Below are 121,896 nucleotides of genomic sequence, written 5' to 3' on the forward strand. Positions count from 1 at the left end.
ATTGATATACACAATGCAGTTCCACATTTGAAAGGGAATAATTCTCCACTGAAGCACTCTTTCTCTGGTCTTAAACCATGACGCAAGCTCTCTCTCTCTCTCTCTCTCTCTCTCTCTCTCTCTCTCTCTCTCTCTCTCTCTCTCTCTCTCTCTCTCTCTCTCTCTGCAGATGAAGGAGTGTGGGATTCCTTTATCAGACTCCTCCCTCCTGGCAGCAGGTCTGTTTCAGTGCCTTTAGAGCGCCTGAGATCGGGGATCAGCTATGAGTTCAGAGTCATCGCTGTTAATCGCTATGGTTACGGACAGCCAAGCACACCCTCTGCAGCTCTTGCTGGTATACACATGCACAGACACACACACACACACACACACACTCTCCCTCTCTCTGAGAGAACTGATTTGTTTTTGGCTGAATCTCAAATTAGTCGGAAATGCCCAGAAAAGTTACTTTGATCGTTGATTTTTCTCTTCAGTCTGCTGCCATCTAGAGGCAGAATCTTACTGCGCAATCAAAAGAAATGTCTCTGTTATGTTTAATACTTTTATTAAATCATGACGAGTTAGCTTATTCTGGGGGAATAAATGACATAAAGGAATTTTAAACTTTGATATGACACTAGAAAAAATCAAACCATATTGATACCAAAAGCAGGTCTTAGACATCCAATATTGGTTCATTTCTTGTTTCCAGTTACCAAAAATTGCAAGCGAAGTCATGCAAACTGTCTAAATTGCTCAAATACATTGGTGAAAAAATGTTGCCCATCTATTTGTAAGCTACTCTTCTCTTTATTTACAAAGAAATAAATAAATGCAACTTTTAGATTTTTATAAGACACCAAAAACACAAAAAATCAGTCTTCAAATATTTGCTGACCCATGAATTTGAAACGACAACCACTGCTCTCACTCCATTACGGATTAAAAACATGATTGAATGTGTTCCTACTCTTCTCTCCCTCCTGACTTTCTGCAGCTCTGTCAGAGCGTCCGTTCTATGAGGAGTGGTGGTTCCTGCTGGTCATGGCTCTGGTTGGACTCATCCTCATTCTGGTCCTGGTCTTCATGTTGCTGCTGCATGGACACAGCACCAAGTACAAGGCTTGTGGCACGGGTGTGTGTTATTATTATCTATCTAATTAAGAAAAGGAATGCTTTTTCTTCTTAGTGTCATCATCATAAAAGACCCGCCCACACAGCCGCCACAGATTTATAGCACTGTATGCCTTGTGGTTCTGAAAAGTTGAGACACACTTGACTAAACTTATAATAGCTGTAGAGTGAAATTGCCTACAGCAGTCTTGGTCCTTTGGGATTTTTACCTGTAAGGCTTCATGAGAGAGGAAAACAAGGTTAGCCTTCAAGGCAAATAGCACCCTGAAGAATCTCCAGAAAAGTTATCTCCCGAAAGCCCTGAATCGCTTTAGATAAATGCTTAAAAATGGGCTTTTCAATTTAACTATTCCATCTGTACAATTCTTGTAAACACCAAATATCAGGAAGGCCTTGAGGGAATTCCTGTCAATTTGACAAGCATATCCATTTGGACTTTAGAAGAAAAGTCCAAAAAAGAGTATGACCTTAATGAGCTTCACAGGGTAAGTCATTAGAGTCAGCTGTCAGAAACTCCAGGCGTCAGTGTCTTAATAATAATAATAATAATAATTTACACTTTATTAATCCCACGAGGGGAAATTCGGTTTTTTACACTCTGTCTAACACACACATAGGCCGAGATACACACTCATACACAAACAGGGTTCTAGTGACATGCATTAATGGAGAGGTCTCAGAGTGAGGGGACTGCCCACAGCGGGCGCTCCAGAGCAGTTTTGGGGTTCGGTGCCTTGCTCAGGGGCACCTCGGCAGTGCTCAGGAAATGGACTGGCACCTCTCCAGCTACCAGACCAGTTTCCGGACTTGGTCCGTGCTGGGACTTGAACCGGCGACCCTCCGGTTCCCAACCCAAGTCCCTACAGACTGAGCTACTGCCGCCCCAAAAAGAACTCAACAATATTAGTGATAAACGCCTTCCTCCTCAGGACATGAAAATACTTTTGTGGGGGGACGTTTATCCCAGCCTCTCTTCTAAAGCGTTCCTCCTGGTTTTATCAGTGTCTCCTCCTCTCAGGCTTCGAGTGATGTCCTGATGTCCTCAGTTGTAACTGCAGCAGTGCACTGACCGCCATTTTTGTGTGTGTGTGTGTGTGTGTGTGTGTGTGTGTGTGTGTGTGTGTGTGTGTGTGTGTGTGTGCACATGACAACATCTGTAATTCAAGGTTAGCACTTACACGTGCAGGTTACATCAGGACAGCTGTTAATCAGAGCTGCCAGGGAAACCTTGGCACAACCTCTGGGCAGTGAGCCGATGAAACACCATGAGGAGGCGCTGCAGCAGGCAGGGTGATTGAACGAACACAAATAAGAGGAGAGAATGATCAGGATGCAGGGAACAACAGAAAATAAGATGTTTTAACGTTTTGTCTCGATTTATGGTTGTTGGCGAATAAATTAAAAGATGCCACAGTATGCTTTCTGCTTTCATTTGCCTTTCATTGTCACAAAAACATGCTCTCGATTTTGATTTTGCTCTGAAAGCATTATTTTGTTTTCCTCCAGCAAAGCACCTGTCTACAGCAGAGGAGTCAGTGACGCTGGACAATGGAGGGTTCACGGCTCTGGAGCTCAACAGCAGAACTCTCAACACCAAGAACTCCTTCCTGAAAAAGAATGGCACCAGGTGTGTACACTCTCATCCACTCACAAAGACACACACCCATCTTTGTTGAGCACACTTGTATTTATTTAGATGTTACATTGTTAATGTGTGTGTGTGTGTGTGTGTGTGTTCAGGTCTCCTCCCAGGCCGAGTCCAGGAGTTCTTCACTACTCTGACGAAGACATTTGTAACAACTATAACGGAGCTGCGCTGACGGAGAGCACCACACTCACTGAGAAACCAACTGAGGTCTCTGAGTCTGAGGTAGCTCTCTCTCTCTCTCTCTCTCTCTCTCTCTCTCTCTCTCTCTCTCTCTCTGTCTGTCTCTCTTCATTTATTGGCCTGCTGTCAATGGGTCATATGGTAGTTTATGTATTGGAGAAATGTCATATAACTGTTAAAAAAAAAAAAGATTAACTTAAACACACTACAAACATGACATATGCCTTTGAAGGCTGATCATGTAACATTAATGTCCACATCTTAGACATGTTTCACCTCCAAAATAACAATTCCATTTTAGCAACAGCTAAATAATAATCAGCTACATTTTACTTGGTGTAACTGTTTGACCACAAACTTTTGATTATTTTGAAATGTATCAAAGAGAAAAATAAAGTCAGTTCAATCTTGCATTCACACTCATTTGTGGAAGTTATTTAAACAGTCCAGTCATACATATTGTGAATGTTAAGTCAATATTAAGTAGAACTGGAGTTTTTTATGATGTGATGTAAGCCAGAAAAGGGAAATGTCGAGAATGTGAAAATGTTGGGTGAAATATTAACAAAAAAATGTGTTTGCATCCCCAGTTAACAGACAGCGACTATGAAGACGAGCAGCCCAAACACTCGTTTGTCAACCACTACATGAGTGACCCCACCTACTACAACTCGTGGAAGCGGCAGCCCAAAGGCCTTAAAGCTGTTAGCAATCCTTTTCCTTACGAGGAGTGTGCCACTGCAGACACAGAGCCCTACTACCAGACAGTGGTCACCCAGCACAGCACAGGTGGTGCGTACACACCCACAGGGCAGCCTGCGCACACACATGTCAACCCTAACACCAACCCGCCGGGATCCCGTACGCCTGTGACAGGATTCTCTTCCTTTGTTTGACTGTGGAGACATAATCTGCACAAATGTAAACACACATGTACACGAAATGAAGGATGGAGGGCCGGTGTGTGTCTGAACTAGAGGAGAGGAAACTTGTAGTGGGGGGGGGGGACAAGGTGGGGGAGACGTGGGACGGACTGGTCACAAAACAGCCCTGAAGGCCCCAAAGACTAAACCTACACTTCTCACTTGCCTTCTCCCCTTGTTCACTAAGATCCTCACTGTGTCGTAGAGCGAGTGTGAGTCGCTCTCCTACTCTTTTACGACTCTGTGTCACTGTGCTCACACACAATTACTCTTACACTCACCAGAAATCATGCCTGTTCCAGAGACTTGCCATGGAGAGCTTAAAGCTTGGACTACTTCAGTCTTTTTGTGTCAATGTCGAAGAGAGAATCCAACCTCGAGCAGGTGGAACCTGAAACTACTGCACAATGCTTCATCCTTTCTGTATTTACACTGAAGTGCACAAACTCACAGACACGCCCTCGGGCCTATCAGAAGAGATGAACTTTAAGGATGAGGAGGATTATTAAAAGACACAAAGGAGAGCAACTTTCGTCGACAGACTGGTTCTTGTGCACACACAGAGATGTCAGCTTTAAAAAAAAAAACACCACACAGGAAAAAAAATAAAAAGATAACAATCAATAATCAGTTTATTTGAACTTGATCCTGGATGGAGCACGAGTGAGACAGGAGGGTTCTCACAGTTTAAGGCACTCTCAGTGAGAGTGGTTTCTGAAAGCAATGTGATATTTAAGGTAGAAATATATGAAAAACAATTTTTTTTACTGTCTACTGCCTGTTGTCAGCGTCACTTAATCCACGGCCTCCCAAGCCATAAAACTTGCACTGAGCCCAATCCCACACATTTCATTTTAATCCTGTCCAAATTTCATTTTTTACAAGTTTGAATGTGTGTTTGAGTCTGACATGTGTTCATCTCTCTATTGTTCACTGCAAAGAAAAGTGTGCCATTGTATGTCGGTTTGTATTTTTAAGATGGATTTTGTACAGGGAAACCCTTTCTACGTGTGTGCTGTTGTGGTTAGTTTGACCATGTTTTTTGTAATTCAAAGGAAATATTAGGAAAACTGCATTGGAGGAAGTCGTCAGCTACACTGTCTAATAAGAGTGGAAAAGATGAAGAGAAGATTGTTAAACATTAATAATCATCAGCAGCAGCAGTGAAGTGATTGTGAAGCAGCATAACAGTATATTTTAAGATCATTTCTTGTTTGAACTGAGTGAGTGAACGTTTAACCATAGAGCCCTTTAGTCTGCATCCAAGCCGACACGTGTACTTTGTACCTCTCTTCAAGTGCACACAGAAGTCATTGTACATTTTTTTCTCATGTATAATTTAAAAATTCTCCTTCCTCACTCTGTCAAACTTTGTTTGGAGTTTCATACAGTGAGTGAATAAATGGTCATTGTTTAACAGGGTGTCTTTGTTTTTATGTAACTTTTATTTAAATAGGTTTCTGACCTATTGAGATCAAGATCGCAGTATTTCAGTATTTAAGAGCCTCTTTGAGACTTAGGTTGATTTTCCTTGAATAAAATCCTGCATTTAGGAAAATGGCCTTTAGTTGAATTATTGAATATTGTGTAAGAGATAACTCAAAGTGCAAACTCCTAAAAAACTGCCACGTTATATTAAATAAAGGGTGTGTTTACCTAAAGTACAAAAGGGATTTTATGTGTAATATACCTTTTTTTTTTAGCTTTTATTGTTTGTTTGTTTTCCTGATATTTCTGCCTCTGCTATAATAAAATAGAGGTAAACTGAAAATAGTTGATTGAAATAGTTGGTGCAGTTAAACAGCTTTTAGATGTCAATCATTGCTTTAATTGATTATGCGGCAGCAAAACAAAAGCAGAATTTGTACACAAATAAATGCATGGTTTCAAATAGATTCTGGATTTAAAAAAAGTCAACTGCAAAGTTTAAAAATAGCTTAAATCATACAAAATAATGAATGAAAATATAAAATACTTTAAAAAAATACTAAAATGTTACATGGGGATCTTACTCGTTATAAACATGGAGAATAAGAGGAGTATGGGATAAAAAAAATCAGAACAATTTTTTATATTAAAGCCCTACCACTAGTGTTTGTGCTGTATGTGGACTGGGACAAAATGTATTCATATTCAATTGTTAACAGGACTTCTTAGCCCAATCATCATGTTGCTAATCAATTGATCTTGAAGGTAATTAGACTGAATGTGAGAGTTTGATATATTTTCTTTTAACAGCTCGTTCTGTCCATGCAATCTGATTGCAAAATAGGCATTACAACATCACCAGGACTTTTAACAATAAGTATTACTCCTCTCAAGCAAGGAATTCTGAATACGTTTTTCAATAAAATTAACATTTATAGCTGACAGTGTGTTTATTGATTGATCAATCTCATACCTCCGAATCACACAACAGACTTCAATTTCATGGGTTTCATGACAAAGAAATTTCTTTTAACTTACAAGTAAAGGTTTATACTACAAATAGCTCTGCTCTGTGGTAACCATGGGCATGAACAGAGTAGCAAGAGTGCAGTAGATAACAATGTTATCGTTGCTTGGCAACAGTCTAGTTCCAGCTCGTGGAAGTAGTTGAGTTGGTGGAGTTACAAAAATAATCTGTTGTAGGTTTTTTAATTTGTTCCATTATTTACTGTTGTATAAAAGTAATATCACACTCAAGGTTGATATGTAGGCTACTGACGATATTCAGAGCAACATCACTCTGTGTCGTGTGATATTGCTCGGCCTATGATTATCAACCATAGACTGTAAAAATAAATTATCAATTATCAATTATCAACGTACTGCTAATTTCAACAGGGGTTTGGTTGAATGGCCGCTGTAATTTGTTTCCCAACCAGCATGGGGCGCTGTAGGTCGTTATTAAAAATAAACATACACAGGGAATTATAATGTGCAGAAGAAGAACAGTCAGCATGGCGGATATGTTTTCCACTTCATGCTTTGCCTTTCAATGTTTTGGAGTCATATCTTAACGTTTAAAACACAAGAATCGAAACGACATGAAGGTTAAAACATCGCGCAGCTGTATCTGCACATCATATCGTCTCTTTTTGCTCCACACGGCTCTTAAATGAGGCTGCCGTTACAGAGCTGGCTAACGTTAGCTTCTACCTGGACTCGTCGTGACTTGTGACCCACTTTGGTTTGGTGAGTTTTGTCTTATTACAAGTCATCTTGATAATACTGTGACTTAGCTGTGCCATGAAATATTAACTTAGAAAATGTGGGTTCATCGTCGCTGAGATAAGACGGCTTGTGACCGTCAGCACAACTATGTGGTCGTAATTGTGTCATTTTCAGTTTACTGTGATTCTTTTTTTGTGTATACAATCTTAAATCATTGTATTGTATGCAATATTATTGGACGTGGCGAAACAAAAGCCTCCAAACAACAGTTCAAACCTGGCTTTGAAACGTGAATTCCTGACCCTCCTCAGTGGCCCCCAAACCCCTGACAGGGGCCCCCAACCCTCCTGACAGGAGCCCCCCAACCCTCCTGACAGGGCCCCACCCCCCTGACAGGAGCCCCCCAACCCTCCTGACAGGGCCCCACCCCCCTGACAGGAGCCCCCCAACCCTCCTGACAGGGCCCCACCCCCCTGACAGGGGCCCCAATCTCAATACTGTGGCGGTAACACTCAGAGGTTATATTGAAAAGCTGCAATACTTAAATACAAAAGTCCTGTTTTCTTCTTTATGTGAGGGTAGGTTTCGACATGGCTTTTATTAACCTTTAGTTTAGGAAAGGTGTTTTAATGCTGTCCCTCTCCTTCTTACCTCAAGAGTTAAATGAAAACGTCTTTTGACAGGGCACTGTTCTGTTTGTTTCGGATGGTTTAAGTTTTTGTCAATGTTGTGTCTTCCTCTCAACATGATCACACCTCACGGTTTAATATACCAGGTTGTTAGTTTCTGCAAAAGTGGTAAACGGTTCCACACAATTGTCTTGTTTTAGTGAGTTTTTGTTTGGAAAGTATCTCTAATTGCAGTCGTTTCCTAAAATTTAATTTAATGAATATTTAATGTGGTACAACAGAAAGTGATTACTAAAAAAATTGAGCCTGAAATGTGTGTATCTGTTTGTTTGTTTTTTTAAAGACAAACTACAATGACAGCACAACACATTACATACAATACAGATACACAACACAACACAAAAACACTTTGCCAGAGAGATTACAAATTATGTTACAGAAATATGGTGTAATACTAGATACAAAGAGAAACATTGTTGCTGTTTTGTACAAGGTTTTCTTCCTCTTTCATTCCCTTTTCCGTGTATATTCAAACTGATTTGAAAATTGGTAAACAGTTCCACACAATTGTCTGGTTTTAGTGAGTTTTTGTTTTGAAAGTATCTCTAATTGCAGTTGTTTCATACTATTTAGAAACTGTAGTTTTTAAAGAATTGCATTACTTTTAGTTAGGTGTGCCTTTTTAAACTGTAAATTAAATGTTTATTGTGGTGCAACAGCAAGTGATTACCAAAAAAATTGAGCCTAAAATGTATTTTTGTTTTTCTCCCAGTTTTCCTAGATTGACTGAGAGTGAGATGAAACATTGGAAGCCTGAACACAAACCAACATGGGTGACATCTTAAGTCAGTGACTCTGAGCCCAGCTAAAGGAGAAAAACATTCAGCCTTAGTGTCAAAAAACACACCAAAAACTCACGATGGGGGAAGTGATCGTTGACGTCAATGATGAAGTGGCAAAACAAGACGTCTCCTTGGAGCCTCTGCCAGAACCACTACTAATAATCCTGTCCCCACCTCCACCTTTCTTAGCTGTGCAGGGAAACCCCTCTATGTCTTGGCACAAGTGGCTTAAAGCTTTTGAACACTATGTTGAAGCGCTCAACGAACACGAGCTCAGTGACTCCAGTAAATGCTTGCTCTTGCAGAACTGCCTCGGTCCGGAGGGTCAGCGTATATTTACAACACTGATCCAAAGTGAAACTGTGTATGCAGAGGCCGTTTCAGCGCTGACTGCTCACTTCAGCTCTGATCAGACCTCTCAGATGTATCGTCTCAAATTTCACCAGAGGGCTCAGGCCCCCGAAGAGACCGTTGATCAGTTTGTGTCTGCGTTAGAAGAGCTGCTGAGGCCGTGCAACGTTGAAGACTCACAAGAACAATGTATCCTGGATCAGCTGATCAAGAAAACACACTGCCCTCTGCTCAAAGAGAGGCTGCTGTTGGAGAGGGCGACGCTGACCTTGCATAGAGCACTAGTCATTGGTAAAGAGGTCGAGTCTGACAAAAGTGAACTGTTCGGTATTCACGAGGTCAGCGTGGACATCGAAGACGATTTCGATCCCCCGGTTCAAAAAAAGGCCAAAAGAGGACGACCTCGGAAAGGGGAGAGAAGGGCAAAAATTAAAACTGAATCACTCTTGACTAAAATCAAACCAAGGCCATCGAGATGCAAAGACGACTATTATTACATGGATGATACGCTGTATCATAGTGGCACTGAGGACGAACATTTTAATAATGGTGATAAGAGGAATTTGGCTTGTGATATATCCAGTAATACAACAGTCAGTGTTGGTGTCGGAGATGCGTTTGACCCTCCTGTTCAAAAAAAGGCCAAAAGGGGTCGACCTCGAAAAGAAGAGAGGCGGGCAAATAGTAAAACTGAACCATGTACGTCTAAAATCTCACCAAGACCATCAAGATACAAAGACAGTTATTATTACATGAACGATACGCTGTATTACAGCGACAATGTGCAAGACCGTTCGAAGAAGACTGATGAGACTAATCGGACTTGTGATAAACACAGTAATACCACGGAAGAGGATGATTCAGCCGTGTCAGTGTCGCAGAGGATGGAAGAGGACGTTTCTGAAAAAGCAAGCGATGACGTTGATGAAGATGACGACGACGATGATGAAGAAGACGAAGACTTTGTCACGTCTGTGACTAAACTGAAAGGTCCCTACTGTCCCATTTGTGACAACAGACGCTTCAGAGACGCACACAAGCTCGCCCGACACATGCGGACGCACACCAAGGAGAAACCATTCAACTGCCCCGTCTGTGCGACCACTTTCAGCCAGTCGTATCACATGACGCGACACATGAGGAACCAGCACAGTGCAGGCCCTCACATCTGCTCCACATGTGGGAAAAGTTTAGAGACCTACTCGGAGCTGCAGAGTCACAAAAGAACACACGGACCAAGAGTTCAGTCGTGTCCCGTTTGTCATGAAGAGTTTACAAAGGAAGGAGCGTATTTTACTCATTTGTTATCACACAGCAAAGATCAGTCAAACCAGATAGAGGGACAGAAGTCCCAGGAAAGTGATGAGATGAATGATGGTGAAATAACCCAATCATCGGCGGGAGAATATCATGACAGTGATGCTGGCAATGATGATGTTCCTGAGATTACCGATGACATTTGTCACAGTGACTCTCAGGAAAAAGAGCCTGAAGTTATGTTTAAGACTGAAAATGAGGACACACATGAAGCTGAATCTGAAGACAGAGATGCAGACAAAGAAAAAGTCACGACTAAGACAAAATCCAAGGAGCACGTCTGTCCCCTGTGTCCCAACAGACGATTCCGGGGCTCAAACAAACTTGCCAGACACATGAGAACTCACACCAAGGAGAAACCGTTCAGCTGCCCAGTCTGCTCTTTGACCTTCAGCCAGTCCTACCACATGACCAGACATCTAAGGAACAAGCACGACCTCGGCCAGTACATCTGTCCTAAATGTGGGAAGAGTTTAAGTAGCTGGCTTGAACTGAAAGCACACAAGAGAACTCACGCTGTCGAAGGCCTAACGTGTCTCGCTTGTGATAAACAATTCAAGGACAAGTCTGCGCTTGTGAGTCATCTCAAAATACACAAGAAAATTAATAACCCTCGAAGCCTTGTCTGTGCCGACTGCGGGAAAGTATTTGGTAGAATGTATCATTTGAAAAGACACATAATGAGCCATCGCAAAGCGTCGAATAGCGAGTGTTACACGTGTCCCGATTGTCAGAAGACTTTTGCTTTCCCAGAAGACCTCAACAAACACTTGGAGGTTCACGTAAAAGAAAACAGTGGGACTTGTCCAAAATGTGACAAAAAGTTCAGTAGTCCTGAAGAGCTTGAGGCGCACATGGGGGTTCATGAAAAGACGTACACATGCAACACTTGTGGTAAGAAGTTCAAGGTGGAGTATGCGCTGAAAAAGCATGAGCAGGCCCACCAGAACGAGCAGTACTACTGCTCACTGTGCCGTAAACGCTTCATCAAACTGTCTCACTATAAAAGGCATATCATGGTCCACGACAGACGAGAGTCCAGATGTCCACACTGTGACAGCGTCTTTCTACAGCTTACAGCTTTTAAGTATCACCTGCGGACTCATACGGAAGAAAGACCTTACCAGTGCACCTGTTGTATTGAGACCTTTGAGGAGAAGGAAGATCTAGAGCAACACTGCCTCAAACACAGGAAATTCAAGAAGCAGCGGCCATACTCGTGCACTCGGTGTGACAGTGCCTTCACTTCTCTGATTGAGCTGACAGACCACATGATCTCACACGAGGGCGAGCAGCCGCTGAACTGCCCCATCTGCGGCAAGACCTTCCTGAACAAGAACAAGTTGGATAAGCACCTGAGCATCCACACAGGAGAGAGACCCCACCTCTGCTCCATCTGCGGCAACGGCTTCCCCTCGGCTGCCAGCCTCAAGCTGCACGCCCACATCCACACCGGGGAGAAACCCTTCCAGTGCTCACAGTGCAACAAGACCTTCAGGTCATCCAGCGGGCTGCGGCTGCACAGCAGGCAGCACTTGGAGGTGCGTCCTAGTTACGAGTGTCCAGAGTGTGGCAGGACTTACGGCCGCATGACGGAGCTGAAAATGCACCAGCGCTATCACACGGGGGACAAACCGTACGCCTGCACGTGCTGCAGCAAACGCTTCATTAGCAAAGACAAACTGAATGTTCACATGAGGATACACACAGGGGAGAGGCCGTATTCCTGCCCCCACTGTGGACAGACCTTCACTCAGACTGGGGACAGAAACAGACACATCAGTAAATTCCACTAGTAAGATTCTGTAGTAACAGAAGCTTTTGTTGCTTCTGAATGATTGTACCGCTGGTTTTTGCATGTTTGTAGGGCTTTCCAAACTGACCAGCACCGCCTGGTTTATTATCTCTTCTTGATTAGTTAATACTTTAAGGTGTTGACTTTAACTGAGCACACATAAAGACTAATTGAGTTGAGCGTCAGACTCGTTTTTTGTATTGACTGTTAAAACAAAGATACACAAGAATGAGCAGAAATCAAATGTATCTTGACATACAGTATATATAATTGAGTAATGACATTTAAAAAGAAAAGACTGAAGTCGAACTCCCTCTAACTTACTCGTTCTTAGCTCTTTGTTTACACAGTCTTGATGACGCTTCCTTTAGGTTGTTTATGTCACTCAGAGGTTCAAACCTGTTTCATGTTTGTTTGTTTTTTAAGCAACCCAGCAAGTTCAAATGCAAATGTACTGGACCCTCTAATAGTTTGAGATTATACCGTTAAAGCCTAAGGTCTCACGCCAGGGTCTTCTTTTCAACAAGAAAACAACAGCAGCAGGCAGCCGCCTGGAGAAAAAAAGTGCAGCCCCCAGCGTCTTTTTTCAAGCGCTCCACCTTTGTGCAGTGTAAAATAATTTACATTTCAGAAAGCCAATGTTAATGTCACCTGCATTTTTTCTAAATATGATATTCCTCTAGTTTTCTCTACTACGGGTCTTGTCTTGTAGCCACATCTCTCTGCTCTGTGTTTGATTTGGAAATAAACAATCAGAATTCAAAAGGTACAGTAAAAAAAAATAACAGCAGTGTTCGTCATACAGCTGACATGTCGACAGATTTTTTTGATAGAGACAAGACAGATGTGTCATTCTTTTCCTCTCGGAGCACATGCAAGCATTCCCAAAGGGCACAGCCAGCTTTTTTTCTGCCTGGAAAATGCTCGGTGTGCACAGACCCTAATATGTGCTGATTGTGACAGTGTTGGACAGAAAGTATCATTTGTTTGTTTTTCACAAGTTTTGCAAGAAAAAAAAAAAATAAGATGAAAGTTAAATCCATAAAACGCAGCCTACCATAAACCATAAAAATTCCATAAAATTTAATTATGATATTTTTTGGTTTAAAACAATATATGATAAAATGAGTAGGCCAATGATGCACAACAAACAATTGTGCATTTAGGGATGGTCTGATATGAAAGGCTGCTCGATGCAGGAAACGATCAAACTTCCTTTACTTCCCTGGCTTTATGGTAAACAGCTCATGAATGTGGAGCTTTTGGGAGCATATTTCTCCTCTATGGATATTAAGAACATGTGAGAAAATCACTGATTTTATCTGTGAGTGTGAGTTTTCAATGTCATTCAATCATTTTGTCACTGCTGTGCTGTTTTTTTGTAAGCGTCAGAGCAGGACTCTTAAATGTCATTGCATCAACATAATGTATTTTCTCCCTCACTCCTGTGCCTGACTCACCCTCGATACAAATATTGCACACTAAAACTTGCCACACTAACAGATTGAGATCTGAACTAAATTCTTGCCTTGTAGATTGGTTGACCTCAATTGAGTCTGCTGGTAAACATGTACATGTACATGATCTCTTTAAAGACACTTTGAGGTATTCATATGTGAGTTATCCTCACTATCACAGTATGTGACATATTGTACTTTTAATTTTTTAAGACTGTTTAAGCTTTACTGTAACTGAGCGTTTTGTACTTGTACATAAAAAATGCCATACAAATAAAACTATTACTCGTGTAACGAGTTTTAATGAACAAAGTTTGTCAATAATAAACGTATAGCTACTCAGAAAAGGTGAAATGCTCGTCTATAAGGTTAAAACTAAATCAAACAAACTGAAAGCTATTAGTACATGTAAATCTTAATTATTGGCTGCTTCATGTGTCATTCCATATTTTATTAAGGTCTGATTACATGCAGTCCACATGAGGGTGCTGCTGGCTCTAAAAGTGTGTCATATTTTGTCAAGAGGACATTTCTAGCGTTTGAAGTTTGTCATGTACCTCAGAGGTAAATAGTGCAAGTAAATGTAATGATAGCTACAGACAAGTTACCCAGCAGATTAAAATTTAACAGTAAAACATAATTATAGTTTGATGCAGTGTTACAGAGAAACAATTCTGATCTTTGCTGTGTGATAATGTTTCTCATATGTCAAAGATTTAAAGCGACCGAATGAAACATTAAATGTTGCTTAAAATGTAAGCATTGGGACAACTAATCATTTAAACTATATTACTTAAATGTTGAACAGATAATGAGAAGGAAAGACAGTCTTTAACATATTTCTAAATATCTTTAGCTCAAAGAATCAGATTCTACTTGTGATCATTTTTATGAAAATAAGACCATTTGTCTGACATTTTTCCACTTCTATGAAATTTGAAATTAAAAATTTTACGCCATGGCATTTCATGGATATATTTTACTCTTTTTTTTTTATTTATTTTTTTTAAACAATTACTTAATTCAAAAATGTTTAATTCAAAACATGAATCAAGACTAGGGGAGATTATAGTCGAATTAAAACTTTTCCACAAAAAAAACAACAAACTGGAGCAAGGACAAAATAAACAACGGTCAGGAATCAAAACAAGAATTTTGATAAGTCAAACACAAATCTTTCTAGCAATCTGGCTATATATATATATATTTAGAAATAGGTAAAAGTATCTGAAATCAATTATTAACCAGAATTTATTTAGAACAGAAAGCTCAGTCAACTCTGGGAACTTAGTATGCAGTGTGGTAATCATTGAAAAACAGTGATTTCAGGACATTACATTACATTTCCTCATCACACAAGTTACACTCATCTATCAGTAATTTTAGTAACACAGCCTTAACATTTGCATACATTAGGTGTTTTTTTAAATATCTGAATTAATGGTAAGGGAACCGCTTTACACACCTTACTAAATTCACAAAGGATGTAAATTCTATTAGGTCACCATTAGAACATAATAAATCAGTAACAAACGTATTTTTCTCAACCCAGTCATTCTTAATTAAGGATTCACTATTGATTGTGATCACTTTATTGTTCCACAGAGTTGAACAATGAGGAGAAAAGTTATGAATGAATATCATTTTCCAGAGGCGGAGAATCTGACAAATAATACATTTTACTCAGGCGTGGAGCTGATTCAAAGGACATGTGAACATCCAGTCCGCTGGGTGGCAGTGTAACTAACTTATAACATTAAACAAACAGAGAAGAAATAAGGTCGGGGTAGGTAGAAGAAGCTATTGTTAAAGTTAAACATGAATTAATCTGTTTGTTTATCGGGTGAAAGTCGCATCCAGTTGTTGTTTTGAAGCGGCTCGGGTAATGTAATGAGACTTAAAGCTCTTAGTTGGGTTTTTTTAACAAGCTGACAAAAGACCAAAACATAATAATGGTGCTAAAGCTATACATTAGCCCACTGGTAGCCTGTAAACTGGACTTTTGAAAATGTAATGGAAAGATAATGATTTGTCAGTGTAACCTTGACAACTCCAACCACCACTACTAACCACCTGGGCTTGTTCATTCGCATCACATGGCTTTTTAAATGACACAAAGCTAGAGCTAAGAGCCTTGTTGTTATGGCTGGGATGGGCTTTACCCGTGCTAGTGGGCAGGATATTTTTAGCATTGAATCGACTGAACCTAGCAGCTCTAATACAGGCAGCGCCTTCAGTGGGGAAGAAGTAAGGCGGTTTTACGAAAATATAATAAAAGATGATGCTGATCAAGATGCGTCCAAGAGTACGAGAAGCAAACCAGTGAATGTCAGGGAGCAGCAGAGGAAGGGAAGGTCCGGGAGGAGACAGGGGAGAAGGGCTCGGGCTGCAGAGATGCTGCGGCAGCATCAAACTGATTCTGTGATCCAACAAGGGAATGATGATGAAAGAACAGAGACAAACAGAAGGTCGGAAAGGTCCATGGAGCTCCTCGGACTCAGGTTCCTGCGCTGTGCCCATGAGGGGGACATCTCAAGCCTCAGAGATCTGCTCTCAAAGGGGGTAGACATCAACTTCCAGGTACAGCACTTACTGCCCAGGTTGTATTGAAGATGGGAGGAAATAATGACTATGTAATTAATGTTATCAATCTTTATTTGTATAGCGTCAATTCATAACAAGCGTTATCTCAAGACACTTTACAAAAAGTTAATTGTCTTCCCTTTAGGATACTTACTTCTGGACTGCAGTGATGTGTGCAAGCTGGTCAGGACAAAGAGCTGCAGTGAAGCTGCTGCTTGAACACGGAGCTGCTTGGGTCGGAGTGGTTGACACAGAGGGCAGGGATGCCAAAGATTTGGCCCTTGAAGGTACAGCCATGCAAGTCTTACTAGCAACACACTCAATTCTGTGTGCAGTGACTTTGTTCTCATTCATATTGATTCCCCCCCAGCTGGCCACAGTGAGGTGTTGGACGAGCTGGAGAGCTATGGTAGAAGCACTCAGAGCGAAACGCAGCCTGACAGCAGGTTAGATCACTATTTGTAGCATAAAGCTAAATCCACTGTGAATAAAATGTCAATTAATTTATCCATGACCTTTAGGGGGAAAGCTCCATGTTTTTCTCTTTTTGTGGATCAGTTGCTTGCTATAATTTTCCATTATGAAAAGTTTTATTTCACAAAATATCTGTACAAATTTGATATTTGGTGTCACATGTTCATCACAATTTTTCAAAAGATTTGAAAACTAGAAACAGTCTCTTTAGCTAGTCACTAATAATGTCTCTTCCTCTGTTTGTTTCCAGTGCCCCCCCTCCTCAGTGGTGCAGCGTGTGTTGTAGCGAGTACAGCAACAGCCTGTCATCACATCTTTCATCCACTCTCCATCAGTTCAGTCTGCGACATCCTTCACCCACCCCGTACTACTGCCTCCCCCCCTCCAGCAACAGCTACAAGATGATGGTTCGAAGCGGTTGGAAACCAGGAACAGGGCTGGGACCAGAAGGAGAGGGGCCCAAACAACCAGTGCCGACAGTGCTGAAAAGAGATCAGACAGGCCTTGGGTATGGAGAGGCGAAAAGAGCAAAAGTCACTCACTTTCAAGCCAGGGATCACGACGCAGTGAAACAACCTTCCAAGAGGAAGGAGGAGAAAAGAGGGAAAGGACAATGGAAGGAACAAAGCAGGAGGAAGGAGCAAAATGAAAAGAACTGGGAGCGGGACTTTCGTGCCTCTTTTTATCTTTAATTCCTCTGTACAGTGATTTATATACTCCTATGAACAATTTAATATGAAGAAGTTTTGTACTTTTAGTTTTTTCGTAATTACAACTGTAAAGCTTTTTGTAAAGCAGCTGGGAGGGGCATCCCACAGAGTGTTATAATAAATGCATCTCCTCTACCTCAAAGCTGGCACTGTCCATTTATGGAATGGAATGATGTTTTGATACTACAGGTGATGATCAATGATCAATTGAGTTAATTTTTATCGTGAGTGTGTTGACTGAACGGCTTGATACGGTGTGTTTCTTTACACTCTAAGATGGAATGACAAGGTTTTGTTTTCATTTCTAGAAGACTCTTGAGCTTTATCTGATGAACCGTCACTGTGAAAACAGGCTGTGATTCATGTTCAGGGGAAAGAGACATTTATACAGTTTAAGACTTTTTTTTTTTTTTTTTTTGCTATAATCTGAATATGAATGAGACGATTTTTAAACCTAACAGAAAAAAACAACTGCTTGATTGAAAGGTTGTATCTTGTTTTCTCCGGAGTGATCGCAGTAATGTCAAAGTTTGAATGTGGCTTAACATTATGCAACTAGACAAACCAACAGTAACCTTTCCCTTTGTAACAGCTCCAGATACCTTCTTACCCAGTTTAGCACACCTTCATACATGTGACTGATGAGTCATGTGTGAAGTTTGCACCACCACAGTGTTCTGATTTATCAGCATGTAACTCACGCTTTGACCTACTATATTTAGGCAGGTAATACACTTATAAGTTTATGTTACATTTTATTGTTGGGGTATGTGTTGAGTCCACTCACAACAAGTTAGAGACCTTCAAACACCAATTGCATGTGGTTCGGACTTTCTACAGTACAGGCTGCAGAGCACTACCATCACAGCTTATATGGATGGTATGTTAATTGCACTGCACCAAGTGTCTTAGGTTTTGTCTGTCATTGGAGGTAATATTCGCCTTTTTATTTTTATCTTTATAAATCCCAGTGTTAAAAAGCTAGTTTGAAAACTAGCAACAAAGACTGGCTAGATAGATAGATAGATAGATAGATAGATAGATAGATACTTTATTGATCCCGAGGGAAATTCAAGCTACAACAAGTTCAAGGGAACTTATTGACAAGGAACTAATGAGTGTTTTGCTTATTTTTGGAGGTGAACTCATCTTTTATTTCAGGAAAATTGTGAGTTAGATTTTTGAGTCTAGACAGATGAATACCCTTTAATCAAAATGTAAAAGAGCAGGCATCACAAAGAATAATTAGACCAAAAGCACCATGAGTCTTCTGAGGTGAGTAGAAACATTTGTCATGTGCTCCATTAAGGGCAGTGAACTGTCATTTTATTAACATATTTACCAAAAGAATGTTAACAGTTGTTTCCCCGAGACATCTGCCACTGGTCACAGTGGCATACTTTTTTTAAACATCACTGAATGTGCTGTATTTAGATCATTAAATTAGACTATATATACATTCAGGACTTTTTGTTACAAAAACAAAACAAGAAACAAGTTATAACAAGTTATTTTATTGCTGAGAGCTCTAAGCATCTGCACTTTTGTTACTTCGTGTATGTCACAGATTCAGCAGGCCATCTACTTTATTAGGTGTACATTTATCTTTATATTTCATTTGATCATGTCGGCAGTGAAATGAGAGTCTGTTGGCAGTTGCCTCAAAGATTCAGAGGTTCCAGCGTGATAAGCCAAGACAAACACCATAATTCCCCGTGCTGTTATACTGTACATTAGCAATAACTGACCTGTCCAATCAGATTACTGGGTTTGAAGTTACAGGTTATCAAAATGTATAGATGAAAAATGTTGGTAGTAAACTAAAGAAGCATTTTAAGTTACTTATGTTACACATTTAAACGATGGCTCAACAACAAGAGTTGTTTCACTCTGACCAATCTGGTCTAGCTGCACTGGTTTGCTCGTGTCACCACCTTCAGTTTGATTGGATTTAATGGTCCAATGAGGCCTGCAGGGTCCATCTTCAAAGGGATCTAGGAAAAACATCAAATTCACTGAATCATAAGCTCTCTCTTAGAATAATTCTAGTTTTTATTGTGTAAAAGAAATCATGTTGACCATGTTAACCTAAGAATGCTTAAATAATGAAATTACCTCTGTCTCATCACAGACTGAGAAGCTGTATTTTTGCAAAACTTCCACCAAGGCCAGTTTCACAATCAGCAGAGCAAATCGCATCCCAATACAGTTCCTCGGCCCAGCCCCAAACGGCAAGTAAGTGTATGGCTTAATGTTCTGCTTGTTCTCCTTACTAAATCTTCGTGAAAAAAAATCAAAACATAAAAAATGAGTACTATAAGGAGCACTGGGTTTTAATTGGTTTCATCTGACTGTAAAAATGTTCAAAGCTTGAACAACTCATCATCTGCAAAATGACATTTTTGAAAGGACCTTACTTACCACAATTTGTTTAATATTTTGTAGCTCACTGTTTTAAGGAATTAAAAGTTGCTTCAGAGAATTATTAATAGCTAGTCTTTAAGAACAGTTAACAGTATAGGCCACAAATAAACTCTGTACCTGTCAGGTCTGAACTCTTCAGGCTCTGGCCAAAGCTCGGGGTCGTGGTGCAGAGCGTACACTGGAACCATCACAAGCATGTCTTTTGGGATTGTGATCTCATTGATCTTTACTGTTTCTTTAGCTACTCGTTCTAGACGTGCAATAGGAGGGTAGATCCTTTTGACAAAACAGGAGGAGATTTAAATACTGGTGGTTTTGACTTGAACAAAGATTCCATCCAGACCTACCTATCTTTGCAATAACAACAAAAGGTTTCTTTGAAATAAACTGATGAAATTGTTCTACTATCATCATACACACTAAGCAAACATGGTTTACAGGGAGAACAGAACATTATCATTTCAACAATTAGATGACTACAAAACAATTAAACAAAATTGAGAAAAATATCTAGGGATGGTCCAGCTAACTTGCAGAACAAAATGCTCTTTACCTCAAACACTCATTGACCACGCTGTCCAAGTACTCCATCTGCATCAGGGCTTCATACTGGACTGGACCCTGTAAAGGGGTTACATATAACAGTTTGATTAAACACAATGCAGAACCTAGATTCTTTAATAAATAATATTAAAAGAGAACAATTCAAAACCATATCAGGGAAGGTGTCATCTATCTCCTCCTGTAGGCGTTTCATGATGTTAGGGTTTTGGGCCAAAGTGTAGGCAAGGAAATTGAGAGTTGTAGCGCTCGTCTCGTAACCAGCAAACACAAACACGGTCACTTGGGATATGATCTCATGATCAGTCAGACCTGTAAGGGTGGACAGGATGCACCAGCAGGGAGTAAGATAAAAGGAGGCAGACTTTTTGGGGGGAATTCACAAGCATGCATTAGTGAATGTATTTGTGTGTGATGTTGCTTTACTTTTATTCTCCCCTTCTTTCTTGGATTTATTGTCAGTCTGGGTGTCAATCATACTTTGAAGCATATCCCCTGAATTCTGAAAACAGGTCAGTTAGTCAACATGTATTCAATTTTTATGATGGACTTAAAATTCCATGAAGAACATTTTTTTGTCTGGTTGAACGTTTGCAAAAAATGTAGCTGGCCAGGAGTGTACTGATCAAATTACTTAATCTTCATCTTTATCAGCAAAGGGAGCCTGCTCATTTGTCATGACAATAAAGACGTTCTATCCTCTTGCTCAGTACATTTTGAGCACATTAATGTTGCTGTTAACATGTCAACAGAAGCCACATAAAAAAAGTCCTTCAATATCTCGAGGAAACCAAAGCAATTCCATCTAATTCATGGAAATGTTCCTTTATTATGATATCATCAAACCCTATCTATCATGATATGTGTTTCCTATATAACTATAAAATGATGTCAAATTCTATCCATCTATGCCATCCCAGGGTGTGTTTTGTGTAAACCTTTTTTGAGTTTCCATTGCGTTGCTGCCTGATCTCCTTCAAATACATTTTAAAGAAATTAGTCGAGCTCTTGGAGAACAATGAGAAACCCATTCGCTCCAAGAGCGGAAGAAGAAATGGAAAACACCCTGAAAAAAAAACAAAGTAATTTACATCTCTAAATGAAGACAGACAACTTAAAATAATTATTCAAAATAAGACAAAAGGTGTCATGGATAGTACCTTGGAAAAGAAAGAGAGGTATGGGGAATCTGAACAGCTTCTTGGCATGCTTGATGAGTGGACTTGAGGGATTGTGAATTGTGTCCAAATCCACACTGAATAAACAGCTCGCCATCAGATCCAAACTGTATGATCCAAAGAAGCTGGAATACATACAACGTATGACTTCGCTATGTTTTCTCCACAATTTCTTCACATTTTGGCAAATAGTTATTTTTTAAATAGTAGTTTCTTTCTTGCTGGAAAAACTATAACCAGTTCCATGTGTTTGCATTGAGTATGAATCTGTTAGCCTGTCTTAGCCCAAATAGTGGAAACATAGCTACAAACATAACTGATTTTTCGTGTGGCTATCTTAGCTAATGTTCGTTGTAAAAAAATAGATTGGCATAAAAACAATAAAAACAAGGTCTTATTAATGAAACATTTGGAATCTCTAAAACATGGTATACTCACTCTTGTATAGCAATAATTTCTTCATTCTGTGCCTTGGACTGCATCATGGCTGTCAGTTTGCTTGAGTGATGTTTCATGATGCCAAAGAGCTTAGAAAAAATAAGAAAAATTAACAAAAGAAAAATACAATTAAATCTTAAGTCTGAAGAAGTTGGGAAAATATTAAGCTGATACCTCCTTTTGTCGCCCAGAGGTGAAATTGGGAGAGAGGATGTTGCGTAGTCGCCTCCATGCATCATCCTCAACAATAGACACTGCGTCATAGAGTTCCCCATTAAGACGGAAGTTCTAAAGAGGCATCAGAATGCAGCGCATGTGTATAAGTACACTTGTTATAACAAGTATCTCCTGATGGAGATTTGGCAACTCTAGCATGTCACACTTTCAAAAACAGTCAAAGTAAATCACATTTTGTTCCCAGCTAAAACATGCAGGATTCTGTTCCACTGAAACAGTTATGAGCTTGAATATATGCTTTGTAAAAAAAAAAAAAAAAGCTCTTATTTTTAACGTCATAGATAACCTTTGATGCTTTACCTTGGGGAAACTCTTTGTGATGTATTTTTAGCACTACTCTCTCCCTGGCCCCCGAGCTTGTCTTGCTCACTGTGTTTCCAGTGAAATCATAAAAATATGTTAAGTGTACAGTACATTTGATTGTATGTCAACTAATCTTAGTACATACTATCTTTCTTATATATTCCTAAGGAATTCGTTTTGATTCTTTTTGTCTGGATTTGTTGTTCCATATATGATCATACAAAAGTTTAAAAAGCCATACCCCCTTTTTCACAAGGTGTAAACCAATTTCCTGTCTAAAGTGGACTTTCAACAGATGAACAAAGATATTAAGTCATGTGAAAGTTTCCTATTGTAACAAAGTCTTTTTGTTTAATTTTGCATGTTAATTATGTCCTCACCCGTCTGTTGGTAAAGTAGGTGAAGCACTCCTTCACCAGGATGGTTTTCAACATGTCAGGGTCCATCACAGCCAGCATGGGCTTCTTTAGCTCATATACACTGGACATGAACACAAACACACAGAAATGACAGCTTAAAGGGTCAACACGACACAATTGTACAACACTTGCTTGTTGTTAGATGCAGTTCTTATATTTTCACTTTAGTAGACTAGACTCACCCCCATATTCTCCCAAACATCTTTGCACTCAAGTTGTCATCTAAGTAGTAAACCTTGAAACATAAAAACATTAAAAAATTATTTATACTCTCTTTTTTTTTAACCCTTCTTTGTCTGTGACTTCAAATAAACAACATAACGAAATGAGTGATATAGATATTTATATATGCATACATTGTTGAGCCTGCCAATTGTGCCAAAATACATAATTGGCTTGTTGACTGGGATCCCCAACTGCTCAAATATTCCATAACTAGAGTAGCCATACCTGTGAAGAAAGAAAACACGTTGGGTTTTTTTAAGTCACCAAAATCCTCTGAACGTTAACTGTATAGCAAAACGGGGTAAATCATGTGCTGTTAGTGTCTTCCTGATTGTCACCATTTCAACTGAACAAAGTACACATACTTAGAGTGAATGAATCTGTTTTCCTTACTTGACAAACAAGCAGATAAATGTAATCAGCAGGATCCATGTTTCTACAGATAAAAGGGGAAGGCAGCCCATGTTTCTCCTCTGTTCGATCAAGTTGTGACCACATTAGTTCAGGACTACACTGAACTGTAAACAAGTCCAGGGGGCGTGGCTTATTCTCACTTTGTTACTTGTTACATAACTACTGAGGTCTCTCACGTCCTCGTGAGTAGCTCGGAAGGATAATGCATCACACACACACACACTTCTGAGAATATGTCTGGACATGAGATTGAACAAGAAATTAAGTAAGGATAAACGTTATTGATAGCCCAGCGGAAGAAATGTAGTTGTTACAGCGGCTAAAAAAACAGTTAAAAAAACAGCAACGAGTAGGTTTACATTAATTAAATAAAGGAAGAAAAATACAATAGAATTACATAATTCTAGGCATTAACTCTATGTAGGCTACACTTTCACTTGTGGAAAGACAGATCAGTTAAAAGACGTTCTGTGTGTTGCATTAATGATGTTGATGATTATTTTACAAAAAAATAAAAAATACAAAAGAAATGTTTCAGCAAAAAACTAATTGAGAACCACCCCCACGATAAAAAAAAGTAAATTTTAGGTTTCTATTATGCCAACATACACCAGAAAATATCGTGTTAGCCAATTATATATTTTTAAGCTTTCAAGCATTCAAATATAACATACAAAAATATGACCATTTGAAAAAAACAAAAAAACAATTTGTCTTTGATAACACCTAATGCATATTTCATGACCTATGAATGTGCTCATAACACAGTAATATAAAAAATTAGATCACAAAATGACAGAGTCACTGAGGCCTAAGCTAATAAAACAAGATACTAATAAATGCTTCTTGGTCATTTTCTGTCAATAATTTACTTAACATCACCTGCTGCCATTGGTTAACCTCCCACACACTTCCCTTAGTCACGCAACAGGTCTGTGCAGTAGGACATAAAAGCCTTTAGTTGTTTTGTGGGGCATCAGTTGAACCTTTGCTGCCACTGACAGAAGAGGGAAAAGTTGCAGAGATGGGCTACCTGCTGTACTTCTCAGCTGAAACATGGACTCTCCTGGTCGCCTTTATCACACTATTATTTGTGTAAGTCTTTAAAGAGTGTCTGGTCCACTTGTGCTGTGTGTGTTCTCGTTTCCATGTATTGGTATTATAAAAAATCTTCTACAACTGTTTTCTTTACACAGGTATGCTATTTGGCCATATAACACTTTTAAGAAAATGGGCATCCCTGGTCCCAAACCAATCCCTTTTTTTGGCACTATGCTGGCATATAAACAGGTTGGTAAATGATAAATTACACTATAGAGAATACAAAAGTGTAGTGGCTCAGTGAGGTCAATATTGTACAAAGACCTCCTTAAGAATGTTTGCTTTAAAAGTATGTCAGGTGTGGCTCAGTGTACAGTGTTTTCTTATACACAGTTGAGTTTTGTTTTTTCTGAAAAGTTAAGATAAATAAATTAAACAGATCAAGTGCTTCCAGCCTTTGGATGTCTTTACTATAAAAAAAATGATTTATGATAGGTGGTGTATATTCAAAAATTTCCACTATTTTTACAGCTTTGTTTTTAGCACTCTCCATGTTAAACAGAAGAATGTGGTGGTGATAATTGAACAATTAGGTTTTACTCTTTATTCGTGAAAGTTCATTTTACTATCTAAACAAAGTTTAGTTAATTTTTTTCTTTGATCCCTCAGCATTTCAAAATGTTATTTGGTTTCATTTTAATAGTGTTGTTTCAGCTTTACTGTGATAAAACAGTGATGATGATATTATGATAATTAAATTCACGTCAACAAGTGTTATGTGCAGACTCCAGATTATCCTTTATGCTCTAGTTATTGTTTCACATATTTGAAAAATATTTTCTCATCCTACAAATATCTGGCCATGATAATAATTGTGTATATTATTATTCTTGTACCAAGGGCTTCACAAACTTCGATGAAAAATGCTTTAAGAAGTATGGGAAAACATGGGGGTAAGTCTGCATGCTGGATCCAATGTGTGTGTGTGTGTGTGTGTGTGTGTGTGTTTATACATATTATGTATTTCGTTTTCCCTAGAGCTACTTGTACATACAGACACATCTCTTTTTTTATTGTTTCTTTTCACATCATATATCGTTCTCAGGATTTTTGATGGTCGTCAGGCTGTACTATGCTTGACAGATCCTGCCATGATTAAAGCTGTTCTGGTAAAGGAGTGTTACTCTCTCTTCACCAACCGCAGAGTATGTATACTAAACATAAATCTCCTTCACTCTCATATTACAGTGGCTGCTTACTGACTCAACTTTCTTTCTAACTTTGTGACAGAACTTCTATCTGAATGGAGAACTGTATGATGCCGTGTCTATCGCTGAGGATGAGCAGTGGAGGAGGATCCGTAGCGTCCTCTCCCCTTCCTTTACTTCAGGGAGACTGAAAGAGGTAACTTCACGTGATTCCCCCGCACAGCATTGGCTGGTGACCTAACACAATTATTAATATTTTTAATCTAAAAGAGTTGTAGTCGACTGAAAAAAAACAGTTGAAAACATAAATAGGTAATATTATTTTTACATGTGCCCTCTATCTTTTCTGACCCCTCAGACATATCCTGTAATAATTTCTAAGTATTTAAAACAGACTGTTTTGAAAACAAGTCACTTTGTTACCACTTACTAGTTTGTGGACTGCCATTTTGAAACCTCTATGCATTGTTGCCATCACCATCTTTGTTGTTGGCACAATATTCTAATAATCAATAATAATTGAACTTGGGGGGGTGATAGCCCAAAAAGTTAAGCTTAGTCTGTGAAACATGCTAAAGTGACTCCTGGCAGACAGCTACAAACTCCTCTTCTTAGTACTCAAAGCCATCATGTTCTGTCAACTTAAAGCCTTAATGTTACCCACAACCCAAACTCCAGTTGTCATTGATGGGAACATAAGCTAACACAATTCAAATTTGTTTTGCATCATGTTCTAAAAATGGTTTATGGCATTTAAATATGGTGGTAGGCAATGGGGCATATCTGGCTATTGGATAAACTGCAGTCTTTTAAAAAACTTAAATATTGGCTCAGCTTTCAGCCTGGTTGAAAATCACAAAACCAAAGGAAGCATTAAAAGAAACAGGAGGATTTTCACAGTGTAACTTTTTTTTTCTTCCAGTTTTTCATTACCATTGTTATACCTGTATATAATTGTTAATTCTGTCTATCTGTTCCTGCCTGTGATGTAGATGTTTGAAATCATGAAGCACCACTCTGCTAACCTCATCAGTGGCATGAAAAAGAAAGCCGATAAAGATGAACCCTTGGAACTAAAGGAGTAAGAACACTTACACTTCACATTAACGCTTAATAATCCAAAATAAGTTTTAAAACCAGGAGTTAAAGTATATCTGTGACATGTTTGTGTGCTCTTTAGGTTCTTTGGACCCTACAGTATGGATGTAGTAACCAGCACAGCTTTCAGTGTTGACATTGACTCACTAAACAACCCCTCTGACCCGTTTGTCGCTAACATCAAGAAAATGCTGAAGTTTGACCTTCTCAACCCACTCTTGCTCATTGTTGGTATAGAATTCACTTTCTTAGCTAAAACTAACCTCTAATGCGTCTGTGCTTCAGGCGGATAGTAAATTAAAAATATCTGTTCTGTGAATGACTACTGTCAGTTCAGTCACTGCATGTTCTGTGTACTTTATAACTGTGTTGCCTTTTGCAGCTTTCTTTCCATTTATGGGCCCGGTATTCCAAAAATTTGAGTTTTCCTTTTTCCCTACATCTGTAACGGACTTCTTTTATGCTGCGCTGCAAAAGATTAAGTCTAATCGAGAGACCACCAAGCAAAAGGTAAGATCTTCTGTGCATGTGTGTATGTACCGTACATGAAGAAGACAAATATAGAGCTATTCTATCAAACATCTTCTTTTAGACTCGAGTGGATTTCCTTCAACTGATGATTGACTCTCAGAAGGACAATGACATCAGTGGAGCAGTGCATGAAAAAGGTAGCAAACTATGCACAGCCATGTAGTACATACATGCATCTGAAAGCAAAACTCAAAGTAATAATACATATTTGTCCTTACTATCTCCATAGGTTTGAGTGATCATGAGATCCTTTCTCAAGCTATGATCTTCCTCTTTGCTGGTTATGAAACAAGCAGCAGCTCTCTCAGTTTCTTGTCTTACAATCTGGCCACAAACCCTCACATTATGAAACGACTGCAACAGGAGATCGACTCCACCTTCCCTAACAAGGTATGCTGGTAGTAGGGAGAGGACAGCATTTGAGTTGGCAGTAAGGGAAAGAACTAAATATTTTAGTGCTGTTTTCTTGGCCTCCTGAGAGGAGAGGAATTCACCCCAAATCGATAATTAATTTGTAAATCACAATTTGCTTCAAGGGCTTGACCCTTTTTTCACACATATGTCTATTGCATGAATTAATTTATATTAATTAATTACATGAACTCTATTGGTTTATTAACTAGAAATACATTTAGAGTTGATTGACTAGAAATGTACAGATAAGTGCACCAACATACTGTTTGGGTTGGAAATCAAATTTGTCAAACCATTGATTATTATGGTGTTGTTTATAATCCAGGTGACATATTAGTTATCCGAGTTAAATATCTGAAAGTACAAAAAAATAAATATGTTTTTATCTATTTAAAGGAAAGTTGTAAACATATTCTCAGGGTAGCCTAGTGCTATGGTCAATCACACTTCAATTGGTCCAGTGTTCTGAGATTACTTCAATATTTGCATTTTACCAATTTACAAAAAAATCTACTTACTAAACCAGTTTAAATGATAAAACTTACAGTTCACATACCCTGTATAGTATTTCAATTGTCTTCGTGAATAGATGTTTTTAAAACATGGAAGAAATAAACAGTTTGAGACTGGAATTAGGCTTCTTGGTCTATCGGGGAAGAGGTTTTTTTTTTTAAGATACATTTTTGGGCTTTATGCCTTCGTTGTAAAGACAGGAAATCGGATAGAGTCAGAAATCAAGGAGAGAGAGAGAGAGGGGGAGAGAGGGAAACCAGCCACAGATTAGATCTGAATCTGGGCCCTCTGAGGACTACAGCCTCTGTACATGGGCTGTGTGAACTAAACGGTCGGCCACTGGCACCCCTATGCTGAAGAGTTGAATCAAACGATTAACCTGCTTGAGATGAGGAAATGCACAACTCATAAATATCTACTTACAGAGTAGGTTGCACACAGCGCTACATGCACATTTTGCTGAAAAACACAATATATAAAGTGAACAACAGTTAGCTGTTTTTCTTTGGAATACTTTGTTACAGTCAGAGCTGGACGAGCTACTCCATTTGGTGGCCTTGATCCTATTCTTAGTGACACTAATAGTCTACTCAATTAACCTTATGTTGAATACAGACATGGGAGGGATATCAGTTTTCTGAGCTTACCCAATAAAGAAATTCAAGAAGCTATTGCCCTTTCATTACAACCAGCAGTGTTTACCTTCAGCACATATTAAAGGTCCTTCCTTTGCCTTATATGACAAAGTGGAGGTCTTCTCCTTAATAGAAGAATAAGCAAAAGTAAAAATTCTTGTAAGTCTTTTAAAAGTGTATCTCTGTGATTTTTTTGAAGGCTCCTGTGGAGTACCAGGCTCTGATGCAGATGGAATATTTAGATAGCTGCATCAACGAGTCTCTCCGGTTGTACCCCATTGCTGCTCGCCTGGAGCGTGTTGCCAAGTCATCTGTAGAGATTAATGGCCTTGTGATACCAAAAGGGATGGTTGTTATGGTACCCACATGGCCCATTCACCGGGACCCTGAGGTGTGGCCCGAACCGGATGAGTTTAAACCTGAGAGGTGAGGAAATAAACGTCTTCAGATCCTTCAGGTGTGATGCTCAATTCTGTTATTAATGATTTGTTTTTGTTGGCATGTGTGTACCCACAGGTTCAGTAAAGACAACAAGGAGCATATTGATCCATACACGTACATGCCTTTTGGGGCTGGGCCAAGGAATTGTATTGGGATGCGGTTTGCTCTGGTGATGATGAAACTGGCAGTGGTGGAGGTCCTCCAGAGGTACAACTTCTCTGTGTGCAAGGAGACCGAGGTGAGACCACAGATGTTCCACTGTCTAAACATTATTTATTTCCAGTTTGATAGTAATATTGAAGGTTATATAATGCCCAAGTAATTGATAAGCTATCTGTTTGTTGCATAACATTTCTACCCTTTGTGACAGTGCAAGGAGTTTTATGCCACTTACGTGTGGTTTTCTTTCAGATCCCCTTGGAGATGGATGCACTGGGCCTGCTGGCGCCAAAACGACCCATCCAACTCAAGCTGGTGCCACGACCAGAGGCTGCAGCCTAAAACACACTTAAAGATAATCGTTTAGTCCTTTTGTAATCATATCTTTTAATGTTGTTCACAGAGAAATGGTAAAAACAACATTTCCCTTTACAGAAGTAGAAAGAGAGAACATTCAAACACATGCTATATATTTGCATTTAAAGGTTCCTATAATTCACTTTGGTTCTTCTTCTATTCTGTAAACTGTAGTAAATTCTCTACTGATTTTTTTTTGACAACTTTAGTTTTTTTCTGTGGAATCAGATAAATACTTTTGCAACATTTTAAGTGCAAATAAATCATAAAGATGCATGAAATATATATTCAATGGAATGAAAATGTATTGATTCCTGGAGAAAATTCACAAGCCATGAAGAAGTTTTTCAAACACATTCATAAAGATTTAAAAAAGTGTTATATTTTGCTGTCTAAGCTTTCATCCTTGTTGGTCTAAAAGGTCTTGACTAAAAGAAAACTTGTAGATTCTGTGTAAATAATAAAGAACATTTTCTTAAAGAAGCCTTATGTTATGATTTGGGTTTTTGTTAGTGTGTGCACTTTTGTTGTTTGCTTTCCCTGTTTGTCTTCTCCTCCTGTGTGCTCCCCTTCCCCTTGATTACAATTTGTTTCAGCTGCACAACCAGGTGTCACTCATTCCACGTCTCGTCAACTCCTCCTCTTAAGCCGGCTCTCCACATGCAGCCGGCGCCAGAGTATTGTCAACCCTCCGTGGTATCAAACCTCTAAATCAGGCTTCCTTGTACTTTGATGTTCCTCGTGATTTACGTGTACTTACCCTCTTCGTGTTCTCTCCTCGTCAGCTCCCAGTCCAGACCTACCTGCCCCTTCGTGTCCTGTCGTCTCATCGTGTTCACTTGGATTCCACCTCACGCGTGCTGGATTAGGGTTTTTTGAGAGTCACTTGGATTATTGTCTACACTACGCACCTGAGCTTGGACTCTTGCTCATTATTGTCACCAGTGTCACTTTCCCTATTTATAATAAATTATTGTTGTTACCTGATCCTTGGTCTCGCGCTTGGGTTCTATTCTGGTTCCGTAACAGAATACTCTGGCCAACATGGACCCAGCGGACCAGGATTCAGAGATTAGTGTTAGCTCCCTTCAGTTCGCTCTCTCCTCTCAAGGAGCCATGCTCGGGCAGCATGACCAGGCTCTGCGCAAAATGGTCGAGTCACTGCATTTGATATCGACAAGCCTCAGTCGTGTTGAAGCGCAGCTAAACCCCGTTCAACCGACTGTTACTAACCCTGTTGTTCCCTCTCCCAGCCAGGCCCAGCCTCGTGAACCGTTCGTCCCTGCCCCAGAGAGATACGACGGAAAGTTGGGTGATTGTAGAGCTTTTTTATTTCAGTGTGCACTTGTTTTTGAGACTCAGCCACTCACTTACGGCCACGATCGTTCCAAGATAGCTTATGTTCTCGGGTTGCTATCGGGCAGAGCTAGGGCGTGGGGAACAGCCTTCTGGCACAACCCGCTAACTAGTCACGTCAATTACAAAGGTTTTTTCGAAGATATGATTTCTGTTTTCGATCATCCCGTGGCTAGCAGAGATACTGGGGATCAGCTGCTCAGCCTTCGCCAGGGTTCACTAAGCGTTGCGGAGTATTCCATTGATTTTCGCACATTAGCAGCAGAGGTAGGCTGGGATGATCAGGCCTTGCAGGCGATTTTTTCAAAGGGGTTAAACGGAGCAGTTAAAGATTGTTTGGTGGGCCGTCCTGAAACTAATAACTTACAGGAATTAATAACTCTGGCTATCAAGATCGATAACCGCATCCGCGATAGGGAACGAGAGGAGCCCAGTAAAACCCCTGTTAAACCCCTTTTGCTTCCTGACACTAGTTTTACTCTGAGAGATAGTTCTCGTTCAGTTGTTACACCAGAGGTCCCTATGCAGTTGGGACGCAGCCGGCTAACTCCGGCCGAGAGAGACCGTCGCTTCAAACATAGATTGTGTATCTATTGTGGTGAAGGGGGACACCGCTTGATTAACTGTCCGGTTCGGTTAAACTAGGCCACTCACCAGTTTCAGCCGGGGTTCTGGTGAGTAGCGCAACTGTTCTTAATTCTCCCCGTAAACGTGTAAATTTGGAAGCTACCCTGTTAATTAACAATAAACCACTGTCATTGTTAGCTCTTGTTGATTCAGGTTCAGACGCTAACTTTATTGACTGCGAGTTCGTTCGTGAAGCCGGTATTCAGGTTCTCCCCGTTTCCCAGACACTAAGAGTTGATGGTTTAAATGGCCAGTCGCTAGCTCAAGTTGTGAGTGAAACCCCCCCGCTATCGTTGCTGTTGGCAGGTAATCACAGGGAGAGTTTAGCTTTCCACATTATGCCCTCATCTCATGCCCCCATCGTCTTAGGCCTCCCGTGGTTGCAGCTCCATAACCCACAGATTGATTGGTCCAAGGGTAAAATTACAAGCTGGAGTGAGTACTGTCATGCTAAATGCCTTACTTCAGCATCACCCTCATGTAAGACTCTTGGTGGTACTAAGTTTCCGGAACCCCCCGACTTATCTTCAGTGCCCTCAGTTTACCATCATCTAGGAGAGGTGTTTAGTAAGGAGAGGGCTCTCACCCTTCCTCCTCACAGGCCTTACGACTGTTCAGTTGACTTACTGCCGGGTGCCCCGTTTCCAACCAGTCGCCTGTATAATCTGTCAGGTCCTGAGAGAGAGGCCATGGAGAGCTACATAACAGAGTCCCTCAATTTTCGTCCCTCGTCTTCTCCACTCGGAGCTGGTTTCTTCTTTGTCGATAAGAAGGATAAGACTCTCCGACCATGCATTGACTTTCGAGGCCTGAACAATATAACAGTGAAAAACAAATATCCCTTACCTCTCATCAGCTCAGCTTTTGAACCGCTTCAAGGCGCCACCATCTTCACCAAACTGGATCTCCGTAACGCCTATCATCTGGTTCGTATTAAGGAGGGGGACGAGTGGAAGACAGCGTTCAACTCTCCTCTAGGACATTTCGAATATCTCGTAATGCCGTTTGGTTTAACCAATGCTCCTGCGGTGTTCCAAGCCCTTATCAATGACGTATTGAGAGACTTTTTGAACCACTCTGTGTTTGTTTATTTAGACGACATTTTGATTTTTTCTCGTTCACTGGAGGAACACATTGGTCATGTGCAGAAGGTTCTGCAAAGACTATTAATGAACAAACTCTTCGTGAAAGCTGAGAAGTGCGAATTTCATACCCCCTCAGTCTCTTTTCTAGGATACATTCTGGAGAGTGGTCAGGTTAGACCAGATCCTGCAAAGATCGAAGCTGTCATGGAGTGGGAGACACCAACTTCTCGCAAGCAGCTGCAGAGATTCTTGGGCTTCGCTAACTTTTATAGACGTTTCATCCGGAACTACAGCCAGGTTGTAGCCCCCCTCACAAGACTAACCTCTCTCTCTGAACCTTTCCTGTGGTCTCCTGCTGCACAGGAGGCGTTTGCTGACCTAAAGAGAAGGTTTTCTTCAGCACCTATCTTGGTGCAACCAGACATCCAGAGACAATTCATCGTGGAAGTGGACGCGTCAGACATTGGAGTGGGGGCAGTTCTCTCTCAGAGGTCTTCCTGTGACCAGAAACTCCATCCGTGCGCCTTCTTCTCCCGCAAACTATCTCCGGCTGAGAGGAACTACGACGTGGGAAATCGGGAGTTGTTGGCGGTGAAGTTAGCCTTGGAGGAGTGGCGGCACTGGCTAGAGGGTGCTGAAACACCATTTGTGGTCTGGTCCGATCACAAGAACCTCTCCTACATCCAGACAGCCAAGAGGTTGAATTCTCGTCAAGCCCGGTGGGCGTTGTTTTTTTACCAGATTCCATTTTACGGTCGCCTACCGACCTGGGAGTAAGAACATAAAACCAGATGCATTATCAAGACAGTTTGATAGAGACAAAGAAACACAAAAACTATTGACACGATTCTTCCCTCATCCTGCCTGGTGGCTTCGGTGACATGGGAGATCGAGTCAGCTGTCCGTAATGCCTTGAGGGATCACCCCGACCCCGGTGGGGGCCCAGATAACTGCTTGTTCGTTCCTGTTATTGTCCGTTCTCAGGTTCTTCAGTGGGGACATTCATCCAAGATAGCCTGTCATCCGGGTGTTTCTCGGACAACGGACCTGCTCAAAAGACATTTCTGGTGGCCATCCATGAACAGGGACATTAAGGACTATGTGTTGGCTTGTTCTGTGTGTGCCCGGGGCAAGGCGTCACATCGGCCGCCGGCGGGTCTGCTTCATCCCCTCCCTGTTCCGGGTAGACCATGGTCTCACATTGCGTTGGACTTCATCACCGGTTTACCCCCCTCAGAAGGTAATACTGTCATACTTACCATTGTTGACCGTTTTTCTAAATCTGCTCATTTTGTTGCACTCCCTAAATTACCCTCTGCTTCCGAGACCGCTGAACTGCTCACAGTTCATGTCTTTCGGTTGCACGGTATTCCCTCTGACATTGTCTCCGATCGAGGTCCCCAGTTTACATCACAAGTCTGGAGGGCGTTCTGTCAGGCACTGGGAGCTACGGTGAGCCTCTCTTCAGGATACCACCCACAGTCCAACGGCCAGACTGAGAGGGCTAATCAGGACGTAGAGGCTATGCTCCGTTGTGTTTGCGCCCAGAGACCAGATAAATGGAGCCAGCATCTGTCATGGGTTGAATACGCCCACAACTCCCACACATCCTCGGCCACAGGTATGGCACCGTTTCAAGTTTCTCTTGGTTACTTACCCCCGTTATTTCCCAGTCAAGAACAAGACATTAACGTTCCCTCCGTCCAAAGTCACCTGCGACGGTTACGCAGGACCTGGAGGGAGACACGAGCCGCATTGTTGAGGACTAGGGAACGGAATCGTAGGTTGGCTGATCGCCACAGGGTTCCGGCACCTACCTACACGCCAGGCCAAAGGGTCTGGTTGAACTCTAAAGACATTCCCCTTAGCGTTTCCTCTAAAAAGTTGGCCCCCCGGTTCATTGGTCCCTATGAGGTCTTGGAGATAGTGAATCCCTCAGCGGTACGTCTCAGACTTCCTCCTGCACTCAGGATCCACCCCACATTCCATGTGTCACAACTAAAACCGGTTAACACCAGTGAGTTTAGCCCTCCGGCCGTCACCCCTCCACCCCCCCGACTCATCGATGGCCATCCGGCCTTTACGGTTAACAAGGTGATGGACGTTCGCCGCAGGGGACGTGGTTTTCAATTTCTTGTTGACTGGGTTGGTTATGGTCCAGAGGAAAGAAGCTGGATATCTAGAACTCTGATTTTAGATCACTCAGTAATTCGTGACTTTTATCGGGACAATCCGGGAAAGCCGGGTGGACCGCCAGGAGGCGGTCGTTGAGGGGGGGGTACTGTTATGATTTGGGTTTTTGTTAGTGTGTGCACTTTTGTTGTTTGCTTTCCCTGTTTGTCTTCTCCTCCTGTGTGCTCCCCTTCCCCTTGATTACAATTTGTTTCAGCTGCACAACCAGGTGTCACTCATTCCACGTCTCGTCAACTCCTCCTCTTAAGCCGGCTCTCCACATGCAGCCGGCGCCAGAGTATTGTCAACCCTCCGTGGTATCAAACCTCTAAATCAGGCTTCCTTGTACTTTGATGTTCCTCGTGATTTACGTGTACTTACCCTCTTCGTGTTCTCTCCTCGTCAGCTCCCAGTCCAGACCTACCTGCCCCTTCGTGTCCTGTCGTCTCATCGTGTTCACTTGGATTCCACCTCACGCGTGCTGGATTAGGGTTTTTTGAGAGTCACTTGGATTATTGTCTACACTACGCACCTGAGCTTGGACTCTTGCTCATTATTGTCACCAGTGTCACTTTCCCTATTTATAATAAATTGTTGTTGTTACCTGATCCTTGGTCTCGCGCTTGGGTTCTATTCTGGTTCCGTAACACCTTATTCTGTAGGTGTTCATGTTTTTATTTTTTATTGCATTGTATAGAATATGGGCCTGAAAAAAAATTAAAGGAAGTATTCAAACACTCTGAAGTCTCACTAATCTAAAGGTAATGAGGGAACTGTCATGACACTGATCAAGTAAAATGTTGTATAATTATACTGTATATGTTGATCTGTTTGACTCCAAATGCTACAACTTTTAATATCAGAATTATTATTCCATATATTATCCGTTTCGCTTTTACCATCACCATTGTTTGAAATGATAATAATAAATATTTTGTGTCCACTTACAGAAACAATCGACATGTTTACACTGGTTCATTTTACAAAATCCATTTGAAGCAATCAATGACCCAAAAAGGAACAGGCTAAGCCTAGGCTTATTTCTGCCTTTCCTAGTCCTTAATATAACACTGGTATAAGCCAGAACATCAGCAAGACATAAAACAAGACAAAAACAAAAGCCAATGAACTCTAAATTGTTCCTTAATTCTTTATCATTTGATGTAATTATTAATTAATTTGCATTTCATGTTCTTAGTGAAACTCTGTACAAGTATGACACAATTTCAACTTCACGCTAAGGCTGTTCCATATAGTTTGACTCTCAAAGCTAAGACAGATCTTTATTATATGTTGCAAAATATAACATACATGAACCTCTTAAATTATAATAATTAAACATGGTTGCGAATCAACAGGAAGACTTTATTTCTAGCTTGATAAAGTCATACACAGTAAAGATTTAAGATAAGATGACCTTATAAATAAAAAATGAGTAGAATCATACACTGCTAAAAATAAATAAATAAAGAGAACACTTACCGTAAATTCCGTACTATTGAGCGCACCTGGATATAAGCCGCACCGGCTAAAAATAAGTAAATAAATGTATTTGTACATATATAAGCCGCACTTGATTATAAGCCGCAGGTGTCCACGCTATAACAAGAGCTATTTACACAGACGTAGGCTACCGGTAACATCCGCAAATACTGTAGCGTCCGTACGGACGTTAAAGGACGACGAGAGCGTTCAATAATAACTTTTAATAACCCGATCACTGTCGGCCGTGACCACGCCGTTTACAGCAGAGAACAAAACCATAACTTGCCGTAACAATCCAACTCTCTCCCCCAGCGTTCTCTCATACAGCCACTCAACACGTTCTCGCTGGTGCATTCACTGACTCTCCACATAATCGGAATTATGAACACATTATCAACTACTGACTTTACAACATGAACCGTTACAATACGAAGCCTAGCCGACGGTGTCTGTAACACGGCTGAAGAAAAAGATGACCGTAATATATTTCACAAGAAAAAGTCCATCCATTCACTGCCTCAGAATGACTTCATTACTCACTTCCTCAGTCTCTGTTGTCGCTGTCAGTGTCATCTTAACGTGCAGCAGCTCTGTTAGCTTCTTTGATAGCCAGGTCGATCGCCGTTAACTTGAAAGCTGCATCATATGTATTTCTCCGTGTGTTTTCCATCATGAGGGTGCGTGCATGAAGCGCAAAATGACTGATATTAAGATCCGACGTGACGAAGTCAAATGTTTTTGCGGCAAAAGCTCATTGTCCCCCATAAAAAATCCATGCATTAGCCGCACCGGAGTAGAAGCCGCAGTGCTCGAAGTGTGAGAAAAAAGTAGCGGCTTATAGTCCGGAATTTACGGTAATCAACACAATGTAATTCCAAATCAGTCACACTTCTGTGAAATCAAATTGTCCACTTAGTAAGCAACACTGATTGAGAATTAATTTCACATGCTGTTGTGCAAATGGAATAGACAACAGGTGGAAATTATATGCACTTAGCAAGACACCCCCAATAAAGGAGTGGTTCTGCAGGTGGTGACCCCCAGACCACTTCTCAGTTCCGATGCTTTCTGGCTGATGTTTTGGGCACTTTTGAATGCTAGCGGTGCTTTCACTCTCTTGGTAGCATGAGACGGAGTCTACAACCGACACAAGTGGCTCAGGTAGTGCAGCTCATCCAGGATGGCACTTCAATGCGAGCTGTGGCAGGAAGGTTTGCTGTGTCTGTCAGTGTTGTGTCCAGAGCAGGAGATGTCTCCATCTCCTTCTATAATATTTTCCAGGCCCGACAGAGTTGCAGCAGATGGCTGTTCATCATGAGCCTTGCTCTGTTCAAGGTTTCTATTTATTAAAAGGTAATGTTTCCCTGCCACTTTGCTCAATATTGCTGAGGTCTTTGTAAATGATATAATAAAAAGTGCAGTCTAGACCTGTTTTTACAGTGTTTTATGAATTGGTGCGATACAAATAAAGACTGGTTTAATTTAAAAGATTTAAGAGCAGAAACAAAATAGCATCTTTTTTTTAGAACCCTAGAACCTTATTTCTGCTTTTTTTTTTGGTAGACAATCCAAATCTGAATATTATCAAAAAAAATTTTTTTTTTTAAAAAGAGCAGCTATTTTTTTCAAACTATGTGGAAAATGTTCTTAAATCATTGTCAAGATTTGCAAATTTTATTTGTCGATTGAGGTTTTTTTTTAACCAACATTTTTTATTAAGCTTTTCCAATGTTTTGTACAGAAAGAAAAAAAATATTTTTTTAACTTTACAATTACTAGATACCAGACACAGTGAACATTAACACTTCTCCCCTTTGAAAGCCACGTATAAAATGGCACGAAAACAACATGCCTAAGACAAGTGAAACATGTTTTCCGAGAAATCTGTGTGCCAGTGTTGACTATGTGCCTTTGAACGCTTCATGTCACAACAGCGCACTCACGTGGTTGGTCTGGTTTTTTTTCTTTTTTTTTCTAAATGTACACCCTCCGGCCCTTTCATAGATCCATGATCCGAGTTTTACATCCATCTTGTTCTTTCCATGTTTATAAACAGACGGTAGAGATAAAAAAAAAAGAGAGAGAGAAAAAAATCTGAGGTGGGCAAACCAGCTATGGCTGTAGACACCACATGTTCTTGGGGGCTGGGATAGAGAAAAACTGTGCAGGCTTCTAAGTATTTCAACATTCAATGATAATAGACAAAGCCTGCTAATTAAATTCACTTTTTAAATCATTATCAGTAGGTAAATAATAAGAAACAGTTCCAATCAATACAACAGCTGATTGGTCTGTTTCAACTATTTATGCCTTGTCCAATTCCTAGAAATATATGTTATGACGATGATGATCCACAATCGCGGAAAGACACTAAAGTAAAGGCAGAACTTGATCACAAATCTCGAGATACTTCGGCTGCAGTTTTCTGATGTGACGTCACCAACTGTAGCCTATCAACCGAGGCGTGAGCATGTTGCGTTCAGGAAAGAGAAAGTGCAGCTATGATGCCCGCAATGTTGTCAACTTATATTTTACTAACATGGTTTGTCATATTCAACTTAAGCCTACTTAAGATACAACATGGATGTCAGTCGATAACATCATCAGTCTCAAGATTTGGCGTCATTGCCTTCACTGTAGGCTACTCTCTGATATATTCTTCTAAACAATAATATTTTCTTCATTTAATTAGAAGTAGCGAATCTTGTTTTAGTAAAAGTTAGTGTCATTTTCCTTTATTTAAGAAGACAGCGGACTTCACCCTCAGAATCTGTGAACCAACGTGAGCGGTGTTTTTATGTGTTAAGCAAGAAAATTAGCTTCAACCCATAGGTCGAAAGTAAAATTTAAGGCCATATAAAACTGAAAAGGCACATCTATTTTGTATTAGTACTATTATTTATTTATTTTATAATTATTTTTGTTTTAACTTTATTTGGATTTTCACCGCATTGAAAATGATCATGTTTGAGAATCGTAAAAGTATTATATGAGGCGGTCTTGAACGCAGCACCAGACCCGTTCCTGCGGAGGATCCGGTCCCCTTTTTTCCGCGACCCGGACTCCATGTTGTTCTGTCAGCCACGGAGTGAACAAGTGCCCTCGCCGAAAAGTCTTTCGTTGCAACTTTGAGAGTGAGAGAAGTAAAGTGTGCTTCTGTTTGAGTTGAACCTACGACAAAAAAAATGGCAGACTACCGGGAAGACACCGGAGCTCGAGCCCTGCTGGCCTTACAGTCGGCACCGTGCAGTCCCGTGCGCGTCGCGGTGACCTCGCACTCTTTTCACCAGCCCTCCTTTGGCTTCTTGGGTCCACCGATGGTGGAAACCCGTGCCGACGCCGGGATTCTTCCCATCCGCCTTGCCTGCCCCCCTCCGCAGGCCCTGGCCAGACTTGAGGGCCGGGACTTTGAGTTTGTCATGCGCCAGAGGACGGTCACCATCGGCCGGAACTCATCTCACGGCTCCGTGGATATTAACATGGGTCATTCGAGTTTCATTTCACGGCGACATCTGCAAATCACCTACGATGAAGCAAGCGGTTTCTCCCTCCGGTGTTTGGGCAAGAATGGTGTGTTCGTTGACGGTGTGTTTCAGCGGAGAGGGGCGCCGCCGCTGCCGCTACCCCGAGAGTAAGTTAGTGAGCGACGAGTTTATTATGATGGAGCCGACATGTATCATGACCACATGTCGTTATACATCTCCTTTCTGTTTTAAAGTCTCCACCCACAACCATGTAGCCTTAACACTTACTGCAAATTAAAAAAAAACACGTCAACAAAACGAATTTGAACACTTTGGGGCTCTTGAAAGTTTGCGATTTGTAGGCTTTATAAGTATAATAAGAAAACAGTCAGACCTCCATAATATTTCCAAACAAGCGACACAAAGTGTGTTCGGTTAAATTTAACCCTTAGTTTGGAAAGTGAGGCTCTTTATTGCAATGCCTAACATGTAGTCGTTTAGTTGTCATAGATTTGTTGTGAATTAGTGACATAGAAAACTGGATTTGATAAATAATTATTGAATTTAGCCCACAGACAAACCACTGCAACCAAGTGCCTGAAATATAGTTCTGAAATATCATAATATCGACATTTTAAAGGACATACATTTGGCTGCAGGGGAAGTTCTCGTATGGACAGTTTTATTTGGTGATAATGTAAAGGCTGTTTTTAAGCCTTTTAGTTTTTCCGTTTCCGAGTAAACAAACCCTGGCAGCTTTGTATTTGAATGCGTTTTGAACCGCATGGTCTAAACATTTTAAGTTTTTTTTTTTATTACTACAGTGCTGTTTATGTATATATATATCTATTGTGCTAAGTGGTGTAACTCAAAAAACACCAGTCTTAAAAACGTAACACTTTAATAATGTTTGTCAATCACTGGGTGGAGCGGAAGAAGGAGGTTACAGTTTTCAGTCTGTCTCGTCTCTGATTGGCTGTTAATACTGTTTGGGGGCGTGTTTGGCCTTGAACAGGAAGTACAGTCTGAAATGACATCCTCATTGCAGGAGCACATGGAGTAAACACAAGACTTTGAAACCAGGGGCTTCATTCAACACAGACACTTGCACATGTGATGGTCTGAAAGAGTACATTAATTATGCTGTAACTCTTCCCATGTGGAAGTTGACATTTGTCATTAAAATTGACTTCTGAGTTGACACGTTAGGGATAAAAGACACCTACAAATAATCAAGTATTTATAGAATGCCATAACTTAACTAAAATACTAAACAGTGCAACACAAAAGAGTTTCATTTTTTAACCCGTTTAGTTTCTGCTGAGACCTCAGTTTAATCACCATGGTTTAGTCTGTATCATCTCTATTCATCTGAGGAATGACAGATATTCCAAGTTTCCTGTACAAGGCATGACAAGCTCTGTCAAGTTTCACTTGGACTGTTGTTATACCGTAAAATGTAGGGCAGACCTTAAGACAGGACAATGGCCTTCATTTTAATTTGCAACCGTTCTGAGGAATGTTTTATAATTATTGATATGCTTCTTTTCTCTCTTATTTTATTGTTTGAATTAACAGTTGTTGACTTTTGCATGGACAAAGAAGTATTTGACTTTTTTTTTCTCCATTTAATGAATCAAATAAAGAAGTGTGTAAAAGTGAATACATCTGTTTTGACTTAACCTTGACATTGAAAATGGTAAGTAATCCTCTGAAGATTTTATTTTTTGTAAAATACATCTTCCACCAAGTCTGATTTTTCTTTGAAGGCTGAAGCAGATAAATGAACAATGAATTATGTGTGTGTGTGTGTATATATATATATATATATATATATATATATATATATATATATATATATATATATATATGTGTATGTATATATACACACACATATATAATGTAACTATCTTCTTAAGCAATCACATTCCTGCAGCAGTGGATTTAACACTAATATTAGACGTGATGGGTTTCTGAGAATGTGCAGTTCCAAGTTAAATTATGCCAAAGAAGCTTAATTTTAGTCCCATTGATTAAACCCTTGAACCTTCTTCCACTGTGTCTCGGAGTCTCTCACATGCCTACAAGCAAACATGATTCAAAAAGTCATGTGAGGTCTTTGAACAGTTGCTTTCTTCTTTGCTACTCAGACATAGAAATCGGACTAGTGAAGGATATAAACACAAGTTATTGTGTTTTTCAGGGCCCTGTACTCCCTCAGCTTCACTCACCTCACATGGACACTCAGTTGTGGAGGATGAACTGCTCTTGGCATAGGCGACTATTTGCAGACTGTTAATTGATTTAGTATTGGTTATTCAGCTAAAGCTATACAATAGCCAAATTGTAAGGTAAAGATGAGCTTTTACTTCCATACTTTATGAATAATAATGTTTGGCTGATTTGTTACTTGCTATGAGGTTCACTGTCACAAGGACAATGATAGGAAAACTCATCGGCTGAGAACAACAACTTGACTTGATATGTTTGCCTCAATCATTCTCTTATGTGTTCTTTCTGGCAGAGAAAAAAAATCTCATTATATCTGCAGATAATTGAACCTACACATGTTGGTTTTGTACATTGAAAGTGTATTATTTGAAGTCAATTTGTGACCTTTGAAACTACAGTTTACAAAACATTCACGACAAGGTTCATTTAGTAAGTGCCCTTTTGGATGCATCCTTATCACATGATCTCGCTTAGTAAATAGAGTTGTTGTGTTAAAATTTAGATTTCTATTACATTAAAGATCAGAAAAATGTTGAGATTTAGGACAAGAAATCTGTGAAATACTCAGAAAATGTGCATTTTTGAAACATTACATTGCTCTCAAAACTTTAAACTTCATCTGCTGTGAAAAATTCATAGATATGATTTAAATCGTAGCATGAATTATTGATAATGAAAATACTCAGCTCGTGTGCATTTTAAAGGAGAGAAGAAATTAATCAAACCTTCTGTCTTTCTTTTTTCTTCTGTCTCTGGACTCGCACCATCTTGCTCTCTAGGTGCATGTTTCGTTTTCCCAGCACAGTGATCAAGATCCAGTTCATGTCACTCCTGGCGCCAGAGGAGCACAGAGAGAGAGAGCAACCTGCACTCCCCCCTCGCCCTCTCCTGCCCCACATATCCCCCCTCAAAATCAGCATTCCCACAATGCAGCAGCACGAAGAGCACATCCGGGCGTTTGGCTCTCCACTGCCTTCGCCCACTGGTACCATCAGGTAAGAAACGACCTTCCCAACCCCCGTGTTTAAAACGGGGAACACAACTTTTAATACACACTGAAGATGTAGAGCCGGCTGTATTTGGGTTGTATTTGTTTTTACACACATTCTCAGTTATTGTTTTTGTGTTACTGTTGGAGCTCTTTGTTGAGCGTACTTGACTCGAGTGTAGTTTATTTTCTCTGTAGTTTAGGTTTGATACATAATCTTATTTCTGAGAATAATGTAATATTGTTATTGATCTACTTCACATTAAATTCAATTCATCGGCCTTCACATGAAGTATTTGGAACTAGTTTGCCAAAACGTCAGAGTACAAAATTGAAAGAGATTTGGACAATATTGAAAAACAGTACAAAGTAATATCACAAAATACAAACATAGGAAATAAAGTCAATATTAGTACAGTCTAAGCAAAGGTCTATATTTAACTTGTGTGGGGGTTTTTAATCTCCAAGGGGAAAAACAAAGTTTTTTCACTTTATTTGAAATGCTAGACACTCAAACATAGTGAGTGAGGGGACGCACATGGAGAAGCAAGCGAGCAGTTTGGTTTGATGCCGTGCTCTGAGGCACATCCCTTAGCTGTGTTCATGAAGCAAACCTGCACCATCTCTAGCAACCAGACCAACTTCCATACTTTCTCCTGTGACCCTCCAGTTTGCAACCCAGGTCCCTGTAGACTGAGCTACTGGCCCCCACTTTCCGTTCCTTTTTTTAACTTCTATTTTAACAGAGAAATTCCCTTTGAGATATATTATCTCTTTTACAACGGAGTCCTGGCCACCTGACCTCTATACCTGTGTAATTTTTATTATTTATTATTATAGCTGTTATATGATTTACACTGAGCCTTCTTTATATTGAGGACTACTTGATGTTTTCTGTGTGTTAAGGGGGTAAACTTCAGCTTTATGGACTGTGGCTGTGACTACAGAGAAAAGTGATCAAGTAGCCACAAGATTCAGAAAATCATATTGAACGACTTCTTGGACTTTGTTATTAAAAAAGTCACATTAAAAAGTTAGAATCAGGTCATGTGATACTTGCAGCCATATGTTAGATTGTATATGAATATTTACACGACCAGTTAAATGTCTAATGTAATAATACTAGACACTTTTATTTACATTTGTGTCATTTGGTTTTTGGCAAAGGAAGACTGCTTGTTTAAAATGTTTCAGAGTTATAAAGGAGCATGCTTTTAGACTGAAAGTGTCTTAACCAACACTTTATAGCCCTCTTATGATGTACACACAATAAGGGTGTTTAGCAGAGTGTAGGAGCTATTTACATTCTTAGCTTGTCTCTTGTCTGTTCATGTTTATTCAGTCATCGGTGTGGATTTAATTTCCCTTTGATTTTACCTTCATACTCGCAATGTTTTTTTTCCAACCACAAAACGTATCAGCTCATGCCACAGATAATATCCTGTCTGTTTGAAGGCTTGCTCATCGGCTGCTGTAGTGTTTCTATTGACATGGAAACATGCTCTCGAATGAGCTGTGATAGCACATGTCTGAAAATCACTCCTCTATAAATGTATACAGCATGTGCATCTGGCAAGTGGTGACGGTGCTAAGCGCGCTCTCTGCTGGTGTGTGTTGGCTCTTACATCCTACATCCCCACCAATCTAAGCCAATGTGTGCCTGCCTTATATGGAATGGCTGCAGCTCTGAGGCGTGTGATTGGCTGTTGGGCAGATTGTTTTGCCTGTAGGCCGTTTTTCTGTCCATTCCTGGTTTCCTTTTTTCAGAGCCCCCCCCCACCCCTCCTTCACAGCCCTCAGCTCCTGTTCTCTTGCACGTGGACACACACACACACACACACACACACACACACACACACACACACACACACACACACACACACACACACACACACACACACACACACACACACACAAACAGAGTAAAGACCCTTGCTCATACATCTCTTCACCACATTCCCACTGTGGCCTTTTTCGGGCAGATTGTTGTGCCTCCTTCCGTAACAGCAAACACAATGGGATATTATTGTGTAAAAGCACATGCTCCCTCTTAAAACAACAACAGTAAAACTTCACATGGCAGTTAGAGTCACTTTTCCTGTTTGGCAACTAAAATGAATTGTGTACAATAACATTCCTCTGTCAGCACTCACACTTGTACTGCTGGCCCATTTACACATACACATTTGTACCAGAGTCAAAAGCAAAGAACAAAAACTCTTGATATAGGTATACAAAAAATTAAATGAAGTTTAAGTTCTTAGAACTGCAGAAAATATCCCATTTTTAGACCGAAGAAGTCCCTGAGAAACAGGAGAAGTTTTGTCCATCTTCATTCATCTTTCAACACCGAGCCCACAGAGCTGCTCTCAAAACACAGCCTGCAGCTTCCTGCAGTTTCCCCAGCCAAAAAATACAAACATTTTCTGTGTGCGTGTGCATGTGTGTGTGTGTGTGTGTGTGTGTGTGTGTGTGTGTGTGTGTGCGTGCGTGTGTGTGTGTGTTGCTCTCTGTTGCTAAAGGCAAATCAAAGCACTCTGGCCCTCTCAGAAACCAGTGTTTACTTTACTAACAGAGGCAGGTGTGTGTTATATAACCTCCCCAGTTTTTCTCTCTGTTTTGTCTCCTAACATCAACAGATAAAAGCTGGTTAATAATTGACTTACTTTGGGGTATTTGAGATCATTATTGTGTGCCGATGATCACTTTATGTGTGTAGAACAGCTTGGATCTGAACTGTTATTGTTCTTCCAAACACGTTTACCAGTTCAGTCTTTACACATCTTTGCACTGTTGCACTCTGTTAAAGGTAAATGTGAGGACATGATCAAAAACAAGTGAGGACTTTCATGTGAATAAGCTCTCTACACTGTCCCTTCTCACACATAGTTCACTGTTGGACAATTTGTGTGCTCATCAAGGTCAATAAATGTAGGACGTTAATTTCACACTAATTATAGTCAACAAACTGAATTAAGATATTAATAAAAAGGCTCATGTTTTGAGTGATTATGACTTCATACATATAATAATAAACAAATCTAAATGAATCACATTTCAAAGTCTTGAGGCTTTCTGTGGGTCAACTAAAGAACTATTTATTAGAGGCTATAGGTGACATTAAATAATACACAGCAACGCAGATATATTAGGTTGATCTCAGACTCAGTCAACATGTTGTTAAGACGACTTCACCTTGAACATGTTTATTGACCCTAACAACAGAATCACATGAATTCAAGGCTGTATATGTCCAAAGGTCCAACCAAGTGAGAATGAAAGTCGGATACTCTCTCTTTTACTCATTTACTCATACTCATTTCTTTCATTAGGCTCTGACCACAGCAGATCTTTCTGTCTTCACATAGTTATCTGTGTTGCTTTAAGTCGTGGCCTTAAACCCTCAATTTCAACACAGAACTGTTTCCTCTCCCCTGCAGTGTTCCTAACTCCTGTCCGGCTAGTCCACGAGGTGCAGGGTCATCGGGGTATCGCTATGGACGCAACGTGACCTCTGACCTCCAATTAGCAGCTGAATTTGCCGCCAAGGCCGTTTCCGAGCAGAGACGAAGCCTCATCGATCAGAGGTGTGGTGGAAGTGAGCCACGTGGGGAGTCAGCAGGCGGAGACAGCCCCAAGGTGAGAACAGTCACTTCAACAGGAGTCGTTTGCTCTACAGGAGACGTCGTTTCAAGTTTTAAACAGTCCTTGTTGTACAGTTTGTGATGTATAACGTGTACTTGTGTCTTTTCGGTCCAGGATGAGTCCAAGCCTCCTTATTCCTATGCACAGCTGATTGTCCAGGCCATCTCCTCTGCCCATGACAAACAGCTGACTCTCAGTGGCATATACGCCCACATCACCAAACACTACCCCTACTATCGCACTGCAGACAAGGGCTGGCAGGTAGGCTCTCTTTGTCAACCTTGAATGTAATAGCTTCCCAATATTAGCGCTGAAAAAAAAGTGATGTCACAGCCTCAACATATAGGAAGGTTAGTCGAGTGAGAACATCAGGTTTGAATGACACAATCAAAAAACGTTGTTATAACAAAAGCACTAAAGAAAGAAAGAGATTGTTTCCTGAAATATTTCTTCTGTTTGGGTTCAAATATTTCAACTTCTGTCATATCAAGATTTGTGTTTTGTCCAGTGACTTAAAACAACATTTTACTCCCTGCAGAACTCGATCAGACACAACTTGTCTCTCAACCGCTACTTCCTGAAAGTGGCTCGATCTCAGGATGAGCCGGGGAAAGGTAGTTTTTGGCGGGTCGATTCGGCCTCTGAGAGCAAGCTGGTAGAACAAGCATTCAGGAAAAGACGGCAAAGAGGAGTGGCTTGCTTTAGGACGCCATTCGGACCTCTCTCTTCTAGGTAAGTGGGTGATTTGTAGCTTTTTTTGGTCTGCACCAAAAGGTTACTGTCATTACCTGTGCACCCACCCGTTTCTACTCAAAGATGGTGTTTGGCCAATTGGAAATAAAAAAATAAGTAAGAAAATGCTCATCACAAAAAAGAATTGCTAATATTTTTTATTTAGGTTTTTTTTTTAGTCTTAAACTCAACGATCTATCATTAATGACCGAGACAACAAAGGCACATCTTTGTACATGACTGAAACAACTATTAAAATGTCAGTCTTGGGATGTTATTGTTATTTAGATGATATCATTGTTGCAGCTCTGGAGCGCACACACATTAGGCTGTCAGCTCCTTCTGGTCTCATGCTCTTTGGCCTCTGACTTGACTCTGATAACCTTCTCTTTTATCTCTCTGCTTCTGCTCCTGGCTATCCTTTGATTGGATAGAACAAAGTAAGTCTTTCCAGGCACTGGCAGTGAAGGAGCTCTGTGTGTCACACGAAGTCTCTTGATGTAATTATTGATTTCTTTGGTCTTCTCTTCATTACTACTTTTCCAGGAGCGCCCCCGCATCCCCGACCCACCAGGGGCTTCTCTCCCCTCCATCCAGCGGGCTGCAGACTCCTGAATGTCTGAGCAGGGAGGGCTCTCCCATCCCCCATGACCACCATGAGCAGCTAGCCCACAAATTGGCATCTGTGCCTGAGTACAGGTACTCTCAGAGTGCCCCAGGTGAGCCTTCTCACGAAACACAATCAAATCACACACATGAAGGCTTCATACTAAAGCTGAAAGATATTGGGCAAAAAAAAAAGACATTTCTGTATTGTTGTTTTTTCTTTCTGAAATGTATATCATGTTTTTCTTTTTTAAGAACATTTTACATGATAAATGCAGTGCATTATTATGTGCATCATTGACATTTAAATCAGACTATTTTACTGAAGTGGGTCCTGAGGTCATTTTTTGATTTCAAATGCATTTCTTCATAAACTTGACCAACAAACCTATGGTTTGCAGTTGTGTTACTTAAACATCATTAACCATCCCTAACAAAGTTCTAAGTTATGTGTAGGCCTACAAGGCCAGCCTCTAATTAAACCAATTATTTTTGGGATAAGGAGGCAATTGTATTCTGCTGATAGACACACCTCATTTAGTGTTTTCCACATAATGGTTTCACTGTGTATAGGGCGCCTTATATATTGGGGCCAATACTGAAAAATACAAAAAGACAACCCTTTTCAGTGTGGCATCAATTTCAACATTCTGGAGGTATGCAAAGCTGGTATTGTCAGTAAGTCATTATCAGTTCATCATTCGAGCACACTTGGTGTGTCTGACTGAAGGCTGACTGTGAGGGCTATAAAGTGTCATCAGCAGACTTGCAGCAAGACACAGAACTACTGGCAGTGTTCGTGACAGACCCAAACGTGATGGACCGCAATGATGACCAACACCTAAAGACCTATACACTCAGACTCAGTTAGGCTACTGCCACACAGCTGCAGGCCTGTTTATTAGTGATGCAGGCATCACCAGTCAGCGTAAAACAGATTGAGTGATCTTAGATGAATCAGTTACTGCACGTTCTTACCTCAGAGGCATCACAGAACCCATCACCATCCCCCAATTCCACCAGCACACCGTCGGAGGTCGGAGTGCCTCATATGGTATGTCCTCTGACCGGAACCCCATAGAGCACGTCTGGGACCAGACTGGATGCTCGTAACCCACCCCCATTTGACCTGGCAGAACTGCGTGTAGCACTTGTGGAGAAGAATGCATTGCCTCAGAACAACATCATGAGGCTAGTTAGGAGCATGAGACGTCGCTGTCAAGTTATCATTGCAGCAAATTTTGGAAACACCCGATACTGACTTTGTCAATTTTGGTTATTTGGGGCTTTGTTATTGTCTAAACTGTTGGGGGTAATAAATATTGCACTAATGAAAATGGTGCTTCTTCTTGTTCACTAAAAGTAATATCAAATGGAACTATTATTTATTTCATTAAAATTCAGACCAAATAGGAAAAGCACTCATGTAAATAACAATATCTCTAACTTATTGTGAGCAGTGTATATAACAGATCAAATTGTTGTTTGGGTCTCTGCAGGATCTCCAGTCAGTGCTCAGCCTGTCATCATGGCTGCCCCTCATCATCTGGCAGGGAAAGCCCTTGCTTTAGTTCCAGGTGGTGGTGGTCAAGTCCAGCCCATCCACCTGCTTCAGAATGCCCCCCAGTCCTCCATCACCATGGTCAGGGTGGTAACCAGTGCTCCTCTTGCTTCCAATCCCCTGAATGGGTACAGCACATCCTCTGTTGGAGCAGCAGAGGGCAACATTGAGCTCAGAGGTACTGTCATGGAAATGTCTCTTATGTTCATTTTACATCAACTTTAGTACCTCATTGGCACACAAGTTGGTCTCCTTATTTAATGCTGATTGACTTTGTCTTTGTTTTTATAAGCTGTAGTTGTTTGCACTTATCTTCAGTGTGCTGAGGTTATTCCTGACAGATTAGGTTTACCTTATTTAAAGGTACAAGGTTGGTTAAAACACACCCAACAGGTGTTGCAGCGATGAAAGCTGTCTACCAAAATGATCCAGATAAACCTCAATCTACCCGGCCTAAAAAGTTTAAGAATTTCCTAATAAGGTCCAGGATTTGGATTTCTATTGGAGATGCTGGACAACAGACAAGAGGTTAAAAGGCAGAAAGGTTTCAAGACTGAAGCAGAGCAGGATAAATACTGGAGCGTCAGAAAAAATATATATTTCATGTCTTTCCCTCCTCTCAAGCTGAAAAGAACAGAAATAATTATTCTAAAGATTGTTTTTATTTAATGAATCTCAACTCTGACTGATCATATGTGCACTTTCACTACACAGGTTTTGTCATTCTATTTTTAAAGATGGTGTACATGTGTTTATATCAGAAGCCCAGCTGAACAGGGAGCAAGTGATCCAGACTGTCGACAGTGCGGTGCAGCAGGGCACTGACGGGAGGAACTTCGTTCCAGGTTTGCATCAACTTCCTGTCCGCCCGGTGACCCAGAATGGCAAACACACCACTGCTGTTGTTGCCACAGCGAACAGCCTTGCTGGTACGTTGTTCTGCAGTCATTTTAAACATAGAGCAGTCATGCTAATGGGAATAAAAAAATTAAGTTCAGAAAGATGGGGATTGAAACCATAATGATGCGCTGTGTTGTTTGGATATAAATTATTGTTTGTATACAGTTTATTAATGTGTGTCAGTTCTTTGTCCACCTTACTTTTCTTTCCTCTTCAGGCCTCTGTAGTCCTCTCCAGATCCTGGCTGCTCAGGCCTCTAGCTCCCCTCCAGTGCTGGTGAGCCGACACCCCAACGCAGAAACTTTAGTTGAGCAGCCAGGCGAGCCACAGGTCAAACGGCCAAAGTTGGAGGATGAGGGTGGGAGTGAATCTGCTCATTATCAGGTCACATCTGCCCAGCAGCCTGTCATCGTTGCCATGACTTCACAAACCCAAGACCCCCGGATGTAAAAACCCAAGGGCTTCTTAACAGGTACCCGATGGACAGCCTTCTTATTGTCCCCAAACTGCTTTGCCTTTTATACTCATTTGATATGACTGCAGCCGCAACGGCCAAACAATGTACAGGCAGCCTCTCTCAACAGAAGGGAATTCACTTATAAGGAACATATATTTTGGTCAAAAATAGATGAAATGTTTCAAATACATTCTGAATGTATAAAGAATATCTTTCAGGAGTTTTTTCAGCTTTACAGTCTTTTTTAATGTGATCCTTCATTCACAATAAATTAAGAATTGAGGACATTTTGCTTGTGAGAGCATTATACATATTGATAATCATTTCAGCACTACTTTTTACATGTGAATATTGGCTTATCAGACTGGTCTCCTCTTGATAATGGATCGAATGCATCAGTCACTCTCAGGCCAAAGAACTCACCTCTCCTGCACTTGTGATAAGAGTCATAGTTAGATATAAAACCAGGGAATGTGTGTTGGCATGTTTGAAAATGGCTGATATTGACAGAAGAAGCTGTGATCATGAGAGGTGACATATTGTGTAAATTCTCACACTTGTGAACATAAAAGATATAAGAGGACTTAACTGTATATTTTCTCTGACAGGGTTGATGTTTGGGAGACTTTTAAGAATATGATTGTACTCTTCACAAAGGCAATTCTTACTGAAAAAAAACAAACAGGTTGTCTTTCTTAGAAAAGTGAAAAACGTGTATACACTGAGGGCTGGATCTGAATGTGAGGCATCTTCCTCTTGTCTTCGCTCAAAATAAGAAAGAGGAAACACTTTTAAAAACTGATGAAACAAACCAAGACTTTTCAGATCTCGCTTCCCTGGCAAATTCAAGATGACCTGCATGATTAGACGGCAGAGCTGGAGCAAAGAACGGGCAGAAACAAGAGGCAACTATTCGGAGTTGATTAAAGTGGAGCTGACCTAATGTAGACAAACTGATTGTTGTTTTATTATTATTATTTTTTAGTAGTAGAGAAATGGAACAGCTTGTGCGTACAGTTTTTGTCTTAGCACAGAAAAGCATTATTGAAATAATCCTTAAAGCCTTAAGTATTTCTACATTTTTCGTTGTCATTTTACTTTAACCTGTAGACAGCTTAACTTTTTTTGTAGATGAATACAGCGCTTCTTTAACAGTACACAGTTAGCAACACTACAGTGGTGATAGTTACGTTGCATCAGTAGACTTGTATCGGTTTTTATAAGGGGAAGGGCGGGACCAACACATGACCACATATTCATCTGCTCTCTTGTTGTTTTCTTTATTTCTTCAGGGTACCTTTGGCTACTTTTCTAATCTTTGCACCCCACTATGTTTATTTTTACCTTTTTTTTTTTATCCTTTACCTTTCTCCTCTTCCCTCTCCTCAGTGAGCAGTCGCCATCTTTTCTGTCTCAAACGAGGCATCAAGATATTGGCACAGGCACTGCCTTAATCAGATATTCTTCAGCACTTTCTCCCCCCTCTCTCTTTTCACTCATTCTCACTCTGCCTTTAGCTGAATGCAATCTCACAGGCTTCATTTTAAGCTGGCAATCAGGCACAACTTGAGCAATATTTCAGTGATCATTGTTGCACATAACAAGAAAGGAAAAAAAAGAAAGATGTGTAATGATTGTATGCTGCTTTATCTGCTAAATGATAAAGCGATTTGGAAGTGTTTCTCTTATTTTGGAAAAGAAAGAAATATTTTGCTATATGTTAAAACGGCTGTCATCAATACATAAACATTCTGGAAATAGAGAAGTATATGTATTTTTAAATGTTCCTGTATTTGTGATTTGTTCAAATGTGTAGCACAAAATTAAAATTCCTTATTGACTTTAATACATGTTGTCTTTCTCTTTGTTACATGTTGGGTTTGATTCCACACTGCAGTACGCTGTTTGCATTTGGCAACAAATGCAAGTTTCCAACAATCTTTATTCTTGGGTACCATCTGTTATTAAACAGTATCATGAATTAAGAATAGACATGCATCCGATCAATGTCATACGAACCTCCAAATGCACAACGATCAACTGTTAACTGCCAAAATCTGAACAGACTCAACGTGGAGAGTAAAACAAGGCCGAGGGGACAAAAGAAAATGTTTGCTTGGAAGTTTTAACATTGTAAAAATAAAATAAAAGATAAAACCAGGGAAACGGTAACAACTCAATACAAAGTGCTGCAAGTCCAAATCTGCTTAAAAACATTTGCAAGTTGAACTCTTAAATAAGGTTTAACCATCATAAATCATTTCCTTGTTGTAAAAGCCTCTAGAATTGACTTTTGGGGCCTCTGGCTAAAAATAAACCTACTGTGCATTTGTCTGAACTATTAAGAAAAACAGAAAATGTTACATTTTAATGTATCATTGGTGCGTCCCTCGTAAAAGGTTATCCTGCAGTCCTTTGTGTGACAGCTGGATCTTATCAGTGAGGCAGTGAACATCTCGACCTGCAGCTGTGCAGAGGGCAAAGGCTCACAGCTCCTGACTCAGGGAACCGGGCGTCTCAGGAGAGCTGAGGGCCAGGCAGCAGAAAACGGACTAAGCACAGCACTTCTTCTTCTTATTGTGACCTAGGCTTTTATAAAAGGTGACCTGTTCTAACTCGACCTCTTTCAACAGTTAAGCTGAATTAAACACAACTTGTTTATTTTGAAATCTAATCAGCCGGTTAGTTTTGGCTTAAGTTTTAAAAAATGCCTTTGGGATTACTACCTGTTCTCTGATACAGCGAAGGTCAAAGGAATGTTTTGTTTTGTGCACAGGGGAACTGTTTCTTAAAAAATCAGCAGCAGCATCTTTTAGACTAAATGATGTTTCTCTAGATAATCCTCACAGTGAAATAAGGTTGTCATGATACCACAATTGAACACTTTGATACAAAAAATAAAAGTTAAACTCAAACACTCATTACCTGTTTGGATGCCATACCTATTTCTTGTTTTTAATTAACAAAACGTGCAGGTGAACTCTTTATCATGGTCCAAGATGCTCAAAGAAAATGTCATAAACAAAAACAACCACAAAACAGCGAGGTCGGTAGATTATACAGAGCAACTCTGAATCTATCTCTGGAAACACTTGTGCACTTTAACTTTTATTATCATTTCTCAATGCCAGAAAAAAACACAATTCCCTCCATTTTATTAGTTCAAAGGCAAAAATATCAAGTATAAGCATCCTCTAACCCAATCAGAAAGCATAACTGTTTATCTAGATGCCACTTTAAGTCAAACTTTATGTAGTGTGGTAATTTCAGATTGTTGGTTCTCTTAAAACAAATTCGAGCTTGAACCTGTGTGAACAATAATGAAGTGCACAAGTTGTATCGTATTCACCCAATGTAAAACAAATAAATATGATTTAGAAAAAAAAAACACATTTCTAAATCCAAACATTACTGTATCTTCTTTTACCATCAGTTGGTTTCATTTTTTCTGATCAGAATATTAGGTGGAAAAAAACAAGATTGTGTAGTTCCCCAAATTCTCACAGGTTCTCTTTGAACGTTTGAAAAGTTTCAGGTGGTGAATATTTACAAACAACTATTTACACCTTGTACTCTGAAGCATACAGCATATATTCACAGCAAAACAGAGTTTTAAACAAACCAGGACTGTGCATCAAACTCTGGAGTGACACATGGCCTTGATAAGATGAGTCCCACTGCGGCTGCACTCCTATCTTCGTCCGTCTGTTTTGCAGGAGAGGTACATCCAGTGAGCCTGAGTGTGACATGGCAGAGCTGGGCTGTATGTGGTGACATTCATCAGTTTGATTCCCCTGCCCTTCCGTCAGACTCTTCAGTACAAAAGTCAACATTCATTCACTAAGCAGACCATAGTCATACTTTTGGGTTCATTAAAAAACAGGTTTATAAAAACATTCCACTCCAAAGGCTTTCACTTTGTTAGACATCCAGGACCAATGAGGCTGTCTTCACTTTGTAGGCAAATGCTTTTAGGTTTGTGAAGAACATTCTCAGTACCTTTTGTCTGAGCGCTTGGTAGCCTTTAGCCATGCTAATAGAATTATTATTTTATAATGATTTTAAAAAGTGTTTGGAAAACGTCCAGTGTGCATGGGTACTCTGAGGTCTGACAGAGAAGATTAAAATCCTAAAATCTACTGTGCTTAAAACTACGGTAAACTGTGCACTGGTCGGGTAGAGCTCGCTGATTAATTAGCAACTTGTCTTGCAGCACATCCCTTTGATGTCACCGTGGGTTACTGATCCTGTCTGTCACACAAACCCAGTAGGAGTCAGCATAAGGGGGAGCAGGTCTGGCAGCTGGAGAGGAGTCATGGAGCGTCATCTTCAGTTTGATTTGTTAGCTTTGTGCTGTCGCGGGGTTTCACATTCATATTTCATGCTGCCATGTGTTTTTCTGTGTGCCCTGCTCATCAGTGCACACATCTTTACCCTTCATCTTACTGCTGTTTCACCTCTCCATTTTTCTCTGTGTTGTTTGTGCGTGTCTTGGCAGAGCTCAGCAGGAGGAGGCGCTGATCTTCTCTGAGACCTCCGGGTCTGACTTGGCTACCAGGAAACGAAGGCGACCTCCTCCCAGACGAATCAGATCCACTGCACTGAGAGGAAAAACACAGGATGAAGAGGAGAGAGAAAGGGTCTGGTTACCTGCAGCTCAGCAGAGTAAGGATGAGGGTGCATCAATGTCTGGGATTACACCGGTCAATCAAAGAAATCAATTGGGTGAAGAGGCTGACAGCGAGGGGGGTGGTTAACATTGTAAAAAGACTGCTTATTGTGTAACCAATGTCACTATCATCCACCATCATTAATCTCCCCATCCCGACTCCTGTTATGGTCTTAAACATCCCGAGTACCTTTGGTAGTCTGCTCCGATAAGACTGGTCCCATTCACTGCGAGGATGCGGTCTCCGATCCTCAGCCTGCCGTCAGAGGCAGCCGGTCCATCAGGAATCAGAGTCCGGATATAAATGCCTGGAGCGTTGAGAGGAGTGTGCTGCAGAATATGTGTCAATTATTTAGGGGAGCATTGGAGTATATAAATCCAGTTATACTATGGCAAATAAAAAAATGACTACTGGTATATTTCAGATTCTTAATATCCTGCAGGTGCTCTTTTAAATCTCCATAAAGAGTCAAATTAAGTCAAATTAATTAAGTCAATTAAGTTGTTAAAATATCAGCAAAACATTGAACTCAATGTCTGCCCAGTCCGACTTACCACTTAACTCTCACCAGTAAAAGAAGAGTTTGGTTAAAAGTTAATCAAAGATCTTCAGTTTACAGGGACAAAAAGCCGAGCAAAGCTTCAATCCAAAACTGCTGGAGAATTGACTTTACCTGAATATAGTTATTGTAAAAAGCTGACAAAGACCTAAAACCTATGTTAGAAAAAAAGCTCACACATTGAGACAATTTTCCTTATGTGTTTAAATTGCATAAACCTGAAATACAACATTAAATGATGGCTCAAATAAACGTTTCAGGAAAGTAACTTAAAACTACTGAGATGCAAAACAATAATATGAAACGAAATTTACGTTTTATTATATAAAATTCTTCCAATGAAGTTTATTTTCACTGCAAAGCATCCACAAGAGAAATACAAGTTTGTTTTTGTTTTTTTTTCCGAATCTCTATTTATCCCCGTGGGGCAATTCACTCACCAAAAAAACACCAAAACAAAAACTTGTCAACTCACCAGGCCGTCTATGAGTCCCATGCCCAGTCCGTAGGGTCCTTTGTCCAGTTCCACTACAAACACCACACACAAGTCATCAGGGAGGGGAGAGACTCCAGGGGAGGATACAGGGAAAGGAAACTCAGACCCACTAATACAGCCTGCAGAGGACACGGACACCCAAACACAGAAAAACAAACACACACACACACAGACAGACAAAGACACACACACATAGGGTCTTGCTACGGGGTTGGACACACATGAGAAGTGTTGCTGTGCAGAAGACACACAAACACACACAGATACTGAGACGCATGCATACGTAGGTGCAGCTCCTGAGCTGATCTGACACATGCATGTGATTCTAACACGAGCCTGCAGGTGTCACACTCACTACAAAGAGTGAGGACTGAACAGAGGGGATTACTTCTTTAACATGAGAGATGGGACTGACACACTAACAAATATTTCAATCACACAACTGCAAATAATTAAAATGGATAGGCAGCATCATCAGAGTTTTGACCATCATTTTGGGACAAAAAATTCCAAAAAGACAAACAAAGAAAAACCCTGATAATCTATTGCTTCATTGCATTTTTATGGGTAACAGGTTACTAAACAATTCCAATCCAACACGCCCAGCAGACCAAGCGCAGCCTTTTTTAATTCTCTGTATTTCTGAATTTATTTCATGAATTTAAAGTCAATATTACTCCTTGAATTGGTTTTAATTGGGACTTTAATTGGGAAAATCCTGCCATTTTTCCAGAGCGACCCTCTGACCTCATGTAGCCTGTTTATTTTTCTGCAGCGAGAGAGGGGCATTTAAACGTTAGTGTCTGTACTGGAGTACAAAGTCTGGTGAAAATGAGAAAAACTTCAGAAAAACTTCTTCAACCCTGAAGAAGACTATTAGGGCCGCTATAGCTGAGCTGTTCTAAACATGCATTGTCATGCATAGCCAACTGAATAAAGGCTTTGTACTTGTTGCCAGAAAAAGTGTTTTTTAGGTGTGTGTGTGTGTGTTGGGGGGGGAGGATTGTATAAAATTGCACAATTGCACATTTGGTGTGAACAAAATGACAAAAACACCAGCAAACTCTCTGAGCAACTAGTTTATAGCATATCATAAAAAAAGGTTAATTTTTAAAAACTATGGTGTTTCTGAGCTGGATAACATTATGCTCCTGTGTTCCTGTTATTTTGTCCACTTCCTTTATGTTTTTCAGCCTACCCTCCAGTCCATTGGTGATGAGTCCGTTGCTCTTTTTACATTCTGCCAAAGTTCCTCTAGCACAGCCGTTTATCTGGGTGGTGGGGCCTATGATCTGTCCAGGCCCCCCTCCTCCTTCTGGGTACAGAGGGGTGTTTGGGGGGGTCAGGAGGCAGGACGGGTCTGGATTTGCTGTCCGAGGGTGGTGGACGGTGCCATTTCTTCTGAGGCTGTGTGTGTGTGACTGGCCTGAGGGTCTGTCCCGTCCTCTCTCCTCTGCCGTCTCTGGCGTCACCTCATCGCCGGGAGCCCCAGAGCGGGGGCTGCTGTGAGCCGGAGGCATCAACTCTCTCTGGGTCGGGTTAAAAAAAAGATTTTAGAAGTGTAAGGTTTGAATGGAGGAATCAATGGTCAGCAATAGGGGGAAAACATGTATGTATGCTGTGTTCAATAAATCCAAAAGTTGTTTTGAAACACAAAGGTTTGTTCCTAGATGTTCTAAGTTAAGACGATAACAGTTATTTAAGATACAAAATTAACATTTCACAGGTTGCTGAAAGTATCTGTGTTTCTGCGAAGCATGTGATGTATGGCTATATATGAGAGTGCAGTAACACTCAGGATTATGGTCTAGTCAGCCGTTCCCACTAATTAGACAGCCTAAAGACTAATCAGATTAACCATGATTTAACCATGTCTAGGATTTCTGTGAGTGAGTCTGTGTATGTGTGTGCGGCTTGGCTAGAGAAGAGGGTTTTTTTGTCTTTCATTTATGGGATTTTTGAGGAACTCCTCAACAACCACAGCTGCTGTGGCACATGGTTGGGATTAATGGGAGGTGTGTGTATATGACAGGATGCAGTGTGTGTGTGTGTGTGTGTGTGTGTGTGTGTGTGTGTGTGTGTGTGTGAGTTTTTCCTGACCTGAACGTCAGGCCAGTCAGCTGTGTTAGTTCCGTTGGATGTCGTGTGCACGCTGGGAGTGTTGGTGTGTGTTTGGGGCTTGGTGCGGAGCCCCCACAGGTAGTGTCGGATGTAGAGAAGCTGTCTGTAGATGCTGTCCTCGATGCAATCACTGTCCAGGTCCACTCTGAAGCCTGCGCTGGGCAGCACGATAGGAGGGTGGTTCTCAAAGCTCTCCAGGAGGTCCACTAAACATATAAACTGATGTCAACTCATCCGTACCCATCTACATTCAAGAAAACATGATCTCTGATTGAGCAGTTCTCCTGCTGACTCTCTGTTTTTCACGCCCATTATGAAAACTAGAGAAACGTGTATACCTATTTAGAAGAGATCCCCTAATCCTTAACCTGGTCTCTATTTTTACATATTTTTTTAGTCCTCATACAGACACTTTTGAAGTAACTTCATTACAATGCTCATTTGCTTTTGCGAACACCTTCAGCAACATCCTTCATAAAGAAGCCCTGAAGCCTTTTTAAGCTTTAAGCATCCAAGCTTAAAAAAACAGACCCCACATTTTAAGACATATATGATATTTAAGAAGCTTATCTCTATCTGCTGTCCCTCATGAGATTCGGACTAAAACATCCCACAATTATTAAAGAGGAAACAAAGAAGAACAAGTGAAGAAACAGAGAAGTAATTATGAGGAAAACATTGTTTTTACTTTGAGTAATGCTTAACACATGCTAGTAAATACTGTGCTTATAGGCTTAACTTACAACATGAGGGCTTTGTACTTGAAAAGAAAAAAAAAACACAAACTCAACCACACTCACAGATTCCAACACTTACCTGTTCTGTAAATATACGCCTCGTCCTCACTGCTGGGTTGCCATGTTGGGACAGGGCCTAACTCTGCTGTGAGCTGGTATTGGGTGAGAATCCTGTGCAGCTGGACCGGTTTCAGAGCTGGGTGCTCGCTGGACAAAGCTCGCCAACTTGACTGCACAAAAGAAAAAAAAGAAGAAGAAGAGACGGAGAAGGAGAGCGATTCATCAAAAGTCTATTTTACATACAGAATCGAGTTGAGCAAGGTTAAAAGGATGTCAGATCAATAGACGATCAGAGTGACTTGTTTCTCAAACAGTTCTGAGATATGTATGAAAAACAGACAAGAGAATTGATTGCAGCTCATTATAGTTTTCAAATCCTCAGACATGCCAGAGAATACTGACATTCAAAAAGCTGAAATCAGTAGAATTGAAGCTTTTTTGCTCAAAAATTACATGACTGAAAAAAGGTAATCACTGAATTAGTTGACAACTGAGGAAAAAACTGAGAACCAGATGATACATTTAGGAGTCGAATGACACCCAGCATTTTGAGTAAGCAGAAAACTTGCAAATAATCTTAACAGTACACTGTTGTATAATCCTGTATAGAACAGTGATGGATTCTGTGTGTGTGTGTGTGTGCTACCTGTGTGAGCTGCTGAGGAGGTGTGGTCAGTATGGAAACAGTGCTGTTGAGTTTGGTGAAGAATTTATCAGCCAAATGTCCCAGACCCGACCTACTCGCCCACTCCATGACCATCCGCAAACACGCCTGAATCTGCAACACCTTGGAGCGCTGGAACCAACCCCGAGTTGGACCTACATAGACACACACACATGCACAACCTGTAGTACTGTAATTCCTTAGATATTTCATTGGAGGCACTGCAAAGGATTTGTTTCTCTTTGGTGTGTCAGCAATCCTGAGAGAAAGGCAACATGAAGGAGGAACAGACATTCAGGCATTAATTTTTAAAGAAGTTGATACTGCCGACAATTAAATGTTAGCACAGCCACTAGTCCCCTGCTACTTGCAGAATACAAATCGACTACTGTAGAGGGGCTGTCCGAGGGTGGGCTAAGCTGAGTGGGTTTGAGTTTTACTGCACAACAAAACCAGCCTGACGCCCTCCCTCTGGGTCTTTTTTCCTTCTCTGTTTCACATCAAAGAACTGAAGGAAGTTTCCTGGCATGACATCAACTTTAAATCAAGCATTCGTCAAGTTGGCATCCCATAGTTTGTCAATCTGTCATGCCATTACCCCACTGCAGCTATAATTCCTATTTAAGCTTGCTAAAATACCCCCCAAGGTGAGATCAGGCTTCTGCTGGGGTTTGGTGCAAACAATGGCAAACAACTGGACTAGAGCTGGTCATCATATGAGATTTTTTGAAAGCTACAGTATTGATCCCTGACGTTTATTTCAGACCCAGAAGCAATACTCAACAAGTCCAAACCATATCCAAATGTCACTTATACTCCAGGTATATGCAAGACACTGTACTGATACTTAGGTAGGACTGCAGCTAACAAGTTTTTATTCATTTTTGAGCTAATGTCCTGAGAAAAGGGTTGACCTTTGTCCTCAAAATGATAGGGAACAGTGGCAAATACTTCATTTACTATTTTAGCTTACTGTGTCATCTTTGCTTTGCACGAAAAATAAAATACAAAGATAAAAAGGTTCACAGAGAAGCTAAAAAAACCCCCCCACAGACCCCCAATGAGTCAGATTTCCAACTGACAGGATTTGATTAACTTCAAGAAATACTTTTATAATTTGTTATTGTAATGATCATCCCTGTCACATTTAACAAAGTATTGAACATTTTTGAAATGCACATTTTTGAAATATATGCATCAATACAAGAACCTTTAAACTCGTACTTTAAAAAGAACGAGAAATGATGTAAATGATGCTACAATGTCAGCAGTTGATACCACATTCATCAATCAAAGAACCATTGTCAGCACTAAACCCCAGCAGCATGCTGCTAATAAATACACAACACTCATCAGACAATAGACTTAGTGGAACCAAACACTAAACATGGCCCCCCAAAAAGTCACATCTACATGTATAACATTATATGCACACACACACACACACACATTCAAAAACAAAAGCAGAAATATTCTGCCATATGTTTTCGATGAACACACACACACACACACACACACACACACACACACGCCTCTCTGTAATAGGCTTATGTCTAGGCATACAGTAATCTATGTGTGAGGCTTCACAAACAGACGAGACATCACTTGACCTCTAAGAAGAGGTGTCATAATGCTTGGCAGTAGCTGGTTTCTAAACTCACAGAGGAAAGCCATGGTACACTCTCAAAGAAAACGTCAAAACGACAAAAAAGGGATCCAATATACTCTGTCTAAAAGCAAGACACACAATCTTTACCATCATACAAATCCATGACAGAGTCGTGTACTATTATTGAATATCTGATCAGGTAAATATGTAATATTTGGTTGTGTGTGTTTATTTGATTGTGTGTGTGTGTGTTTTGTGTGTGTGTAGATTGCAGAGCACCCATTGCAAACGTCAGCGTTACCTGCTCTAAACTCACTTGACTGTTACCATGGACACCATCAGTAGAGAAATATAATTGAGCAACAAAAAGGGCAGCCAGGGAAAGAAGGAGAAGCCAGATAGACAGATTCATGTAAATAAAGAGGAGGAGGTGGGGGACAGAGGAGGAAATAAAAACATTTCTTCTTCTTCTTTCGCCAGACATGTGATCTGTCCTGTCTCCACCGGCTAATGAAGACATATGGTGCGTGCGCCAGTGTGTGTATGTGTGGCTAAAGACAAAAAATGTGAGTGTAGAAAGGGTGGAGGTTGAAAGGTAGTCTGGCACAAGTCTATAGCCATGTAGAAAGACAAAGTAAAAAAGGTCATCACAACAACTGGTCGACCTTGAAGCCTTTTCCCCTACACTCTGCTCTTTCCTCTCTTTTTTCTTTCTCCTCTTGCCACCACCCAACAGCACCACATCTCTTTTTTTCTTCTCACCCACTGATGACCAGATGGAAGGAAGGAAGTCAAGAAGGAGGAGGAGGGGAGAATGCAGATAGAGAAAGGGCATTGAGGACAAATCTGGGTTAGTCACTGTCAAAATGCTGACAAGGACACAAGGACATTCTCTCACTCGCTCTCTTTCTCTCTCTCACTCACTCACTCACACACACACACACACACATGCACACACACACACACAAACACACATCCACGCCCACACAACTGTACAAATGCTGAGGGAGGTCAAATGGGAGACAAAGTGTGAGTGTGCCTGCTTGTTGTCCTACCTTTGTCCATTAGCTGGTTAAAAAGCGACACATTGGAGAAGAAGAAGAGGTATGCAAACATCTGAGCCTGGATCTCTGGGTGGACCTGGTAGCTATGCAGAAGCTCTTGTGCATTCTGAAACACCTGGGCACAAAACATACACAAGCACATGAGCATAGAAACGCTTCTTCTGTATGTCTACAGCATTTATCAAAAAAATAATTAATAATTTATTAATCCCACAAGGGGGAAATTCGGTTTACACTCTGTCTAATGAACACACACATAGGCCGAGATACACACTCATGGACAAACAGGGTTTTTAGTGACATGCATTAATGGAGATGTCTCAGAGTGAGGGGGCTGCCCACAGCGAGCGTTCCAGAGCGGTTTTGGGGTTCGGTGCCTTGCTCAGGGGCACCTCGGCAGTGCTCATCAAGTGGACTGGCACCTTTCCAGCTACCAGACCAGTTTCCGGACTTGGTCCGTGCTGGGACTTGAACTGGCGACCATCTGGTTCCCAACCCAAGTCCCTACAGACTGAGCTACTGCCGTCCCAAAATAAAAATATGGTCAACATCTAAAACACAACATTTATAAATACTCTCTTGCTCTTTGTAACGCCAACATGATAACTACACGTAGAACATTAAGAGACAGGACCTTTTATGGCTTCACCTTTCCATCAACTTCAAATACCTCAGTTGAGTTATTTTATTGGCGTTTTTTTTATCCTGATGAATTCAATATTAAGTTGGGAGGAATTGAACAAACTTTGAAGCACAGCATGCGTTTGTATTTGCAATTATTCATTCACAGGCTAGTTAGGTTTAAATGATTTATGTACAGCTGTGTTACAGATCATCTAGAAAGAGAGGTGCAATATAAGTGGAACATGATGAGGCATGACTTTGTTTGCCATTCAAGTGTGTTTTGGCATTTTAATTAATGTTGGACTTTCCTTTTTAAGGAGGAAAAGGACATGCCTGAAGTTTTTTTTACTGTTTTAGTAATTTTCTTTTTGCATAAATCATAAAATTTACCTTTCATTACAAAGGTGTAATCTAATGTCTAAAGCATGTCTAAAATAAGATATCTTAAAAAAATAATGTGAACAAAACTGAATGTAAAACACAGAAAAAAGGATATTCATTAAAACAATTATTGACAATTAATGATCAATCATTTTTTATAACCATGTATAACCTTCCCAACAATACAACACGTGCCTACCTGCAGCACCCTACGGACAGGTTCAGGAAACCCAACACCTCCTTTCCAACACGGCTCAGAGCTGTCAGCTGGGAATGGATTACAGTCCAACAAACCTGGCAACACTACATACAGAGCCTGTAGACACACACACACACGCATACACACACACACACACACAACCCTGATGATGGATGTGATCTCTAATTTAAAAATTACATTCAGTGACTTCAATGTATTCACAGTCTTATCTCACCTTGTCATTTATTGTGTGTGTATGTGTGTGTGTCTGTAAAAACTCGAGCACTCAGTGTAAGTGAGGATCCGTTCATTGAGCTCTTTATTAAAAACAAGATTGAAAAAAGTGTCTCATTTAAAGGATGGCACGGTTTGCTGTGGTGACAGATTACCTTGGTGATATAGTAGACACATTGCTGGAAAGTGTACATGATTACTTCTTCCAGGATGGTCATTGCCTCCTCGTTGGCTGATATGGTCGCTGATAGCAATGACTCTTTCGACCCTAGACAGAGATAGAGCCACGCTTAAGAAATATAGACAGAGAGGGCGGGAGCAATGCTGTTCCAGGGTTTACTGTTCGTCAGTGTGAGTAATGACACTGATTTGTTCCCACACTCATTCAAACAGTGTGTGTGTGTGTGTGCGTGTGTGTGCGTGTGTATACCTTGCAGAGTTTCTATGCTGTGTGTGTATGCTGGTGCTCTTTGCTGTATAAAGTAAAGGATCTCAATGGAGTTAGACATCCAGAAGAAGATGGTCTGCAGGTCTGGAATCAAGTCTGAGATACTCAGCAGAGACAGGGAGGCCGGGTCCTGGCTACATGCAGACACACGCACGCACGCAAGCGCACACGCGCGCACACACACACACACACACACACACACACACAATGAGAGAAGTGTAACAGTAATAAGACACAATGAACATACTGACTCACAAAAACGTCATAGGAGCACAGTTGCTCTCTTTCTGTTGAAAGGTAATACTTACTGCTGAGCTTGCTTCTGAGCCAGCTCCTTTGTCTTCTCCTGCACCACAAACACACACACACATGCACACAGCAATTAAGTACTCATTAATCTTTAAGGATGTGCGTAGGGAAACGTCACTTCACACCACTATCACTATCACTGCAGAATGGAACACCACCGTTATATCAACATAAACTGACCCGCTCACACTGACACATATTTATTATTACTCTGTGACCCACTGGTCTAATTATAAGCTTATTCTTAATATAAGATAATATAAACAAAACACTTAGTGAGGCTGACCAACTCTTATAACACTCAACTGCATGTACATGAGGCAAAGTAAAACTTCAAAAGTGAAGAGAAGCTCTTACAAAGAGCACATTTCTAATAAATACGGTATATCTCGGTTTTACTGAGACAGAATTTACTTTTTGTTAGAACTCACTTTTAGACAGCGATCAATAAATAAAAAAAGGTATCTGATCTTTGCAGGCGTAGGCTTGTGATAAGAAAGTCCAATCGATACATTCTGACTGAAGAGAAAGTTTTCTGGCGAGCCTACCCACATACATACTGTACACACTTGTGTGTAGATGTTGTATTTATTCGTTATTTATTTATTCGTTGTTTGTTTTTCTATCTATTTCAAACCCTAAAGTGTTATCTTCAAAGGTCTTTTTTTGTTAAAAACGTTCTGTTTATTATCTTACCAATCCTAACATTTGTCAATCAAGATGTATAACTATTTCCTTAATTTAGGAATTTAAATAATGCATTGATTTAACAATCGCTTCAACATAGCATTTTTTCAGGTGAGTAATTGTTACAGATCTAATTAAGTTTATAATATAATCTCTAATGATCTCTAATAATAATAATCCTTAATCTTTGGAGGTTAGAGGTCATGACAGAGATAAATGATTCATCATTTAGATAACACAAAAATCTGTGTAAAAAAAATCTACATGTGTAATACAGTGCAACACATGTGACATGAAACCCTGTTTAGCTATTCACCTGACCTGACACGGCTGAACAGTTTCCCTCCACAGGAGGTCGAAATACCAAAGAATCTCAGGACAGACAGACGGACGAACAGACAGACAGACAGAGGGAGACAGTGAGCCAGGCAGAAACTGACCCATGCTATGGTCTGAATTCTTCTGACAATCTTGAGAAGCAGTTTTCCAAAATTCCCAGGCGGGAAGGCTGAGGCAGAGTGTTGAATGCACAGACACAGCAGGTAGGCAGGCGTTAGCTTATGATCATCTCCTGAAAGGGAGGACAAGAGTTAGTTCATGTTACGCAAAAAAATAACCTCATCCACCTCTAGTGATATTATCTGTTTATGCAATTGTCATAGTCATTCAAAAAATACTTTCTAGAAAATAATCACATGATCGGCTTTTTGGGCTGTGGAACATTCCCAGAAAAAAGCTAACCATGAGGTTTGAGGATTAACTAATGTAACAGGAACATTAATTCTGGGGAAAGATGTAGTTTTCTCATTTGTAACCATTTGACTAAAAAGTTAAAACAAACTGGAGGTGAAAAAAAAGTCTTTCTCTTAAGAGAAACATTGCAAATTGCTTTTATACCATTTTTGCATTATTTCCTTTCTGAGTCAATACAAAGAGCCACGGAACAATCCCAAACTCTGATACAAAGTAATATCTGTGTTTATTGAGGATCACATTCTAACCTTCCTGTTCCTCTCTATCCAATATTTCTTCTTTATTAGAGATGTTTAGAATTCAATTCACCTCAACTAAACTTGATGACAGAATTTCAAGACAGGAGGGCTATTTAAAAAAAATAAAAAAAATAAAAAAAATACATGCTGAACTATTTTTATTAAAATGAGACGGGAGGGTGAGATTGTTGTATTAGCTTGATAGAATGACTTTAATGACTCTAGATCCACTGGAATATAAACACTGGTTTAAACACTCTAAAATCAAATGACACCCTCTCAATCAGAGACTATACCTCCAGGTTCTATGAGAGACACAATCCTGTTCAACAGCTGGTCCTCGTGAGTTTGGTCAAACTCCAGCTGTTGCCTTCTTTTCTGACTTCCTCCTCCTCCTCCTCTCCCTCCTCCTCCTTCCCCTCCTGACAAACTATGGGGCACTGCCGCTGTCGACCCCCCGCTGCGAGGTTTCACCAGGTGAGGTTTGAAACTGCGTCTTATTGCTGGGACACTCAACACCTGCGCCGATCTGTCCTTCAGCACAGAACCACACATCTTACAAGTCTGAGCCCCACCCTCTCCCTCCTCCACCCCTACGTCATAGAGCTGCCCCAGGGAGCGGAGGCGCGCCAAGGTCTGAGCGGGCAGAGGCTTAGCACCAGTTGGGTCCTTGTACAGAAAGATGTAATGCGCTCCAAAGGACAGGAGGTCACCGTGTCGCAGCGTGGTGGACCGCTCGCAGCGGGAAAAGTTCACAAGAACCGTGGCGTGGAGAACTGGCTCAACAGCAACACAGAACCGTTGGCTCTCCTCTTCTCCTTTGTTGTTGTTGTTGGCATGACGACGGGATGCAGGGACTCGGCGCAGGCGGCAGTGGAGGGGCAGGATGTCAGGTGAGAAGAGGCAGATGTTGGGGCGAGCTGACGGAGTCTCCTGACCAACTGTGTGCTGCTCCCTGTTCAGCAGGTACACCAAACAGTCCTGAAACACACCAAACAATAAATAATCAAAGGAAATGAAGATCGCCAACTAAACTACAAAAGTATAGACAGACTTGAAGTGTTCAGGAGTCCCAAAAGTAGTATCAGTATCGATAAAAATGAACGTTTCCCATCTCTAAGGAACACCCTTCAGATTTGGAACTGGGACTATGTGAAGAGCATATAATGACAGAGTAACCTCCTCTCCAACAATACCTGCCGATTGTAGCCCTGTAACAGCAGGAGGTGGGGGGACTGGTAGAGTGAGTGCCTCACCCCTCCACCTCCATGACTTCCCTCCTCTTTCCTCCGGCTGCTGGAAGCCAACTCACGTTCCCGAGCCCTTAAGGGTCCTGGCAGGGTGGAATAATACCGCTTGGGTTCGTCTCCCACACCCAGCTACAGAACCATGCACACACACAAGTATTCAGGATTTAAAGCAGCAGGATAACGGGTCCATGAATGACATCAATTCATTATCATTATATTACCTGGTTAAGACTGGTTTCGCTGAGGCTGCGGCAGAAAGATGAGTTGCTTGAGCGTGGCAGGGTCAGCGTCCCCTTCGCCCTGTTCCTCTGCAGCTTACGAGCCTGAGCATTAATATCTAAAGGGAGGAGGAGGAGAAGTAAGAGGGGGGGACAAAGAGGGAGAGAGGAGGGCAGGATAGATAACAGGAGGATTACAATAAAAAATTAGGGGGCAAAGGGGGACGAGAGAGATGTGGAGGACGAGAGAAAAGACAGGCAATGAATGAAATATAAAAAAGACAGTGTACATAAGGTGCATGTGCGATGTTGGTATGTATGTTTGACTTGTGAGTGAACAAACTTCTCAGGCTGTCGTGACACAAAGTGCGTAACGGTCATGTGTGAGTTGAGTGGAAGCTGGATGGAGCAGACCACAGTGAACTGAATGACTGAGCAGCTCCTCATGCGATGGCTCACGGATTTTGCAAACACACACTCAAGACTGTTTGAACCACTTGCAAATGGGGGTGGCACTCGTAACAGCGCAGGTAGAAGTGGTCACCATGGCAATGAAGTGACAGCCACCCTACCTGAGGCCAGTCCCCACCTTTAGAGCCGGACTGTACCACTCGACCACAGCGCAGAGGGGAGCTTCTGTGTTTGCCCAGCCCAGATCGACCCATTAGAGCCGCCAAGAATTGGGAGGTTTTGGGCCCTACAGCAGGGTGGGGGGGGTGGGGGGGTGGGGTTACGAAGGGGAGGAAGGGGCTGAGAAAATGACCCCTCGCCAAAACACCAAGTACAGAAAATCCTCCCCCACTCACTTTTTTAAACCACACACCATAAGGCACACATGCACTGTGGAGTTCTAAAAAGCATGTGGTGCTTCTAGTGAGTTACATTAGCAGTTAGTAAGAAGAGATAAACAGGTAAAGGTATGAGGTTTTTAATAATACACTGTTCATTAGAATGCAAAGGAAATCCAAGTCAGGCTACAATCACATTGATTCATTACAACTTGTTTGGAAGCTTAGACTGAAGCCAACAAAATAGTAAAAGCAGATTTATTCATGCCATAGGTTAAAATCCTAACATACCTTTGAAATGCTATCTCATTGTTAAAGGTGTGTGAATTAAAAACTCAGATCTCACACATGTGCCTGCATGCTCATAGGTACACCAGGGAAGGAAGAAAAGAGAACAAGTAAATCACAGTGAATAAAGGCAAACAAGAAGAGACCGTTGTGTGTGTGCGAGTGCTTTCAACACCCCGACACAAAAAAAGAGAGAAAAGGTTAGCTTGAGAATGTAAATATGTTAATATGCATTCATTTATGTCTCGTTTTAGATTTAGACTTTCTTTATTGTCAGTCAAATTTGAACTTTACAGTGCAGATAGGAACGAAATTTCGTTGCATGTTTTCATCCCTGAGGGAACGCTTTGCTGTGACACATTTTTTGTTCATATAATTAGAAGCTTTGGGAAAGAGGTAGAGGCTGGCTGCAGAGGAGTATAACTAGAATGTCTCTGGGCACAATAAGGGACGTTTTTAAATGAGAAAGCTGGTGATAATCTTTATACTATTATCAACAAATCCAATGAGAAGGCCAAGGGCAATATTTTATAGATCCTATCAGTGAGTGTTGGATCTATTAGTCTCCCTGACTGAATCTGTTTACAATGAGCACAGTGGTTCACTATGTAACCCAGATTCAATACATGAATGTGTATTAATCATAAGAGTGTACAAACGAAGAAGAACTCGCTAACACAAAATCATCCTTTGACTCGTGGACTACTACTTCGAGTGTAAGGTTTGTAGCCTATCTTGGGTGTTTTGAGCCATAATGGAAACACATAGGGACAGCTCAGTTCTGATTGGCTGGTTGTCTTGGCGGTTGCTTATCTATCAAAAGGTTGCCTCGCTCTTTAGCGTTCTACGCTTTTCATCATTTATTTTTTTAGTCTCTTCACATCATGGTTTATTAAAAAAAAGATGTGTCAAAAGCCATTCGGAGTATTATTGAACTCACAGGGAGTTTACAGAAGTAAAAATAAACAATCATGTCAAAAGCAGGATTGTTTACTCAGACTTCCTTATAATATATATTCAAACGTCTTTATTGTATTATTGTAAACTGCTGGCCAAATACAGTACAAATGATTGAATCATGTGGAGCAACTATGTACATTTTTAGCAAATGTTGTAGGTCACATGGACTTTTCACAATATTAAAACAAAAAGGTTCCTTGTTATTTATTTTACAGGGTTACTAATAGTGTCTCATTGTGCGAAATGTGTACAATGACTCTAATGTGCAACAATACGAAAAACTTGTTGACAAACTCTTTGGCTACCACAGAGGTCGACATAGCAACCAGCTAACCCTGGCATGCTTTCATGAGAAATGTCAGTGTGGCAGTGAGACTAGCCCTATTCTGCCTGTTCTGAGAATGACATTGACAGGTTTTTACTGTGAATTTCACAAGGCATATAGGGGACTAAGTGACCTGATCACTAAGTTGGTCAAACTACCAAAAGATTATTTATTGAATACATTATAAAACCAAAAAATATTTAAATAGCCAAAGATTCATTAAAGAAGTGTCTCAACATGATCACACTATGTAACTTTGGCAGCAGGTCGAGTCTTTACGGTACTAGTTCACACACAAGCCTTCAGTAAAAACAAGAAGCTGGTTAGCCCGTCTTGGTACAATGGAGTAGGGGTGTCCCCATCCGATATTAATATCGACTATCAGTGCGATATCAGCCAGAAAACAAATGTCGGATTTTATCTGACTGCATCTCAAATAGAGGAGGAAGAGGAAGAGGAAGGTGACAATTGAAACTAAGCAGAGAAAAAGAGAGATCGACCAAGTGAGTGAAGCCGGACCTAAAGCAACAATCCAACAGCAGAGCCATTTAGCCACAGCCCACAGATATTAAAGTAACAGATGAATACACCTAACAGTGCTAGGCTGGAAAGAAATATTGACCCAAACTGTCCCTTTAAGACTGATCAAACATGACCTCACCCTACACCATCCTCTTGTCCCCTTAATAAGTCTCCCCCAAACTATGACTAAACTGAGGAGTAAATGCCATCGAGGCATAACAGAGTGTTTTTTTTCTGTTGTGACTGATTCCTTTTTTGTCAGAGGTGTTTATGGAGGACACAATATCCTTACTCAAAATAGAAGTAGGTAAACAGTATGACAGTTTGATAGCCCCTCGTGTAGCCCCTGCTATCTGCCCACAAGGGAAAATGCCCGTAAGGCCAGATTAGCAGTCTAGACCTGACACATACAGTACTCCATATGCAAACAGATTGCAAACAATGGGCTGAAGATGCTTGTAGACATATGCATAAAGCCCGCAATATTACTGTACTTTGCCAGTCAACGTGGTTCTTTGGCTTCTCACAACTTACTTGCAGGCTTTGCACCCTTTGCTAGTAAACAAATGCATTTTGAGGTGTAGGCGTAACAGCAATGTGTGTCTTATTACAGTGCTGTTACAGTCATGGACCCAAAGTGCACCAAACCAAAATTCCTACATAATCTTTAACCTAAGACACATGTAATCATCCGATAAGGAGGACTTCTCTCAGGAACAATACTGATGGAAGCTCTCTTTTTGCATACACACACGTATACATAGACGTGCGCACGTCTGCACACGCACTCTGCAGAAGAGGTAACGAGCTGTGATATTCTGCTGAGCTTGGTATGTCAGCAAAGGAAGCGTTCTAGACAAGCTGCTGTGTGTGCACGTGTGAGGCTGTCTATACTTGTATGCGTGTCTTTGTGAGCCTTCTTACCAGCAGTGATGGTATCTTTCTCCTTGGCGTTGATTTCCTCCACCTCTGCTCTCCTACGCAGCTCAAATCGGCGAGCGTGTCCTTCCCTGGGTTTCCACAGCTCTTGGAGCAACAGCGGCTTTTCATTGTCCCCAAGGGCACGCAGGCACTCAGTTCGCCACTCCCCTCCTCCTATCCCACCTCCACCCTCCAAGTGTCCAATCACATCACATAGCACGTAGGAGTGGGCAGAATTCTTATTGAGCGAGTAACGCTCTAGAGCCTCTTTGACCAGTTCCTGCGCACTGGAGCGCGGCGTGGCTAGGACGCTCTTGTAGTTGGCACCGGCACAAATTTCATCTCCAAAAATCTTCAGCACCCCAGGGGCAGAGCTCTGCGTTGAGAGCTCAGCGGGATCATCCGCTGGTCGCTCTGAGGGTTCAGTCGTTGAACGTCGATCACCACGAGTGTTTGTTCCTGTTTCTACAGGGACCCGGTCTCTGTAACTCAGGGTGCGGTACAGGACCTGGTGAAAAGAAAAACAAAGAAAAACAAACTGAATTCACTGTAGAGTGACATAAATACTGACTTTAGGGTTCATATACACCACTATTTCAAATTAAAGGGTCATGATCTTTAAAAAAAATCTTCTCTCTTCTTACGATACCTCACAGGTTGTTTTTATTGTAACTATGGAGAAAGCTATATGTTTGCATTACTTGAGTCCAACACACATAACCTTGGACTTGCACAGGGGACAATAAAGTGAATTGCATTGTATCGTATTTCTGTTTTTTGTGATTGATTCTGCCACCATCTTGGAGCGAATAGACCTTTTTTAAGTGCTATAAAAACCTATTTGAACAGGAATTAAAGTAGGGATACCGAAAAATATATACTACAGCGCAACACACTATGACTTGCTATTGGTTCAACTGTTGAAAGCCTTAATACAATAAACAATCTATTTAACCCACAGCAGGAGTAAAAGTTAACGGCTGATTGTCAGATAGATTTCAGTCAGAAAGAGAAACTAGACAGGGTTTCGGCCACTCTCTTTGCTCCATCAAACCCTTAGACCAATTGACCAGACAAGACAATTCAATAACAGAATACATGTAAATAAAAAAGCTAAATAAGTGTCTTTGCTGATGATGTAATGATCTACTTAAGGGACCTTATGAAATCATTTATGTAACTTGTGCAAATCCTAGAAAACTGCATATTGTATTCTTGGCTCAAAACAAATATAAGTAAATCCATAGTCCTCGTGTTTAATTGCCCCCCAAATCAAAAACCTAAAGAACTCAGGCCGGGGTTGGATTCAAGCCTAAAGGTCTCTTGGATGAGGACTTAAATCTCCTTGCATTGTGCGTGCAACAAAACCACTAGTCTATCGGCGCCCCATGTTCATGCAACTTTGATCTCAAGTACATTTTTCCATTATCATTACTGGCGCCTGATTGTAATGCAGTGTGTGTGTGTGTGTGTGTGTGTGTGTGTGTGTGTGTGTGTACCTGAGTGAAGGTCCTGCTCTGGCGTTTCAGGCGACTCTTGGAGGGAAGGGACATACTGGCCCCGGAGGAGGAACCGTAGAACATGATGCTGCTGTTGTTCGCTTCACAAACTATACAACTGATGAGCGCAGATATTAATTTTAAAACACAACTTATTTTGTGTGCGTTTGTATGTGCATCAGGCAAGTACCTTATGTTAAATATTGTCACTCCAATGTACCGCAGCACCAGGTCAAAGTTTAGAGTGTAGGATCAGATGATTTTCATTTCTTGTCACAGTCCCCTTTCACACTGGAGAAGCAAGTCAAACAAAAACACAATGTTAAAGACAGTTTACAAAAACAGTATACAGTTATTGTTGACTTCAAGATCACTTGAGGTCCACTTGGAAGCCAGATCCCTTCAGTGGCTTACTGATGTAACTTTTAGCTTTTTAGACAAGAAATACCATAACCCATATTGAAAGCTATACAACCCTACCTCTTGCTGCATCCAGTCATGCACTTTAAAGCCAGGTGTTTCCAGTCTACGTCCCTGCACATTCAGGCTTCACTACTGCTGTTTGATGTTTTACTTGACTGGCTAAGACCTTTCATGCAAGTCACATCAGGAAACATTAGCTGGACATTATTTGGGCAGTCTATTTGAAAACAGATGAAAGCAGCGCCTCATGCAGAATGACATTTTACAGTATGATTTCTGTTCAGCAAATAATTGGCAGGCAGCCTAAAAGGTGTTGTTGTAGCTGACTCTGCAGCCACTGGTGGGATAACGTGACTATTTTAAATGCCTTCTAATCCACAGTAATCTGGCTACTTGGCCGCAGTTAACTCAATCCAAGGACCATCTAACCGCACATATACACACAGTGCAAGAAACAGAGATAAAGAGAGGCCTACATTTTGCATTCCTGGGGTGTGTTATGTGACCCATAGCTAGTCTTACAGTTGGAAATCACCCCACACAGACTGCGACTTCTCCAGCACATTTTTTACCTGCTGTCTGTCCTTGTCTCAGAATAAGGGGAAGGTCAGAAGTAACGTCTGAAAAAAACATTTCACAGCCATAATGGCCAGGTTACAAATTAATGAATTTGTGACTACTGTGGTGTTATTCGGTGTCGGTCCGTCTGTTGACGGCTTTGGCCTCACTGGTCGTCAGTAGCAACCGCCGTAGCAACAAAAGGCAGGAGAAAATCCTCCGAAATTAATCCGTTGATGAGTTGCCAGGCGCGGCACTAACACACCGGTCTAACGGTCCGGTCCACATGTGTCTTTAATGATTTTAGTCGAGCTCGTGACACACAATGATAAAGCTATAAGCGTAAACACAGTCCCGACACGTGAACGACACTCACAACAATTATAACTACGCAGGTTGTGAAATCCCCCCCCCCCCCAAAAAAATAAATAAATAAATAAATAAATAAAAATAAATAAAATTAAATAAAAAATAAAATTAAACAAAACAAAAACAAAAAATACAACAACAACAGAAAAAAATGGGGCGTATGCCATTGAAGATAATATGTCCCTGAAAAGTTGAGGTGTGATTCCAGCAGTGAAAACCCCAATTCCTTAAGGGCTCTCCTGGATGTCTGTACTCACGCTGCCTGCAATGCGTGGCTCCATGGTGCTGGGGAATCCTTCTTGGCTTTTTTCTCATTCTGTCTCCCATGGCAAATCCCAAGAAAATGTGAGGAGAAAAAAACCCACCTGCTCTATTCCGATCGACACCCTGCCGTCCAGGGCTCCCACCCACACCCCCAAAAGCCCGTTAACTTGGACGACAGCCAACCGCCGAGGGCTCCTGTGTCTGTGTGCTCATCTCCGCCGAGTGTCCAGCAATGCCCGCTGCCTCAAGCAACCGCATTCCCACATCTCCAGCGTTTCACTGCCGATGGCCGAGCTGCGACGGAAATACCCGAGCTCACCTCGACGCACCTGCTCTGGCACCCGAGTATACGGAAATCCCGCCCCCTGGCGGACACCGGTGGCTACAGCAAGACATGAGGGCTGTGGCATGATGGTGACTTCGAATATTGAATGATAAGGGAGAGTGAATCGTGAGTGTGTGTGTGTGTGTGTGTGTGTGTGTGTGTGTGTGTCTGTATGTATGCCATGATTTTCTTCAAATAAAACCCCTCTGCCTGATCTCACTTTGGTATTGGTTATTAGTAAAATAGGTGATAGAGGGTTTGTTTTTTTTAAAGTAAAAATACTTGAATTTCCCTCGGGATCAATAAAGTATCTATCTATCTAAAGATCTATCTATCTATCTATCTATCTATCTATCTATCTATCTATCTATCTATCTATCTATCTACTTCTATTCTTACTCTCAGCAGCAGATTCTGGTGTAATCCAACAACAGTGTGTAAAAAAGTAGAGTGAAGTGACACAATATAAAATGTTGAGTCCAGGTAATACTGCATGATTTTTTTATTACAAGAGAAATAGAAAAGATAAAAGCATTGTTGGCATCATATAGGCTTGTCACAGCACAAAGCACCACAGACAGAAAAAAAACCCAATTGAATAGAAGAGAGAAAGAACAAGATATAATCATTCTTGTACGATCGAAGAAAAAATACACAGCATCACTGAGAACAGAGTCAGCAGCTCCACAATCACAGAGTATTTCAACAATGTACAGAGGGACCATGAAGGCGTCAAGGGGAGTTGAGAAATCTCTATACAAAGTCAGGTGGGCACTGTATCTGAATGACACAGATAAAACAACTAAGACAAGACAGAAACACATACAGAAATCAAATACTTCGTCTCACTCTCATCTGTGGAGCATGAATACTGGCAATGATAGGCTATAATCCCCCCAGAGCACTGCAAAACAAGAAATACTCAAGCATTTTGTGTTTCTCATAGGCTTAAGTAAACACATAACGTACAGATATTCTAAAGAGTACTCTTTTCTTTGAGAATATATCTGAAGAGTTTAATTTCAGATTGACATATTGAAGGTAAGAAATACCATCCCCAAGCAGTTATATTTGTTTTGTCATTAACTTTCCACTCTATTGACAAATAACAAAACATCTAAGAGTGATAAAGATAAAATATTAACATAATATTGTGTTTATATCAATATAACTGTTTTTGTAATTTCTTCAAGCTATTTTTGCCTGCAGTTGTTTGTTGGTTGTGCGTCACATAAAGTAATACAAAAGTGGTTGAAATGTTTTTTTGTTTATATGCCAGTCAGATTTTCTTCTTGGACACTACAATATGACGATGATGCATTCATAAGCTGGTTGGTAAGTTCGTACTGAAAGGAAAGTGTCATTTAGTGCCCAAGACCTGTTCAGGAGCAGTTAGGCAACAAGGGGAACAGTTTGTGCAAACCTGCTCCTTTCTTGAAAAAACAGTAGAATTGTTCTATAATGTTATTTTTTTTCAATGTTGTAAATTATTTTTTATCTCTGACAAAAAGACGGTGATGTCTCTCCTATATTTTCCCTTATTTGTATTTAAGTCAGTCTGCCTGATAGCAAAAAAAAACAACAACTGTAAAGTTTGGTCAAAGGCAAAGTAACAATGAAATATTTACTTTACTTGAATTAAGAAATGTCTCGACATTCAGCTTGCAAGTGTAACCCCACAGTATATTTAAGAGATTCTACAATGCATATATTTGTATAGTTAATCAATTACTTTAAACACTACTTGTGCTATCGTATCTATAGTGGTTTAATATTTGTTTCTGTCTGCCTTAAAGATTTCTCCTAACTTTTAAGATTATTACCCATAAGTACAGCTTGAAGACAACTTTTGTGACAACAGCCTTACTTGGTGAGCTGGAAGGAGTACTGCCAGCATTAGGTGAAACAGCCATTTGACAATGTTACTTCAGCAGACACTCAAACACTGGAGCAGCTTTAGTGGTTGAATGTGGCTTCACAGGCTTTGAAGCCATAAATGATCTAATTCCTGAGACAGACAGCAGAGAGAGGCTGTCCAACAGGAGCAGAGGTTTTTTTACACTTGTGATTATACTGAGACGGTACAACCTTTTGGTCCTTTAGCCAAATTATTCACTCTATCAAAGCATTTCCAATATATTATATCCTGTGCATCACTAACAGCTCAACACCAAGAGTACATATACATTTCAAATGTACTTTTTATGTGTTCAAGGTACATGCGAAAGGTGTAAACATAGACTCAGCCGATAAGAGGCTTTGGATTCATGGGAGTCATATAGCACAGCATACACAAAAACACCCACACAAGCATACATGCACAACACACACACACACACACACACACACACACACACACACACACACACACACACACACACACACACACACACACACACACACACACACACACACACACACACACACACACACACACACACACACACACACACACACCTGAGATGCCTAAATATTGGGCCGGATTGTTCAACAATATTATAGCTTCAGTTTCCTTTCAAGTGTGGGATGTATATGGTAGTAGTGTGCTATAAGTAACGGCAGTAAGTCTGGCAGTGCTGGATCAGACAGTGGTTCTCTCCTATGTAGCTATATCTCAATCAAATGGGTCCCATTCACCATATTAGCCTACATGGCAGTCATTTTCTCTAATGTCACACTCACAATGGGAAGTTTAAACTTGCTTGTAATGTTGCGCCTCTGTGAAAGAGGTTGCAAATCATATAAATGTAGGAAAACAAACAAAAACACCATCATTTCTGGGCTGCTCAATTTACAATACCGGTTGGATGATAAAAAGCATGAGGGAGATCTGGACATATTTCAAGTGAAAACAGCATAATTATATCATATTATTTTTGGCTTCAGAACAACAACAGTTAACGATAGCGCTCCACCTCCTCACATAATACTGTTTTATAGCCTCCCACCGTTAGCGTGATGGCAGAGGAAAATGACTGCCATGTGAACATGGTTAATTCATTTGGTTGAACAATATGAAGACAACCAGCTGATACTATAAGTATACACTGAAAGAAAATATAAATGAGTTATCATATACTCACTGATAAATATATACTGTATACATCGTACTGATAAAATCTTCACTCACTAAACCTATAATCAACAACAGTAGACTATTAGAATTCAATTTTTAAGTCACAGTAAATAACTGACTGAAGCAAGTGCTGTTGAACCCTTGTGTCCTAGAGTGTATAAAGCTAATAACAATAACAGTTATAACACTATAGCGGTCTGAATTGGAAGAGTAAGGTACTGATGTTGCAACCTTCTAAATGTAGTCAAACAAAAACAAGACTCTCTCTATTCATGATGATAATTATTATCTGAAATGTCCTTAAATTAAAAAGTGATCATAAAGTCAGCTGTTTGTAAACATCTTCTCCTCAAAAGATAATGCCTTCAACTCAACTTTTTGACACTGAATTTCGATGTACGACACATTAATAAAAATCTCCTAGAATACTCAACCAGTGATTATTTGAATGAAACCTTAATTCCTTTAAAATCACAAAAAATTGAACAGAACCGTACTGGTGATAAAAATTGTCCCCATTTGCTAGCTTCCATCTTTTAAATCCAAATATTTCAGGCATCAAGGTTTCCTTCAATCGCAGACATTAGTTTTGACACATTTAGCTAAATAAACGTGTAATATCCCTATAGGTTACAATCCATGCAAAGAACTGCTTAATGGTGCGTTCAGGTTACCTCAACTCATAAGTCAAAAAATATCATGTAAACATAATATATTCACCAGGTAAGTGAGGTCAGGGTTATGTATGGCTCATCAACTACTAGATGCATTGTCTGTAAATTCAGTGAAGATTTTGATCATAGACAGAGGATGAATACTTAATTCCCTGGAACCATAGTTTACTTATCAGGAAATATCTACTGGATGGATTTGTAAAAATCACACTCACATTCATAGTTCCAATACGATGTATCTTCCTAACTTGTGCTTGATGTGTGTTCATCAAGTGACTATTGCTACCTCGTGTTTCTGTTATGTTTTTAAAACTGGATTAATTACAAAACTAGCTCTCATTACTTCAGCTTTATCCTCTGCCCTGATTAGAAAACATTTTAAATGCCAGCATTTAATTATTGTCATTGAAGGCATGTTAGAATACTCACAACAGCAATTAGGTTTTAAGAAGTAGACTGAGTCTCTGCTTACAGAATTAAAGAAATTGTGGAATTGCACACCTGCATTTTCAACAATTCTTAGCATACAAGCAGAGGACAACTCATTTTGGTTGAGAAATAAAATTCAATTGTATGCAATTAGATGGAAAAAGTATGATATGGGGTGGATGTCCAGGTGGTTAGGCCGCGCCCTCCTATATGGGCCATCCTTTAAATGGGCGGCCAAGGTTCAAGTCCAACCTGCGGCTCCTTCCCCAGATCTGCTCTGGGGAGCATTTCCTCCTCTAATCAAGGCCTTAAAATAAAAATCTTTAAGAAAAGACTAATTAAAATTACAGTTAATTTAATGTATATAATAATAAAATTTAAATATTTAAAAATAAAATTAAAGATGATATCAAGATGGCTATGTGTACTTACTTTATACACTCTGTGCTGTAGACCTAGCATCCTGACAAAACCGGGCAGATTGAGTGAAATGTAATGGACATGAATTTTTCTGACTTTAAGAGTTGAGAAGAAGCACCTAAATGCACTTTTAGTTTGATCATTGTGAGGCTGAATTTTCTTATTTCAGTAGGCGATGTCAATTTACTTTCCAAAAAAAAAAAAAAGACAGCCTCTGATTGAGGAAATAGCTCACAAAAACATCCCCTTGAAGTTTCTTTAATACAGGAGCTACTTCCTTTGAGGTGAGCGCTGATGTCATCTGGATGTCTGGACCTGATTGGGTGGCAGGGCATAGAGATACTTCCAGATGGCATAGTAGTGTATGGCGGCTCCCATTGCAACAAACAGGTGCCAGATGGCATGGGCGAATGGGACGATGCCATCACTTTTAAAAAAGACCATCCCCATACAATAGCAGGCTCCACCCAAAAGCAGCTCACACAACCCTGACTGTTCAGGCTGAGAAGAGACAGACATTTGATTAAAGACATTTCATGCAGGAAATGATTAAAATAAAATACAAACACAACAAGTCAGCTCACCATGGAGAGGATGACCAAAGCAGGAAAAACTCCCATCACTGTGTAGCAGATCAACTCCATGATCTTATACCTGATACAGAAGGAGGCGGGGGTTAGATTGGTGCATCCCTATGCTAAAGTGAAATCATGAGGAAGGTGAAATACTTTATTCAGCTAAAAAAACTTGTAGGTGGACTATAACAGTTCAGAACATTGTATAACATAAGAGTAAAGTTTAATAAGACTGATAAATAGAGAAACAACTCAACACTGCAGTAAATGGATGGACTGACCTCTCATGGAAGAAGAAGACGTATGTGGTCCCAAAAGAGGCCATGACCCACACCAACCAACGCATGTGACTTGCCCAGGGACCCAGCTCTCTCAAGTTCAGCCTAATAAAGCACAAACAGAAACAAATAACTGCAAATACTGTTTAAAAGCCCTCCGTTCACATGTATATAAAAACACATAACCGGGTTGTACGTTTACCAGGGGGCATAGGAGGCAGCGATGAAGAAATAAATCACCATCCTGTCACACATGTGGAAACAGTGCTCCACAGACCTGAAGAGAGAATGAGAAAAAATGGCTTCATGACGTTGTTTTGACATGCAGCGTAAGAATTTGCTTTATTGGCAAAGTTTTGGTTGCGCAAACAAGGACTTTAATAGCAGTTTTACTCTGCTGGTTGTCATGTACATGGCTTGTTCTTCAAGTTCATATTTGCAGGATCACTAAAATTTAGATTACAAAATGAAATATTAAGTCTAGGGATATACGTTTGTTCCAGCGTGCGTCTGCAGTCCTGTTTTATACTTCCACCACGTTCATCATCAGCAATCTTGTAAATCAGTCAGGATATTGGGTTAAAATTAAAAGGTGTGTGTGTACCGTAGATGGCTCTTTTTCCAGGCCACGGTGTGGAACAGGGTGGAGATGATGAAGAGCGAGCTGAGCCCCGCCCCATACACCCAGGCTGATAACCGCTCCCATTGGTCCTCCGACTGGAAGTGCAACACTGAGCTGCCCAGCAGGCTGGGGATTATCCATAACTAGACGAATCCATGTCAATTAATGAAATATGAGACAGAGATGAGAGAAAAAAAACGACAGACTTGCAGGATAAAGTGAAACATGATGCCTGGTGTAGGTGTATTTTTAAAAACACTTTGGTGGAGGTGTAGCTCTTTATCTGTTATGTAATGCTGCTGGATGGACAGTCATTTCTCTGTGTGAGGTAAATGATCACTTTCTGTGGTGTGTGTCTAAGTGTGGGGGTGTGTGTGTGTGTCTAAGTGTGGGTGTGTGTGTGTGTGTGTGTGTGTGTGTGTGTGTGTGTGTGTGTGTGTGTGCGCGCGCGCATGTGTGTGTGTGTGTTATTCACCGCATGCGTGGCACAGTTGGCAGCATGCTCATATTCTGTGGGCTGGTATCTCTTGTTAGGAGGAACACGGTTGTTCATATACCTGTCAAAAGACATTTAGGATTAAAAATCTTAATGAATGTTCAAAATCAGAACTATTGCACATCTGTTTTTTCTATGAAAAGTTTACATTTTGTACATGCTGATATATCTTATAATGATGGAAATAGAATAAAAAATATTTCAATGCTGTATATTTCTGTGCTTAAAAGCAACATGTGCTGGAATCATTAGGGTTTAATTTGAGTGCTTTTAATTTTTTTGTTCAAATCCCCTCTAAAATCTTCAATATTTGTATCTCAGTAATACTCGTAAAATTCAACCACATCCTGTCCTCTTGCTTAGCAACGTTAGATCATGCTTCAACTTGTTGCCATGACTGCTGTTGCCTGGCAACAGAGGGGCAACCACGGACTGACTGAAGCAGGAGGTTTCTCCGGATGATCTCGTTAATAAACATTTCACATGTGCAGGTATTCCTGCATTAGCACACGCACACGTATATAAAAACTCAAATCTGTGCCTTTGAACGCAAAACCCAAACAAACACAGAACAGCTCAGGAGGTAGCGCTCCATCAGTGATGTCACTGTTGTCATGGAAACCTCTGAGCAGGGGGATTGTCATTTTTTTCTTCTCGACACCAGAAAACTCCTCATTTCTTTCATCTCTCTTTCCCTGTCTCTCCCATCTCCCTTCACAAGAAACTCAGGCACTTCTCTTCTCTGCTGCTTTATGATTAAATTAACATGCAAGAAAGCAAATGGACAAAGACATTCATGCAGACACACAACACATACTCACAGATGTATACAGGCTCTCAGGAACCACTTCCCCTCCTGATTTTTATGCTGCATCTTGAGCAGATTTCATAAGAGACCTAGATTTAGAGATATCTATGTCTTCCTCTTCCTCTAGACATACACACACATTCTACAAACACATAGGCACGCACAAACTGACACGCACACATACACACACGTTCCAAGAATGGTGAGACGCAATCAAAGGGAATACCATTTCAAATAAAAATTCCAACATGGATTTTTAAGCAAAAGGACAATAAAAATCTTCACGTAGCAGCTAAAGGAAGAAATGCCAAAAATCAACATCTGTATATTGATACCAGTATCCATAAAGCTTTGCATTTATGCACAATTTCAGAATGAAAAGATAAACTGTGTCTGCAAAATACAGAATATTTAGTGGATGTAATTGGTAAATGTGTGTGTCTTATTGTGTTGTTGTGCAACTGAGTGAAACAGAAGAACACAATGTTTCCCTCCTACACATCAGCAGGATTCCAGACTTTTTAATCATTTACATCACACTGCTGATCCACGAGGAAAACTAAAGTATTGATAAAGTCAAAGCTTCGAGTATCTTACAGATGTCTTCTTTGTTTCTCTTTAATTGTGCTCCTGCTGTTTTTAGAGTGATAATTTTCAGAGTTATTAATAAAAAACTGACTCGGCTCAGAAACACACTGTCCTGTCCCATATAAAGAGTCTTCGTCTCCTTGTATCCAGCTCTGTCCTACACTGTCTGTCTGCCTGATGTGTGCGTTTGTGTACATGAGTGTGTGTGTGTATCACTGCCAGACCCAGCAGGCTTGGCCGGGTCATTAATGACTTTATCAAGCTGGCTGATAATTAACAGGCCAGAGGCCAGGCAGGCAGAGACACACACTAAGTGGACAGAGAGTAGCAGAACTGCAGAAACACCATGATAACTTGTTTTATACGACAGCAGGACAGACAGAAGGAACGTCTGTGCTTCACTTATCTAAATAAACCAAAAAGACTCCAGTGTACTTAATTATGAAGATTTACTGTAATTAATACCAAAGCCTTTTGAATGGACACAGAACTCCTGATCTTTGAGCAAATCAAAAGTATGCCCATACTAATTAGAGCAATTAACTTAATAACTCATTAACCAGTCAACAGAAAATGTATCTGCAACTAATTGAGAGTAAGAAAGATGACAAGTATTCTCTTAGTTCAAGCTTTAATGTGAGGTTTTGCAGTTTTTTGTTTTAAATAATCAAATATATTTCAGTTTAAGACAGTCTGCTTAACTAAACCAGCAATAGAAATACATCTATTTTCCTGGGTGCCTTGACATTGATGTGTTCGAGACTAAATACATTGATATAGGCCTAAATGATAAAAATTAATTGCTGGTAGCTTTCTGTTGTATTTGACTGTGTTGCATTTGAATGTGAATTTAAGAGTTAGGACATTGTCTTTGAATATTTTTTTTCTGTGAAATTGTTTTTGACAAAAATGTGTAAAAATGTCCTATTAAATACAGAAAGTTGTAATGTTTTCATTGAAAACTTTCTAACATTGGGAAAACATGTTAACACTTATGAAACACTTTAATCTGATATTGTTTAATGTTTTTCTTGCTTAAAGTCATCATTTTTGATCCTCTGATAATTGAAATGCTTCAGCCCTGATGTTGCCCTGCAGCTGGCCGAGCATCACTTCCAATTTTCATAATAAAAAAACCCAAACATAATCCTCAAACTACTGGGAAGATCTAAAAACTATTTAAACACGACAGTGGTCCAAGAAAAGACAACTCAAATCATATCGGCCTACAATTCAACCTTAATTTACCTGCAGCAATAGTTTACTGTAACAACACAAATGAGAAACATGATTCCCTTTATTTGATTTTACACATAACTTAGATTTGGTTTATGTCTTTGAAAAGGCCTTATCAGAATAGTCGAGGGAAAACACAACATCAATTATTAAATGTTTCATTCATAGTAACACGCCCTATGCATGTAGCACCATGTCCTTTTATGTCCTATCAGAAATTAACTGTCTTTCAACTTTGGATTCTTCTTATAGAAAAACACCCCAACGATGCTGAGATGTAAGCCTGAGCACTGTGGGAACTTGTGTGGGACATAGTGTACTCTTTACTTGGATCCTAAAGACAAAACAAAAGCCTAATTATCAAGGTAACATACAGCAAGATTAGTTACATTTACAGTAACAGGAATACTGTTTAACCTCTTCAAGTCATCCGAAGCCTGTTTAATGACAGCCTGTAGTCCTAAATGGCTTTCATTTATTAAGGTAAACACAAGCCTAAGAGAGAGGATATGTGTGTGTTTGGCTTGACAGTGGAGACAGCCAGATAATGATGATGAGGATGAGTAGGAGGAGGAGAAGGAGGAGGAGGGAAGTGGCAGGTGTGAGTGTGTTTTTTTTTAAATAATGCCTGGCATGAAAATGAACCCAGGGATGCACGATTTCTACATCACCACATAATATATTGTTTTGCAAATATTGACTTTTGTAATGCAGACTTTTTGAACAGGTCGTTTTCAACAACCCTCCACCATCACTCTCCTCCTCATCATCAACAAAACCCCTAGCGCGCGCGTTTTCACATTCATCATGTTTTTCGAGGCTATCTAATAACAATAATAAAACCGTGATGTCACCTACCTTACAAGATTCATTTACAGTGGAAATCAGCAACAGTTGACAGCAGACGGACAGTGTATGGCCAAAGCCTGAATCCGTTTAGACTGTTGAGCGAAGAGCCGCCGATATTTAATCACTTCAACTCGGATTGTAACAGTCGCCCCTAATGTAAAGACATGCACATTGTATGTTCACCGGGAGGACGTCGTCGTTGTCTTATCTTCATCTCAAGCAGCACCGGGAGACGGATTCTTCCCGACCCAGCTGCCTCCAGAGGCTCCAGTCCGGAAGTGTGGGCGTCAGGGACGGTGTCTCTGAAGGGAGACAGCCGGTTTACCGTGCACGGTAGTGGTCTCTCTCTCTCTCTCTCTCTCTCTCTCTCTCTCTCTCTCTCTCTCTCTCTCTCGCTCTCTCGCTCTCTCGCTCTCTCTCTCTCTCTCTCTCTCTCTCTCTCTCTCTCTCTCTCTCTCTCTCTCAGCTCACCAGAAGTCAGTGAGGATGGCTGTTTTTCTTCATCACTGAAGGATGCCACTTTATTTGTTTATTATTTTTGAGGGAGTGATTCATGCCTGAGGATGGGGGTGAATCTTTGCAGTCTTTTCTATGGGGATGAACTTCCAGGTTGTGCCTGTAGGTGGAGTTGCAGGCGTGGAATGCAGGCTGTGAGACGATAGGTTATAACAAGGCGATGATAGCTTTTAAAAATTGTTTTATTAATATATTCATTTAAATGTTAATATCTGAGGGGGAATTCGTTAAATAATGAGTGACTGGGTAAAAGCATGTCTGTGCAATATCGATTTCTCTGGAGGATCTTTGTCAAGTCTAAAAATAACCCAAAGTGATGTCATTTTGATGTCATCAGGGCATTCTTGGTTTAGTTTCGAGAAATCATATTGGTCACAGAAGGTAGGCCTTCATACAGGTGGGAATGTGGATATCGCTGTGTGTTTGTGCTTCGCTGATGATCCCTTTGTCCAAGATGAGAATTTGATCATCCAACTTTGGTTTATTTGATCTTTTTCATTTTGGAACAGCATGAATGGCACAAAAATACTAGGCCTGTGTTGTATCATGTTGCTCATTATTTAAACAACACACATAAAAAGCTATTTCCAGTATTTTGATGATAATGTAATCATGTTCAATTCTTTTTGCTGTACAAGTGGACCACATTATTTCAATAAATTCTGTCTGCCTACATGTATATACCGTATGTAAGCCTATATACAACAACAATGTAATTTAGTCTATTGTGTGTAAAGAGGCCAGTCAAAATTCATGGAAAAAATGTAAACAATATTTATCTTTGGCTGAAGAGGAAAATGTACCTTGTTATTCATTTATTTCTAATTAAATGTACCGGTATGTGTTTTAAGTGCATATATTTATAAAATGTTTCAATGTATTTCATTGGCATAGCAGTGAAGCCCTTCTTGTAACCAAAGGAGGAAATAGTGAGGGATCTTTTCTGTGTTCTTCATTTTCGTGTTGTATTCTTTGTCTATAGCCTGTGAAAACGTTCTGTTTCAGTCTTTACAACCTTGGACGTTTATTCATTTATTTCATCTCTTGTCTTCCCACAGGGTGATTAATGCAGTACGTTTAAATAATTGTACTTAAACTTATTTAAACCAGTACAGTCTAGGGTCTAGGGTTAATCTGATATCAAAAACTCACACCTGTAATGAATTAAACCAGAGTGTGCTTTCAAAAAGCAATCCTTTATTAAATGCATATTATGACCAGCATAAGCTTTAAAAAAAAATAAACAAATACTGTTGGCAAGAAAATTATAAAATTCCAGCTGTAAGCGTTCAGCTCAGACTGAGCTCTCTGTGATTAAACTAATCTAACTAATTCAGTACCATTTGCAGACTGCGGTTCGTCCCTCTGTACACAGTGCTGGGTTTAACAGGCTTAACAAAGTGTTTCAGAGGGATAAACACTGATTGACCCAAGTCTGATTGTTAAACTTGAATATATAAAAATACCTGATTAAAATCGGGCCAAAAAGCTTTGCGTGACAAGGCAGCGGTTTTCTTCATATCCACCGAAGCGCGTTTATTTTTGCCGGTTGCAGTAAACTTCAATTCAGACTTCAGACTATCTTCAAGTTCTTCATTGCAGACTCCAGAGTCTGAAACAGGAAATAGAATTATTAAGAAACAATTTTCATGTTGTGTTTGGAGAAAAATCAGTATTTCACACAAAGGCACAACTGGTGTGTGGCATGTGGAGCTGGTGTGATCTGTTTTAGGTGTTTATGACTGTGTGTGTGTGTGTGTGTGTGTGTGTGTGTGTGTGTACATTTGTTCTTTTGTTTATGTGTGGGCTACCTTGACATCCCAGAGGCCCATTCCTCCATCCATGCCAGTGGTGCAGAATTTGGTGCATTGGTTTCTTCCTCCTTCAAGCACTGTGATTTGGCTGAAAATGTTGTTTTAGACAAATCAATAATCTGCATGCAACCACATGAAAATAAAAAAGGAAAAAAACTTTATCTGGGATGATGAGTAACACACCTTTAAATACAAATTATTTAAATTATTAAATTGTATATGTCAAGATGGAGAAAAAGAAACTAAGGGGCTGAATCAATCAAGGGTTATATTGGTTTTGTGCCTGCTAAAGCTGTGCAAATTAATCGAACAACACAGTTTAATTCACAAAAAAGCAAGGGTTAAGAGCATGCATAATTGTGCCACAGAGCCAAAAACGATGGTTGTGCATATTTAAATGTGAACGTGTTACTCACAAACTCTGGCGCTAAATACTACACAAAGTTAGAGTGGAGCAAAAAACGTCTGCTGAGACAAGGTAATAACTGTGTCCAAGTATTTATAGAAGTTGTCACAGATACACTTTCCAGTGATGTGATCAGATAAACAATTTCCTCTCTGTTTAGACTTTATACGAAAGAAACAATTCTCCTGAAGTAGAGACAAGAGCCCTTTTTTTTCACTGTAATGTCATCTGTCTCTTCTTGTCAATTTCAATGAAATGGCAACTGAATAATGGTGGCTTTTTAGGTGTGTTTAAAGTTATGTCAAACTAAGCTACCTCTTTTTTGGTATTCTTTTTCTGTCAGAGTGGGATGTCACATTAAAACAGAGCTACTGTTTCACCCATTCTTTATCAGAATAAAAGTTGGTAAAACACAAAGAGATTTTGGTGTTGTGACCTCTTTCCTCTCTAACACCATTTAAAAGTGCATTGACTACATTCATTCTGGTTTTACTGGAGGTAACATTTTTCTTCCACACCTGATGCTGTTCTTGTGCAGACTGTTCAGGTCCTTCTCAGTGTTTTGAGTCTCTGAGGCTCGACGGTCCAGGTTCTGGAAACGTTCCCTGGCACTGATGCCCTTCTGGGCCGCCTGCTTAGGAACATCCAGCTTACCACCAAATGTCAAGCTGCCTTTAGCCCCGTCATACACAAACAGCACTGGGTAACAGTCATGGCCCTGAAGGAGCAGAAACACATGAACACTAGGTCAGGCACCTTATATTTAAAGGAAGGTAAAGATATACAAGACCTAAACCGGTTGTAGCATCAAGATTGAGCAAGAAAGCTCAAAGATGAAATGAAGTTAAGTAGTAAGTGAAATTAAGTAATGATCGAGTTTTTTGATTGCTACGCTGTTGTAGGTGACGCTATCACTTTTCTTTTCTCTCTATTTCTGGCAAAGAACAGTATGTTAACTAATGGACTAGTTTAACAGTTATTTCTACTACTTTCAAAAAGCAAAAGTGAAAACCTACTTCTTGTTCTGTGTTTATGCCATAGTCAGAATTACAAGGCAATAGCTGACGGAAAATGAGGAATAGCGAAACAGATGAAAACATATAACAAACATCTATTTATTTACTGAACGTTTCAGTGTTTATTCAAATTCTCAGTGCTTAAATTGTTTTGTTGTATAAATAGAAGACACCCAATAAATATTGCAGTTCATTTTCACATCTGGTTTAATTGTAAAACGAGTCTATCAGAAAATCAGTCAATGTAAAAATTAAAGTATAAAAAACAACTTATCATGCTCTGACTAAATACAGTTTATTTAATACTTACAGCTGCCACTATGCTGTTCTCAGTAATGAAGGTGACACACAGTAGTGGAAGCGTCTCAGAGCTCAGACTGTTCACCCTATGAGGTCAAAACAAAGGTCAGACCACACATCAACAACACACACACAAACATGCAGTTACGGAGCCCCACCCTCTCTTACGTGCCAGTCTTGCCTCCCTCTGCAACAGACACTGTTGAGTCATGGGAGGTCCAGGCCAGGCGGTTCCCAGAGTGAGAGAAACACACACTGTGCACCCAGCCACCGCCTCCAACCAAAGTCTGATCTGCAGCAACAGATCCTCCAGATTCAAACAACATCTCACCAAACGGCATCTTACTGCCCCAAGGAGTTGGGCCAGGCTTCTCCTCCACCTCCTTAATGTAGGCAGAGAATACCCTGTGAGGGCAAGAGGGGTTTAGGATGTAAAAAAAAAAGTGCAAGAGAGAGAGAAGGCATTTGAAATACAACCTCCGAGGTCCACAAAATACAATTGCTCATATTTTTTATGTCTTTATGTTATAGTTTTGTACAATATCTAGGGCACAGGACACACTCCATCCTGAGAGCCTTTTTATTAAAAATGAAAAAACAAAACTAGAGGGATTATACAAAAGTATTACATTTCGTTACTTCTACATGTTGCCACATTACCTTTCCATATAATCTCCTTTATTTTTTTCCTGTCTCATGTTTATTTAATATTCCTTTTTCTACAACTATATTTCGAACTTCTGCACTACTTTTTCTCATTAGCTCTCATTTTACCAATGTGATGTTTTGTATACATATATATTTTTAATGAGCATCCTTGAAGGCAACCTTAGACATACAGTCAAAAACTGCTTCTGACAATAGAGATCCTGAATCTTTATATTCACTGATACCTGCATTTGAAGTCACATGAACCAGCAGCCAGCAGGACATTGTTGGGGTGCCAGTCAAGACTGAGGATGGTAGAGCGGATCGGCTTTTTGATGTGCTTACACACCCACCTAACGGCAACCACACAGCATAATAAAAACTTTAAATGTGTGGTTTATGAGAAACACATGCATCTCTTTTTGTAAATTGGCGGAATGAAGCAATCTGACAAAACCTCACCAGTCGTTTTCTTGCTCAAAGTAGCAGATGGAGATGAGACGAGAGCCGCTGCCTACAGCAAACTTGTTCTCTCGTGGTGACCACTTAACACAGCGAGCAGCGCGATTAATCCTGAGGATGACAAGGGTGGGTTTCCAGGCACCCTCTTTTAGGGTCCACACATAGGCATTACGGTCGGCTCCACAAGTAACTATACGGTTACTGTCTGGAGCCCAGTCAATACCTGCAGCAATAAGACACTCTTAGTGATTCTCTCTTTATGAAGCATAATGATCAACAAATTTAAAAGATTGATAACACGTTCTAGGAAGTTATATATTTACATTTTAGCCACGAGTTGTACCAAGACTTGTAACACACATGATATTACAAACATACATTTAGAGATTTTTTTTCAGAAACAGGGTACACAAGTGAACATGTAACAGCTTGTATATATAAAAAAAAGGGAAACAGAAGGAAATGAGACAGACATTTCATCTTTATTTTTAATAATTAAGATGGAAGTTGTTGTGTGGGCTTAAGGTCAGCTTTGATGCCTGTATCCTTATATGCTTATGTTATATTAGCAAAATGAATGAAACTGCATGAATCGTTTCATTTTTGTGAGGATGCTTAGATCAACACATGCTCTGGGCAGTTAAAGCAACCATGACAAAATAGATTGACAGTTATCAATAATAGAACAGATTCGATTCCACAGATCAGTATTCATACAGCTAAGAAATGGAAAATGGAATATTTCAAATTAATACGCTTTAGAAAATATGGTAGGTGAATTTTGCTATATGTAGACAGAGCCATGCTAAGCTTGCTAGCTCTTCCAAAAAGTCAAATAATTCCTTTAAATTCTTCAACTTTTATATCAAGCACAACTGGTCAGTCATACTAAACAGAATTGAATAACAGTCCATTTAGTACATTTGGTGATGTTATTCACCACGTCTGTGAATGTATCTCACCTGTCACCTGTCCATTGTGCTCCTTCAGCTCATGGACCTTGCTCCACTTGGTCCCATCCTTCTTGTAGATGTGAACCTCATGGTTGTTTGGGCACAGGGCGATCTCTAAAGCAGAAACAAAAGGTTCACACAAGAAATAAACAGAAATCAGTAAAACTTTTAGACAGAAAATGGATCAGTGTGAGGATAAAGCCCAGAGTGATTCAAGTTCATGTTTGGTAGATCATTGGAGCAAAATACAGAACAACTGACTGAGTGCATGACAACAGAGAAAACTAAAGATATACAGTATGTATCAGCCTGCGGGCAGCAAACACAAATAGACAATGACCTTCCTTCCCATGGTGCTGTAGCAAACCCTGCACATGTTTTAGTCAGCAGATGAATCAGACGCTCTGTTTGTGTGAGTGCAGCACTGTGCTTTTTCTCAGCCTGCAAACTGAGTCGACTGAAGTGTACAGCTTGCAAGTTAAGTGAAACTACAATTGAATGACTCAATGACTCGACCACAGCCGCCTGTAACATCCGCTCTGCCCAGAAACCAAAGTGAACCAGCACAGCCAAATATGGTTTAAGTTTCCTGCAGCCAATGGAGCACAAGAGCTTCTCAGAAAGGGCCTCAGACGCCCTCACTAATACAGGAAACAGGAAATACCTTCTCCCACCTTAGAGCCAATCACAAACCTCCAACTGCTGCACTTCTTGTTTTTTGGCCCTGACTCTCAGTGCAAGATGTTCCATGTCCTTAATAAAAACTGTTTCAAAAAGAGACTTAGAATCACTGAAACAGAAGCCCTGAGCAACCAATCAGAGAAGAAGAGCAGACTCACGGGTCCGATCTTTGTTCCAGGCATGGCAGCTAATTGGTTCCAACAGGAAGCTATGGTACGCCATGGCCAATCAGAAGTTAAAACGAGGATCAGGAAGCAGTGTGAGGAACCAGCGGCTGGTGGGCTGTGAGATAACTGTCAGGTCTGGAAAATAACAGAAGTTAAAAAAGAGTGTTGTTGTGAGCGAGACAATATACAACAAAGTTACTTTCTATGGTAACATTTTAAGATTAAGATAAGTCGGTCTCAACTATAAAACAGTACGGTAAGTAGTTTTAGAAGTTAAACCATCAAATAATTTTAACTTTTTGTGCACAGAAAAACACACTGAACCTATCTCAGGCTGTGTTAATGAAATCCAGACCTTCAGGGGAATGAGAGGAATGATGAGGGTCAAGGTTTATAGCCATTACCCCAAACACCTAAAGCACACATCCAGGAAGAAAAAAATAAAATCTCCATCGTATACAAAAGCTACTCGACACAATAACATCCCTGCTCTACACTCTGAGTGACTTTGTGTGAGGACTTGTTGCCTGTTGCACAAAGTCAGTGTGTGCGTCATGTCTGAGCATACTCAGTCAACTGTTAAATATTTTCTAGGCTACTTACCCTGAGGGCTGGACACAAGAATGTGTGAGTAGCTGCAGTGACAGAGAGAAGGACAAAGGGAGAGGCAGAGGAAGGTGGCAGATCAGGCAAAGATGAGGTGGTGGTGCACAGCTCGCGGACTCTGGCCAGTCAACGCGAACGCCAACGACAGAGTGAGCTCAGGAAGAGAAGCTGAGCTGTAGAGAGGGAGGAGAGGTCAGAGGGGGAGGTGGAGGAGGGTATACAGTGAGAGTAGAAGGGGAGAAATACAGGAAGTCTGAGCAGGCTTATACTGAATGCGGGGAAAATTGTGGATGTAATGTTTCAAAAATGCTGAAGAACTGCAGTTAACTTTCCTTCTTTTTTGACAGAAAAGATGTGAAGTTTTTATGCTTCAGAAGCAAGAGGGAGGAGCATGGACACCATGTAATGTTCTGCAAAAAGGAAGAGGTGGAAGCGAGGGGGAGAAAAAAAAACTGTGAAGCATAAAAGAGAGAGAAGAAGGGGGAGGGACTCCTGGTACTTCTGCATAAAGAAAGAGGAACAAAAAAAGGGGAGGGAAGAAAAGTGAACTGCAGAAAGAGGAAGACAGAGGCTTACAGAAGAAGTTGAATATTTAATAGATTGGCCAGAATATAAGTTACATTTACTAAATTTTTATTTAAACTTTAAATTAGTACTTAAAGTGGTTTCTGGCTAGAGTATTTTACATCAATAGCAGTACACATTTGTTCTTATTTGGTGTTTAGAAAAATATTTATCTGTCAGTGGCTGAAACCTTAGAACAAATTAAACATTTGACTCAATGACAGGGAAGGTTCTGGTGTCAAAATGTCTTTATTTTATTTTTATTATTTTATTTATCTATAAATGGTGAACCTTTTTTTTATTTGTACATTTACATGAAAAAATGAAAAGACAGCGACAGATCTTTGTATGAGGAGACAAAAGAATGATTGATTAATTCATCTACGTGACTAACAATGTATAATGTGGCACAATCATGGTCATGTTTTATTTCATTTGTCTTGACTGACTTGCTGTTTGTTTTTTGGTGGCAACTTTTATCAAACCTTAAATATAAGACCCAAGAAACCGACTTAATATTGAACATGAAATTAAATCTCGATGTACATGTGAATGGTCCTAAATAAAAGCAAAGAAAACATTGATACCGCACCTTTATTCTGTTCACTGATATTTTTGTATTAAGGAGGGAAACGGTGTTTGACCTTAATATGATAGCACTGTCACTATAAGCATGCTGGTTTTAGCATCAAGTCTAAAATATGACGGTCCCTACAGAGCTGCTTATGTGATAATTCAAGACTTTATTTTGCAACTGTTTGCCTTCATAGCAAATGCAACTGGTAGTCTGGTACTCAAACAAGCTAGAATTAAATCTACACGGTTTTCAACTTCATATGCTCATACAGTCATTTTCCTCTCATATTTAAGACATCAAAAAACTTGATGGCTGAATCTACAGGTTAATCTGACTACTTCCTGTCAAAGAAACAAGTTAGGAAACCAAGCATAATATTGCTGGCAGATATTTTTTTAAAAACATAACTTAAAAGGACCACTAGTCCCCACAGATATACAATTACTACCCACCTTGTTTGTGTGAGAGTCAAAGGCAAAAGAAGAGCCCAGTCCAGGAGTTTGTGTACTGTAAATGTATTTCATCTTTATTTCATGTCTACCTCATGATCAGTTACATAGAAATCCTCCATCTTTTGTGGTTTAAGTGACGCTTCAGAGCCTAGTGCTGGAGAGCCGTGACTCCACACAGAGTTTAGGCAGCTGCTTTCTCTCTTTACCATCAAATCCAGTACAGCTCCCTACAGCGAACCTGCAACATGACCTCGAAACAGAAAGAACCTTGTCCAAATCTAAACATGATTTTACCTGCTTGGGAGTAAACTCCAAGAAGTAAAACATCTCATCCTCCAACCTACTAAATATTAATATTCAGAGATCATGCTCAGGTTAAGCTGTGGAGAAATGTAGTCCGACTTTTTGATAAAACACACATTTTAGTGTTCAACTTTTGGTACAGGAGGTTAGAGAACATAAAAACACACAATTCACTTCACGATTTAATACGTGTCAGAGGACCTTCTCACTTTGACACCTGGTTAACCTTCATTTAAAAACAAAACCAAAAAAAAAATCAACAGTGATGTCACACGTCAGCTCAGTGTATGTCTGTGAGAGTGTCTGTGTGTGTTTACTTTAGTGTGTGTGTTTGAAAGTGTTTTCCCACATCCAGAAGAGTGTGTTAAGGTCTGATCAGTGCTTTGGCAGACACTTGTTAAGGTGGTCAGTTATGTGTGTTACTGGCTGCGTTGCAGGAACAGAGGGGTTGAGGAGGGAGGAAAGGGGGAGGGGCGAGGAGGAGAATTGAGCCTGCAGCGTCTCTTCAGTCATTCACAATTTTTCTTCACATGATGCGGAGTCCTTGGATAGAAGCCTCTAGACTCTGAGTTGGAAACAAAAACCAAAAACAGAAGAGTAAGAACTTAGCAAGTGTGTGTTTGTGTGCATGTGTGCATGCGTGCCTGCGTGTGTCTGTGTACATGTCCGTGTACCTTAAAGTCCCAAATGGTCATTGCTCCATCAATTCCTGTGGTGCAGAACTTGCGACAATCCCTTTTGTCTCCCTCATAGATAGACACTTGGCTGAGGAGTAACAACATTTGAGAGTTTTAGTTTTTTCTTGAGCTATACTCCAGGTCCTCGCCTGCGCTGGTCCTAGTTAGTGTGACTTACGTGATGCTGTTCTGGTGCAATGTGTCCAGGGCAGTGTTGCGGTCCTCGGTGGTTGCTCTCTTGTCCATGTTCCTGAAGCGCTCCATCGCGGAGATGTTCCTCTGAATACTCTGCTTGGGGAGGTCGAGCTTTGACACAAACGTCAGTATTCCACCATCATCGCAACGGAACAGCATGGGGCAACAGTCATGGCCCTGAACGAGCAGACAGTAGGACTAAAATAGTTACTTACTGAACATCTGACCATGGAAATGAATCATTATGTGTAGGTCTTTTTCTTACCGCAGCTACAAGACTGTTCTCTGAAACAAAAATGACACTGAGAAGAGGAAGGAACTCCGTCTTCAGCTGTGAAGGGCTGAACATACAAACACAAAACCAAGTGAGTCACAATCCTGAAAGCCCTCTTGTTATAATGTACAGCTTTCAGAGTGCCAAAAATGATGCACCAGAGACACTGGAGTTCTTCATGGAAATCACAAGTCTGGTCAACAACAGCTAAAAAAAGAACTTTGCAGTATCGTCTTATGTGCACGTTTCCATTCAAAACCTCTAATCACATCTTGTGTAATGTACATCATCACCTGTGATTTGTTGACATCAACGTGTTACTATGAATGTAGCCTCAGATTCATATTAACTCGTCTTTACGTTTTAACTCGTCTTTACGTTTTAACCCTTTAATACACATGGTTGGATTATTATATTAAAAACGTAATACTTGTGCACAGAGGCCATAACATGGTAACTCAATACAAAGGGCATTTTCTTGCAATGATCAAGCATTTATTTGGTGACATTTTGGTTGTTTTACATTTTACATCTGCTGCAACGACTGAATTTCCCCATTGGGGATCAATAAAGTTATATCGTATCTTATGTGGCTTATTACTTTCTGATGAATGCATGGGAGAAGATTATAGTTGGTGTAGGAGATGAGTACTTTTTGGGATATTGGCATGACCTTGTCTCCTCATCTCTACACCTCTGTTGATTTAAAGAAGTAATCCTTCTATCCACTCTGCATGTTTGGTCTAGGACGTTAGCGCTCCTTTTCTGGGTTGAGAAAGCTAAAAGCTGCCCATTCCAGTTCTTTTTGCTCTCTTTCTCTGCAGGAATAAATACAAAAACAAGTCATCCGCCATGTCAATCTTTTTCTTTTTTTTTTAACTACGATTTTAGCGCAAGCTTCATCTCCCTCGCTAAAACTGGTAACTCAATTTACATTTAATTGATCTGAATTTGTACACAGAATTTTCAACTTGGTATCACAATATGATTCTTTTTTTTTTACAAATGAGATTTTCAGCTTCTTTTTAAATAATTTTTGTCAAACCTTTTGGTTCAACTTTCTTCATGTAGCATATATAATACAGATTTATTAAATATATTCATGTAACACTGTTTTTCTGACTGGTCCATTTTACTTTTCTAATAGATCGCAAGAAGACAAAAATGCACATTCCGCCTTTTTGTTGAACAGCGTTTAGTCATGATATGAAAAGAAAGACAGTGGGGTTGGCATGAAACAAAGGGCGGAGGGTCTGAGTCTAACCCAGGATTTGTGTTGATACATGAGGGAGTGCTCTAACACTGCGCTTTACTGGCGCCTGTCACATAACACATTCCGATAAAACTTTTAAACTAATCTACAAGTGGCAATAACACAACAATGACTTCAGGAATGTAGATTCCACAGTTATTGAAATGTACTTTTAAACTAAGATGATAAAGTGAAAGCTTTTGTTAGAAGATACACATGGTCATGCTGAATATGAATATCATTTAAGTGTGTTTGAAAGACTAGTCCAAACCAGTTTTTTTGTATTTACAAACATTCATAAGATCCCTCTTTGCAAAGCAGGAACATACCTGGCAGTCTTAGAGCTTTCCACTACAGTGACAGTGCTGTCGTGGCTGACCCAGGCCAAGCGGTTACCAGAGGCTGAGAAAGAGACAGAATGGACCCAACCCCCTCCACCTAATGGACACAAAGTGCATTAAAAAGCAGATCTAGCAAAGGAGCGGGGTTTTTTTGTTTTGTTTGTTTTCTACCATCACATAAAAGACACAGATACAGACCCGCTCCTCCAAATTCTGCTAACACAGCCCCAAATGGCATCTTGCTGCCCCAGGGTGTGGGGCCTGGTTTCTCTTCCACCTCCTTAATGTAGGCTGAGAACACCCTGGAGGCCAGAAGGGGGGGGGGGGGGGGGGGTAAAAGCAAAAAAAGAAGAAGAGACAATCAGGACAGGACGCAAAAGTGGGAGAGTGTGATGGCATGTTTTCAATAATTAATTCCTCCTCTTAGTTTCAATATGAATCCCTTAAGATCACAAATAATTAAATTTACCGGCATTTGAAGTCACATGAACCAGCAGCCAGCAGGATGTTGTTGGGATGCCAGTCCAGACTGAGGATGGTGGAGCGGATAGGCTTCTTGATGTGTTTGCTGACCCACCTGATGCATTTAAAAAAGGACGTCTTTATTATGTTTATATATATATATATATATTATTATTATTTTTTTTTTGTTTTGTTTTGTTTTTTTACTTCTACCGCATACTTCAGTATAAATTCAAGGATCTGTTAATGTGTTAACAGACATATGCCAGGATTTAAATGGGCAAAAATAATAACTTTTTCGTGTAGTTCAGGAAAACTGAATTGTTGTTTTTCTTTACTTTCTACAAATGAACACATCAACTCAAATTTAAAAAAAAAATTCTATTTATAAATGACTGATATGGAGATTTCTAACACTTAAAAACAGCACAACATAGAACACTAAACCACAACAGACTGGCATGGTGTTTGAGAAGAAAATATTTCAAGTGCTGGATTGGCTCTTAATCAGCCATTTGGAAACACAGTATGTTTCAACCCAGGTGACAACAAAACAACTTTACAGTTTACCTCTTTCCCTATGTAATCAATAAGATAATATTGTGGTTTTCACAGATGGACACAAATACATATTTAAATACCACTGACTACAATACAGCATTTGAATTATTAAGTACAAATATAACTAATAAAAACTTCCAATCACAGAATTTAATAACAACAATAAGAGATACCATTTGGCTATTGCTTTTCAGGATTTTGCAATAAAGTCTCACCAGTCATTCTCAGACTCAAAGTAGCAAACAGAGATGAGTCGAGCACCGCTGCCAACTGCAAACTTGTTCTCAAGTGGAGACCACTTGACGAAGGTGGCGGCTCGGTTGATCCTCAGGATGACCAGTGTAGGCTTCCATACATCCTCCTTCTGGGACCACACATAGGCATTACGGTCAGCTCCACATGTCACTATACGGTCACTTTTGGGAGCCCAGTCAATACCTACAAACACATCAAAATGAAGTTTTAGCACAAACTGACCATAATAATAGTTAATAGTTAGTTTAAAAGCCTAACCCAGAGCTGAATTAGCTTTAAGGAGGATCAGGAAGAATCCAAGTGTGTATTAAACGTACATTTCCTTGTGACAATGACAGTTTTGTAAACAATTTGAATGTGGGAAGCTTAGTGATAGAAGTGATGCATTAATTTATTCTCTTAGAGACAAATCGGAGAGTACCTGTTATGTGTCCATTGTGCTCCTTCAGCTCATGAGTCTTAACCCACTGATTACCGCTCTTCTTGTAGATATGGACTTCATGGTTATTTGGACTGATGGCAATTTCTAAGAAAAAGAAAGTAATCAAGAAGTGCAGGTTAACATGATCAGAGCGCTATTCAAAAGCATGTGAGATCTGTTTAGGAATTTGCTAAATATAAACTAAACTAATCCATGTAAACATTGAAGTGCAATTCACCCGCTCTTGAAAATATCACAATGTACCTTCGGCGGCAGAAATGGCACTCTTTTTTGGATAAATGTCATTTTCTTTTCATGGCATAAAACACGACCATTAACACAGCACCAGGCTTGCTGTGTGTCGAGTGCAAGTTGGTAGTGGTACACACAGAATAAGGAGGAAAATGTTTTAGTCTTACGTGTCCTGTCACGGTTCCAAGCGTGGCAGGTGATGGGCTCCAGCAGAAACTGATGAAGGGACATGTTGTCTGGGTGTGGTCCTTAAGGGGAGACTCTGCAAAGTCACACAGTGAAACTAAGTTCAGCAACTAGCGACAGCTGACTTGAACTTTGCTCCTGTCGGCTTTAAACTACACTCACAGGCCTGTATAAAATAAAACACTACGAAGCAAATTTGATTGGAAACAGGTCTACCTTTAGATTCGTTGCAATAATTGTCGTGTAATAAAAACAGTTACTGTGAAGATTTACCAAACACTGCACGGCTCCATCGGTTAGCCAATGTGAACGTTAGCTTAATAAAAATGACTATGCTAATGTTAGCAATCTTATTTTCACCACGAAATTCAACATATTTTAACGTGGCATGTCAAATCTAAAACATGTATATTAATGCAGTTGACATTCCTATTAAGTAACAATAACTACATTAGTTCCCACACTCGGTTAAACCTTTACATGAGTGTTACTACAACATCCAAGATAACCAAGATGTGAGCTAACGCTACATCTTCGCCGGCTTTTAAAGGCCTGGCAGATTTACTTTTACATTTCAGTAATATTTAGACATGTTGCTGTCCGCGCATTTGCGGGAAGGCCTCCCTTTTTACACCAGCCTCGATGTTTCCTTGGTAGAGATGCCGTAAATTCCGCTAGCTCCCCCCGCGCGCTAACTCACCTCGTCGGTCCGGTTCTTCGACTGTGCACTCTCGTTAGCCGGAGAGCTATTCTACGCTAGTAAGGGGGAAAGGGTTGGATCAGGAATGGACCTGAATTCGCGGACTCTGGGCAGTCGACACGAATTCGTCCGGGAATGTTGAGGGAATGTCAAGACGGCCAGTAGGATATGGCCGGGAGCATCCGGCAGCGAACTCGAAACGGAGAAACCCGTGGATGCCTGGCTGACAGCTAGCTTAGCATCATCACGCTAGCTGATACATTCAACTGAAAGTCCACATCGAGGTCTCGGACACATCGACGAGCTCAAGAGAGCTCCTCTAGTGGTTCAAATAGAAACACCAAAACCAGTTCACAAACACCACCACCATCTAGTGCATCAATAGTTAACACCCAGTGGCTCTCAAAGCCACACCTTTATTATAGATGGTTTATTGTTGTGTTGTTTGCAGACATGTGAATATGCACTTCTAAAATGTAATCTAGTCACAAAGTCTACTTTTGAAAAGGACCATTAAAGCCATAAAAGCCAACTATAGGCCCACTTCAAATTCTAGCCTAATTGGCAAGATCTTTAATTGTTATAGGACCTTGTACACGTTGGATCATGTCATGTAAGCTATTTATTTCGCCACAGTAGGCTATAGTCCACAAACACAGGACACGTTAAATTATATTTAAATTATAATGAGATTTGGGAGTCCAGCAAATGAAAGTAATTTCAGCAGTAGGTTATGCATAGGCCGCCTAACTAATTTGGCGACAGTTTACTTTTTTTCTCCTTCCAAATAGTCACGTCCATTAGCTTTGCTTCAAAAGGCCATGTAGGCTGCAATTTATTGGTAATATAATCTTGAACCAATCAGAGAAGATGGCAATTAGTTCCCTTTTCATTGCACCTGGTGGACCTACAAGCGAATTGCTGCTGGCTGCACGAGCCAAAATACATTAAGCTTTGACTCTTGTTTTGTAGCTTTTTATACTAATTTGTACAATGGAATCATTACCAAAGGTGGATGAGCCATTTCCTATACCTCCACCTTACTTCTTACCATCAGGTAAAATACCTCTGCAGTATTCTCTGTTAACTGAAAGGCATGAATCTTCACTTAAAAAAGAACACTTTTGTTTTTCCTAGATGAAACTCCAACAGGGAAAGATGTGAGAATATACCACATTCACTCACCTTTCACCCCTCCACCACCTCCTTCGTTCTCATTTTCTCCAGAAGTTGGCGGCTCCACTCAAAACAACACACCTGGACAGAGTAGGTGCTCACTATACTCCATTTTGCATATGTTGAGTGTGCCTGAATTTTTAGTGTTCTCTTCATTTTGGGTTCTAGTTTTCTGTCTGTTATAGTGTTGATTTTCAGCCAGTTAGTAGTTCTATTGCTCAAAAGTGAGGTGTGACTGTATATTGTAAACACTGATTAGGTTACACGGTAGTTTTGCTGTGTTCGTTGATCAGGATTACATACAATAAATAAATTACAATATTCAGAAACATTGAAGGTTTCTTTTTCCATAGTTAGGTCAAAAAAGTGAGTTTTTATTTGGAATGCTTTTCTTTTTTTAAATATTGTCACTTTGTTAAAATAATCGCCCAAGTCATTTATTCAAGTTTTTCAGGAAACACAAAAAACTGAACCACACACATATATACATATATTTTTTTAATTATTACTGGTAATGAAAACAGATCACTATTGACATACTTATAACGTTTGTCAATTATGTAACATGAGAAAAATAAATGACTTTTTTAACATGCATCTGTGACTTAGGCTGCTTTATAATCCTGACCATATATGAAAAGGACTCGCAAGTATTTTTTTGTTGTTGCAGGGATGTTATTTGAAGATGTCTCTTTTCTCTAGTGCCTGCTCTCCCTCTCTCTACTCGCAGACCAAAGTTTGTGAGCTATGAAACTCATCTGCATCGCTACCCAGCTCAGACAACCTGTCCATCCTGTCAGACTGAAATCACCACTCGGGTCACCTTTCAAATCGGTGTTTATGCGTGGTTCATGTGTCTGGTGTTTGTGTTATGTGGGTAAGAACAGACTCATTCCAACTGCTTAATCGTTTTAATCTTATTAATAAGAATCACTCGTGAGGCAGGGACTGATGTGTTTTATCTGTCTCATAGGTTGCTGTTTGGATGCTGCCTCATTCCTTTTTTTGTTAACCATTTCAAGGATGCCTGTCACACATGCCCTCGCTGTCGACGGATCCTTCATGTACACAAGAAGACTTGCTGTGAATGAACAGATATAAGTCAATATAATGTGTCTTCTTACAATAGCAAAAGTTCAAATTAATTATTCCACTAAAATGTGTGCTTGCCTGTTTCATATTCAGTCAGAATGACACGGGTATGATATCTAAATAAATAATGTATATAGAACATTCTGTTAGTTCCCAGGAAATACAAATCTGAGCTTTTTAATTTAATTTTCATCATGTTTTGTAACAAAACCTTTCAAATAAATTTGTTCTATCGCAATATCTCACATTTTATGACTAATATAAAAAAAGCACAAAACACGGAAAAGTTGAGAACAGACATGAGTGGTTTATTTTTTTTAAGCCACAGAAAAGAGTTATTTTATTTGTGATTTTACAGTGTAGGATTGCCCAATGGAATGTCAATTAAGAATTGTACAAATTTAGAAACATTCAAATTGAAGGTATATCAGTAGGGCTGTCAGTGTTAGGTTAGTATAGTTAAATGTGATTAAGGTCTGAAATTGATGCATTATTTTTTTTGTTCCTAAGCAACTACTTTCAGTGTTGTAAAATGAAGCCAATGTGAAATTGAAAAATACTACCGTTTGGCACTAGTTGGCGGTCCCATATTGTGTAAAATACACACTGACCATGTTTTTCTCACACTATCTGTCCCTCTGTCTTCAAACCCCCCTATTATGAGAAGAGTCAATTCTTTCTCCGTCTTTTACCTTCTCCACTTGTCAGAAAATGTGTGCTTTAACAGGCTCTTCATGACATCAAAAAAGGTGATAAACACTCCCACAGCTAGGTATTTGTTCTGCCCTCTTGAGTCTTCTCACTGTAAAGAATAGGACATGGAGCAAGACAGCCAGAGCCAACCATGCCCTTCCAGAGAGGGGTATGGTCAGACACTGCTAATTTGCGTTTAAAGCCATTCATACAGAAACAGCCTGTTCTAAGCATGGCTGAAATGAAAAGGTTAATAGGCATGATGGAATACAGCATCAGGGTGGATTTATAATAAGAAACTTCATAGACATGTTTTTGGGAGCTCTGAGATTTATTTTTACTGGTTGAAAACGAGGGTAATATGTGACCACCATATACACACCCCATTCAAAAAAGCCTGTTTTTACAGCAGCCTTTCAAAAAAGCAAACTTGTCTGAATAGCTCATTTCCTTGAATGGCACACTCCCATAAATTATTTTTTAATTAAATTGAAAAGTATAGATGCCAGGTTCTTAATCTCAGCGTGTGATGATTTAGGTCAGAAGTTTTGACTGACAATGTGGAAATCAATGGTTTTTAAAAATGATTACTGAAATGTACGTCATTTAAAGATACTGTAAAGGCCAATGTCAGAAGTTCTTTACCTAAGTTGGATTCCCTGTCCCTGGTGGAAATGTTTCACCAGTAGGTGAATACTTAAGTCAAATAATATAATTTAAATATACTGAAATGTTGCTGTGGGAACTCCACTATTAGGACCTTTGGTCAATTATTAATTTCTCACACAATTGATTAAAGGTCAAGAATGAAATTTGATGTTTAAATCAGATCAGGTTTCTAATCGCTTCTTTGATCTTTCAGTACACTAAGTGGTTGTCACCTGACTTTCCCTCGAGTCATGATTACAGTGTGGATTAAGGTGCATGTGCTCTTTCACTGTGTGTGTACGGAGGATTAGAAATGCGTGTCTATTTAAGATCTTTGAGCGTACAGATCTTGAGGTTGTACACGCCTTTTGCAGCGTGCCACGCCCCGCCCTTCAGCCTTTCAGGTATAAGCTTCCTGCTATTCCAGGATGCATGAGTACCTGTGGAATCCCAGCAATAACACACAGCTCACCCCTGCATGGAGGAGGATGCACCAGAGGATCTCTCCAGTGAATCATTTTCCTCCTTAGCGCTCTCTTGTTCGTCTCTTTTTTTCAGTCAATTCAAACGCAAAACAGAGATTCTTTCTTATCTAATACTGTGTATTGCCAAAATGCCGTTCATTCCACCTGTGTCAATTGCTCGCTCAGTGTCAGGACTGACTGGGAAGGAGAAATATATCAACAACTCTTTAACTACGTCTACTTTGGGAAAGACGAAGATCCAAAGAGAAGACAAAGGCAACTCAGTGAAGGAGAGACTGACTTTGAACTTAAAGCAGCTAGGGAAGACGAGTCAACCCAGGAATAATTTGCAAACATCCAAAGGAGTGTCAGGAGCAGAGCTGCATGCAAAAAAAAGGGACCGACTGATCCCTTCATCACAGACAGACAGTGTCCCTGCCTCCAGCTCGGGGGATTCCCTTTCTAAGCCACAGCAGCACAGACATATGAGTCAGGGCTCTTTAAGGAGTGAACCCGAGGTGAAGACGAGGGTCAGGCACCAGGAGGAGGGCCGTTTCACACTGACTCTCACACCTGAGGCTGTTCTGTTGCTACAGAGGAGGAATAGCGAGAGACGTCAACATTCAGCTTCGAGGAATGCTGGGAGCGTTTCTGGAAGCACCTCAGAATCCAGACGCAGGAGGGAAAACGTCACCAAAAGGCATCAGCAGGCCACGCAGAGACACAGCACCCTAAACAACAGAGTCATAACTAAAAACAACAGTGATGTAGAGCTGGCAGACATCAGCTCGTTTGTGAAAATCTCACTGCTGAATGAGAAACACAAGTACGATGATGTGGAGTACGAGGAAGAAGAGGACTACGGCATTGATGAGCGCGTGGTGCTGAAGTGCACAGAGTGGCTCCGTGGGCTGGAGAATTCCCCAGTGACTGTTGGAAGTAAGAGCACAAGTGGTGTGAAAACTTTCTAAATGTAGAATAAAATGCTCTGCTCAATAAAGGAATAATTGTACAACCTGAAAAGAAAGGGCTGTTGCTGTGTTGGCTGGGTATTGTTTGAATAATTTCTCATGTTACATTTCCTGCGGTGCACTCTGTTTATCTTTCTGATTGTTGTCTGTGAGATAAACTGTGCTTTGTACATTTAAACACAAATTAAGAATTGTTTTGTTGTCCCTTATCAAAATTGAACATTAAAACTTATCAGAACATTTAAATTATTCAATGCACACAACAAACTGCTCCTTCAAGAACCAATGAAACATATAATTTACGAGTTACATATTCCACATTTATACTCTATTTTAAACATTTCGGGGTGAGAGCGGTTTCTAGGGATCTTACGTGTGAAATATACTGAAAGATTAGTTTTCACTCGTTAATATGTAGGAATCTTTATCAGCTCATTAAATGGAAAGCACAGAGAAAGAAAACTCTTCCATGATTATGTTGCCTGATAGGGCTGACAGAGGAAAACAACTGCAGTTTGATACTGTCATTTAATGGAACAAAATAAACATGGATCAGCAATAAAGTATGTGATACAGAGCTGCGCTACCAAGCATTATTCAAACATGAAGCTGAACTTCATCTCAAGTTCTAGAAAAGTTAATAAAGATTCCACATCTGATGAATTTGTGTTATGAAGTTTCATATGATGTGTTTCAGTTTAATGCAAAAATATTCATGGACTTGTTGATTTCCATATTAGTTTACTGAATATTAACACCACACAGAAAACATTCACTAGCTGGCAAAAAAACACACATCTATGATATTGTCAGGATATTTCTGATTGCCGGAAATAAAGTTTTACAGCAGGCATTTAATGACTTTACACTCATATTCATGTAATAAACTTAATGTTTATTTTTGTTAAACAAAAATTTAGTATGGAACAAAAAAGGATATGAAATTACAAAAAAGTTTTTTTCTGCATAATAATACTAATAAAAAGAGAAACACTTTATGTTCAGGCTTTTAGCCTTGACACATTGTTTTGCTTAAATGGTCTTGATATAATGTGGATTGTGCACATCTTTTCCTTACTGTAGTTAATGTTAACTCACTCTAAAGAGCTTAGAGAGGATTTAGACGTCAGCCTGGCGGCTGCTATAGTACACCTTCCTCGTGCACACACCAGGTGTGCTTAGTGACAGCTAATCCTCTAGAGAGTCAAATGTTACAACACGTGTGTTTGTTTATCTGCTCTAACATGTGAGATAGAGAGAGAGAGAGAGCGAGAGAGAGAGAGAGACTGGGAGAGAGAGAGAGAGAGAGATTTAATCCTGCGCTAATATTTAAAAAACAATGCATCTCTAGTTCAATGTTCTTTACCCCAATGTGTTTCATTTGAGGCCTATTAAATAAGTTAAATAAAGACATAGTGCTTAATTAATGGATATAAGAGCAGATGGACAGGAATCACTTCCAGCGGTTGATTCGGCGCAGCTGTATGTAGGCCAGGAACATGCAGACCAAAACGATTCCCAGCAGAGCTACCTGGTTTTGCCAGAAGCCCCATGTGGAGTAGTCAATGTCCTGGGCTATCAGGAACAGCTCCCCTGGGATGCTGCAGCAAAGAAGAGAGAGACTCAGTTTGTGTGAATGTGTGGGTGTATGTGTGCTATTGTTTTTTTAGCGGTGTCACTGTTCAGCACTCACATTGTGGTGTTGCTGTAGAACACCTGTCCTTTGAACTCATTGATGAATGCAGCCTGAGAAACAGACAGAGATTGAGCTAAACAACTTTATCACTACTGATAACAGATAAAACAGATCAGATTATCAGAATGATCTCACTCTCACAACCACACCATTATGTGTCTTTTCTGCCTATTTGCTGTATCTTACATTTAGTCCATATCTGAAGATACTGATCCATTTCAGCCAGGAGAGCCAGCTCAGCATGAAATTTAGATTGACAAGATAACCTCCAAAGACCTGTCATAGGGGGAAACATGGAAGTGAAAGATCCTTACACTTTACACTTCTACATATTTTAATAGTACACTACATAAAGTCTGTATTGTATATTATGTGCGTGACTGTGCGTCTTACCATCATAAAGACAAAGGGTAGAGCGATCAGGATGTTAGCCATGGCGAATGAAGACACACTTGCTGATACGAGGAAGGCCAACCCGACTCCTGCCAGACTCACCAGAGACATGGTCAGGGCGAAACAGATGAAGGCTTCAAAGGAAGGCTTCAACCCTAAAAGATGATAAAGAATACCTGTTATACAAAATACAAAAATACTATATTAAACAAGAAATGGTAATGTTACATATTCCAGAGTATTGATTTTACCGTTTAAAAGGTAAAGGTTGAGCGGTAAAACCTTTTCAAGAGGTCAAATGAAAGGTTTCAGACAGATAGTGATCAACAGTGGGAACATAAAATTGTGAACACTCCCAAAACTGGAATCAGGCAGCTCCCTGTCATCTAGATTTTATGTCTAAAAACTTGAATCCCTTATTTTTATTCAAAACTAATCTCCAGATTCATTATTACAACTACAAAAGATGTGTAGAGATCTGGGCGTAGTGATGGACTCAGACCTACATTTTAATAGCCACATTAAGACAATTACAAAATCAGCCTTCTATCACCTGAAGAACATATCAAGAATTAGAGGACTTATGTCCCAGCAGGAGCTGGAAAACCTTGTCCATGCTTTTGTCTTCAGTTGTCTTGATTACTGTAACAGTGTCTTCACAGGTCTGCCTAAAACATCAGTCAGACAACTGCAGCTGATCCAGAATGCCGCTGCTCGAGTCCTCACCAAAACCAAGAACATGGATCACATCAGTCCAGTTCTGACACTGGCTTTACGCTGGCTGCCAGTCTGTCAGAGAATAGATTTTAAAATCCTGCTGTTGGTTTATAAAGTGCTTCATGGTTTAGGGCCAGAATACATCAGTGACCTCCTGATTTACTACGAACCGTCCAGACCGCTCAGGTCGTCTGCTACAGGTCTGCTGTCTGTCCCCAGAGTCAGAACCAAAAAGCAGCGTTTAGTTTCTACGCTCCTTATATCTGGAACAAACTGCAGGTCAGCTGAATCTCTCAGCTCTTTAAAATCCAGATTAAAGACTCACCTGTTTACAGCTGCCTTTCACTAAACTATTTGAATAAAGATTTGAATCTTTCACTCTGCACTGTAACTTTGAACTCTTTTTATATTCTTACTTCAATTAATTTTATTGGATTTTTTAAAAATTGAATATATAAGTTTTAATAATTTCAGTGACTTCCAAATTTTAATGTATATTTCCTTTCCTCTGTCATAATGCTTTTGATGTCTTGTGTGAAGCACTTTGAATTGCCTTGTCTTATTTCTTATTTCTTTCTTAAACTGTTATTTTTGTGAAGTGCGTCTCACACGCAAGACTTGTGGACATGTATTAATGGTGAGATATCAGAAGAGCCTCCTGAGCTGGTGGATGTTTGGTGCCTTGCTCAAGGGCACCTCGGCACTGCTCGAGAAGTGGCCTAGCATCTCCACATCATGACTTGAACCGACCTTCCCAACCCAAGTCCCTACGGACTGAGCTACTGCCGACCCCAAAATGATGAAGAAGCCAACGCTCTTCAGAAAGCATCACAGACTATTTTGCGACATCAAACTCTAAAGCTTTGTTCACACTTGCACAAAACTACTGTAATCTCCCTGGAATCTTAAAGATGAGATAAACGTGCTAAGACAAACAGCAGAATGTTTCACTCTGACTTTATCCAGAGTTTTTCATGCCAGTGTCTTAGCAAAATGCCTGTGTGGATGCTGAGTGAGCTGGTGTCAGAATGAGTGGGCAGGTGTGAGAATGCAGCAGGATAGCTGGATAGTGCTGAACTAAATTGGTTTTGTATTAAAAATTAGAGCTGCCAGCACAAAAAGTGTTGCCTGTGGGTTTGCTCTTCACAGTGTGCTGAACAAAGATTTGTGTTAAAGGCACAATATTCAACCTTTCCAAAATACTGACAGACATGCAGCAACGCTAGTTGGCTTAGGTTATTTTTATTTTTTTAAAAAAGGGATTGCTTTGCTCCTACTGCCAAATTTTTACCCAAGATACGCTGACCCTGGGGTGCCAGTAGTGGCGTAGTACCCCATGAACAGAGGCTATAGTTCCTCTGCATGAGATAGTTCTATGTGTGTTCGTGGTCAGTAAACGATAGTTACCCATCATGTAGTAGGCAATAGCTGAAAACAAAAAGATGGGGATGATGCGGTTTGGGATTAGGTCTGCGAAGATCTTTGACAGGAAGTACACAGAGGTGCGATAATAACCACTGGAGTTTTCATGTCTGCAACAAAATGAATAATGACAGAAAAACATTTAATACAAACAGTTCAAACATTGTATAATAAATGATTTAAGGTTTTCACTGTTACATGACTACAGGTCTGATTAATCTCTCTTTTTTGTGCTTTCATTGTGCATTCAAAGATAAAAAAGTTGCAAAGCACAATGTGCCAAACCAATGTATATTTTGACACGTGTAACACTAACCTTTATTTAAAACCTGAAAAGCTCAGCTGTTGAAGATAACTTAGATTTTTGAGGCAAACAGAAAAAGACCTGTTTCTAAAAGCGTCTGTTCCCATGCACGTCCCTCCAATGTACAAAAAGCACTAATGACTTTACCGAGCTGGATTTGGTACTTTTTTAAAAATTGTCAATGAAATGTTTATTTGATTTTAATAAGAATTTCAAAAATGGTAAAAAAGGAAAAAGTGACCCATATCCGTTTATCTAAACATGAAACACCGATGTAATGTTCCTTCTGCATACACCTGCACTTCAACACACAAAAACTAATTTGACTCAGTGCTACCTTGATGGTGTACCCGCTATTGGTGACTGCGTTACGGGCTACCTGGTTGATCCTGACCATCCTGACAGTAGCATATGCCTGTCTCAAAGATTAAGCCATGCAAGTCTAAGTACACATGGCTGGTACCATGAAACTGCGAATGGCTCAATAAATCAATCAATAACTCACATGAAGATCGCCCTTTCGTTTATGAAAAGTTCAACGGCAGAGAGATTCCCAAACACCATGTTGATGATTAGGAAGAAGAATGCTCCACTTCTGTCCGAGAGAGAGAGAGAGAGAGAGAGAGAGAGAGAGGTGATTACCGATCTATATGGAGTATATTTAAGCAAGAAATGTAAGCTAATGTCACCCTGACCTCAAGTTAGCGGCCATAAACTTGCTCATATAATCAAATCACATTAGTATGTTTAGCTTACTAATTTATTAACAAAAAAACCCCCTCAATTCAGACCCCACATACCTTACCACTTACCTTTTAATAAAAGTATAATTGTATTGAACTCTTGTTGTCTCATCACAATTCAATGAATTCACCATAATAACATGTAGGCTACTTAGCAAACGTTTTAACATGAAAGAAGAAACTGTTATCATTATTTTCTCTTATATTTGGCCTGTGGATTAGCTGAGGAAAGGTAACTGCTACAAAAGGAAAGAACTGAAGAGATGAAAATAAGCAGTTACACATGGTTGAAATAAAGTTTTTCTGCATGTTTCTGTGTACTGTACCTATTCTGTAAAGCCTCAGGCAGTTTTAATGGCATTTGGTAATAAATGAGTCCCACCAGAATGGCAAAGAAAATGTTGAGAGCTAACTGGGCATAAGAGGTCTGAGGGTTCCTCAGAGTGTTCCGCAGTGTCCTGCCACACACCACGCGCATCTGTCCCACACACACGCACACACACACACACACACACACACACACACACACACACACACACACACACACACACACAGAGAAAGACAGAAGGGAATTATTTTTTATAGGCTGAATGACGGTTATAAACGCAGTTCAGGCAGCCAAGCAGAAGTAATAAAGCTGGCTGGTACCATCATTAAACTCTGTGACATATCATTATAAACTCACTTAAATTTCCATTAAGCACAAAATCAATAACAGCTGACACTTTTATTACCTACAATTGCTCATAAACTTTTAAATGTGCAAAATATGTATCATCTAGAGTTGCTCATTTTTTTCTGACTTGCAAAGTTTAGGTGACCTGATAGAGGAAAGACGTTGCATAGTCAACTGCCTGATCTTGGCCTTTGGCTCCCTCAGCAATGAGGTTGGTCACATGGTCCAACTCCTCCAACATAGTCTGGCACAGTTTGGACTGGCTGTATTTTATTGCCAATGGGTTTTTACTCTCCACTGTAGAAACAGAGAGAGGCAATTATACAAAGTAATTTTGTAGATAAGATAAAAATAAATATAACCATGGTTTTCTCCATGCTATTACTCAGAGTTACGTGATTTATAAATGACAAACGTTGTCTTGTTATTTTAAACATGTTTATTGGTGTAGCTACTTTCTGGAAGAATTGCTGTGTTGACTTATATTATTATGTCATTATTGAGAAGTATTTACTGTATGTCACTATAGCTGAGACTAAACAAAGTCCTGCAGGCAGTGGATGTTCTTAAAGAATTGTTATGACAGAATAACCGTCCTTCCAAGTAGAACTAACTTAATTCATCACCTCCCAACTGTTTATAAATAATATCAATCTTACCATACACTTCTCAGAGTTAAAACCAGTTCCAGATTTCTCAGATCAAAATGATTATTTTCGTTATTGTGTGGTGGGGGGCAGTAATAAATGTTATACTTTTTGACATCTTTATTGAACCCAAATGTCTAAAAACGTACGCCTAGATGTACTCTTGCTTTAAAATTACCAAAAGAAAAATTCAAAGGAACAGAGTTGATGTTGCCTGTCTGTGTTTTGTGACAGTGTACCTGCATCAAGGGGTTCTAATGTTGATTTTGCTTCTCCATTTGTGATGTCCATGAAGAAATCAGCAGGGTTGTCAAAGGACTCTATTTGGTAGCCTGTATAAAAACATACACATGCTTCTTTAAGACATGTGTCTTTATGAAGTCAAACAATATCCTATGAAAGCTCAATATTCAAATATAGTAAACAGTAGTTTACTATATTGATAACGGGTTTAATCTAACTTAGTAGAGATGAAAAAGGTAGCAGAATATATTGCATGGATGTAAAAATATCCCAACAGAAGCTTAAATGAGGCTGCTGAATACAAGCTGTATACACCATTTGGCATCTTTCCCTTTGTATGGATTCAGCATATTTTATGAAAACACAGCATGGTTCTCCATATTTCATAGCAAACACACACATACCAAGGTTTGTGAAATATTCCAGTGCCTTGCCTGATGCACCAGCGTACACCACCTCCCCTTTATGCATCAATGTCAGGTGGTCAAACTGTCTGAAGATGGAGTAGCGTGGCTGGTGGATGGAGAAGATTACAGTCTTGCCTCTTCTAGACAGACTAAACACAATGACATTTTTATATGGATATTGTTACAGAAATCACAAAAACAAAAGTAAATGTTGAAGAGGCTGGAAGGCATCACTAATGTTGATGCTGCTTTGTGCATCAACATTAAATTAAAATAAGGAGATGTTAATTAAAGCTGACACTGAACAGAACATCGCCCGCTTTTTTACTCTGTGCATGCTTGAGAAGATTTGTGCCTTATGTGCAAGTCTCCGCTCCCTAATGTGAGATGAAATAGTAATACTGTTGTACTTGTGCAATAGGCCGATGATGCAGTTTGCAGTGTTAGAGTCCAGGCCGGTGGTTGGTTCGTCGAGAAACAGCAGAGAGGGAGAAGTGATGAGCTCCATCCCGATGCTACATCGCTTCCTCTCACCTCCAGATACACCACGCAGAAACTCTGTCCCTATCTATACTCACACACACACACACACACACACACACACACACACACACACACACACACACACACACACACAAGAGAATTGCTTTTGCTCATGTACTTTAAGGCTGAAAAAGGGTATATTTAGAATAAATGTATTTTCTAAGGTAAACTTAGATGTTAAAGTAGGCCTGCTTGATTGTGGCAAAAATGATGAGCACAAGATAATTCATTTATCTTATGACATCTGCATCACACGCTTTAATTGAGCTTTAACTTTCTGATTGCTTCAAAATTCTAAACACTTTGAAAAAAGAAGCAATTAATGAAAACAAATAAGTAATAAAAAGTAGAATTTAATTTAATTATTAGACATGAATATTATTCATGTCTAATCATTAATAAAAAATCAAATAAATTAACTCTGTTTTTGAGGTAGTGATGATGGACTCTTGTGGCCAAAATATAACAAACATTCTGCAAACATTTACCACACAGCCACAAGTACATGCCACACCTTTTGATCTTTATTAAATGGTTTTCATGATTGTGGGAAGCTAAAATTTTAATTGAAATTGAAACTTTTAATTAATTAATTATTCAGCCCTATGTTTAAAGGTGCACTATGTAGATTTGGTAGTAAATTTTTAAAGTTGGAGAGGTGAAAAAATTCTAAGGTATATCTGCTTAACTAAATATACAAACTTTATTCAAAGTAAAAAAAATGGGTCCCTGAACACAGTTTGGAGCTAAAAAGTTACCAGGAGAGTTTTGGTTTCATCATTGCGGACCCCCACCATGATTTCTCACTTAACATTTTATTTTCAAACAGTGTTCCAGGGTCCCCATTTATCTCTGATGACAGTTTGCGTATGAACATATACCACAGACTCTTTACATTTCTCCAACATTTCCATTTCTTATAGTGCATATATTAAGAGAACTAAAACATGAAGGATGAAATTAATACTTTTTTTACTATGTGTGCTCTGTATCTTTCTTTACAATGTTCACATATAACCTCATAAGATTTGATTAAATTAAAGTCAACAAAAACATTTTTATTCCTCTTAAATCTTCCTTTCTGGGGAAGACAAAAGCATGTCCATGTTGTTTGCTTAATTTAATGTGTATCAATGTGTAAAACACTTTTGTCTCTCATTTAATTTAATCGGTTGTTACTTTTTATGCCACCCAAGAGTGGAAAATATAGAAATGTAAAACTTCTCTAAAAGTGAAAACATGCTGACAAGATGTTCAACAAAGTTATGACTTACAACAGAGCAAATGCTTTACCAATAACTCTTTCTACTTTTGAAATGTATTCCTTATAAACAATGAATTAAAGACAAATACTGAAAAGGAACAGTAATTGATTAAAGGTCTGAGCATTAAGTGTGTCACTTGTAAAATATAATCACATTATAATGTTAGGAAACTCGTACATATTAGTTTATTTTCTTTGATGGGACATTTCAATGTAACTAATTCATACATTTTATGACATGTTCTACCTATTTTTTTATCAAGTGTTTCTGCTTATACCTGTCTCAGATAGGCTATCAATAAAGAAACAGTTCAATGTTTAGGAATACATTTACCAGAGGAACTGTACAATGAGTAATAAGCAGATACTAGCTTGTGTGTTTGTAGCACTGTACCTTAGTATCTGCACAGTCTGTGAGGCCCAGGTCCTGTATGATGGCATTGACTCGGCTGTTTTTGTCGGAGGAGGAGTGGTGCTTTGGGTTGAGACGCAGGTTGGCACTGAACAGAAGGTTCTCCCTCACAGACAGAGTACCCATCAGGATATCATCCTGGAAACACATGTGTGATAAAGGCATGAACCTCTTCGAGGAATTCAAAGGACAATGATATCTTAGATTGCGTATGTGTTTTTTTTTTTTTACCTGAACCACATAGGCAGAGCTCAGTCTGAGTTCAGACGTGACAACTTTGCCGTCCACCAAGACCTTTCCCTGCTTCAGTCCTGCAGGGTTTTTTCTGCCTGCTACAACATCCAACAGTCTGACAGAAAGAGAAAGAACATAGTATGCATGTAGTTGGGCTTGTGCATATGTGTGAGACAGTATTAGTGTCTGACAAAGTGAGAATATTTCTTACGATGTTTTACCACTTCCAGTGGCGCCCATGATAGCATTCATCCCAGGTCTCATGATACCACTGCAACAACCAAACTCATCATTTTAAATCAATTTATTTATAGAGCATGTCATAGTAAAGAAAAACTACATAAAATGTATCCTTCCAATTAAGAATCATAAACTGTAGCACAAGTTAACAATATTATCTACAAAATGTACATGTTTTTGCTTAAAACATGTACACTATATATATATATATATATATATATATATATATATATATATATATATATATATATATATATATATATATATATATATATATATATACACACACATATGTATATGTGTGTGTATTTATATATATACTGTATATATATATATATATGTATAGACTCACACAACTACTGCTGAGAGCAAGTAAGACTGACATGTCAAGGTGAGTATTTTATCCTACCTCACATCTTTGAGGATGTATTTTTCAAGACCTCTCTTGCAGCAGAATCTCGTCTCCTGAACACTATAGTGCAAGTTGTTGAAAGTGACAGTTGGTCCTCGTTGCTGGAAATATTCTTCAACATCACCCACGACCTGCTCCTTTATAGACATCTTCTAAAAAGTTAAGTTTACAATAGAAGAGGGAATCGGAAACCAGTTTTCAGAGAAAGAGAGCCGTTCAGTCTGACACAAACCGATGTGCTGTCGATGGAGAGATACAGACACAGGTGAGGGTGTGTGCAATAGCTTAAGTAATTTTCTGTAATAAACCAATTTGATCTTTGGACTTCCTTAATCTGCAGCCCATGAACTTGTGATTGTTTAGAAGATAGTCTGACACTGAACTTTCATCCCAAAATCTTCGGTTGAAGTTATTGCAGTAACTAAACAAAGAGGGGCCACAATCTATGACGTAATACTTCATAATAACAGATAATGCTGCTGCTTACATATTGCAAGTGTATTCTGTATTGCCAAAACCTTTTTTTTTTTTTGTAATATTAGGGACAATGAGGAGCTGGAGAGAAAGCGATAAATGTCGCATTAATCAAGGCCAATTACGTTCTGTTGGAACAATTGTCGTGAAAGTTTTTTTCAGTAAAGGCCTAACCTAACCCTTTTACATATAGGCCTACTTTAAAACGTGCTGAGATTAACCTTAAAGAAAAAATGAGATGAGATAAAATGACCCATCAGGGAAACGTCACTTCTTACAGAAGCTTAGAAGTCAAAAGGGGAGTAGGCCTACACGTGAAATTGAGTAATAAAAACCACAATGACATATAATGGAGCCTATGGTAACTTGTGAAAGAATAAAAAAACATTACTCGTATTACAAATCAAGTTAAATTACGCAATATGTTGGGTCATTAATTGTTAGTATGGCAATTAGTAGAAAAGCTGTTGTTAGTTCACTTTCCAAAAATATAATAGCCTTATCATGTTAACTTAACTTACTAATTATTCTTTAACAATTGAGAAACATTTGTAGAGTCCACTTTTAAGAATTTTGCATTATCCTGTAATTGCTAACATGACTGAAATGCCGATGTACTGTACAGTCTTCCATTCAAATTGAGCGCAGACAAAAAAAGAGGCAAAAAAGTATGTGAATTATGATAATGCCCACATCTCTATGGACGGACTGCCCCCTGCTGTACGTAAGGTTGTAGTGCTTACAAGTGAGCGTTGTTGTTTTTTTCTCTGACCTTTTCTCGGTTGCACCATTGTCCAATCAGGCTTCGTGTTCAGCGCAGAGACGCCCATAAGGATCACTGCAGCCAATCTCTTTCGAGAAAATCCGGAAGTGGGCGGGGTTAGTTCGAGAAATTCTTGGTGTTGTCATCGAGTCCTTTTAGTTTGGTGTGCTTTTACACTGGGCGTGTGGGCGGAAAATATTCACAATGCGACTCTAACAGCAGTTGATTCCACCTGTTTCTATTGATTATTCGGGTTGTGTAACGTATTTTTTCGTGTTTATTACAGAAGAGTGAAGGTTTAGTGTCCTTTAAAAACAAAACAAGCCGACAATTCACACGCAGTCTGCCTCCGTAGCATTTAAGCTAACGCCTCTCGTTAGCTATGGAGGAGAGGAAGGAGGAGGGGGAAGCGGAGATCCAGGAGCACGGCCCCGAACACTGGTTCTCTAAGTGGGAACGGCAGTGTTTAGCGGAGGCCGAACAAGGTGATCCAAACGAGGAGGAGACAGAGCAAAGCCAGCAGAAGTTGTGGCACCTCTTTCAGAACTCCGCTACCGCAGTAGCTCAGCTCTACAAAGGTCTGTACGAACCCGGGGTGCTAACTTAGCTGCCAGAGCTAACGCAGGCTAACACCCCACCAGCTAACGAAGTCTCTGGGCGGAGAGAGAGACACACACAAAGGGCAATGCTTAGGCTTCACTTAGTCGATCACAAATGTTTCCCACAGCACAGCCACCGTGTTGTTTTAGTGTTCATGGTAGTCCGAGGTGACAAACAGAATGTGTATTATTCAAAACGATTTTTTTGTGTGTCCACATTCTCGAGCCTGTTTGTTTTTGTTTCCTTGCTAACTCATGGCAGCTAACACCAGCAGCCTGAACCAGCCGGTGACCGTGTCAGTATGTGAGAGGAGGTGGATCTGGATCATAGTGGCCTCTGAGCTGTCACAGCTCGTCCACGGATAAACGGATTGATAAGGAGCCGAGTCAAAAGGCCTTAAACTGGCCAACTCTTCTGCCAGCTCATTGACTGCTGTTCTTTTGACACAACAGCTGAAAATGTTTTTTGTTACCTTGCCCGTCAAAATGGCGATATATAAGGAGGAGTTTAGCGACAGAAAACGACTTGTTTGTTAAAGGCCAAAAGGCGTAGATGGTTAAAAAGTTGACAAAGTTATGTAGGTGTAAAGAGATGGCGTCAAAGTCGTTTTTTTTTCATTTCAGTGCACATCACGCCGATTTTTGAATGATGACGGAAAGTTGTAAATATTGGGAACAAAATGGCGAAAGGATTGATGTAAATTATGTGTTTTTGATGTTTTCACCAAACACTGAAACAAGAGCACAGTGTCGTGTTCAGAAAGCATGACGACATGGCAGTCCGTGGAGTCATTTTCTGATTATTGATATAACCTTTAATATCCTTTACCAATCCATAGACTGGACTTTCGTAATTTGGGAAGTTAACTTATTTTGCACACGATTTTTGCAGCCTATTATCTAGTCACTAGTACAATGAATCACCATTCATAACTGAGATCGTCCTGCTTGGTTTATTTCCGTCCATGAGTTGTAACTGGACCACAACCTCTGTTTGATGAAAAGCTGTGATGTAGAGATTTAGCACCTGGCGAGATGTTTGGTGGTATAGTATTGCATAAACATTTCATATATTTCAATATATCTGTTGTTAACTAAAACCTTTGCAGTCCTATTTGCAAGCCTGGGTTTCCCTTACAACTCTATGTACATTTACTTTTATTCCTCTTAGGACCATGGCAATTATTTTCTTCCCAAGTGACTAACACGTCAACCTGATATTGGTTTGAATTACTTTGTTTGGTTGTAAGTTGCCCATATGTGACAGTTTATCAGACTGACAATTTTTAATATATATATTTTCAGATAGAGTATGTCAGCAGCAAGGCCTCTCTCTCTGGGTGCCCTTCCAAAATGCAGCAACAGCAGTCACTAACCTGTATAAAGGCAAGTAATGATGAATTATATTCTGGTCTAATACCTATTTCAAAAGATTATGGTGACTATGGTGTCCTCATAGTACTTTACAAAAATAAGATCTGTGCATACAAACACTGATTGTAAAAATTCTCCTGATTTGTAAATAGAGAGTATGGAGGCCCGTCAACGAAGCTATGACCTTGGCATCCACTTAGGCTACCAGCGCAGGAACAAGGATGTGATTGCATGGGTTAAGAAACGCAGAAGAACTATCAGACGAGAGGACCTCATCAGCTTCCTATGCGGCAAAGTTCCTCCACCACGAACAACTCGTGCCCCGCCAAGGGTCGCCATGGTGTCTGCAAGCCGACCTGCACAGCCAGAGACTGGCAGCTCTGTGGAGACCGACCTGCAGCCTTTCAGAGAGGCCATAGCGCTTCAAGGTAGAATGATATGTCACGTTTTGAATTTCACTTTTAAATTACATGTAAGAGATGCTAGAATTCATACAGTATGCTGTTGCTTCATATATATATTTTTTCTTCTCTCTCTAGGGCTTAGTGGCGCCATGGCGAGCATTTCTGTGCGTTCTGGTCCTCCTGGTTCTCCAACTCATCCTGCCCAGCCTCTCAGTCGTCGTAGGAACGGTCTTCATGATGTTGACCTCAACACCTTCATCGCTGAGGAGATGGCACTCCACCTGGATTCCACAGCCAATCGTAAACGAGGCCCTGCCCCCTGTAATGATGTCATCACAGACTCACCAACGCATAAACGTAACAGGATGCTCTGAACTTTTCAGACACCACTAACCCCTCCTCTGTCCTCTCTTTGGTGGCCGACTGGACAGCTGATGAGGACTGTTGCCTTGGCCAACCTTTGAAATCTTCCTCATTTTCATCTTCGTTGCAATTCTCCCAATAAAGGAACTCCACTATTACCAATCCACATTTTTCTCCCCTTCTTTATTTTTCTCTTTTCTTCCTTCTGTTTTGTCCAACAGCCTCTCCTGTGTAGTGTTCTCTTCTTTAACAGAAAACTATCCTTCCTCATTATGTTTGGTTGTCTTCAGTAGATCTGACAGCAAAGTGAGCAAACGTCACATTTATAATCCTTAAACTGCTGAATGTTGCTTTTAGACATTGTTTATTTAGCCAGGCTCCTTTTGTGCTTCACGGCCAGTAATCAGATAAACTGGGCTGTTGCTCACTGTTTGCAGTTGTCATCCCCAAAGCGAACTTCCTCCTCCTCTGTGGAGTGCTGGCCAAACCAGACTGGACTGTAATGTGGACTCCTCAGGAGGCTGAACCACCTCCATGCTGTATGGCTTGACTTAAAACACTTGTCGGCGTGTGTATCTCATTCTGCTGCTCCTGTGTGTGCGCAAATCTGACAGCAGAACTGCCACTTACTGTGTTGTTCTTGTCTTTGCCTTTCAGAAAGCTGCTACAGTATCTGTGTGTGTGTGAGTGTGAGACAGAGAGCAGTGAATGTGCTTGTAGATGCAGGGTTCTGGCGTATTCAGCGCCTACTTGATTGGGTAACTTCCTGTTTTACTTAAATTCATCCTTTAATTTCAGTTCTTTAGTTGCTCTTTGCAGCCCAAATCAGGGTTTTATCACAAAGCAGGTCAGTCCAATTTACACACGTAATGGTGACATTTATTGCTTTCACAGTTAAATGACATTTTGAGTCCTCGCCTGACAATAAATGGAAAATCAAAATGTATTTTCACAAAGTAGTACCCCTGTTCTGTTTATTTCTTTTGTTGCAGTTCACCAATTACTGTTACTCATGTATTGTTATGTTTACAAATAATCCAAATATTCACTGTGTTCTTTGAGCAACAAAATATATTTGACTGACTGATTTTATATTTTTTGCACCAATAGCAGTAACAGTGTTTAAAGCTTGCATGTTACCTACTTTGTGTTTACACTTGGCCCACTAATAAGAGCTTTGGGTTGTCATTAGTTTGTCCCTCACATATAAGAAAAAGTTCAAACCTTTTGACATCTGTGATTTTAACACAAAACATGTTATTCTTAAAGGTGGAAGAACTTTAGTTATTTTTTGGCAATTCAATTCATTGACTGTAGGGCCCAATAGTCCAGCAAGACTTGGGCCAAATTTCACACACTGCTTTGTGATACAATCTTGTGTAAAGTGTGTAAATAACATTTAGGTGCTGTTATATGTGGTACATATTGTAAAAAGAAGTGCAAATCCATTGGGATTTCAATGTACAATTCTGACATTAAAGAAAATACAAGTGTTGAAGTTGTCTTTGAGTTTTCTCTCTTTGCATGTTTTGATGACTTTATTTTAATCACTTGTCTGACAAAGAAATCAACTTTCAGAAACTCTTAAGAATAGAAAGAAGACAATTGCAATGATAGGAAAAAAAATCTGACACTTTTATCTTTCTATCTTTTTATTTTATCTTGTCAACTGTCTCAGCCACTTAAACTTTTTTTCCTTTAAAGATTTTCAGTTACGATTGCACACTTTCACCAAGGTTTTAAGAGTTAATGACTAACTGAAACTGGACAATTATCCAGTTT

The 121,896-nt window shown here is 40.0% G+C and overlaps 14 protein-coding genes across 22 annotated transcripts in view; 8 read left to right on the top strand and 6 right to left on the bottom strand.

The window, feature by feature from the left end:
• LOC306820646 (protein sidekick-1-like) overlaps positions 1–5,286 on the top strand; it is a 190,070-nt gene extending 184,784 nt beyond the window's left edge. For 2 of the 3 annotated variants that reach the window (XM_079338554.1, XM_079338556.1), the window contains 5 exons: positions 170–334; positions 977–1,114; positions 2,620–2,740; positions 2,854–2,983; positions 3,532–5,286. In XM_079338554.1, the coding sequence (XP_079194680.1) occupies positions 170–334; positions 977–1,114; positions 2,620–2,740; positions 2,854–2,983; positions 3,532–3,837 (860 nt within the window). In that variant the 3' untranslated portion in view covers positions 3,838–5,286. The remainder of the gene's footprint in view (positions 1–169; positions 335–976; positions 1,115–2,619; positions 2,741–2,853; positions 2,984–3,531) is intronic. The other variant, XM_079338555.1, reaches the window with a different exon arrangement.
• Positions 5,287–6,662: 1,376 nt separating this feature from the next.
• On the top strand, positions 6,663–13,703 carry LOC306820649 (uncharacterized protein). Of its 3 annotated transcripts, XM_079338563.1 has the most exons (3): positions 6,663–6,746; positions 6,983–7,041; positions 8,431–13,703. In XM_079338563.1, exon 3 carries the CDS (start codon positions 8,569–8,571, stop codon positions 11,953–11,955), a length of 3,387 nt encoding a protein of 1,128 aa, XP_079194689.1. In that variant the 5' UTR covers positions 6,663–6,746; positions 6,983–7,041; positions 8,431–8,568; the 3' UTR covers positions 11,956–13,703. The 3 variants fall into 3 exon arrangements, with proteins under 3 accessions (XP_079194689.1, XP_079194690.1, XP_079194688.1); XM_079338564.1 differs by lacking the exon at positions 6,983–7,041; XM_079338562.1 differs by lacking the exon at positions 6,663–6,746 and having other exon boundaries at positions 6,753–7,041.
• A 1,415-nt stretch (positions 13,704–15,118) lies between these two features.
• gpank1 (G patch domain and ankyrin repeats 1) lies at positions 15,119–17,313 on the top strand. The gene is made up of 4 exons (XM_079337950.1): positions 15,119–15,991; positions 16,140–16,281; positions 16,365–16,440; positions 16,719–17,313. Exons 1-4 carry the CDS (start codon positions 15,554–15,556, stop codon positions 17,158–17,160), a joined length of 1,098 nt encoding a protein of 365 aa, XP_079194076.1. The 5' UTR covers positions 15,119–15,553; the 3' UTR covers positions 17,161–17,313.
• Positions 17,314–18,676: 1,363 nt separating this feature from the next.
• On the bottom strand, positions 18,677–23,476 carry LOC306820393 (cytochrome P450 3A30-like). Its single transcript, XM_079338215.1, has 14 exons — positions 23,357–23,476; positions 23,095–23,188; positions 22,921–22,973; positions 22,700–22,799; positions 21,954–22,067; positions 21,780–21,868; positions 21,324–21,466; positions 21,102–21,229; positions 20,590–20,665; positions 20,315–20,475; positions 20,156–20,223; positions 19,720–19,878; positions 19,294–19,456; positions 18,677–19,172 (listed from the first exon to the last, which is right to left on the bottom strand). Exons 1-14 carry the CDS (start codon positions 23,425–23,427, stop codon positions 19,083–19,085), a joined length of 1,509 nt encoding a protein of 502 aa, XP_079194341.1. The 5' UTR covers positions 23,428–23,476; the 3' UTR covers positions 18,677–19,082.
• Positions 23,477–23,578: 102 nt separating this feature from the next.
• LOC306820651 (cytochrome P450 3A40-like) lies at positions 23,579–30,257 on the top strand. Its single transcript, XM_079338566.1, has 14 exons — positions 23,579–23,642; positions 24,298–24,472; positions 24,574–24,667; positions 25,319–25,371; positions 25,524–25,623; positions 25,709–25,822; positions 26,619–26,707; positions 26,807–26,955; positions 27,107–27,234; positions 27,317–27,392; positions 27,485–27,645; positions 29,017–29,243; positions 29,334–29,496; positions 29,670–30,257. Exons 2-14 carry the CDS (start codon positions 24,402–24,404, stop codon positions 29,757–29,759), a joined length of 1,515 nt encoding a protein of 504 aa, XP_079194692.1. The 5' UTR covers positions 23,579–23,642; positions 24,298–24,401; the 3' UTR covers positions 29,760–30,257.
• A 9,196-nt stretch (positions 30,258–39,453) lies between these two features.
• On the top strand, positions 39,454–52,930 carry foxk1 (forkhead box K1). The gene is made up of 9 exons (XM_079338565.1): positions 39,454–40,130; positions 42,975–43,190; positions 46,624–46,822; positions 46,943–47,089; positions 47,367–47,560; positions 48,107–48,279; positions 49,666–49,905; positions 50,489–50,656; positions 50,845–52,930. Exons 1-9 carry the CDS (start codon positions 39,685–39,687, stop codon positions 51,075–51,077), a joined length of 2,016 nt encoding a protein of 671 aa, XP_079194691.1. The 5' UTR covers positions 39,454–39,684; the 3' UTR covers positions 51,078–52,930.
• A 1,292-nt stretch (positions 52,931–54,222) lies between these two features.
• radil (Ras association and DIL domains) lies at positions 54,223–75,764 on the bottom strand. 3 transcript variants are annotated; one of them, XM_079338559.1, is made up of 20 exons: positions 75,317–75,764; positions 73,900–74,000; positions 73,710–73,827; positions 72,214–72,718; positions 68,410–68,525; positions 68,135–68,317; positions 67,235–67,919; positions 66,387–66,517; positions 65,259–65,296; positions 64,933–65,084; positions 64,658–64,770; positions 64,269–64,385; positions 63,056–63,179; positions 60,374–60,546; positions 59,747–59,897; positions 58,910–59,136; positions 58,008–58,338; positions 56,789–56,928; positions 55,944–56,083; positions 54,223–55,680 (listed from the first exon to the last, which is right to left on the bottom strand). In XM_079338559.1, exons 3-20 carry the CDS (start codon positions 73,791–73,793, stop codon positions 55,527–55,529), a joined length of 3,564 nt encoding a protein of 1,187 aa, XP_079194685.1. In that variant the 5' UTR covers positions 73,794–73,827; positions 73,900–74,000; positions 75,317–75,764; the 3' UTR covers positions 54,223–55,526. The 3 variants fall into 3 exon arrangements, with proteins under 3 accessions (XP_079194685.1, XP_079194687.1, XP_079194686.1); XM_079338561.1 differs by having other exon boundaries at positions 56,789–56,841; positions 73,710–74,000; XM_079338560.1 differs by having other exon boundaries at positions 54,223–55,685; positions 73,710–74,000; positions 75,317–75,763.
• A 4,638-nt stretch (positions 75,765–80,402) lies between these two features.
• On the bottom strand, positions 80,403–86,140 carry LOC306820652 (monocyte to macrophage differentiation factor 2-like). The gene is made up of 7 exons (XM_079338567.1): positions 85,709–86,140; positions 82,198–82,279; positions 81,705–81,865; positions 81,303–81,377; positions 81,104–81,205; positions 80,832–80,901; positions 80,403–80,748 (listed from the first exon to the last, which is right to left on the bottom strand). The coding sequence occupies exons 1-7, from the start codon at positions 85,720–85,722 to the stop codon at positions 80,545–80,547; spliced, it is 708 nt and encodes a 235-aa protein (XP_079194693.1). The 5' UTR covers positions 85,723–86,140; the 3' UTR covers positions 80,403–80,544.
• Positions 86,141–87,394: 1,254 nt separating this feature from the next.
• On the bottom strand, positions 87,395–93,692 carry arpc1b (actin related protein 2/3 complex, subunit 1B). Its single transcript, XM_079338613.1, has 10 exons — positions 93,266–93,692; positions 92,654–92,797; positions 91,824–91,928; positions 90,862–91,084; positions 90,645–90,752; positions 89,920–90,156; positions 89,762–89,837; positions 88,954–89,153; positions 88,027–88,117; positions 87,395–87,827 (listed from the first exon to the last, which is right to left on the bottom strand). The coding sequence occupies exons 2-10, from the start codon at positions 92,715–92,717 to the stop codon at positions 87,789–87,791; spliced, it is 1,143 nt and encodes a 380-aa protein (XP_079194739.1). The 5' UTR covers positions 92,718–92,797; positions 93,266–93,692; the 3' UTR covers positions 87,395–87,788.
• A 1,216-nt stretch (positions 93,693–94,908) lies between these two features.
• arpc1a (actin related protein 2/3 complex, subunit 1A) lies at positions 94,909–101,012 on the bottom strand. The gene is made up of 11 exons (XM_079338614.1): positions 100,741–101,012; positions 100,022–100,116; positions 99,603–99,707; positions 99,142–99,364; positions 98,373–98,480; positions 98,102–98,205; positions 97,892–98,000; positions 96,302–96,377; positions 96,020–96,213; positions 95,839–95,929; positions 94,909–95,729 (listed from the first exon to the last, which is right to left on the bottom strand). The coding sequence occupies exons 2-11, from the start codon at positions 100,083–100,085 to the stop codon at positions 95,691–95,693; spliced, it is 1,113 nt and encodes a 370-aa protein (XP_079194740.1). The 5' UTR covers positions 100,086–100,116; positions 100,741–101,012; the 3' UTR covers positions 94,909–95,690.
• Positions 101,013–101,620: 608 nt separating this feature from the next.
• LOC306820692 (lipopolysaccharide-induced tumor necrosis factor-alpha factor homolog) lies at positions 101,621–103,248 on the top strand. Its single transcript, XM_079338615.1, has 4 exons — positions 101,621–101,797; positions 101,878–102,006; positions 102,619–102,793; positions 102,890–103,248. Exons 1-4 carry the CDS (start codon positions 101,734–101,736, stop codon positions 103,005–103,007), a joined length of 486 nt encoding a protein of 161 aa, XP_079194741.1. The 5' UTR covers positions 101,621–101,733; the 3' UTR covers positions 103,008–103,248.
• Positions 103,249–104,076: 828 nt separating this feature from the next.
• Positions 104,077–106,287, top strand: LOC306820198 (uncharacterized protein). Its single transcript, XM_079337966.1, has one exon. It carries the CDS (start codon positions 104,828–104,830, stop codon positions 105,782–105,784), a length of 957 nt encoding a protein of 318 aa, XP_079194092.1. The 5' UTR covers positions 104,077–104,827; the 3' UTR covers positions 105,785–106,287.
• A 218-nt stretch (positions 106,288–106,505) lies between these two features.
• Positions 106,506–117,473, bottom strand: abcg2b (ATP-binding cassette, sub-family G (WHITE), member 2b). 3 transcript variants are annotated; one of them, XM_079371956.1, is made up of 16 exons: positions 117,384–117,473; positions 116,135–116,289; positions 115,697–115,756; positions 115,483–115,600; positions 115,234–115,389; positions 113,443–113,600; positions 113,030–113,181; positions 112,622–112,714; positions 111,881–112,032; positions 111,386–111,537; positions 110,822–110,911; positions 109,998–110,122; positions 107,874–108,028; positions 107,667–107,756; positions 107,478–107,530; positions 106,506–107,385 (listed from the first exon to the last, which is right to left on the bottom strand). In XM_079371956.1, the coding sequence occupies exons 2-16, from the start codon at positions 116,284–116,286 to the stop codon at positions 107,238–107,240; spliced, it is 1,854 nt and encodes a 617-aa protein (XP_079228082.1). In that variant the 5' UTR covers positions 116,287–116,289; positions 117,384–117,473; the 3' UTR covers positions 106,506–107,237. The 3 variants fall into 3 exon arrangements, with proteins under 3 accessions (XP_079228082.1, XP_079228084.1, XP_079228083.1); XM_079371958.1 differs by having other exon boundaries at positions 116,135–116,286; positions 117,384–117,463; XM_079371957.1 differs by lacking the exon at positions 117,384–117,473 and having other exon boundaries at positions 116,135–116,388.
• Positions 117,474–117,528: 55 nt separating this feature from the next.
• hapstr1b (HUWE1 associated protein modifying stress responses b) lies at positions 117,529–121,608 on the top strand. The gene is made up of 4 exons (XM_079371979.1): positions 117,529–117,952; positions 119,279–119,363; positions 119,504–119,775; positions 119,887–121,608. Exons 1-4 carry the CDS (start codon positions 117,757–117,759, stop codon positions 120,123–120,125), a joined length of 792 nt encoding a protein of 263 aa, XP_079228105.1. The 5' UTR covers positions 117,529–117,756; the 3' UTR covers positions 120,126–121,608.
• The last annotated feature ends 288 nt before the right edge of the window (positions 121,609–121,896 follow it).

Source organism: Symphodus melops, assembly GCF_947650265.1.
Source record: "Symphodus melops genome assembly, chromosome: 2".
NCBI classification, from domain to species: Eukaryota; Metazoa; Chordata; class Actinopteri; order Labriformes; family Labridae; genus Symphodus; species Symphodus melops.

Coding starts and splice junctions, on each gene's coding strand:
- LOC306820649 (XM_079338563.1), top strand. CDS start 8,569: ATGGGGGAAGTGATCGTTGACGTCAATGATGAAGTGGCAAAACAAGAC.
- gpank1 (XM_079337950.1), top strand. CDS start 15,554: ATGGCTGGGATGGGCTTTACCCGTGCTAGTGGGCAGGATATTTTTAGC. Junction 16,282..16,364: donor CAAAGATTTGGCCCTTGAAG/GTACAGCCATGC, acceptor ATTCCCCCCCAG/CTGGCCACAGTGAGGTGTTG. Junction 16,441..16,718: donor GAAACGCAGCCTGACAGCAG/GTTAGATCACTA, acceptor GTTTGTTTCCAG/TGCCCCCCCTCCTCAGTGGT.
- LOC306820393 (XM_079338215.1), bottom strand. CDS start 23,427: ATGGGCTGCCTTCCCCTTTTATCTGTAGAAACATGGATCCTGCTGATT. Junction 21,467..21,779: donor GAAATTATTGCTATACAAGA/GTGAGTATACCA, acceptor TATGTATTCCAG/CTTCTTTGGATCATACAGTT. Junction 19,173..19,293: donor CAGTCTGTGATGAGACAGAG/GTAATTTCATTA, acceptor TGTTTTTCCTAG/ATCCCTTTGAAGATGGACCC.
- LOC306820651 (XM_079338566.1), top strand. CDS start 24,402: ATGGGCTACCTGCTGTACTTCTCAGCTGAAACATGGACTCTCCTGGTC. Junction 27,393..27,484: donor TGGAGCAGTGCATGAAAAAG/GTAGCAAACTAT, acceptor CTATCTCCATAG/GTTTGAGTGATCATGAGATC. Junction 27,646..29,016: donor ACTCCACCTTCCCTAACAAG/GTATGCTGGTAG, acceptor ATTTTTTTGAAG/GCTCCTGTGGAGTACCAGGC.
- foxk1 (XM_079338565.1), top strand. CDS start 39,685: ATGGCAGACTACCGGGAAGACACCGGAGCTCGAGCCCTGCTGGCCTTA. Junction 47,561..48,106: donor TTCGGACCTCTCTCTTCTAG/GTAAGTGGGTGA, acceptor CTACTTTTCCAG/GAGCGCCCCCGCATCCCCGA. Junction 49,906..50,488: donor GGGCAACATTGAGCTCAGAG/GTACTGTCATGG, acceptor TGTTTATATCAG/AAGCCCAGCTGAACAGGGAG.
- radil (XM_079338559.1), bottom strand. CDS start 73,793: ATGTTCTACGGTTCCTCCTCCGGGGCCAGTATGTCCCTTCCCTCCAAG. Junction 60,547..63,055: donor TAACCAGCTAATGGACAAAG/GTAGGACAACAA, acceptor GTGTCTATGTAG/GTCCAACTCGGGGTTGGTTC. Junction 58,339..58,909: donor CTGACTGGCCTGACGTTCAG/GTCAGGAAAAAC, acceptor AACCCGACCCAG/AGAGAGTTGATGCCTCCGGC.
- LOC306820652 (XM_079338567.1), bottom strand. Junction 81,378..81,704: donor TGGAAAAAGAGCCATCTACG/GTACACACACAC, acceptor TTCTCTCTTCAG/GTCTGTGGAGCACTGTTTCC. Junction 81,206..81,302: donor GCTGCCTCCTATGCCCCCTG/GTAAACGTACAA, acceptor GTGCTTTATTAG/GCTGAACTTGAGAGAGCTGG.
- arpc1b (XM_079338613.1), bottom strand. CDS start 92,717: ATGGCGTACCATAGCTTCCTGTTGGAACCAATTAGCTGCCATGCCTGG. Junction 89,838..89,919: donor GAGGGAGGCAAGACTGGCAC/GTAAGAGAGGGT, acceptor TTGACCTCATAG/GGTGAACAGTCTGAGCTCTG. Junction 88,118..88,953: donor CTGCACAAGAACAGCATCAG/GTGTGGAAGAAA, acceptor CAACATTTTCAG/CCAAATCACAGTGCTTGAAG.
- arpc1a (XM_079338614.1), bottom strand. CDS start 100,085: ATGTCCCTTCATCAGTTTCTGCTGGAGCCCATCACCTGCCACGCTTGG. Junction 98,481..99,141: donor TTTGAGTCTGAGAATGACTG/GTGAGACTTTAT, acceptor TAAATGCATCAG/GTGGGTCAGCAAACACATCA. Junction 98,001..98,101: donor AGCAGAATTTGGAGGAGCGG/GTCTGTATCTGT, acceptor TGTGTCCATTAG/GTGGAGGGGGTTGGGTCCAT.
- LOC306820692 (XM_079338615.1), top strand. CDS start 101,734: ATGGAATCATTACCAAAGGTGGATGAGCCATTTCCTATACCTCCACCT. Junction 102,007..102,618: donor AAACAACACACCTGGACAGA/GTAGGTGCTCAC, acceptor TCTTTTCTCTAG/TGCCTGCTCTCCCTCTCTCT. Junction 102,794..102,889: donor CTGGTGTTTGTGTTATGTGG/GTAAGAACAGAC, acceptor TCTGTCTCATAG/GTTGCTGTTTGGATGCTGCC.
- LOC306820198 (XM_079337966.1), top strand. CDS start 104,828: ATGGAGGAGGATGCACCAGAGGATCTCTCCAGTGAATCATTTTCCTCC.
- abcg2b (XM_079371956.1), bottom strand. CDS start 116,286: ATGTCTATAAAGGAGCAGGTCGTGGGTGATGTTGAAGAATATTTCCAG. Junction 115,390..115,482: donor GCTCTGCCTATGTGGTTCAG/GTAAAAAAAAAA, acceptor ATGTGTTTCCAG/GATGATATCCTGATGGGTAC. Junction 107,757..107,873: donor TACCCTTTGTCTTTATGATG/GTAAGACGCACA, acceptor CCCCTATGACAG/GTCTTTGGAGGTTATCTTGT.
- hapstr1b (XM_079371979.1), top strand. CDS start 117,757: ATGGAGGAGAGGAAGGAGGAGGGGGAAGCGGAGATCCAGGAGCACGGC. Junction 117,953..119,278: donor AGTAGCTCAGCTCTACAAAG/GTCTGTACGAAC, acceptor ATATATTTTCAG/ATAGAGTATGTCAGCAGCAA. Junction 119,364..119,503: donor ACTAACCTGTATAAAGGCAA/GTAATGATGAAT, acceptor GTAAATAGAGAG/TATGGAGGCCCGTCAACGAA.